This window comes from Pseudopodoces humilis, chromosome 1 (assembly GCF_049639895.1).
Source record: "Pseudopodoces humilis isolate 2021_Gansu_Grassland_sample_001 chromosome 1, ASM4963989v1, whole genome shotgun sequence".
In the NCBI taxonomy this organism is placed as follows: domain Eukaryota; kingdom Metazoa; phylum Chordata; class Aves; order Passeriformes; family Paridae; genus Pseudopodoces; species Pseudopodoces humilis.
In genome coordinates this window covers 119,744,046-119,888,224 of record NC_142200.1, presented here as the reverse complement: position 1 = coordinate 119,888,224, position 144,179 = coordinate 119,744,046, and the positions used below count along the sequence as shown (strand labels likewise).

Genomic DNA, 144,179 nt, shown 5'->3' with positions numbered 1-144,179 from the left:
CAGCCATAGGTCCTGCCCCATTCCCACTCCTCCAGGGCTAAGCTGGGAGCTGTGCCCAGGACCGTGATCAGGCTGAAAACCAGACCTTTCTTTCATGGCATCACAGCAGCAGGAGCGGCTGGCTCCAAGCTGTGGCTGGGGTTGGCAGGGCACTGAATACCTCACCTGGCTCATTACCCCATTCCCCCTCAGCTGAATGTGTGCCTTGAGCCCAGTACTCTGTGTGACCTTTCTGAACCACCAGGAGTGAGAAACTGTAATCTTCATCAACACTGTCAATTTGCCCATTCCCTGCTGTAGCCTGACTTCTTATTTTCAGCTGCTGGTGTTAACTACATTAACTACGTGGTCCCAAGTCACCCTTAGTGACTACTGAGGATTCTTTTCACCGTGTCATCAGTAGATGACATTTTCCCGCTCCGTTACAAGTAAGATGACTCTTACTTAAGTCATTTCAATATTAAGAAAGTATTAATACACCCTGTTTATCTGTGTCCCAGGGGACCTGAATCTGGTTTTGCTACTAAGCTTTTATGGTTGTGTCCCTGCACAGTTATACTTTCAGTCTGTCCTTAATAGACAAAGGGTTTCTGGAGCTTTCTTTCTTTCTCTGAGGAGGCAGAAGAGCTTGTGGCTGGCCATGCTAGTCTGTGACTCTGCCTTACAGCCTCCTCTGCCAGGATGGAGTTTGTATTTCCATCCTTCATGTAGCTTCTGCAAGGAGATACCAAGCCTTGCAAGTTCCTTTTCCTCTAAGGCTTCCAGTAGGATTTTACTTGCCTGCAATAGGTTTTTATGCTTGTGAAACCCATTCTCTTTACATTATCAGTTTGGCTCTTTCTTTTTGAGGGAGTGGTAAACCCCCTCACACCACACGTTGCCCTTTATCTTCCTATTTTCATTTCCCTCTCTGCCTTGACCCAATCCCTCAACACTTAACTGTGTGTTACCCATGGAGTTCAACAAGGTGCTAACACACAAGGAAGTGTTTTCAAGGAAAAAAAAGAGAGATACAGCCAGGGAAAGACATTTTTTTCTGTCTGAAATGCAGTCGGAGATAATTTTAGCCCACCACTAGCTAAGTGGATTTGCTTCCAGGACAGATGTATCAGAGAACTCCAATTGGAATTCTCCTAGGTCTCATCTGGATGCATTGAGACTCAACCATTGCTTATGAATGAAAAGTGAAGTAAGGCTAGTACTCCTTTTATGCATTCCACCATATCTCACATTATATATATATATATATATATATATGTGTGTGTGTGTGTGCATACGTACATATATATACACATACATATATATATACACACATACATATATGTATGTATATATAAAATTTTCTCTAAAACTAATGCTGTTTTTAGTTGGCTTCTTCCTCTTGAAGCAGGACAACCATGTGCTGATAGCAGAATGCTTTGCTCATGGGTCTAAATGACAGATTTGCAGCTTACAATAAAACTGCCTGCAGGTTTATTACTGTGCTGTCATGCATCTCAAAAGCTACAGTAGAGTGAATCTGAGCAATGCCCCAGCCACCATTTGCCATATTTACCTGATGATAAATGTCAGGTCTCTGTTGAGTTGCAGCCAGAGAACAGATAATAGCAAGTAAAACAGCTTGGGTGTAACAGCATCACCAACAATCTGGCTCCCTGTGACCCATTGCATCTTTTATAACATGAAAAGATTGTACATGACATCTACAACCACTCCTATGACAAGAGCTAAAGGAAAACATCTCCCTTCCAATCTTGTGTACCTGTGATCTTCAGGAGAGCTATTAGGATGGGGCCTGTTTGTGCTTGCCTTAAATTTTGAAAACTTAAGAGTCACAGCTTAAGCCTGTCTGCCAATGATGGCTCCACAGATGTTCACAAGGATTTTTATGATGGTTTCAGAGGGGATATATTTTCCTTAGTTTTTGTGCCAAGGAATGTTAACCATTCTAAGCAAACAGGATGCTGTAAGGGCTGTCCTTTAAAAACAGTCACAAAAGCAAAATGTCTTAGGACGCTCACAGTGAAATCACAAAAGTTAACAATGCTGCAAATCCTTCCAACACCAACTCAAATTATCTGAACATTGATTGTTTCTTATGTCTAGTTGTGGAGAGCTGCCCCAAGGTACCAGGCATCACTAAACTGAGAAAAAATTAAAGACAGCTGCTATTGAAAGAAATACTGCAAAGAATTTTTCAGTTTCTTAGCGTTTAAGAAATAAGCCCTAGATTTTGTTTGTGGGTGTATTTATTTGTGCTGTTTGCATATTTAACACACATGCACAAATGTGCATTCCAGATCCGTTATTGTGAAGCTTTTCAGAGAATCTCAAAGAGTTGTCAGTCTCCAGTATGCAAAGTAGTTCAGTAGTACGATGTCAGTAATCAGCATTAAATCAAGCATTTAAGATTTATATTGCTAAAGCACCCTCTAGTGGGGCAGGGACAGAACAGTTGTTTTTAGCAGAGATGGGATAATGGCTCTCATATTAGAGAATAGACAAGTAAAAGGCTGGATGCTGGTGGGATAGGCAAGCACACTGAATCGTTAGTTTGAAGAGTCACAGAATAATTTAAATCAGAAAAGACCCCCAAGATCACTGGGCCCAGTCTTTGACCAGTCACCACCATGTCAGCTAGACCAAGGCACTGCCACATCCAGTCATTTCTTGAACACCTCCAGGGATGGAGACTCCACCACCTCCCTGGGAAGTTGGTTCCAAAGCTTAACAACTCCTTCTGTGAAGAAGTTCTTCTCGATGTCCAACATACCTCTCCCCTGGTGCAGCTTGTGGCTATGTCCTCTTGCCCTGACAGTGTTTAGTCAATGTTCCTGCTATCCATGCAGCAGGCAGAAGTCACAATAATATCTGAAAGGTGGCTATGCAATTTTATTGCATATAATTACAGAATGGTAGCATCCTTTTATTCAGAGACCTTTGGAGGTCATCTCATTTAAACTCCCACTCAAAGAAAATTCAAAAAATCAGGTGGTTTGTGACCATTTTCAGCTGAGTTTGGATATATCTCAAACAACTGTTCTTCCCAACATATTCCAGTATTTGACCATCATCATGGTGACCAGAAATTTCTTTGTATGCAAACTGAATTTCCCTTGTTGCAATTTCTCTTTATTGCCTCTCAGCCCACAGCTGTGCACTCCCCATAATTTCTCAGGTTCTTTACAATTTTGTGATCTTGAAATACTGGAAAAAATATTTGTAATCATTGAAAGAGAAAAAACTTCTGGGCCAAGGCCTGGCTGAAAATTAGTTGTGGTTTGTAGTAAAGAAATTAGTCTTTATTCACTTGGTCAGGGAAAGAACATTTTTAGGCAATTTGTAAAGAAACACAATAGCTTCAAAGAAGATCACTCATTTTATTTCTCTTTTTAAAGGAAGGAACTGTGAGGTCCTGGCTGAGGGTAATCACTTGGTTGCAGGTGGGCAGGAGTGGGAACCCCAGGGTGTTCACACAGCTTTGTGTGCAACAACTTCCCATCATCAGTGCAGTATGTGATGCCTTAAAAAAATTAATTTGTGTTTGATAGGGAGGAGATGTGTGTGATCAAAAGGAGAAAACAGCTGAGCTATGGGGGACCAGAAGGTCACCAAAGAGAGTGTCTGACCCTCAAATGGTGATGATCCCTGCTTGTTGCCTGGTCCTACGTGTTACCTGACTGCTGCAAACAGGTAAGGAGGAGGCAGGATGAGCTGACCCCTACATTTGGGGGTGCACAGCATAGTCTTGGCTGTATTTTTGGTAAGAAGGTTGACCAGCTGTGCCATGGCACAACTTTAAGGGCACAGCTTTGTATATTCCTAGGAAATCAGAAGCATTGAGGTCTGCTGTTTTCTTTTACTTCCCTAAAACCAAGCTTTGAAGCTGCTGATGTCAGGATAGATGCAGATCCTAGGTGAGCACCTTCTCCAGACTTACCTGGGGCCATGTTCCATGCCTGTGGATGCAGCACCCACCCTGCCCCTCTGCAGCTTCATTGTCAAACTGTGCATCCCTGCTACCTCCCCTGCACTGCCCTCAGCCTGCCAGCCTCAGGCAGGATGTTTAGAGGAAAGATCAGGCGAAGAGTAATCATAGTTCTTTCAAACTGGGTGGATAAAATTAGATGTGTATAATTAAGGGTTAGGTGGCTAAAAGAAAGGAGTTTTGTTTGTGAGTGGTCAGCACCTGCCAACACTCAAACTCATGGCCTGAGTATTTGTGTGTTTGCTTTTAGGCAGCTCAGCATGAAAACACTCACCAAGGCTGGACACAGGGACTGAGCCTCCCCTGGACTTGGAACCCTCCTGTGTTTTCCATTTTCACCTGCCACTGCTCACCCTACCAAGCTCTGAATTTCTGTGACCTTGCTTGGCAGGAAAATCAGAGTCTCTGCAGGTGGCCAGCTGCCAGGGACATTCATTTTTTCCAATTAGTGGAAAACAGAGGGTGTTACCTCTACTCATGATTTAAAAACAGCACCAGAGCAGAAACCCATGGAGGACATCCAATATCCTGGTCAACATGCCACTTTTGGAAGCCAGGAGTGCTCTCCTCTGTACAATAGAAGACACACCTTTCCCCAGACCTTTTGGAAGAGCTCTAGCAATGATGGTTTGAAAAAGGTGGGTGGGGGAGCATGGAGCCCCTGAACCAGGACTGCCTTTGGCCCTCTTCAAGCAGAAGTAGGGGGGCACTGAGCACCTTGTGCGGCTGAAATGTTCAACCTGGTGCACTCACTGCTCCAAGGATCCACCCCGGGTGCTCCAAGAGCCTAAAGATCTCTGTTCCTGTGCTCACAGATTATGGTAAAAGATGATCTGGGAAAGCGCATAAAATCATGATAGACTTCAGGGCACTAAGGAGACTCCTTTTTTTCTTCTCTGATGGATTTCAGGAGTCCTTCCTTGGATTTTCCTCCTATTTGGCACCTTTCTGTTACACAATTTGGCTTTTCAGATGCTCCTTTTCAAAGCAGTAGTCTGGAACTGGAATTAAAGAGGATGGCAAAAAGCCCTAATCAGAGACCTGGCTTTATAATAAGAAAAGTACTTATTTTATTGCACTGTTAAATAATGTATTTCTTTTCTATAGCTGCAGTGCTGAGGAGGCAGAGCAGCAGCAGGTAGAACTGTTGTTAATTCTACATATCACTGTGAGTTGTTAACCTTAAAATGTGGAGAAATGAAATTGCACCTTATTTTAGCATTTATAGCAACATTTGATCAAGCATGGTTTAAACCTATATACAATTTCTGACACTAGAGGGAGTACATAATTTATTTTATGAAAATAAACAAGTCTTGTTTTTTTGAATAGAAAATATATCAACAGGGGAAAAGCAAAAATATTCAAAGAGAACTTTATTCCTTCACTTCATGTAATACTGGAAAAAAAAAAAAAAAAGCTGAGAAGCTGCCTTATTTAAGTAGGTTATGCAACTGTGTCTGTAAAAGCCAGTGTGGGGCAGATAACCAGCCAGCTTGTGCTCAATTTGTGTGTTTGTGTCTATCGAGTCTGAACACATGGGGTGAGTAACTAACCCACGGGATAACACACAGACATCTCTGCCCACAGGTTTCTATCTCTGGTGCTGCTGTATTCCCACTCTTCCCCACAAACACTGCAGTGTCTGAACAGCTATGATCTCTCCAATGTGTTTATCCTCTCAGCACGCCTGGGAGGTAGGGAAGAAGTACTATCCTCTTTTATGGCTAAAAAGTCAGGTGCAGAGAGGGTGAAAGATGCACCCACAGCCTGGTGGGAGGCTGTGACAGAAATTTTGACCATGGCCTGTCTGTGCACACTTGCTCATGTTCCCAATTCGTCTCTGGTACAGCAGGTTGTTAAGCTGCAAGGTGCCTTTGCCTGCCTGTTTTTCCTGACCACAGGTACAAAGGTTTCCCAGTGAACTCTGTGTTGTGTTTTTTGTGTAATTGGATAGACGTGTCACCATGACCCTCTCTCCAGTCCCGGTTAGCAGGAGGTGAGTCAGGCTCAGGCTGACCTGGAGACCATGCCCTTTGCAGGGTGCTGTGGGGAGAAAGCAGCTGCCTCGCTCCTATAGGGGTGAGAGGCCATACAGCACAGCCCCCACTGCTGCTGTGACAGTGGCTCTCACACAAGCTGAGGCAGATCACCTTGTCCTCATACTAAAATAGCCACAAAATCGAGAGGAATACACAAACGCAGTAATTCAGGGCAACCTGGATGGTTTTGCAGCACAAGTGTCTTGATTGTCATGTGAGACCAGTCACTCCCAGCATGTGACAGTGTCTATATCCATTACAATGTCATTATCTGATACAGAGATCTTCTAAAAGTCTCTTTATCCCTGGGAGGATTTCTTTTAAGTGGTAGAAACAAGGTCAGTTCTGAAAATGCTATCACCTTGTTATCAGTGTACATGCCAACAACTTCTCAGAGTCTCTTTTGAAGTCTTCCACTGAGGCCTCCTTCAGCCCATCTGGCTTTGCACGTGTTAAAGCAACAAGTAACTTCAGCAACTCGTCCCGTTAGGGCTTATTATGCAGTGAAATTGCACTGCTTTAATACAACTTCTAATATCTTTAGCAAATGATTCGGTTTGTTACAAAGTGGTTTGGGAACAGAAGTGTAAAATACTGTAATGTTTGTAGGTGGCTCTTATCTCCCACCAATCACAGACACCAAATGCCAAAGCCTTGGCAATGAAAAGTGGTCTATCACGCTTTGGCCCACCCACAAACACGTGTACAGGCTAAGAGAGCACAATGAATGAAAGCACCAAAATAGATCTTTTTCTCCTCTCCCCATTTCTCCTTCAGAGCACTCAGGGCTTCCATCCTTGCTAATATTTGATTGCTCAGACTCCAGGGCTTCCTGAGGAAAAAACCTCAGCAGCATTCCACTCCTGGGAAGAACCCTATTTATGCTTAAGGTTTAAGGAGCTGGGTCTCACTCCCACAAATGTTTTCTAGAAATGGGTAATGATTTGTTACTGAGAAAATGCCCCTTGGGATCCTGAAAAATCCATATAATGCAGTGCAGCTGCATTTGAAGATTTCTTTTGTTTGCACACACAAAACTTACAGAGAGCTTTGTATGCCTAAGAAAGGCAAGATCTAAGCTATGCAGGGGGCACCTATCATTAAGCATCAGGACCTTCCTGTCTGTTTCACTCAGATATGAAATATTTCTCTTCCTTTCAACTGCTGCCCATTGGAAATACAGTTTTCTTTACTGCTTCCTGTGTGCATACAGAAAGAACAACAAAAAAATCTCATCAATAGGTGATGAAACACAGTATTCAGTGTCTACCCAAACACCAGAGTACATTTCCTCAAGTCAAAATTTTATGTGGAATAGGAACCACCGTGTGAAGGAAACCACTGTGACCCAGGACCATGAAGGAATTGAAGCAGTTAACTCCTCATTGACTTCAGTTTTTTCTGAATCTAAACACTCAAGTGTTCAGCCCCTCATCTGTCAAATGGGGTTGCTGAGCTTGGATAAGTGATGGCTCTAGGGACCTTATAGCACCTAAAGGGGGCCTACAAGAAAGCTGCAGAGGGACTTTTTAGCAGGGTCTGTAGTGAAAGGACAAGAGGGAATGGCTTTAAACTGAGAGTGGATATTAAGAGATTAGATTAGGAGATTAAGAGATTAGATATTAGGAGGAAATTCTCTATGGTGAGGCACTGGAACAGATTGCCCAGAGAAGTTGTGGATGCCCCATCCCTGGAAGTGTCCAAGGCCAGGCTGGATGGGGCTTGGAGCAACCTGGTCTGTGGAAGGTGTTGGAAATTAAGTGACCTTTAAGGTCTTTTCTGGACCAAACCATCCTATGACTCAAATAGGGGAAATATCTCTACATGTTTTGAGAATAGACTTATCAAAAGACTGTGAGACACTTGGGTAAAACAGTGTAGAAAGGGTCGCAGAAACAAGACCCAAGTCTTATTAAAGAGGGGCAGTGGATGGAGGAAGGAACAAAAAACTGAGCAGAGGAATAAGAAACCTAGACTAGTTTCAGGAAAAGATCGAGCACATAAAAGCGTGGGAAGAGCCAAAGCCTCAGGGACAAAGTGATAATTTTTTTTGTAAAACTGCACGTACAGAATATCATAATGAAAAATACAGCAGCACTGCCAGGGGACATGGCTGTTTGGGAAGCAGAAGCTGAGCATCCTGGAAGTGAGTAAATAGCACCAGCGTCCTGTGCTCATTATTCAAAGGCAGATGTGTTCAGTTTTAACATGGATTTAGTACCGTAGAAGCAGAATTTTGCATGGCTTGATGCATTTTCATATGTGCTTAGAAATATGTACAAGTTTGGTGTTCCAAAGCTGTGATACACCTTTGCTGTACCCATGAAGGCACATTTATAGCCTCTGGCTGGAAATCCCATATAAGACCATTGAATCTTCCAGCTTCCTCTTCTTGCAGCAGCTTTTCCCAGTGAAGGAGCCCACCTCCCACTTGTACACCTGCACTGACATCTTCCCATTAATTGTGCTTAGCTCTATGCAAATTCATGTGTCCATATATATTGTATCTATGTATCTATCTCTCATGGTTCCTGGTTTCATTAATTTCTTCTAAATTCTTATTATGTTCTGAGCTTAATTCTGCTGATGAAATTGGTATTTTTATTGGCTTGTACTGCATTACATGTGTGCACTGACTTTTAAAAAAATCAATTAACTCAAATGGGGGGATGTCAGAGTGTTCTAGTCTGTATCACAGCTCAAACAAAGCTGCCAGCCCTGCCAGCAGCTTTCAGTGTTAGAAGTTGAGTAAATGGAATGTTTAACTTTTACATTTCCCCCTAGGTACTTGATAGAGAAAGGATATCAATGATCCAAAGATATTCAACAGAGAGTGGTTCCAGAGAGTTGTGGCTCTTCTCACCATGAGAAATGTAAACAATGAGTGCTTTTTAGACTTGTTGCTGAATTTAGTGCTCACAGGGGGGTTGAACAGTTGGAGGAGTACCGAGGCAGACCCACTGTGGGGAACACGTAACACCAGCTCCTTTCCTGGGTCACTGCTAAAGCACTGCTTCTTGGCTAAATGCAACATGCCTGCTATCCTGGTTGGTGCCCCTTCAGTAGGAGAGTACACATAAATTTGTAGTGCTTGGAGCACTTAGCATTTAGATTGAAATAGGGGAAAGCAATTTACCTTTGCCTACTATTGCCACATGGTAAAATTACACTGACCTTGACAGCATCTTTTGTTTGCCTGGAGCACTCTGAATTCAGGGCGACGTTGGCTGCATGAACACAAATTAATTGCCATCATGGTTAAAATGAAACACCTGAATGAAAGCTGAGGGAACATCTTTACCTCTAACTGGATTCCTCAAATCAGACTCACAAATGGAGCTCAGTATCTGAGAAAATCCTGGCTTTCAGATAAGATCCTTTCAGTTGAAAAAAATCCTCTTTCTGGTCATGGGCTGCTCTTCATACAGCATCCAGAAGGACTGCTTTGCTCCAGAGGCAGAACAGCATGTATCTTTTCCTGATATAAATGCAAAATTAGCTAACATTCCAGTGATGTGTGGAAATCTGTGTTGTAGAAAGCTAATTTCCAGATAAGAATTTAATTTCCTGTAGTCAGGAGCTATACAATAAGAAGGGGGGGTGAAAGAAATTGAAAGAATTAAAACAATTGCATTAAGCTACTTTCTTCCTCTCCAGATACCCCATTATCTAATCTTTTGCATTTCTAATAAGTAGTGATCAGGCACCTAGTTTGTCCATGGCTGATGTTCTATGGAAGAATTTTAACTAAAAAACAATAAAATAAACCTTCTACCACAAATTCTTTCAAAATATGGTTGTATGGTTGTGGTTGTAAAAGCAATTCGGTTTTCACAGAAAGGGGCGATGAAAATGTGTGTATCACGCCTGAATTAACCCCCTTACAGGTGAACTTTTGCAGGCAGAAATCAACCCACCCAAGTTATTAGCCAAAGATTTTTGCCTGAAAGCTGATATTTCTAAGTTGCCCTTCTGGTAGAAGGAACAACAAAAAAAAACCAACCTGAAGTACCCAGGAGCCTCACCAAGGAAGAAAAGCCCAGGCAGATATTGTAGCCAATAGAACATGAATGACAGGATCACTCCTGTTTTGGTTTGGCAGAACGAGGGCAAAAGGCTGAAGTATGAAGGAGCTTCACCAAGGGAAAAGCCAGAGCAACCATTGGAAGATCATCGAATCATTAAAGTTGGAAAAGTATTCTGAGATCATCAAGTCCAACCATCAACCTAGCATTACTACCATGCTCACCATTAAATTATGTTCTCAGGTGTGATAACTGCACGTTCTTTAAACACTTCCAGGGATGGTGACTCCACCACTTCCCTGGATAGCCTGTCCAATAATTTACAAAACTTTTCACAAATTTTTTTCCTGCTATCCAGTCTAAACCTCCTCTGGCACAGACTGAGGTAATTTCCTCTCATCCTGTCACTAGTTACCTCGAGAAGAGGTTGATCCCCACCTTACTACACCCTTCTTACAGGTCATTGTAGAGAGAGACAAGGTCTCTCTTGAGCCTTCTCATAAGACTTGTGCTCCAGACCCTTCCCCAGCTCCATTGCACTTCTCTGCACAAGCTCCAGCACTTCAGTTTCTTTCTTGCAATGAAAGGCCCAGGGCTGAACACAGGATTTGAGGTGTGGCCTCATATCGAGGGGACAATCCCTGCCCTGGTCCTGCTGGCCACACTATTGCTGAGCCAGGCCAGGATGCCTTTGGCCTTCTTGGGCACGGCTGGCTCTTGTTCAGCTGCTGTCAACCAGCACCCCCAGATCCATTTTCTCCAGGCAACTTTCCAGCCTCCCTGCCCCCAGCCTGTAGCACTGCTTGGGGCTGTTGTGACTCAAGTGCAGGACTTGGCACTTTGAGATACTGCTGTGTTTTTGCTATTCAGGGAAAGAGAAGAATGCACACACTTTTCTCTCTGAAAGAACGATTTTCTTCTTTCCAGTCATTTAGAACTATGAATGCACTCCTAAGGAGGGGGAATGAAAGGAACATTAAATCTAAAAAGTGATTTAAGAAAAAACATAACTTTCAGAAGGACAGTTTTGGCATTACAAAGTTTATAACATGCGGTTAAATGTAAGAATGGTTAATGAGAAGTTCCTTCTCACTTTATGAAAAGTCATAAAGGAGGTGTACTGTGAAAAGAAAAACCTCAGGAAGTTAGAGTGAGATCAACATACAACCTGTTAGATTTGCCTGAGCTAAAAGTTTTACGTTTTCCCCATCATTTGAAGGAAAGGAGCAATTTTTTCCTGAAATTCTGAACAGAGATTCTATCTGGTATGTTTTTAAATTCTATTTTATACAAGAAATCTTAACTTTTCAAAAAAGTAAGAAGTAAAAAGAAATTACTATTTTGTGGGTCTGTACTCTCAGAATTTAATGAAATATTTCACATTTCCACTGTGAACTTATATACTCCTTCACAAAATAAATGTAACTTTTTATTAAAAAAAATCCTGTTAAAATACAGACCCTTTAACATTACCACCACTTCCAGCAACATCCATTGCTCTCTCCTTAGCTAAGGAAATCCCCATCTAGGAGACTGTTTTAAACCTTGAGAGCAAGAGCTCTTCTGCCTCTTCTGCCAGGCTTCTAGGAAGAAGAAAGGTAAACAGCCACCTCTGATCCATTGGTCACAAAGGGACAGGAGGCTGCTATGGGTTGACAGAAGTTGGTTCTGCTGTCACAAAGCCTCTTACTCAGCCCATTTGATTACTAACACGAAAACAGAAAGTTGCAACAGAAGAGAGTTCAAGGATGCTTAGCTCAGGAGCTGGCTGCCATAGCGGTTTCCAGTTAGCCTTTTGCAGGATGGTTGCATTTGATCACCTGCCCTCACAAATGTGAGGGAGCGTAAATCTGGAATTTGTGCATTCATCTGTTGTGTTTTGACAGGAGAGAGGCTTTTGGCAGACAGTTAGTGGAAATAAACTCTCTCTCCAGGGCTCAGAGCCATGTTGCAAGTGCTGGAGAGTATTTATGGTCTCTCATCCACTCTTCAGAGAGGCTGCAGTTCAACCAGCTGCAGGGCTCTGGAACAGAAGTGTTGCTTAGCAAGAGGGAAAAGTCCATCCACCTGACAGACAGAACTGCCAAATATTTTTTTTTCTCTGAGAAGTTTTGGGCATAGGCTCTTTTCAGATACTTTAGGAGGATGTAGACACAAAAACTTAAGAACTGATGTTAGATCAATTCTAAACCTCCATGCCATCAGTTTTGTTCCTTTCATGAGAAGATTCCATCCTTTTAGAGAAAAAAAAAACATCATAAAAACCAAAGTACTTTTCAGTTTAATTAAATCTGTGAGCTACATCCTTCATGCCACAGAGCAGTATCACTGATGAGGGAACATGAAAAGCTTGCCAAGCTTAGGTCAATCAGATAAGTACCCCAAGCACAGCTGCTAATCTGAATCATTTAACTAGTTTTGACCACTTGAGACTGAAAATGAAGCTCAGTATTTCATACAAACAGGCATTCCCATGTGATTTGCCATAGTTTTTTCTTCCAGAAAAGAGAGAAAGGTTTGGCTCGATTTAAGTTCTAAATAAACTCTTTGTAGGGTGTGGAGCTCTGATATCATCGGGAGTTGTTATAGTGAGATATAAGATAGTGCCAATAACAAACTTCAAGCATTCAAACTTCACTCTCTATAAGCCCAAAGAGAAACAAAGTGGGAAGCTGGAGTGGATTCAAAAGGCTAAGGGTGGGATTGGCCTAGCTGGCCTTTAGATTATCCAAAGAAAATTTCCAATGGTGGAGTTGAGTAGCTGGTCTGGGCCCCTTGAAGGGGCTTAAGGCTGTATGCAAACATTATGTGTTGCTGTTTTAAATCCTCTGATGGGATGAGCACCCTGTGGATTGGGCTGTAACCAGTGGGCTGGTTTTCAAGGCTTAATGCTTGCCAGCAGCCCCTGGGCGAGGCCAGTTCAGCTTGCTGTAAAGATAGGTTTCTTTATTTGACAACAGTGTATTTTTCCTGGGTTTTATTACATATTTATCCTCTAGGCTCAGCAGCCCCTCGTCACGTCCCTGGGTGAGAAGGACCACCCTGCACTCCTAGCATGTTAACTGCTGTCAGAAGAGAGGGATCCCCAAGCCATCACCCACCTGCAGATCACAGCATCAGGCAGGGGGCTGGGGAAGGGAAAGGCTGGGGAAGTGCACAGGCAGTGTTCTCCAGGCAGGCTTTGACATTTCAGCAGCTCTACAGAGCAGCTGCCCGCTTCTTTTTGTTGTGTTTGCCCAACAGATCTCCATCTCTCTTTCCTCTGGCTTTATACCCAGAGCTATCCTTTCTGCATGGCAGTGGGAGACGGACAGGGATGGAGGTGCAGTTGTGTGAGCATATGTGTGTGGTGTAATGGTCCTGCTGGTGTGAGCTCTCACACGGGAACACCCAGCCTAGGATGGGAATAAACACCCTGTGTGTATGTAGCTGACTGCACAAAAACACACAAATGATCACACCCACTCAGGCCAAAAACTGAGCTAGCTCAGGCTCATCTTTCTGTAGGATTCCTAGTGAAGAATAAGAGCAGGATGAACATACGTGGCATTTCCTCCAGACACCCAAAATTGTACTTGCACAATTTAAAGCTATTTTCTGTCAGGATCTTCCTGGGATGGATGTTTTTTTTGTATTCACTAGCTTCCAAAGGCTTTCCCAGCTGTGTGTCTCCAGTGTCCACTCCAACTTGTAGTGGTTCCTTGTATGTCTGTATTAACACAAGTCCCACCCCCCCATCACCCCCCCCCCCCCCAATAAATCCTTTTTATTGAAGAAGACAGGCAGTGATTGTTTCTGAGCATCCTCACCATACTTTTCATACACTTCTTTCACTGAATTGTCTCTCTCCCAGACCAAGACATTCTGTCCTGGTAAAGTCATTGCCTATACTGAAGCTTTCAGTATCTAAGCAGATATTGATGCTGCTTGTATTTTTTACTTACCCTGAACCTTCTTTGGTTTTGCTGTACCATTTTTGACATGAAAAGACACAAACCTCACAGGAATCACTAATCATAACACAGGTGAGCTATGAGTTTGCTCACTAGCATAATGTTCTTCCTTCTTTTTTTCTTTATTCCTACCCCCACTATGCCCTAGTACTTTATTTAAGGTTGGTTCTTTGACCCCTACTGAGTGCTGAGCTGGCATATTCATAGATCTGAAAAATAGGTCCCAAAATCTTGCTCCTGACTGCTGATGGTCATCTCACAGCATGCCATTTTGGCTGTGAAACTAGGATTGCTTTTCTGCCCTACATATCCCTTTATATTTATCTACTCTGTATCACATGTACCATGTTATTGTCTTGTTACTAAGTCTCATTAAAGTACTACCAAAGCCTTACTCTTAAAGTCAGCCTTTGTCCTTAACAATATAAATATTTCACTGCTGTAAATAAACTTTCCCCCTGTTCACTGCCTTTTCCAGGTTGCTTATGGATACCCTGACAGCAACTGTTGCACTACACAGCAGTGCAGAATTTCTATGGTCCCCTCCTCTGCTTACTATCTTTTATTATGCAATGATTTTCTTCTTCTTGGTAGGGAAGTCTTTGGACTCCCTCAAAAGCCTAGTGGCGAATCAAGAAACAAGTTTGCCGAAAGCATTTAGATATCCAGGTAGACTGTATCAACTGAATTGCTCTTATCTGTATGTACATTGATCTCATGAAACAGCACCAATCTGTAAAAATGGAAAAGGTCATGCTGACTCTTTCCTAGCAAATCGAATTTATTGAAGTGTCAATGAATATTGTTCTTCATTACATTTTCTGCTAATTTGCCTAGTGCAAAGATTTCAGACTTCCAGGTCCGTTCTTTCTTACATCTCCCCCATCTCCCCTGGAACTTTTGCTAAAAAAAGAGTTGGCCAGGCATTTGATATTTGATAACAACTCCTTAGATATCAAGGGGGTTTTAAGCATATAGTCTGCTGCTCATTCAGTAGTCATTTAATTATTTCGTCCTTGAGGTCCATAGAAACTCCTGGATGGTATCTGGGTTTTGGCAACCTGTTGCTATGCATTTTGTTTCAGTGTTCCCAGACCTGGTTCCTGGGCACAGCTATTTCAGACAAACTTGCCAATTGAGTCACCCCATTCCAAAATGGTTTCTGATGTGAGAATTTAAAGGATTCGTTTAGTTTCTCTAATAGCTGTATTTTTTCTGAGTGCTCCCTTCGAACTCTGGTGATCAATGGGCTCCACTGATTTTCTGGCAAGCTTCCTGATCCTGATGTTCAGGAAAAAGAGATTTATTGCTAGTTTTGATTCCTTTTGCTAGAAACTCATCAAACCCCTTTTTGGCTGTCAAATTGTCATTGTGCATGTAATCTTCCAGAGTGTCTGTTACTTTCTAATTTATTCATTTGGATCAAACTTCAGCTGTTTGAAGGATTTGCAGTTATTCTTCTAATAACCTCCTTTATCTCACCATTTTCAAAGCTACCATGTACTGCCCATTTTCAAGCCTACTTGATGAATAATGTGCACTGGCCTTGTGCTTTCAGCACAGCATCCTTTAGCAGACTTCATGTCTCCAGGAAATAATTAATTCTCTTTGTTGTGGCATTTTGTTTCTCTTAAATAAAATTCCTCATTTACATAAGTTTCTCCTCCAAGCCAACTCCATAATTGCCTGTTTTCTGATCAATATCCTTAAGCAGTTCCTCCATGCAATAGTTATTGACTGTTTCATATTACATTCTTCTACAATATCTGGACCATTTGCATGTAAATTAATGAAGTCTGGTGTTTGTTACTGCCCTTCTTGCCTCTCTGGCATCTTGGAATTCCCCCATATTCTGCAGCTGGTGTCAACATCCTGGTAACAGAGGCAGTTTCATACACAATATTCTTCCCCTGCTATAGTGGTAACACCATATTAGGTCTGTAATTTCAATCCTCACAGATTTTATGTTTCATACTGATTAGATAATTTGTTAATTTGAGTGATTGTAGCATGGCTTAGTCTATATGCTGAATGTTTGGTATTATAGAATTCCACTTACCATTCTCTTTCCACTGTATTTCTGAAGCCTGTTGTGTTGATGCCTTCACTTAGACTACAAATGCCTGTTCTTTTACCTTATGTCTTAACTAGGCATTAAATGTTCTGTCTTTCTGACTCTCTTTCCCTGGCCAGTGATGGTTCCAGGAGCATTTCTGAGACAGCTTCCATAGAAATCCTGATTGTCAGCACCTCAGAACTTTAGCTTCACCTCTAGCACCCTGCATCACCTCTCTCCTTGCCTTTCCTTTCCTGCAGTACTGCTATCCACATGGACCACAACCATCTGGTGCTCTGCCACACCTCTTAGGAGCTGATCGAGGCTCCTCATTAAGTCCTCCCTTAACGCTGGATGCTATGTCCACACAGCATCTCTGGTTCCCTACACAGATTTTCTTCTCTGGATGATCCCACTGCCCTTCCCTGGCTTTATCCAAGCACCGTGTTGCATCTCCTGTGACCACAGGCTGCAGGTGCTGTTTGCACAGCATTCCAACAGCTGCAGAAATAAATGGAGCCAAGTGCATCCCAGGTCAGAAACTCAGCAGCACCCGGAGCTTTCAGGAGCCTGCAGGTACTTCAGTGTGGATCTGTCTGGAGCACCTCGCTAACAACATAACTGGGTAGCTCTGAGCACCTGAGGGGCTGCTCAGGTGTAGAAAATTAAGCAGTTGCACAAGAATTTGCAGGATTTGGGTCTAGATGTGTGAATTTAGGGCAAGGTTTTGCCTTCCTCTCTTCTGTTAACTAAGCAGATCAACTCCAGCAGCTCAAATAAACATGTGGGGTTTTAATAAAATGCACAATTACAGAGCTGATTATTGGGATGCTAGCAAATACCATGTAAATCTTTTCACACATTTCTCTGACTCAGTATTTTTCCCTCATTCAGTCTTCTCTGGCAGAAGGACGGGATGTCTAGGCAGGCTGATCATAACAGAAACATTACTAAGAGCGATTGAATGCTTGGTGTAAATTTTCACATGCAAACTCTGTGTAGAAGGCGGGGAGAGACATAAGGAAGTAGTAGTCAGTTTTGTTAGCACCTTTGCTTTATCTTACTTGGAGCTGCTCGTACTGGTAACACGTGAAATCAGTTTGAAGCATGAGCTGCCAGGCGAGTTGTTGATCTGAAAGCTGTGGTAGTTTGTGTTCATTTAATGAGCTCGGTGTTGGTGCTGTCCTGTGTACGCTGCTGACCAAGCCACGTAATCTCCTCCGTAGGGATGCCGTAGCACTCCTAAGTCCTGTGATGAGATTGTGCAGAAAGCATTAACCTTCTTTGTCTGACCCTTTTATTTGCACTCCCCCCAGGACTTCATTCATCTCCACTGCTAGATCAATTAAAAAAAAAGGAGGAAAAAGAAGTGTTTCCATTGGCTAGTCTGCCAGCACATGTGTCTGACATGAGAATAAATGCTCATAAGTGCACAAGAGCTCAGATACTGTGAGTTACATTTTAAAGACAGTGTTCTGGGTTTAGCTGCTTGATTCCCACTGACATTAATGGAAGGCACGAAGCTAAATCATAGTGCATTGCTTTCAGATCTGACCCCAGAAGACAATTCCTGATGGGAAGGGGCAGAGCCTGAGAAATAAAAGTTTACAAAACCAGAGAGCTGAAATAATCAGATAATAACTAGGAGACATAGGTGCAAAACTGAAAGAATTATGATTCTGATAAACTTGCGTGTAAGCAATAAATCCCTAAGATGAGTGGAGAAAAGAGAGAGTTTAATCACAGGGGCAACATTTATGTATTTTTACTCAGTGGAAAATGTTATAGGCTTGACTTCATTTTTATTTACCAGATCTGAAGGTGCTGACGTCCTCTTGACAGCGAGCACTGAGAGACGGCCCGCAAAGCCTTCAAGCTGCAGAGCACACAACCTCCCAGCAGGTGGCTTGGGCACAGCAAACCAGGCTGGGACTTTGGGGAAAAAGAACTTAAAATAGCTGCAAAAGAGTATCAGACAGTTCATTCATGGCTTATTGATGCCACAGATCTCAGTTACATTTCGTGGTCTGAGGCATGAGGCAAAAGATCTTTCCCAACCCTGAGTCCTGCATCAATATTTCATGATGATTCAGTTTAAAGTATTAGGAATTTTTTGTCTTTTATGATTTTAAGTCAGCAGTGTGATGCCAGTTGACATAGCTGGGCATCTAGTCTACAAGGTTTGGAAGATGAATTTGGCCTCCACTCGTGGATTGATGAGTGGAAATGGATCCCACAGAGAGAACAGGCAGCAGAAGATGGATTTTTGTGGCATGCAGCTCAGTGAAGTGAAAGGCATTAGCACGCACCCACTGCAGGAGATCTCATGAGCTGACACAAGGACTGTTCTTGGAGGCTGACAGTAACATTTTCAAATTTCTGTTGGAAATTATTAGCTCAAGTTTCTCAAGTTCTTTAAGTTCTGCTCCTGTGCCACTAGGAAGGTTTTTAAAATAGAGCACCTTAGGTTTAGGGAGGCAGTCTGATGGAAGAGTGAGACAGTAAAAGAAGGCAGGAGACTGGTTTTGCAAAACAAACACAAAATCCTTTCTTCCCTCTGTTCTTCCCACACAATTTTATGAAATACTATATTGTTTTGATAATTTGTAATTTACAGCAAACCACAAGAAGCATTGCCAGCATAAAGTAAGCAAAATCCTAGGACTGAAAATATGAACAAGTCACCATGAAAGTGATGGAGCCAAGAAGAAAAATTGTATTTTGGAAAAGCAACGAAAGAATAATGAAGACCAGACCTAGACTGCTAACATTTGTGACGCTGGCATACAGAGGAAAAGTATCGTCAACTGTATAAGTCAGCAAGACAACAAGAAGTATCCAGAGAAGTATGTACAGAAGATTAGTCAAAATGGTAGAGTTTCTCTCTTCCAGCCAAAATAACAAATGTGACAATTTTCAGCAATCCTGAAATCCTGAAACACCCCAGCAATCCTGGGAAAGAGCAGTGCCTTGTATAAGCTCTGCATCAGAGGGAAGGCTGTGTGCCACGAAGTGGGCAAAATGCCTGCTAGATCATAAAACAAGCAGTTGTTGCAGAGTTGAACGGCATGAGCAGGAAAATGAAGCTGTTTGATGAGCTTCCTCTTGAGCAAGGGCTCATGCCACTCTGCCCTTCTCTAGTTAGGTGCTTACTTAGGTGGGAACACACACAGGGTTTATCCATGGTTTCACCTGACACCATAACTGAGCTTCAAGAACAATGTTGCTCACACTTCAAGAAGAATGTATCCCATCAACTGTGGGAATGTTTAGTAGAATATAAAAATATCCTTTTAAGCTGCAGCTACACAGGCTTGATCATTATAATTATGGGTAATGGAATGGCTGTGGATCCTGGTCTATGTTTAGTAGTCAGAATCAGGGCATTAATGTTTTTAGATAAAGATAGGATCTGATTTCTCTTCCCAGAGTGGCTCCTCATTCCTCTCAACTGAGCAACCATAACATTCATATTTATATACTACATTTCTTCTTCAAAACATTGCCCTTGGTCTTGTTTATTTCTGTGTGAAAACTGCTTGCAGTCTCCTAGTGGCACCCCAAAATTTCCTAACCTAATTGCAAGTGTGCTCTGGAAAGAAGCACTGCCACAGCAAATGTCAAAAGGGTCAAGGCAGAGCTGAAAAGCAAAAGCGACATACCTAATCAAAAGAGAGACCTCTCTGGTCATAAGCTGTTTGTGGAGCCTCTGCCAAATCCAAGAGCAGTGTCTGATTTGACCTCTTATGTTAATAGCCTTAGCATTTCCAGCCTTTTTCTGACACTTGTCTCTGGTGCATCTGCTGTAAGTGGTTATCTATTTAAATGAGCATTTTTTACTTGGAGTGGATTTGGTTTCGTTCTTATATAAAAAAAAAGTGTCTCTTTCAAAACAACCAGGAAAAAACTCAGGAAAAAAACCTCTGTGTGGCAGGAGTCCCAAAATTCATCTCTGAAAACACACAGAGCTGCACTCTTTTGAAAGTGCCAGTTCTGTGAAATCCTTGGCAGTCCCCGCAGGGCACCAAGTGCCCTCAGTTCTCAGGATAGTACTTGCAATTTAAAGCTGCTCAGGAGGCTGCAGGATGAAGCTACTACTGCTAAAAAATATGCCCATGCACTTCTTGCCCGTGCACATACCCAACACGTCAGTGCTACAGTCATTAAAGAATTACAGGCTCTCACAAAAGGCATGATCTTATATCCTTGGGATTAAACCTGGTGCTTAGCCTTATTTTTCAAACAGAAAGATAAAACACATCCATAATAAAACAGATTGGCAGAGCAAATATGGGGTTTCTAAAATAAGTGTCAACGTAAAGCAACAAAAAAGCAATGCAGAGCTCACTGGTGGTTTTTCTGCTTCTACAGTGACACCAACCGAGAAATTGCATCTGGTGATGACATCTGTGTATGTTCAGTAGTTATTTATTCCACTGAAGAAAAATTAGAGGTGTAGTCATTCTGAAAATACTTTCTTACCGAGCATGAAGCTGTTGCCTTGCTTTCTAGGGATGAAGAACTCAATTTTGCAGGGGCTGAGAGACCTCTTTTCTCCACAAGTTTACCTGACGGCAACTGAGGATTCTTAGCACATCTCAGAAATGCACTTCACTTCCAAGGAGAGAAATTCTGACTCCTTTGAAGTTGATGGGAGTTCTGCCATCAGTCTGGCTAAGATTTCTTCCATGGCCTGTAAAACAGAACTGTCTGCTGTCTGCATGTGTATTCTTTGACACTCTGCTGGCCTCGGCCACTGTTATGGTATGTATGAAACCACAAGTCATCTCTCGGACATTATTTTTTACAATGATAACAAAGAACTCTTTTTTTTTCTAGGACCTCCTATAAAATACAAACATCCAGCAAATCTAAGCTCATCTTCCATTCACACCCCCCTCTGAAGTGAGGAAAAATGAGGATGAGAGTGTTTGTGATGATTTAGGCATCTGCTGGCCAGCTCTGATGCGCCTTTGCAGAAGGATTGGCCCAGTTGTAGAAAGGATGGCATTCATCTGAATACGTATGAACACAAACAGTGCTCAGAAGCTCCTGCCCAGTTTCATATCCTGCCATCCCCCTTCCACATATTGAATTAGTGCATTTATAATGGCATCTCTGTTCATTTAATAAATTTAAATTTCAATTACAGACCACTAACAATTAGTCATGCAGACTAGATATGACAGATGGGCCTCATCCATGGTTGATTACACTAAAAAATGTTATGTGAATCTATTTTTAAAATACTATCATTCTAATATCCTTGCTGCATGCAAATAGGTGAGAGGTTTGTAATATATTAAGAAGAAATTTGGCTTCCTGACAATATTGAAATTTGCACAGAGCATGAAGTTTATATAATAAAAGGGTTCATTATTGTTTCCTGTTATCTGGGGTTCTTTAGTAAAACACATGTTTGTGTAAAGACATGTAGCACAGCGTGATAATTTGGTTAGTCTTATTTCTCTACATGGGCTTGATTTAAAACATCAAACCAGAAAATGTGTCCAAGATAGAAAAATACTTGCATGGAATATGGCAAGGGTGTGCCCGAATCGAGTGAGAGATTTTACATTTGCCTTTGACTCCCTTGGATACCTGATATTTTAAAATTTAGCCTTGAATGGACAGCTATTAAAATATATATTTGGTGATGAAAATAAAGGCTCTTCCCTCCCTTCCTCCCACCCAGCATGAAATGAATAAGTTGCATATGTTGCTGCCTTTGAAATGCTCATGTAGACTCATGTAAACTAAATAAATGGAGGATTTTATATTACTTCAAAAGGATTTTAACTAAGGTTTAGACAGTCAATAATATTTGTATACTCTATCTATATTTTTTAGCCTCTGAGACTCCCATCTAGTCAAACAGAGTGGGGGAAAGGGATCAAAAAATGTTACTAGAGGAGTGTGTTTGAATGGCATTAGTCTTCTGATTTTTCATCTCATGTCCTTTCAACCATATTCACAAATGCTTCTTTTTGTAGATGGCTAGCAAACTAAATTATAATGCCATGCTAGGAGGAATGATTCTCACAGAAAACAATCTTTCTCTATAAAAAGCACCTTTTAAAAAAAAGAGATTTATTTGCTTTTCAGGAAACGACTTCAGAAAAAAAAAATCCTGTATTAAAGACAAAAAGGTAGGAGAAAGTCCTATTGAGTAACACCAATGAGAAAATCAGGAAAGAGCATATCAGGTAACACCAAACTACCCAAGAACCGCTGACCTTAAAAGATTTAAGTTACAGCCAGAAAAATTAAGGAGAAAGGGCAATTTTAATCTGAGATGTAAAAATAACCTCATTCAATTGTACCATGTTTCATATTTATGGCACAAACCTTTGTCCTTTTCATTTATTTGTACCAGTTGCTCTAAACCTTTAGTATCTGGAGATCCAGTTTGTCACTGATAGTCTTTGATGGCTATGAAAGATAAAATGCAGATAGAATACAAATATCAGACCAGAACTTCAGTCTTACAATACCTATAGCACCTCTGCAACTTCAAAGTAATAGAAAAGGCCATAAAGCAATTTAAATTTAAATTTAAAGACGCCAGAGGAGCCTTTCCATCCCAGCAGAACCCTGGGTGACAGCTCCTGCCACAGAGCAGCTGGGTGAGGAGGAGGCAGCACGGTGTAAATGTTACTCCAGGCCAGTGACCCCTTGCTGCTCAACAGCCCCCTTAGCTGTGACCACAACTGAGGCTGTTCCCAGGCCCAGTATCTTGGTGGTATCCCTTGGGAACACCAAAAGAAAGGAATCAAGAGACAGTGGAAAAGTCCCTCTCTCTATTCTCTCAAGCATCTGGTACTGTGCCGAGCGCAGCTTAGCTACTGGGGTGGTGACAGGCCAGTGTGTGTAACCCTATTCAGAAAAAATCATGGTTGGTAATTCTGTTAAATCACTTTATCCCTGAGTAAAGTAAACATCAGAGCAGATTTTTGTATTCTTATTTTTACAGTTTTCTTGCTTGGCTGACTAAATAAATAAAATTTATATGCCTGTCTGTCCATCTGAGTCTATGTGGGTTTTCATGTTTAAGCTGGCTTCATTCCCTGGAGTAAATGCCATGTTGCCATTAATCACTATGTGATGATGTGCACTAAAAACAGTGTCTGTGTATGTGGCAAGAGAAGAGCTGCATACCACTCTGGAATTATATGCTGAATTCACTCATTTGCATGGCTTGCAAAAACCTCTTTTTCAGGAGGGGGAAAAAAAGCAATGTATGAAGGAAGCTCCAGGAGTGTTCCCAGGGCAATGTTTAACCCGTGATTTGCTCAAAATCCCTCAGAAGTTCTTCATTCTGCGTCAGTGGAAGAATCTGTGCTGTTGCAGCACTGATTGCAAATTTTAACAAGTTTGCACCAGGGCTCCATGGGCGAAGGTCAAGCCCTGGTAACTGCTGAGGCAGCTCCGGGCTGATCCGGGGCTGACACGCTCCACTTAGCTGGAGGTCCAGTGCTGTGCTGAGCTCTTGGTAAATACTCTCAGCCAGTTCACAGGGCAGAAATCATCAGTCTCACTGCAAAGGGCACAAAACATCTAGCTAAGGGGTCAGCTGCTCCTGGTTCCTCAACACCTCTTGGCTAGCCCAGGTTCTGAGACAGGCTCCTTTTTGCAGTCTGAAATGCTATATTGCATATCCAACCTCGAGAAATGCCTCCCTGCTTGCACTCTGTTTGATGACAGACACATGGACCAGCTGTCCTTGCCTGGGAGGAGGCTCTCATGGCCAGTGGGGTTGGGATGCCCTGTGTGTTGTCACCCTGTCACCCCTGTGGGGCACCTGGGGTGACATCTGTGATGCTGTGTAGGTGATCTGAGGAAGTCCCAGGGAATCCACACCACAACTGTTTCTCTCATGTCTTGGTGCAGAGTTTGGAGTGATTTCACATTATTCTAGCCGTAAAAGTTCCTGTTACCATTCTCTACGGGACAGATTTGTGCACATCAAGTTAGCCAATCTACAAAATGCTGACTTGCACCTAAAAAGTAAGATGATAAAATGACTGAGGAGAAAATCATTGTAATGTTCTTAAGCAGTGCTAAACTGGTTGTAACAGATAAAATATTTGCTTCAGCTTGCAATTGTAAGAGAGACAGAAAGCAGTGCTACATACATGTTTGAAGTCTGAAAAAATGATGAAATACAAAGTTTATTTTCTACTTTCAATCCAAATACACCAGCATGAAAGATGATACAGAACTCATGCTGCTTTTTGCTGCAGACCATTGTTATTCCTGTGGGTGAGATATGGGAGATATATGATATTTATATAATTTTAAACTATGGACTCTCCCTCAGCTTGTATCCTGTGGGGCTGCAGGATGGATCTTTTAAGGCATTCTCCTTTCACGCATTTCCTCAGTCTTTCTAGTCTTCCTCGCCGTGCAACCCTGTGGGGAGCACACAGTCCAACTCAGTGTTTTTTTTCTGTGGCATCACTGCAGAAGCAAAGAGGAGGCCCTGGGAGAGTTAATTCTGTGTCAAGCAGCATTAGCTGTAGCTCTGATTTCCAGTCAGAAATCCCTGGGGTTGGCTGAGGACAGTGCTACAGACCAGAGCTGGTCTCCTGATCTCCCTGCCGCCTCACTGATTACCCCAGGCCCACTGAAATACCTTGGGGCATCTTCTTCTTTATCCAGATAACGGAGGGACAGTGCAGTGGAGGAATGACGGTCCCTGCCATTGCCCCAGATTATGTCAGGCTTCCATCCCTCCCACTCCAAGTCAGAGGGAACAGTTTAATACTGAGGCTCATAGTACAGTACTTCCGGGAAAAAAAATCACATTTTTTTCTTCCACATACTTTTTCTAGCTGTCGTGGTTTAACCCAAGCTGGCAACTAAACATCACACAAACACTTGCTCCCCCTTCCCAGTGGGATGGGGCAAAGACTCCAAAGAGTTAATGTGAGGAAGCCTTTGGGTTGAGATAAAGACAGTTCAATGGGACAGAGTGAAAGAGAATAATAATAATAATAATAATAATAATAATAATAATAATGATGATGATGGTGATGATGATGATGATTAGATCTATAATAACAACATCAGAATAATTAGGTTATACAAAAAAAGTGATGCACAGTACTATTGCTCACCACTGGCTGATGCCCAGTTCCTGAGCAGAGGTCCCTGACCAGCATTACCACACAGTGTGTATCCTGCCCATGTTGTCATATGGTATGGAATACTCCTTTGGCCACTTTGGGTTGGATGTCCCAGCTATGTCCTCTTCCAACCTCTTGTCACCTCTGAGTGACAGAGTATGAGAAGCTGAAAAGTCCTTAACTTAGTATAAAGACTATTCAGCAGTAACTGAAACCATCAGTGTGTCATCACCATTATTTTCATACTAAATTCCAGACACTATACTAGCTAGTAGGGAGAAAATTAACTCTATCCTGGCCAAAACATTAGCATTTCTTTGGGCTTTTTCAACATTATTAAATACAGAGAAATGTGAGACAAATGGAACAGAAATGTTTCTCTGCATGAAGCTTTCTATCTGGTACTGCATAAGTTGTAAGCTCCCCTCCTTCCCCATGAAGCTGCATGGATGCCTTAAGGTTTTTCCTCCTGTGGCTCTCTTCTGTTAAAATAGGCACTCCTAAAGAACTATTCCAGCTGCAAAAACCTGAACAATGTTTGCCACAGCAGCAGTCAGGAATACAGACATTTCCCTTCAGTCCACACTGGGGAAGCTGCAGGGCTCTCCAAGCCCTTTCTCTGACCCAGCCTCTGTGAGTTTTACCACTTTGAGAGCCTGTAGCTCTTGAAGTTCTCACTCACTGACGACAAAAGACATTTCATGGTCACCTGATAACCTTGTTTTTATATGTACATTGCTTTTAAAAGTGATTGACGGTTCAAGCTCAATCCAGTGTTTTCAACAGCAGCCTCTTATGATTACTCTAACCACTCTGTTAAATCCCAGGATTTTCTTAAATCCTGGGAATTGACAGCAATCTAAATACACGAATATTAACCTTGGGTCACTAGGGCTTAAGTTTTTGCAATGCACAAGTCTTGCATTAGTACATTGTTAATTTTACTGATAAATGGCAGCAAAACATAATCTGATTCTGTTTCATTGTAGTTATTATTTTTCTGGTTGGATATGGAATTTACACAGTACAAAAAATACCATTTATAACAATGGTTTTACTAATGCAAAGTGGGCCACCCCTGTGTCCTAAAGATACGGTATACTGTGTATAGTAGGAATTTCTCTACAGAAATTAATATTTTTTTTCTGAGAAAAAGTGGACACAGTCTCTGTCAGAATAACTCTGGTGGACTCATATAGTGAGGAAAGCTATTAACATTTTTTCTCTGAAGGTCATTATGCCCCCCAGACCACAGAAATGCAATTTCAGATGCTCATTCCTTCTATTGTGCCAAGAATGGGAAATGGTTTTGAACCACAGTGATCATGAGGTAAAATTTATGAGATACTCAGAACCATCTTTAAAGCTCTGGAGTTCTCATTCTGCCTGTTTAACAAGAAACATTTTCTATCTCTCAGGACAGGAATACAAAAAGATTGAAGTAAACACTGCAGTTTTGATTTTAATATCAAATTAATTGGGAAACTGCTATTTTTCATTCCCTCACAGTTATCTTGCTGTGTAGACATGGAAGTTTTCAATGAGATATTGAATTTTATTTTCTCCTATAGTAAAATCTGAGTTATCTCAGCAATGTTCAGTTCTATGGGAAAGATTTGTGATCTACACTGGTGACACAAACAGAGCTCTGTAGTGCTCATTTCTTGCTATCTGCTAGAAACGGACAATTAAGTTGCCCTGACAATACCCAAGTGCTTCTTTTCAGGAGCAGAAAATTTTATTCTTCCCAGGAACTACTCAGTTTACCTTTCATCAAATGAGAAGGATTTTCACTTTGATTCTCTATTTTAAAATTCACTCAGGATTGATCCTGCAAATGTCAGGTGCTTGATAACAAAAGCACATATTTACTCTGAAGCCAGAAGCAGCTCATATTTTACATAACACTTGGAATTTCAAGAAAACTGTGATTCCTCTTTGAGCTCTAAGTCAACTGGTTAATAGTGTTTCTATTTGTAAATGGTTTGGTATTTCCAGTAATTTATTTTGATCCTGGCTGTGTGTACATGAGAAGTATCACTGTCAGAGTTCAGAGATAATGTATTGTGTTTTTCAGATGTCTTTCTTCTGGGTGATGAGAGGAGCATGGCTGGATATGCCCTTTTGAGTAGCACTTTTAGTTGTGTACCTTACTCCACTGGCATCATGCCCTAGTAGCTGATCATCAGGTCACTTGCTAAAGTGCTCATTTGTTTTGGCAAATGTGAAAAAAAGAATCCTGAACAAACAGTTAAATATTGTCAAAAGCAGCTTCTGACCTTGGGGTACAGCACAGGTGAATGCAAGTTTGGGAACATGAGTGTCCAGAGAAATTGCCCTTTAGACACTGGAGCACAAGCAGTTGGAATCTCCCCACCAACTTCCTGCTATCTCATAGGTGCAACTTGAATTAAACAATCCCTCTGTGTACTACAACTATTGATAAAAATATAGTAGAGAGAGTCAAATCAGGAGCACAACAGCATCCAGACTTGTTCAGCTGCAGATACTGATTCCAGAGTCTCAGTCTCAAGATGGTGTTACTCATCTGGGCACACTCACACACTTTCTTATTTTTAATGAAGCTTGGGAGAAATATTCTATATGATTATATATATTCAGTTGCATATAAGATGCCATTCATCAGCTGGCTGACTCATTGTCTTTGTTTCTAAATCCTTGCTTGCACTCTGCTACTGCTATTAGGGTATTGTCAACAAACTCAATTAAAACTTCAGATTTGGCATACTTACACTTTCCTCATTAGAATACTTTCCTTGGTAGGAATGTAAACATAAAGGAAATTTTGAAGAGATTTATAGAATTCTTTAGGTTTTATTTAACAGCTTAAACTAATAACTTGTGTATGAATCTCCATTTCTCTTTAAAGAAATTGAATAAATTTCTTGAATAAAAATAATAAACAGAGTATTAATCTACTACCACCATAATCAATTTCATTTGCATATTTAGTATTTACTGGAATTTTTCAGTTCATTAACATTAAATTATATATATTCTCTTGCTTGTTAGAGTTAGGTCCATGTTTTTTGAGGTGCTGATCACCTTTTTTGAAGTGCTGAGGGCTCTGACGTTCAGAAATTATTCAGCAGTAGAAGCACACCGCCCACAATGCAGTTAGACTTTCAGTTAAAAAAAAATGCTTTTAAATTAAATGTAGAGCCACCCTCAACTTTCTATTTAGAATTTGACTTGGGGCTCTTAATGGGTTTGCACATTGCTGTGAATGTAGCCAAATGATTATATCAATGAATTTAACTCTATTTATGACTCTTGTACATCTAAACTCTAAATTAAATTATTTACATATTCATACACTTTTCAGCACAGAATTGTTTCTTAAGGTCCCTGAACTATCACACCAGGAAATTAGACTAGCTCTACCAGCTGTACAGCATGGAACACCAGTCTGATTCCACTGAGAAGCAGATCAGAGAAAAACATTTAGCAGCAATCTGCATTGTTCCTTTCTCTAGTGAATTGTACAGTGAATTGGCATGTTCCTAGGCACGCATTGAAAGAGGCATTTTTTTTAAACATTGTGATCTGGAGTTGAGAGTGTTAAGGAGTGTAATACTACTTAAATCTATCTGTGATTAGGAAAAAAAGTGAAATTTTGATAGAGGTCCCCTGGGTACCTTTCGTTCTGCAAACTTAAATCGTTGCATAAGAGTCCAGATCTGTGAGCTCTTCTGCTTCACTCAAATCCTGCACAGTGATTTTAGAGGCCTTTCTATAGATCATCAAACCCCTTCACAAAGATTAATCTGCTCAAAAATGAGACATGTTACAAATATTTGCACGTTATACCCTCACTAGTAGAATAATTTTAAATGTAGTGTTTTGTAATGATTAAATGGTTAAACTTAGTGTTTGCATTGGGTTATCTGGTGAAAGCCAGTAATGTCCACAGATGGCAAATACATGCAAATATCCATGTTTGGTATGAGAAATGAGGGAATGCAGCAGCAGACAAATCAAAAGCAGATAACCTCCAGCTATATCACTGGTGAATCCTGATTCCACTGAAGTCAGTAGCAAAACTCCCATTGCTCTCACCAGAGACAGCACTTTAGTGACCCTGCTGTAATAGCAAATTCATGTAGCACAGGGATCAAGCATTTGAAAATAACATGGAGTGTTGGAGCAATCTTCTGAAACAGGCTGATTAAAATCAGGCATATCGGAATATTCTCTGCCTCTTAAATCAGTCTGATTTTAATCAGCTGCTTTTGTTCGGAGGACACCATACATCTGTAACTGCTTTGTGGACTTCAGCCCCTATACCAAAGACAATGAAACAAGTTTTATGGAGAGGTAGAAGAATAATACTACTCTGTTGACTTTGGGAGAAGGAGAATTGACAATTTATGGAAAAAAATGTAAGCATCCTTAATAGCCTCATAGAATATCAGGTGAAAAATGTGACCCTGGCTGCACTGCATGTTTTTCAGCTTTATTTTACTGCTTATGTCAGTGTAAAAATTAAAACTAATGTATGTCCATAAACTCCAGCAGCATAAAAATGTGATTTGAATAGAACACTCTATACTAATAAGACTTGTTTATTCGAACTAACAAGACGTACATGAGGTAGCGCATTTCCAGCAGCTAAGCCAGCCCCATTCCCCTTATTACAGAGTGGGCATTAATCTCTTAAAGACTGGTGATAGAGCAAGCACAAACAAGCAAACAAATACTTAGAAAGGAAACAGACTGAGTATCCAAATTAAAAAGAATGCTATTGCTCTCTACAGGAGTGTTTTTACTCTTATCTATGCTACATAACCAACCTAAAACTCTTCAGCTAGCAAATACTCAGAGCTTTAGAGGGACTTGGATGGCTTAGGGGATTGCTTTTGGGATACAGAAGCTTTCATCTCTACGTCATTGCTTCTGGCTTTCATCCAAAGTGGGTAGTGATCAAAGGCTGCTGTATGATGAGCCCTTCAATACTCTGCATGAAACAGACGGAGTATGTTGTGTCTCCTGACCTGCACCCACAGTCCCCAGCTGAGATCCCCATCAGCCCTTGCTTGTGACACAGACTTGAGGTCCCCGGGGACCTGGGGTTCCTGTCCCCACCACCTCTCCACTAAGGAGTTGTGCATCTCTGCTGAAGAGAGTTGCAGCCACAGGATTCATGGAGCAGGGTGTGCACCACCACAGTGCATCACTGCCAACCCCAGCCTGGAAAGGGCACGAGGAAAGACAACCAGAAATACATGTCCAGATGGATGGGGCTTCAGCAGCAGCACGTAGAAGGCTGTCCTTCCCCTCACAAGTGCAAGCAATAGCATCAGTTTTGCTTCTCATTAGGCAGAAATTGCAAAGAGGGAAGGGGAGGGAACACAAACCATTCTGGTTAATGCTAGCACTAACTAACTAACAGCAATTATGGCTGAACTCCTGGCAGCCCCCAGTAATGGGGTTCTTGGATGACATGGTAGGTTTCAGAAGCTATGCAACATTTTCTAAATCAGATACAATTTTCTCAGTTGTTTGGTTTTTTCCTTGTGTCAGAAAGGAGATTTGAAAGAGCAGATCTACCTGCTAGGTTCTTCAGGCTGCGTGGAAATAAAACATAGCTTGGGAAGGCAATGCAAAAATTTGAAGGACCAAATTTTTTCTGGGCTGGACAAGAAAACTGAGTTACTCTGATCAAAAAAAAGGTGAAACTCCTGGTGTGATCACCCATAAAACTTACTGCAGGCAACTGTGAAATTGCTGCTGTATCAACAGACATCAGAGACACAAATACATGCTTTGAAAAGGAGTTACTATTTTAAGTACCAGAAAGTCTTGGAAAAAACAAATTAATCTGATTGACTCTGATTTATATTATAGATTATTACTGGTTAGATTGTGAGAAAACTTAATTTTACAATGAACAGAACCCTCTGCAAAAAAAAAAAAAGGTGCAGGTTTTAGTCACTTATCTTCAAAGCTGTAAATCATCATTGTTTACATGGGTTAAAAAAATGGTTCTCAGAATTATGATCTTATGAAATGACAGAAATGTTTGGTATTAATTACTTCATGAAGGAGATGTAATTTATGCTAATGAAATCTACTAGGTACGAATGCATTTGTTACAGGCTGTCACCCACTAATATGGATGAAGTGGAAGAGAAAAATCACCTGAATTACTGCCACTAAATAGCTACGAGAATTCCATGCAGGCCAATGGTTTTAAGTCTCACATGGAATTCATATGACTGATGAAACTGATGTATGGCAAGAAGACAGCTCCTTCTCGACTAGAAAAGTATGTGAGGACACACTGCCTCTGAGGATTATGAGACACAGAAAAACAGAGCAGAAGTTAACCACAAGAGCTGGAAGGGAGTCATGCAAAATAGCAGGCAGTCATGCAAAATAGCAACTTTCAGGTGGCAGATGCTTCCCTCTCGCAGTCAGAAAACACAGTGTTGAGGGATGTGCTTGCATCAGAAATGGAACTAAAATCATAGCATCCCCAGGGGGTCAGGCAGCTGCACAAACCCAGCCCCTTCATTTGTGTCCTTGCCCCTGGTGCATGTGCCTCAGAGCCTCAGCAATGTGCTTGCAGTGTACTTGCAAGACCACATCATCCACTACATTTTACCTGTCAAACAGGGTGTATTGCTGCTCTTCCCATGACATTTTAGCTCTGCTGGAAAGGGCAGAGTGATGGCAAGAACTTGGCTCTTCACCTTTATGAGCTGGTGTGCGCACATAATCACTTGACTCAAGGAGCTGAGACTTTGGGAAAAGCACCAAATGTTTATGTGCCCTGAGATAAAAATGTGAGATTCAGCAGCAATGCTGCTTGGAGTGCCAGGAGCTAGTGGGTTGGGCACAGCTAGGTTTCTATTGACGCAGATTAGCGTAATTAAGATGACAAGTCTGATACAACCCTAAATTTAAGCTTCTAACCCGGAACTCCCTCCAACCTCTTGTGAAGTTGTGCTGAGGAAAGGGGAGTATGGAACTTCATAGGGCCATGCTCCAAGAGGAGTTCTCCTGGGAGACAGATTTGAGGCAGAGCCAATGTACACAGGGCAATGTACAGGAGTCATATCAGCCTCATAGATTTTTTTATTTGCTCAGATATCCTCCTAACAGGATGAAAGTGCATTGTTTTTCAGACACCAGTGGCTCTTGGTGCTCCAGTTAAAAATTCTTATATGAAAACAGCAGACGGAAATGTCTGATTGTCATCAAATGGTACAGTCATGGGTGGGAATTAGTCACAGCCTGCAGAGCGGCTTTGGGAAGTAGCTCTGCTCAAGACAAGGCTCTCAGCCTCAGGTCCTGTCCAGGGGGCTCAGGACATGGAACCACTTAGCATCAAAGAGCTCTGCTTGGAGTGGAGCTGGATAGCTCTTGAATTATAAATGCATTAAAAATACCAAGCATTTTTCAGAATCATATTTCAGAATTTTTTCAATCTATCAGCAGAGTAAAAGAGGTGAAGAAAGATTTTGCAAGGTGTAGTGTAAAACAGAGCAGAGAGTAATAAAATACTACTTGTAAACGAGCCCAGTTGGAAAGAGAGGCTCTTTATGACAGCTTGCCGAGGCTGTAGTGTTTTGCAAAACTGTGTGATAAACTCCAAATAGCTTCTCTGCAAATCTCTGGAGGCAGAACTAAGCTAAGGCTGGCTGCTGTTGCTGCCACAGCTTTCAATGAATGAGCTCAAAATGGACCCTCTAGTGACAGCTCCGTCAAAGAATAACAATCAGATGCTCTCAACAACAACAACTTCAACATATATATTTTTGTAAGTCTAAATGAACCTTAATGTGCTGGCGTCAAACAAAATGAAATGTTCAAAGTTTTTAAGATGTGTGGTTAGACTGTGAACAAAATAAAAACATACTGCATTTCCCCCTCCTATTTAGATTGCAAAGCATGATTCTCACTAGAATTGTGATGAGAACAGAATACAAAAATAGTTGGTGTTGGTGGGGATAAGACTGGAAAGGTAGCTCTGCCATCACCTTCAGGAGGAAAATGTCATGGGAGTCACCATCACCCAACAGTTCAGGTGAACTGACTCCAAAGGGGAGGGCCTGGATAATTTTGCAAGCTCACAGCTTTGGCAAGCAGAATGAAAATCATGTTACATTTCAGACCTCAAAAACGAATCACCTAAAAATGGGCTTAGTCAGAGTCAAATTGAGTCAAACTATTGCCTCATGATATTATCGATGTCTCTATGAATACCTGATTTCACAGCACCAATAAATTCCGCATTTGGAGATTGCATTGTGTCTTCTTTCCCAGCAAAATAAACCAGGAGTGTCTGCCTCTGAAAAGTGGGAGAAGCTTTTCAGGAATGGTTTGTGGTGCAGGTGATGTGAATCTCCACAGAGTTATGTTGAGTGAAATAAGGGTTGTACTGCAAGTGACAGTCAGTTTTCCTGTGTGACTGTGCTGAGGACTGTCCTGCCACCAAAGCACTGGGAGGTCTCTCACAGCTGCAATGCAAGAGTTAACATTTCTGTGGTGGAAGCAAGGTGTCCTTTTTGGATTCTGCTCAGGTGTAGCTGCTTGTGCTATCTCAAGGAGCTACTGCTATTGCCAAAGGAAAATTAAAACAAATCTGGCTTGGCTAATAAAAGGCTATGAGTATTAATGGCTTTTTCTCAAATTGCCAGGAAATTTCAATCGCTCATGTGATAAAGACAAATTATGTACAGACCAGTCTTATCATGCTATTTTTAAATTTTGGTATGCTAGAAATTGCAGTCATTCGCCCATGTCTTTTGGCAGGGAGTGGAAGAGTCACAGTAAGAATATGATTGTTATTTTCAAGAGAGGAAAGAACAATTCTTAGGCATTAAGGTTATTAGTTTGGACAGTAATAAAAACAACACCACTTTACAGACCCAGGTCTCAGAAGTGCTGAACATTCACAGGTCTGTAAAATCAATAGTCTCTTCTCAGGATTACTTAAATCTAGAACATAACAACATTCAGTGTAATTTAGTACTGGTTACCTATTAGCTTTTAATGATTGTATGTATTTTGACAGAACTGCCAAGATATGTTGTTACAAATAGGAAATTCTTAACAGTGCCACACAGTGAAAAATAATCCACCCATACAAGGAAAATTATATTAACAAATGCTGCTAAGAGCAAACATATTTACAAACCAAAGCTGAGCAGCAAACACATATACCAGATGTTACTGAGATATAGATAGTCTGAATTGCTCAGCTGAAGTAGCAGAAATTCTGCAGAGGACTTTTTTTTTAGAACATGTATTTCATGATGGATATACTAGTTCTTGAGCAAGTTGTCATGGAAGTCGGAACACAGCAGTTTTGAAGTTGTCTTTAAGATTCAGTGGTAAATAAAAGTTCAGCAACTCCAGATAAATGTTCTCCTTCTTCTTCTATTTGTAAATAAGAAAGTCTCTTCAATCATACAGATAATAAAACGGAAATGTTGTAAGGCATTTCACACTTTCATCAAGAGGCAGAATTTTCTGTGAAGTGATAGAGGAAGGCCTTCTTCCCCTTTTTTCCATCCAAGACTAACTAGCTGTTCCCCTTGCCTAAACCCCCTTATCTTTTCCACAGATCCCATGCTTCATAGGAGTTGAGCTAGTTGGAAGGTGAACCCACAGAGTCATTTTCATTTATTGTTGCTGCACTTTTGCTCCCTGACATTCACTGCTTACCTACAGTTGTCTGCAATTTTGTCTCATCCTCTGCCTCCAATTTGGAGGAAGCATCCTGGTTTCCCGGCAGTGAAACCTAAGCACAGAAGCAAGCCCAAGCCTTGCCCTCACAGTTCATCCAGTTCCATCAAGCTCAAGGCTTGGAGGCTCAGCTCTGAAGTGGCACAGACATTTGCATTGTCTGTATCAGGCAACTTCTACAAATCCTCCTTGCTCAGCTTTTCTACTTATGGGCTGTTTCTGAGACTATCTCAATATTTCTTGTTGATGTTTCTTTCAATTCTTTGAAACCCAAAATGAAATCAAATTCTATTTTTTTTATTAGAAACAGTCAAAGCAGAGAAACTGAGTCCCCAGACAATTCCTGTAGCATGTAAGGGTTTTTTTCTGAGACGGGAAGTGTTACTTCAGACCAGCATAAATGTCTCACATGTGCTCAGCAGCTGGGAGACTGCTGATCTGTCCCTTGACATTGTACACCTCAGTGAACATGCACAACTCTTCCAGGCTTTTCACTTAACCAGAAAACAACTAAAATGGTAAATTTTTATGATTGTGTTCACATGAGCTGGCAATGAGTCAGCATCTGTTTGTCTAGATCAGCAATACATCCAGCTACATCCAGGGCCATTGTTTTTTTGTTCTCTCATATTTTTTGTCATGCATCAAATGTTGTCTTGTTGTATTTAAAGGTCCCATCAAAGCAAGCAGTGATACTTCTCACAGAAAAGACCTGGTTTTTACTTATGAGGGTGATGCTTAAAGTTTTAACTTTCATATTTTTCATATTCTGTGGTGCCTAGATGTGTAGTTTTGAGCTTCGTATTAAGTGTAAGTGAGCTCTCTTCACAGAGCAGGTAGACAGAACAATTCCTTTTCTAGCTTGATACCAAGGACAATCATGACAATTTTCAGACCCAAAAGCATAAACAATGGTGGACTGAAGAGAGATAACAAGAAGGATGGGACTTCATAATCTGAAGCTGTAATTGACAATTAAGCCTAATATGCAGATGGACCAAAACTTATAAAAAATATGAGACCTCGTGACCTGTTGTCCATTTTGTGACCATTTTGGGTCTATCTTGGGTGTACCCCTAGCCAGGCTCTTGTACTGCCTAAGGCCTTTAAGGCCTTTCAAGAAATACCTACTTAATTCTGTCTAGCCTCTGTTCTAGGTCAGCCTTCTCAAGGCATCAAAGGAAAAGTTTCTTATTGGGATGAGTTCACAACTATTTCTCCTTTGGCAAATCAGTGAAATTCAGTACATTTTCAGAATGCTCCTGACATGAATCAAGCACCACTCCAGCAAGACAAGCATCCCTAGGGATGCCCCTTCCTTGCTGAGCAGAGATTGCCAGCACAAAGTCGCTGTCCCCTGGTCGCTGGGAGGCAGAGCGTGGAGACGGGGAAGGAGGAATGTGCAGCAGGTGCTGTTAGCAAGTTAACCACTGGAGTTATAACAACCCTTGAGAGTGGCCATGAAAAGCTGGATTTAAAAGAGGATCACTTGTAAGAACTGGGACAAGGCTGACACTGGGGGACACTGGGATGTGTTAACTAAGGAAAGAGATGTCAAGGAGGTCAGTTGGTAGCTTTCTTCTCTGACCCTCCTGCACAAGTCCAGAGGTGGCTTTGGATGACTTGCCAGCTAGGTAATAAAAGCTGTCACTATTAAAAATACACTATTATTTCTGCTTCTCTGCTTTAGCTTATCATAAGACATTTCTTCAAGGATTCAGCTGATGTCAGAACAGAAATGAACCAAAAGAGCAGAGGATCTCAGTGCTGGTAATTTGCCACCCTTGAGCTGCAGAGGTGTTAGGGTGGAGAACTGAGGCAGTACTGACATGATTACCGAATTTTGAAGAAGCTGGGTTGTTTCTTACCCAGTTCCCAGCACTACTGCCTGCCAGCCTTAGCGGGGAGAGCAGCTCAGTGGGGAGTGACTCAGCCATGCTGCTTGGAGCGGTGAGCACAGGCGCTCAAGTTCGCCCTGCCAATTGGCTTCACACAGTTGTGTCCACACTGCAGTGCCTCGTGGGCTCAGCTTTCTGCAGGCTCACATCAGATGTGCAGCTTCCCATGCCCCTTTGCACTACCACAAAGGTATTTGAGGTCATTTGTCTCCTGCTTTCTCTGCACCATATGCTTCTTGCCAGCCCCCAATATGCTCAAGTGAGTTTTCCACATTGCATTCACTCTGCAAACACATTGCATGTAACTGGTTGCCACTGCTGCTGACACGACATGTGATACTACAGCCAGGACTCAGGATAGTTTTCTCTCTGCCTGACAGTGCCACCAGCAGCTGTTAGAGTCCTGCAAGGAAAGGGGACACTGTGGTGTGGAGTAAGTCTCTATAGGTCAAGGTTAAAGGGCACTGCATGCATACATTGTAGTGTCTGTGTTCTCAAGCTGTGCCTTTTCCCAGATACCTCAGCCATCTCTTTCCCTGCCTGCTCCTAATTCCTCTTTCAGAGCCAACAATTCCCCTGAGACTGTATCACATGAAATCTGCTTCCTTAAGCAGCTGCCCTGCCTTCCATGCTCCCTACAATATATACTGGGCTTTAAAATCCTCTGTGTGTCCTGTCCTAAACCTTATAACATTTCCATAACATGGAGAGCTACTGCAGTCTGGCAGTTTCCTTCTCCCTGTGCCCTATACCTGGCCAGGCTTTTCTTTCCACTCTGAGGTACCCCTGTAGTGTAAGTGCAAGCTCCCTGCATGTAGTCATCAGAAATCCAAGGGAAGCAGATTGCAAGACACCCCAGCTGGTGGCTGGGATAAATGATAAGAAAACCTTTAAGAATCCAGAGAGCATTCAGCTTCAACAGGCCGAATATATTCATTCCCTTAGGAGCATTATAAAATATGGCCAGTCTTGGCTTGCAGGAAGAACACAAGTAATTAGGAAATCCAGTGCCCGTAGGTTTGCCAGCAGAGAAAGTGGCAGCAGCAGCAAGATGTAACCAATGCAGGCTAACTAGGCTCTCTCAGGAGTCCAGAGAGTATAATGAATCACTGTGTGTTTGGAGCTGATATAGATCAGCCCCTGGAACTGATATAGATCAGCCCTTTCCACCCCGGCATCCAGGAAACACATTTAATCTTTTGGCCTAATTTAGCACAAAAATATATTCTGGTTTATAGCAGAACAACTTGATTAATAGAATGTAAGTAAGATCTCTTCCTCCTCTCCCCACAACACACCCATGCAGGCAGCACTCCAAAATACATTCCTTGAGCTTTCTTATCTGCAAGCAGATGTCATTCTGAAGTGAACATGTCAGGCGTCCTCATCCTTCTGAGCAAAGCAAGAGATGGCTGGCTGTCACATTCATATCTCCAGGAGTTCAGTTTACAATTCAAACACTCTAACAAACACCTCACTATATTACAGCAGTGTTGTTAGTAAGACTGGGAGGACCACATAGCCCTGTCAAGCTGTACCCACCCCAGGATTGCTTCCTATATCCCCATGTGTGCTCTTCCATGCACTGCCTGACTGAAGAAAAGCTGGACAAAGGCAGATGGGGGGGGATGCTTTTGTGTATCTGCACTTGCTGCTTTTACTCCTCAGGGAGGCAGCTGAGGCAGGAGAGCATCCAGCAGGTAAGTGCAGGAGAGAGACGGGGGAATACGGCTGTCAGACTGTGGCTATGGGTGCTCCTGGGAGGCTTCTCACCCAAATGCTAACCTGCCATCTCCATTCCCTGAGGGCTGATGAGCTCAAAACTCACAGCTGGATTCTCATCTCTGTTTTGTGCCTCAGGAAAGCAAGTTGTAATTCTGTGGAAGTATCAGAGATAAACCTGCCCCATTTACTTCCATTTACTCTGGTCCTCCTGATGCTTCTCAGCCGGTACGGCTCAGAAACGTCGTCTCACCAGAGCTCTGCCAGCAGAAGCGGGGAGAGGGACTGTGAGCATGAGCACAGAGTCTGGCAAAGAGCACACTCTGTAACAGATGACTACGGGTTCTTTTACTCCAATAATCATAATAATACATTTTATTTATGTAGCACCTATTTGCATGGCAATAGGAGCAATATGTGTGTTTCAGTGAAATGAGACATGACAGCAAACAGATTAAAAACTACGATTCATCTCGAAATGAGGGAAAACAATCAAATGAATCACAGAGCCAAGCAATGGTAAATCATTCTTAAAACAGCATAATAGCAAAACAAATGAAAAATACAGTGTACAATGCTTTTTCCTTGTCTGATGGCAAATACTGAGTGACATTGCCAAGCTTATTCAGAAACAGAGCCCAGTTTACCATTAAATTTCATGGAAACCCTTAAAGAGGGAATTATATAAGTGCAACTTCAGTTGTGCATTAGCTATGCGCTAACCCCAGTATACACATGGGTTTGGACCCTTGCAAAAACTATTATCTTCTAATCCTTGCATTGTTCATCATGTCACAAGAAAAAGGAAATGTGTTTTCCCAAACTTTAAGCCCCTTTAAATTAGAAAGATTTAAAATTGGAAAATAATAGAGAAGAGCCTATTAATATTCAAACTCCATTTTCTCATATGGAATTCTTCTGCTTCCTCAGCCCTAATTAGTTTTTCTGAGGCTGTCAGTTGTAGGCAATATCAACACTCTAGTCATCTCTTCTGCCTTCTCCTCCCATGTCCTCACCCATATTCATTATTCCTATCCTCCTCTTGCCAGACTGTCAAGCCTTTTCCATGTTCATTTCTCCTAATGACTCACCTTCCTGTAAGGCACCAAAAAAATGATACAACAGTCTATGTACAAATGAAAGAATCTCAACTTCAGGACATGGAAGAATCTGATTTTTTTTTCCAGTGGGAGGGTCATGCATCTAATGCCCCATAAGATGCTGCCTGGGTTGCAGGACCAGAGCAAGAGAAACTCTTCATTCATTCAAATTTCTAACAATTTGACTTCAGCTGCTCTGTGTTGATCACTTCAGAAGAAAGCTAGGCTTTTCCTTAGAATTTGCAACTTGTATGCTCCTGCTTATTATGTTTGTCTACTGACAAAGCTCTTTCCAACTTATTATGAGACATAAACATTTCAAATAAGCAGTGGAATATAGGACTAGAATTTCTCCTGGCAGGTGACTGGATCTACCACATATTAAAGAGTAGCAGACAGAGAAACATTTCTGTCAATTTAGAAAAGACATATTACAACTCAAATTAGCAAGGCTGCCCTTTCCTGGGCTTGTAAATGTATACATCTGGATGTCATGAAAATGTATTAACACATGGACAGTTTTTTACCCTGTTAGCAGCTGTCCTGCTATAGTTTAATCATGCTGCATAAAGCTAATGGCAAAACTCTCCTTGACTTCATGTGTCAAAATGTTTAGTTCTGATTTTAGTGGATATTCTTCAATTCCTTAGAGAGAAAATATCAGCATGATTCAGGATATTTTAGAACAATATAACTGCCTTAAGCCCCTGGGTGCCCTCTGTTCCTTGCCACTCCACTGCTGTTAAATTAGGTTTTGACATAACAATCAATGGAAAGATGTGGGAGCCAATAAATAATTGTGCATAATTAAGCTGAGGCATTGAAATGTCTGTCTTGCCTGAACTTGGCCCAGAGAGTGGGAGGCTGTGCTCTGTGATAAGCACTGTGCTCTGTGATAAACACCTGAGCTCCTGAAGTCAGTGTGGGGGCAGAGATGGCTTGCTAGGAAAGTATTTGCAGCAGTAAACAGAGAGCAGGAAGGCACCTGATTGGAAATGCTCTGGCCATGCCCCAGTCTTTATCACCACATGCTTGCATCCCTTGCCCAGGTGTCTCTAGCTGCTTTACAGGGACATGAGCAGAACCTGGTATTTTCCATTAAAACAAGACAGAGACACCAGGAAAAGAACAATTTGTGGAGAGGAAAGTCTCAGTTGAAAGAACCCAGCTAAAAAAAGCTCACTGGAAACTTGTCAATGTGAATTCTCAGACAGGATGTAGGAGGACTTCAGTGGTCACTTTCAGCAAAGCTGAATCAAAGCCCCCAAGTTGTCCGAGCTCAGGGTGCAGTCGTAGAGCTGTCAGCTGGTACCTACTCCCTTGGGGACACAGAATGATGTACACATCATCTGCAGATGTTTGTACAGACCAAGGACCTGCAAACTGTCAAATGCAAATAGAAGATATTTGCAGTGCTGCTGCACAAACATGATTGCAGTGCTTCTCCCTCTCCAGCCCTACAAGCACTGTGCTGTTGCCATCTCATCTGAGAAGAATAGTCTGCTCTGGTGCAATCACCTTTTTTTCCAGCATTTTGCAAACCCAATAGACCCGTTTCCTGACAATGTTCAGCAGACCCCCAATTTGGAAAATATTTTTGAAGAATTCTGTAAGAAACACAGTGTGACTAAGGTGAAATCTTAGTTAAGCATTCTGTTGTGTGATTGTTTTCAAGCATTTTTCAGCACAAAAGCAATCACCATCTGCCTGTAAGCTCCTGCTGAGCCTCAAAGGGCTGTGCTTTGAGATGTCCTTCAGTAAGGAGCTGCCGTGTTAAAGCAGGGGTTAACTGTTTAAAAGATCAACTTAAGCAAGACACAATTCAAGCTAACCTAATGATCAGGCTTGGGTCAAAACCATCATATGTAGTAGGACTGAAGAAGCAAAAGGAAGAGCATAGTGTATGGAGATATTTATAACTCCTCTTTTTGACTGACATTAATTAACTTGCCAACTGGACTAACTCACAATGAATCAACATCCTGCAGAATTGCAATGTTCCACCCAAAGTGGGAATATACTTTGCTACTGAGCTGTCAAACACATATTTATAAAACACCATGATGCTGGAAAGTGGTTCTGCAGTGTGAAGCAGTGCAGATATGAGCTATACATCTCAGCTGCAGTATCATATTTTTTTTATTCTTTTGGTTATTTTTATATAGACCACTTTTTTCCTTTATATCTCTCTTTCAAAAAGTAGTAAGACACAACAAAAAACACATATTAGAAAAAATTGTGAGGGACATCTTGGTATATGTTTTTGTCACAGTCATGCTACTTGGTGCTACTGAAATATATAGAGAATAAGAAATGTTACTACTCAAATATGCTGTCTTAGGATAGATACCATACTAGGGAATTAAAGATTAATGCTTTGACCACAAGATGCATTCTATATTTTCTTATTAAAACAACAAAAACATTTTGAAAAATTTTAACAGGCTAATTTGAAAATTAAATATAGGCATTGTTCGTTCTGTACTTTGCCTATTTTCTGTTACCTGCCAGAACCTACATACATACTTGTTTAATTGGAATGTCTGTCTTAATCACCAGTATTTTGATTCCTGAAAGAGAACAGTTAATTTTATGTTATTAAGACTAAGATTATTTTGGAATGAAAAAGGTAATTACAGGTCAGTCCTGCCTTCAGATTCCTATCATAATTTAAAAGTGTTAATTCTGATTTCCATTGATTCAAAGCAGTTAAAAAAATTTGGGAGCAAAATGCTTCTCAAATAGGAAAGATTTTTTTTAGAGCAGATATATTTTGCATAAAATATTTCTGATAGAAATTAATTTCCTGATCCTGAAAAATGGATGGAGTTTGAATCTCCTACTGAATTTAATGAAAGCTGATTGATATTTTGTGACTCTGTGAATCAGGCCACTAGCAGAATTAGAAGGGGAACAAAAGGTGTAGAAGCTTTTGGATGCTGTTCTCATCTCATCATCTACATAATTTTCAAGACTTCATAAAAGGTATGATAAAATCAGAAGGATTAGAACCATGTTTTGGCTGCCAGTTATTGGCGAAATTTGATAGAAGTCATTTGAAACACAGTAAAAAGAATTGCAGGTTATCAATAAAAAAGGCAAAGGCAAGAAAAAGATAATGTCCATGTGCCATGTTCTTCATGTCTCAAAAGCTGCTAAGTGCTCTTCTCTCCTTCTTAGGGTAGCTTTCAGCTCTCTAGAGTATAAATTAAGCATTCTCTTGCTGAGAACAGTGTACTATTTTGTCAATTAATAACATCTGTAAACACCCACATTTAATGACAACTGCAATTCATTTTCAGCTTCAAAACAGAATTTGTGATTTTCACTGTGAGAACAATGACAAGAATGTGAAGATGATGAAAAATGCAATCTATTTTGCCCATACATTTTTAATAAATGAAGCACATATTACAGTGAGCTATTTTTAAAGCTTTTTTGTCTGTGATGTTAAAGTGTGTAGGTACAAAATCCATCAAGATAATACATTAATGTTTAACAGTTAGCACATCAAACTCTGTTCTGAATAAACATAGATGCTCTTTTACTAACTTGATTCTATTCTCTCCAACATTTCTTTATACTGTCAGAACTTATTTACTTCACTCTATTTTTGAAGCACTAATGTAATCTTTTTTTAATGCACTAGAAAACTCAAAAGCCTTGCCATACTTTTAAGTTATCACAGCATACAAGTTTGGGATAATTTATTGTTATATGCTCATTAAGATCTGATAAAAGACTAGAGACAAATATAAACATGTAAAAGTTCATACATTAAACCAAAAAAATATATATTGAGACTAATAGAGAAACAGGTGCATTTAGAACATTTCTAAATTAATCTGTTCTGGCTTAATAGCTGGTTTTTCCCTTCTTTCCAGTATCCGCAGCAGTTGTGGCAATGTAATTCTGAACTCTGATAAGAGTGACTGAATCATGACTGGAAGAGGAAACCTCAATGCACTGGGTTGAAACTGCTGTCATTGTTAGATATCCACAGAGAGGATACTTGAGATACTTGAGAAGTTTTGTGAGGTGTTGATAGGCAGTTGTTCTTAGTTCTGCCCCTTCTGAAGAAGAGCCAAAGAGCTCAGGGAGAAGGCCTTGAAGGAATCTTCGAGGCAGCAGAAGCTCTTGGTGAGAAATGCATCAGCTGGCTAAGCCAACTCAGCTGCACCAAGAGCAACCCAGTTACTTATCTCCTATCATCTGGGAAGAACGAGAATACCTCAACAGCAAAGCTCCATGGAAAGTCTGGAGAGAGCTTACCTATCCACCTGAATATCCGTATGTCTCTCTACCCCTAGCTCATGGCTGAAGTATTTATGTACTAGTCTAGCTGGTTTATTATGGGAGGTAGATGTTGCAATGGCAGTCATTCATATGCCAACAAGCAGGCATATGAAATCCACCAGATGATATCAAGTATGTAAGACATCTGTGTAGAAATGGCAGTGAAGCTGAAGGAAGATCTAGAAAAGGCTGGCACCTTCTGGAGAGACAGCTGGACACCACGCAGGCTGCCTGTGGTGTCAAAAATGTCTTAGTTTAGGCAAGATTCCTACCTCGTATGACTCACAACTCTCCATGAAGTTCTGTGTCATCAGGGAGAAATGCCACAATTTGCCAGTTCTCCCAACATGTATGGAACATGGTGTTCTCATCCATTTTTTAGGCCAGAAGCAGGCAATATGTTCTCAGTGAAATGCAGCTTGTTTCACTCCATAATATACTGCAGAAAGACACAAGATGCCATGTTTCAATGGCCTATTAAAATGAACCTACTCTGCTTCAAAAAGCTCCAGACTGGCAAATTTCAGCTACCCAAAACTGTACTAACTAATGGTCAAGTAATATATGTCTTATTGTGTGTTACTCCTATAGTAATTTGATTCTGTAATATTTATCAATAAACATCCATTTTAATGATATCTATTTCAATGAGTTCATTCTCCTATTTATGGAAAAAAATAGATTGCTATAAAAGGAGAGGGTTTCTAGTGCACTCTATAATGATATTTTACAGCTGTCATTTTAATACAGCACCCTGGAAATGTAAGTGATAATCAGAAATCATATTTGCTGGGCTAAGATTTCTGTTAAATAGAAGTCAAACTCAAGTGTTTAGTTTAGATGATTGCAAATTTGCACTCAGTGATTAATACAGCACTAAAAAGGTAGGGATTTTCTCAATATTCCTTTTCCCTTATGCAGAGGTAAAAAGGTCATGCCACAGAAGATAAATGTACAAAACCATATGCTCCCTTCTGCTTCTCTGAGTGAAAGAGAGAAGACAGCTGCATACTGTGGCAACAGGACGGATCCCCAGTAGGGACTGACAGCTCTGTGTTGGCCTTTTGTTCAAGATAGAAACACTTCTCACTCTGGAAGGGCTAATTTATTATTCCCTATGATGATTTGACACCCCTTTCTTTCTAAAGTTGGCCTTACTCCTGAGACTGTTGAAGGGCACAGCAAAGGGCTGTGTTTGCTCTAAGTGGCAGAGGTCAGCCTTCACCATTGGGGAAAGAATATGAGCCTTGGATGGATTCAAACCTCTAAGAACTTACTTCAGCTTTTTTAAGAGCTGATACCTGCATTTGGGGTTCGGCATTGTAAGCCTGATTTTGACATTGACTACTTTACATTTAATTAAATGCAATTAATTTCCAGCTTGAGGAATGAGCATGTAAGCAGTCACACGACCCCAACCACTGGCTTTACGAGCAGTAGTGTGTGTAAACATGAACTCTTGTGAGCAATGGTACTGGTGATTTGAGAGCAGATGCATGTGTAGAATGCTTGTACCTGGCCTTGCCGTAAGTCAATTTTGTCCTGCCTTTGAGCCCACAGATAGGAATCTAGATGAGATATAAACTCAGAAACCTGAAACAACAGATTGTGATTAGAAGAAATCACATGGCCTTGTGACCTGGCCAAATTCTGTGTACACCACCTTCGAAAATACAGCCTAGAGCTGAATATTTCCTTTACTTCTTCTCTTATTTTTTTTTTTCTGAAACAGCTGTGCACTGTTGAATATTGATGGCATGTCCTCTTTCCTTCTCCCTTCCCCCCTCCAGATTCCAGTGACTGACTAATAGACAAATAGATAGTATCACTGCAAAACATGTATGAGAGTTTATAAAGTAATTTGGTCCCTAGTAGGCTGAAGTCCAATACTACTAGGTTGCAGGCAGCTATCACAATTATTTACCTTTGATTTGAGTAATCTTATGCCTGGGAAACTACTGCTGCCAACTTCCAATTTTGATGGAAGACTTATTTATTTTTTGTTTGCTTTGGGTTTTTTTCTTTAATGAGTAGAAACCAGACAAGAAAGAAGTGCTACTAAAAATCTGTGGCAGTCAACAGAAAAAAAAGGACTTTTACTCTTGTCTGACAGGACTAATTCAGCTGTGTATTCCAGGCATTGCTGCTTCTAAATTTTGCTTTAAAAAAAGAGTCCTGAACTTCACACCATTTGATTTTTAGTAAAATATTAAAGAAGTAGAGAAGAAGCCCTGCGATGTGTACACAGCTTTTGAAAGGCATAAAAATGCTCCAGAACACCTAGGAGGAGGTCTGCTAAAATCTAAAGTCAAAACAAAAATGAGGATCCTGTATGTAATGTTTCTAAAAACTAGAAATCCTAATTTACTATTTTTGCTAGTTTTATTCATGGCAGTGCCTAGGGGCCAACAAGAAGTGGAATTTTAACAGATTAAGCAATGTTAATATATATATATATAATATAATTATAATAATTTATAATAATAAATAATGTTAATATATATATAATAATAAAAAAGACACAGAATGGAGATAATTCTTCCTTTATGGCTCTTAAATGTAAGTAGATGAGTCTAAAAAACAAGAAGGCAAAGGGTATACTGTTGATAAATACTGTAAAAAAATTAGTACTTTTATATATTACAGCTTCTTCAAAGTATTTACTTTGTACAGAAGATCATAGAAGATATTTTAATAATCCAGTGCAATGTAAAACACTGCATAAACAACTTCCTTTTGGTTTATAAATGATTCTTTACAAGTGACAGAGAACCAGGAATGCAAAGGTCCAAACAGCCAAACACCGAACAGTCCTTGTCCCTGTTCTCAAGGCAAGATGAACCATACCTGTGAGGGTCTGAAGGTTTTCAAAGATGGATGATGATGATGATGAAAATTCTACTGTATTTCCTAGGTAATGTGCAAGAGCAATATCTTGCATGAGAGAGTTTAGCCAATGAACAGAAAATCAACCCTGTCAACAGCCTTTGTTCTGTGAGAAACACCTTTGGCAGGTGCTGCCCCATATTAGCTTGCTCTCAGTTGCCTCCTCTGCCAGGAATTTGTCTGAGGCAAAGGAAATGAGAGTTTTCCCCGTAGCTCCCACAGACAGATTTGTATTGTACAGCTCCATACATCTGTATTCTAACCATCCCCATTCACCAAAATAAATTGCACAAAGAGGTTCAGGAGGCCGTATTTTCCCTTGGCTTTCCAAAATGCACTCCACAGTAAAAATGGTGTTTTGACTGGACATAAAACTCAGAACAAAAGGATACTATTAGTCCTACAAGCCAACTTTTCTCAAATGATAAGTAATTTTGTGAAAGAAATTAACTGCAGGAACAAAAAATACAAATTTGAGGTCTGTTTAGACCATGCAGTATAAGCAATTAGTCTTTAAATGGAGATATTGTGTTACATGTGCCTACAATCTTTTTTTAAAGCCTGGATTGCTGTAGTGGCCATAATTAGATTTCTTTCAAATATTTTTAGGATTGGCTTAATTCTTAAAATTACATATTATAGTCTTACAAACATTGAAAATTAAAGAGGAAATGGAAGTTATGTAAGATCAATACTGGCAGAACAATTCCTGAACTGCTCTTCCCATGGTATCATATTCGTCATAAGAATTTGGTGCATAAATATGGTTGTGAGTAAAATGAGTCCTTTCTAAAAAGAAAAATACCTAATCAGCAGTTATTTTCCTCTTTGTTCTCCTTTCCAATCCATGTACCTTTTAAAACCACCTCATATTTTGTTCTTCAGTACTTGGTCTTTATTTCCTCATTCAGACAGCAAAGTGTCTTCTGATGCTGCTGTCATCTTTGCCAGACTGACCTGTGGCTTCCGTCAAATTAATTTGCTATGGCAGATAGCAGGGAACAGGCAGCAGTGCTTCCTACTGACACTGTTTATCTTCTCCTAGATTTTCAGTGGAGACACAATTTTTTGCTGGCATCCCATTGAGCTGGAGAAATGAATGGCGATGTATTTTGGCTTGAGAAGATTTGCAGCCAAAGAGTTTGGGGAAGGAGCTGTCTTTTGTTGCTGGAGCTACAACAACAATTTAGGGAAGAGGATCTTTCAGTAGAAGCTGCTAATTTAAAGTTCATTTCTCTGTTGTAAGGGATGATTCTTTCTGCGCTCAGCTGACTATTAATTTGGCCTTGAAGCATGAGGATACAGAATCTCTCTGGCAAGACTTTTCATAAGGAGAACACTGTTAGGAAATGAGCTGAGTCTACTCATGTAGGCTGCTGAGCTCTGGCTTTTCTGATATGGTTAGGTTCACAAATGATTTGATTCCCTGGAGTTTATTTGAAGTTTTTAATTAAAATCCTCTCCATTGGTACTCTGATTTTATTGAATGTGACAAAATTTTCTTGGGACTTGATTTTTCTTTAAACTACAGTCCCTTTACAGCTATCACATAGTGTAAAATAATTTTTAAATGTGTGTAAATGACATCATTTTGGCAATGTAAAGGAAACCTTTGGGAAAATGAAAATGTGTGTATTCTGTTTTTCTGGAATTTCATCTTTGTGTGCCTGAAGACAAAATGGTGAAATCTGAGAATTTCTACATTTTCTTCCAAGAAATTATTTTCATATAAGAGTATCTTGTCAAGACATCTCATAAGTATTATTTTCACAATCTTGTCATTCTTCTCTTTCACTTTGGGGGCCCCTTTCTCTGGGAAGGAGGCTATGGAAAGGGAAAAAACCAAGATATTTTTGGTAGCCAAAAAAGACTCCAAGTATGCAAGCTTTCTACCTGAAGCAGAGCAACAAAAAGTGCACAGTTGGTGAGTCCAGGAAGTGAGCAAACAGTGGGGAATATGGAACTACAGCCAGCTTGTTACTGCACAGCTGGGCAGTTGTGGCTTGGATTCTGGTCCATGCTCCCAGTATAATTTATCATTGTATTGAATAAACCATACATACCAGAACTTTATTCATTGTAGAAACAGTTCCTGTAAATTCATTGAGTCAGTGTATCATTAATTAATTCAGATAGGAAGGGAACCCAGGGGGTCTCTAGCTCAACCTAATGGTCCAAGAAAGCACAACTATGAGAGCACACCGTAATGCTCCAGGCTTTATCCAGCTGACTCTTTAAAACCTCCAAGAATGGAGAATATGTGACTTGTTTTGGCAAACACCTCTACTACTTCCTCTTATGAAACAGGTTTTCTTTGTCTACAGACTGAATTTCTCTTGGTTTCATTTATATCTACTTTTTCTTATCCTTCAGTCATGCACCACTGAGGTGCCTGGCTCCATTCCCCCAGGAACCTCCTTGCAGGCACTGCCAGACTAGTGTCATGTTCCCCTCAAAGCCATCCCTTCTCCAGACTGAACAAGCCCCATTCCCCCAGCTTCTCCTCACTGGCCAAGTGCTCCAGCCTCCAACCATCTTGGTGGTCCTCTGCTGAACTTGATTTACTTCATTCAATGTCTTTCTCACAGTGGGGATGCCAAATCTCCCCAGGTGGGTGCAGTATTTAAATGTGGTCTAGCAAAAGTAAAGGGGCAATTATATAAAAAAAATATACTGACTTTCCTCCTATATTAATAAAGCCTTGGTTTCTGTTGATCTTTTTTTGCTGCCAGAAGACACCCCTGGCTCATGTTCAGCTTGCTGTCTACCAACACCCCCTGGGCCTTTTCAGAACAGCTGCTGCCCAACCACATAGACACATTTTCCCCCAGCCTGAATCAGTGCAAGGAATTGGTCTACCTCTGATGTAGGACTTGGCATTTGTCCTTGCTGAATTCCATGGGGTTTGTGTAGGCCCATTCCTTCAGCATGCAAAGCTCTTCCTGGGGGGCATCCCTCCCAACCAGCATTTTAACTGTACCTCAACCTGCTCTTGTTGTCCATTGAGCAACCATCACTGTGACATTTCTTCCAGGTCACTGTTAATGTGAAACAGGACATGTTCCAGAACAGACCCTTGTGGTGCTCCACTTGTTGTTCTTGCTACTGTCCTCATGGTCCACTAACCACTGCCCTCTTGGCTGGCCTGCCCATCCAATCCATCCGGTTGTCTGCTCATCCAGACTGAAACCTGTGAACTTGGATAAAAGAACATTGTCAGAGTCAGTGTCTGAAACCTCGCTGTAGTCTATTAAGGTTTTTTCGACCTTGCTTAAGTCTAGACATCCACAAATCCAGCCATTTGACTATAGAAATTTTCATGATTTTGACAGGATTTTGACATGATTTACTCTTTATAAATCCATGCTGACTGTTTCTGGTCACCTTCTCCATGTGTTTAGAAATGTGTTCTGAGAGGACTTGCTCCAGCACTTTCCCAGTTACCTAAGTGAGTCTGGACCTCCAGTAGTTTCCCAAATCATCCTGTTGGACTTAACTGAAATTGGGTGCAAATTTGTCTTTTTTTCTGTTGTCAAGGACCTTCTTTGATCTCTGTTACTTTACAAACATCCCAGAGAACAGCCTTGTAAAGACACCAGCCAGCCCACTCAGCTCTTTCAGGTTCAAACCATCTGGTTTGCTTGAGCTGAGTTCTTGCAAGTAATCCTTGCCACGATTTTCATCTACTGCTGGTTCTTCTCCTTCTTGCACAGAAGCCTGGGAGAACTTGCTAGTGAAGAATGAAGAAAAAAGGCATTGAGCACCTAAAACAGCTGTGTCTGTTATCATTAAATCACCCCAGCTATTCAGTAACAGAACATTCTCTTGGTTCAGCTCTATGGCTTATTTGTGCCTAACTGTATACAGGAGGATACTGTAGACAGTAGATCCTTTAATGAACTTGTTACTGAGACTCAAGGAGGAAACAAAAAATGTATTTTGTTTCAATTTAATTTAACTGAACCTTCTACAGCTCATGGCCACACATTCTAGTGAAAGAAAGGGGTTGGATGTCCTTTATATAAGAAAAATAAGCACTTCTGCACCTGTGAAGAAGTTTTGAAATGGTCTTTATGTAAGCTCTTCTTATGTTTTTAGATTTTCTCGACATTTAGCCCGAATTTCAAGATGGGGATGAGATTGTGTTTTGGTGGATTTTTTCCCTGCTCTGAACAGTGTGTGGGCTGAGAGTTGAGAATGCATATAGGTTGTGCACAGGGAACAAGTATAGGTCACCTGAAAATAATTAGCACTTCTGAAATAACTGTCTTTGTGTTTGAGGTATAGCTCATAAAAAGAGACTTGTTTTCATAATATGTATTTTTAAAGAATGTTGTTCTGCTGTCATGCTTCCCCCACCTCGTAAGGAAAAACCCCAGCAACTTGTAAAGGCTCTCACATTCATATAAAGAACACAAATTTTGCAGAGAAAATAGCTAAATATTTTCAATTGCATCTAATATAATTTCTCTGAGGCACACACTGATGGAAAATAAAATACAAGTATACACACAGAACACCTACAACAATATGTTCAGGCAATTAAAGAAAATGAAGGGTACTTCCCAAACGAAATATTCAAAAAATATGTCATTCCAGCTCCTAGCTAAAAACTCATCATCATTTGGGACTATATGTTTTTCTGCCTACACTGCTGAAAAGATGCAAATTCTATAATGTTACTGACCTAATGAGAGGGAAATGTGCACTTGCAACCTGCAACAGCTTAATCAATGTGATTCCTGTGTCCAGTCAGTGACAGCTGTTTTTGAATTCGGCTAGCAGTCACAGGAGGAAGAGTTTTTGACAAATCTCAGACAGTAATGCACTTAGGTAATCACATTCCAGGGATTTTTTTTTTTTTTTAAATCACATGAATTGTAATTCTAAAACTCTTGTCAGTGTAGAGGAGCAGAAGTGGCACAAGAAAATAATGCTCTTTTCTCTGTTGGGTCAAGTACAGCTTCTGTTCTCTGATAATGGCAAAAGCTTGTTGCTTTAGAAGGCTGTACCTCTGCTCCCCAATAATAACCTTGCTAATTGTATAGTGTTGTATACAGTGGAAAGATTTTTCCTGACCCCGCAGGGAACAAGTGCTGTGAAGCATGAGATTTGATTAGCCTTATTATCTTAGCCTGCCCAGTTACCAATGTTGTAAGCTGCCATGAAATTATCCACCCCTTTTAAAAATAAAGCCATACTATTTGTCTTCATTATCTCCTTCTATGGAGTTGAATTCCACATGCAAACAGACCTCAGTGATGAAAATAGCACAGGAATTACACATGTAGCCTTTTAACTCTGTAGGTACTGTTTGCTTTTATATTTTCATACCACCTTTCTATGTAAATCAACATTCTCCTAAATATTGTGGGTATGATCACCTGCTCCTGAAAGAAAACTGTTTTTATTTTACTGTCAATATTTGTAATTATCTATGTGATCTTTTAATGAGTTACACTGAAGTAACTCATAGCTTTGAAAATGGTGTAATTTCTTAGAAATTTTGCTGGATTTGCTGGATTTTTTTTTTTTAATGTTCTATGATGTCTTGAGTACAGAAATATAAACAAACTACACACCAAAAATAAATAAAAATAATGATAATTAAAAATCCCCTAGCTCATTTCTTTAGCACAAAAATCTTAGAAAAAAATATTTTGGATGGTATGTCAATGGATACATAAACAAGTTATCATCATAAGATCTCCAAATAGTGATAAATACAGCAAAGAAATTTGACACTTCATTGTCTTAATTTTTTCAGGTCATGAAGACATCACATTTTGGTGGTTATCAAAAAAAGTATTCTAAAGTCAGATCTGTCTCAAGACTGATCATAATAAATGATTATCCAAATTAGACCCTGGTTAACGAAAGTGTGGAACACTGGACTTGCTGAGTATGCCAGCAATCAGCTTAAAATCTCCTTTTAAAAAAAATACACCATCTCAAAGTCCTTGACTCAACACCAGTTTGCCACAACAAAGATGGAAAGGGGAACAAACTCCAAGAAGTACCTCCTCTGTGGGTACAACTGTTCATTCTGTCATTAAAATAGCCATCAGAACAGTGATAGAGAATTTGGAATTCAGACCCAGAGTTCCGCAGAGAATAAGACAAAGAAAATTTTGGCACAGTTGACACCAGCCAGCAGATAATCTCTCCACTATTGTGGAAGTGCTGGTGGTAATTACAGGTTTTCTTTTCCATGTGTACACCCAGAACTATAACGGGACTGAAAACTACATCCTCATTTCCACATTCTGTATACTGGAATGTCTGCTGCTCTAACTCCTCTAACATCAGGGTTAGGGAGCTAACGTGTTAGGCTCCCTAACATTAGGGAGTCCTAGCAAAACCAGAAGACCATGGAGAAAGGCTTCTACCTTGTTGCTTGTAGCATCAGCAGAGAATTGTCAATACATTAGCCACCCTGGTCCCTACAGTTTTACAAAAGGAGCAGAAGACTTCATAGCAAAAGCGCTCCAGTGAGATCTGTATCATCAAAGGCTGAGTTCAAAGCTCTGTGGAGTCATAAACTCTAGTTCTAGTGCATGTGAATCAATCAGTGCCAAAGTATCAGGGCTGGGGCTGCTCCACCAGACAGCCCTTACGCCGCCTGAATCCTGTGGCTAGACAGAGACTGTGATAATCCCTGGCATAAAGAAACTCGGTTTTGTCACTCTTCTAACCTATGCCTGGCTGACCATGATCACTGGCCAGAAATTGCTGGGACATAAGTCAGCCCTTGCCAGGTCCTGCCTTCTCTGCCACAAACTGGGAACAGGGTGAGGCTTGGCTAAAGTGCAGTAATTGCTCATTAAATGGATAAAAGAGATTTACGGTCTGTGGGAATGGTTCAAAGCTCTCAGATTGAACAGCACCAGCAGGGTCCTAAGGACCATCCTTGTACGGGGGATTTCTGCTATGAGCGGCATGTGAACGTAAGTAGCAAAAAGCCCAAAGGATATGATAATTCCTGACAGAGGGTAAACATAAATTTCTAAGTTCTTCTCTAGAACAATACATCTCTATTTCTTCCTTGACCTTAATGGATCAAATGGATTAAATACTGGGCAAAAAATGGTGTGTGTGCATTTAGGACACATTCCCTAGAGGGCTTTAATAGCCAAATAGCAGCTGCAGAGGCCAGAATGGAAGATGCTCAAAAGACTGTAGAGCAGTCAAAGTACTTCATGTTTAGATATTTCTGTTGCAGCCAAAAATGGGCTCTTGTATTGCACAGGTTTGGATTCAAGCTTTGAGCTGAATTGTAATAAGGAACCTCTAAGTTTTGCAGTGAAGCAATTTTCTTCCATTGGCCACAAAGGTAGAGTCAGGTTATCATGAAAGATGTCAGCATAAATTGCTACAACCCTTTCTCCTTAATAGAATAATGTTCAGTTTTCACAAATGCAGAAACTGTAAGAGAAGAAGTCAACAAGATGTTGAGTTGTGAAATACAAGATGAGATAGCATTTATGCATTTTGTGACTCTGTTTCAATTAGAATATCACCAAAAAATAAATTACAGGCAAAGGAGAGAAAACAATCTAAAGACATTTTTTGGGGAGTGAGGATTTTTTATGCCTGTCAGTTTTTCCATCGTAGCTGTAGGGGTTCAAACACTGAAAGGGTGATATAGGTCATTATGTTGCTTAGAATCCCTCATGCCATTTTAAGTTTCTTTTCAGTTTAACAAGGAAAAGATAACTGCTTGTGAAGTAATTTGCCAAAAATATGTTCAATTTGGACTTTTTTACTGAGAAATTGCAGGAGGGCTGTAAGCTTTTTGGACCTGGGGATGTATAATTCCACATGCCTACGAAGCTCTTAGCACAGGGTAGCTACTGTAATTTGAAGAGTAAGTAAAAATAATTCCTAAAGGAATTTTACATGCTGTTTTCCTAAGATGAGGTGCACAGGATCTCATTTACTTGATGCAACTTTATTGGACAATCTGAGAGGTTTTTCACCTGCTGGCTGCTGTTCCACAGTTTCTGTAATTACGCCCATCATAAATATCAGCTGCTTTTTTTTTTTTTTGCAATATATTGTTGGTGGGTTTTTATATTGTTGGATAGAAATCAGTTTAGTCGTTATCTGGTAGGAAAGCAGAATCTGAACCCATTAACAGGAAAATGGGTAACCAGCAGATTTTCAGTTAGAACTCTTCCCCCTCATAGCTCCAGCTTCCCCTTTTCCCCAATGGCTCCCAAAGAAAAAAACAGTGTGAATTGCAGATAGCTTGTTATGAAGGTTTACCTTATGTCACACTGGGCTATCAGGTATTCTTAAAACAGCAGAATTATGCAGATTGCAGTTAAAGCGTATGCTCGGATTCAAAAATTTCCAGGAAATTCGATATGAGGAGGAATAAGTGAATGAAAACAAGCTGAGGAATGACAGATTGTTTTGGATATGAGCATTTCGTTTCTGGAGCAAATTTTACCCTTAGGTGAAAACCAAAAAAAATCCAGCTTTAGTTAGCGAGAAGTCTGCATGCAGAACTGACCGTGTGCAACCCAAATTTCCCTAATTCCACGAGTATCCAAAGGTGAGAGCCTCCCCTGAAACAAAAAGCGAGAGCTGCTCTGTAATCATCGTTCAAGACGAACGAAATGTTTAAACAGTGACCAGAAGCGCGGGGAAATCGCTTTCCCAGCGTTATTTCCATTTAAGTGGTCTTGCAGGTTATTTGCATCAGGGGAAACTCCCCACTTTCTCTTTCCCCTCTGAAATGTGTGACTTCTCTGCTAGCATTTCTCACACTGGGCGACTGAGCAGGCAGCGCCACGTGTCCCCTCCGGATTCGGACCGGGGACAGCACAAACCGGCCCGGGCAGAGCCTGAAGCCCGTCCGGGAGTACCGGCGGGGACACGGCGAGAGGACACGGGCACGCTCGCACACGGGCCAGCGCTCCCTCCTCACTGGCCAGCGCTCAACACCCACGGCGGCCCTCACACACGCGTGCTTTGACACGAACACGCGTGTCCCCACACGGCCCTGCGCCACCCCCACGGCCGCCTCACCGACGCGCTCTCCCTCACACACACACACGCACGCACCCTGTGACACGCGGGCACACGCGCTCGCACGCGCGGGGACACGCGCAGTCACGCGCACTCCCACACACTCGCGCTCTCACCCTCGCCGACCCCTCTCGCCCCCTCACACACTCTCACACACTCGCTCACACTCTCACACACTCGCTCACTCTCTCTCACTCATGCCGGGCGTGAGAGGGGGCGAGGCAAAGGCGCGCGCGCTCGCTCCGGGCGGGAGAGGCGCTCGCGCGCCACTGCCGCGGAAGCCGCGCGCGCGCGCGCTCGCCGGGGGTGGGCGGGGCAGAGGAGCGGCGGCGGGAGCGCGTGCCACAGCCACGCCGGCGGCCCGCGCCGCGGCGGGCGCAGAGCGGCGGCGGCACCTCCGGCTCGCGCCGTCCCTCCGGCAGCCCCGCGCGCCCGGGATCGTCCATGGGGCCGAGCGGCGCCCGCTGAGGGAGGAGGGGACGGGGAGCGGCGGGAGTCGGTGCCGGCCGGTGAGTTCCCGTACCGGCGGGGAGGTCGCGTGCGCGGGGAGGGCGGAGGAGGGAGGGTTCACCCGCCCGGCTGCTCGCTTCTCCCGTCCCTCCCAGCCGACGGGGAAATGGTGGTGGGAGGCGGGGTCCCGCAGTCATCCCGGCCGATCCCCCTCGACCCGGCGGCGGGAGCGAAGGTGCCCCGTGTGCGTGTGGCGTGAGGCGGGAAGAGCCGTCCGCAGGTAGCGGGGCCGGGCGGGCCTGCAGGGGAGCGAACATGGCAGCGCCGGAGTCCGGGAAGAGGGATTTTTGCCCCTAGAGCGGGGATTAACCCTCCTTCTCCCGCCTCCGGATGCGTCCCCGGGAGACTCGCGCTTCATCTGCCGCTCCGGATTATCCACCCGCCCACCCCCCTTCCCCCACCCCCTTCCCCGGTATTTTCTCTCCTCCTGGAGATTATCAGGTTTCCCGCCCCTCCCTCTTCGGGATCCTCCACCTCCCCCCTCCGAGGGGATTATCTCCCCCCTTCTCTGCCGGATTATCCCCCCAGTTCGCTGTCCCTGTCCCTCCCTCCGCGTTTATGCTCCTCCGCAGCCTCGCTTCTCGGGGATTATCTTCTCTCCCTTTGGGATGATTTTTCCTCTCCTGATCTCTGCCCCAGCCTTTCTCTGCCTATTTTCTACCCGAGGAAGTCAACCCTCCCCTTCCGTCTGCCTCTGACTGGGGAAAGGGGCGAAAATGTGGTTGTGATCAGGTGGGCAGGAGTTTCCAGCAGTGCTGTCATCTCCTCGGTCGTTGTACGAGTACTACAGGCAAGTGGATGTAGGCGTAGGAGAGGAGGCACCAGGGATGGATTTGCGGAGCTTGGACCAGAGTTCAGCCTGTGGTGTTGTGCTCCGTATGCAGGAAAATATCTGCACCCTTCCCGCGATGTTCTATCTGATGGAGATGAAGGAGAGCCGACCTGGATCAGTGCTTTTAAAAAAACATGCGTGGCTGGGTGGTGGAGACTGCATGTTAAAAAAGCCAGTAGCCTCTGAGTTTCTCTGAGGAAGGTGCAATGTACAGTAGTAGTATTGTAGGTGGGAAGGTGCTTGGATGACATTGCTGTTGTCCGGGGGTCAAAGCTGGCTTGGATAGCTTCTGTCTTGGCTTGAAAGGCAGCTGGCTTAGGCTGTTGCTCGGTGTTTGAGAGGAGGCAGCTGGTATCTTTTGGTGAAACTCTGATGCTTATGTGGTTCATTACTGTCAGCTTGCTGGTTGGGGGAAGATGCATGTGCTCCTAAAACAGAGGGGGAAGGTTTATCCCATGTATTTGGTTCCTGTATAGGTTTGACCACTCTTCTGACACCTGGTCTCCCTGCACATGGGTTTGCTGTAGGAGATTTGCAGATCTTCTGGCCATCTTGAGGCAGAAGGCCTAGGATTATATCCATTAAACTTCTCCCACTTGGCTTTGAGAGGAGGAGAGGCTGCAAGAAATTGTACAGGGACTGGGCAGCTATAAATAGATGTCGGACTAGAGGAGGCTTTGAAATCTTAGCATGCTTCTTCTGAACAGATAGTGTCTGTTAAACAGGTTGGGTTGACACTAGCATCATAATGTTTCCTTTTATTTCTGCTGAGGTGGTTGGCATTTAACACTTTGACATGTGGCCAGACTATACAACATCTGCCAAAAAATCCTTCTTGAAAAGGACATAGAGAAAATTCTTATTTAAATAAAGTGCTGACAATTGGAGTCTAGTTTGATCTCATTTAAATGGGATTTTTAATCTTTAGTTTCCTCTTCCCTTCCTTGAAATGCTTGGAATTGATGATCTTGTGTCCTTAATTTGTTCTCAAAGTATTGCACTAGATGGATTACCTGAGATCTGTGTTGCTGTGAAAAATCTGCAGTACTGAGGTATGGTATCACAACGCTGGTAGCATTGCTAGGTTTTTATTTTGTTGTTTAGGTTTTGGAGTTTTTTGTATATTTGTTTGTTTTTTAATGGAATCTTTGACATCTAACCAAAAGGGTGTATATCCAGCTTCCTTGAATTCAGGATGCTTGCATTTGTTTTAGATCTTATGGATCACTGCTCTTTCAGCTTGTCTTGTTGAGAACTAATTAATATGGAAATTATTGACAAATATACTTTACTGGCTCTGTGGCATGGTATCTGTTCTGCTGCTCTATTCTTGCATACTCCAAGTCTCTAAAATTACTGAAAAGCTGTTACAACATATGTGCAATTGGACCTTTTTTGTACTACCTCTTTCTTGTGCCTTTTTTCCCCCTTTAAAAAATAGTGGAAGCTATTATGATGGTTTCCTTTTTCTTTATCTTAATAAAAGAAAAATAATAAAGGAAGTAATGAAAATGTGCCTGAATAATATGAAAGAGTCCTAACAAAGGTTACTGGGATGAATATCTCCAAGAACTCTGACTTTCAGGACAATTCTTATTTAGAGCATAAAATTTTAATGTGATGTTTATTTTCCTTTTTTTTGAATTTCAATTTGTTTCTACCTCAGGGAGGTAGAAAGGAACGGAAATCTTGGCAGTATGACTTACTAGTTTGGGCATTTTTTGTTGATATTTGACAACAGTAAAAGCAGGAAAACAAGTAATCAATCAAATAATTTGGCTTTATTTTAAGATGTTAAGGATTTGATCAGAGCATTATCCTCAAACACTAGGTATCCGTCAGATTGAGCTCCAGCTTGCTGTTAGGTCCACGTGTTCGGTATTTCTATGTGCAGAAACAGGTCAGTGATCTGGAGAAAACTTTATAGTACCAAAATGACAAGCAAAAGACTCTTTAGTATGAGTCTCTTTGTACAGTGGCTCAGTCCCTGAATTCTTGTGTTATTCTAAATATATTTGTTTGTAGAAATTTTTGTTTGAATGCCATTTTCTAAAAGTTCAGTGTTCTGCTTTAAACCCATACTTGATGCCAGGTGATTCAAAGTTCTCACTGGATGTGTCTGTCCCAGGCTTGTGAGTGCCCTTTGATCCTCTGTGCAGGACACTGATCAGTGAATCTTTTCTCATGCTGAAGAAGTGGGAGGAATTCTTTTTGCTTTCGAGACAGGTATGCACTTGGGATTGTGACAGTCTCCCTGCAGATGTGTAAGGAATAATACTCTCAAGATCTGAAAGGATGAAAAGCTCACATATGTTAAAATAAAACGCTCCGTCATGTTCTGTGCTTAAACTAAGAATGGATAAAACCTGGAAGGGTTGGCATTGCACATGTGGTAAAAACCTGAATTTTTAGAAGCATCCTGCAACTGGAGGGGTACAGACACTATTGGACTTACTGGTGTGGAAATACCTACTGGTGTGGAAATATTGGTGTGGAATGTAGAATATGATGGTGGGGTTAAGGGCAAGTCTGTGAGAGAGAAAAGGGGTTTTACTGTCCCCCACAAGAGAAGAAGCTCATGCAGGGTGCTGGAGAAGAGTGAGTTTAGTTCAATATGACGTGTGAGAGACAGGCTGAAATACAGATGTGCTGGTCACAAGTACTGTTAGAGGGCTTGTATGATTCCATGGTCATTATAAGCATCTGCAGTTGGATCTCAGATTATTCTACAGCAAAACTCGTACAACAAAGCATGGTGATGGTAATGGGCTAGCCTGTGGCTTAAAATTGCATTATATCAGAATAAAGCAAACCTGAATTATGTAGTTATGGCTGATGTCACTCTTACAAGAGTAATAGAGACCAAAAAAAAGAAAGAGAGGTTAGGACAGGGGTTCTTCCATATGTAAACATTTACATTCCTATTTTGGGTTAATTAGAGTCTTTGAAGTTACAGTGATTTTGCAACCTTTGTAAAATAATAACAATAAGAATTGAAAAATGGGATGCTGTATACTCTTATCATCATGTTCTAATTATTTTCAAGGTCTGTGGGTTAATAGAAAAGGGTGTTTCATACTAACAGCGTTTCATATTAGCAGCCATTGCATGGGTTTTACAAGTTTTTAAAGAACCCATTCTAGTGTCCAGGTCTCATGAAACCATGGTGGAAATTAGAAAGATACTGAAATCAGATGACATTTCAGATTTATTAGCAACAAATGTTATTTAATAAATTACTTATACATGTGTTTTAAGAGTATTGACTGGTTTTACATTCTGACAAGGAACTGTTTAAGAGTAGAGACTCAGTGAAATCTATGCTTATTGCAGAAAATTACAGTGGTTTCTGTAAACTTGTTTTTGGGGGAGAGGGACACAAAACATGGTGACACATGACACACACAAGTTCTTTGTATCTTACACAAAAACATTGCTCTTCTTGCAGCTTCTGCTTACCTAATCCCAAAGGATCAAATTACTGTTTCAGTTAAATTCACCTTTCCAGTAGGTGGAGACACAACTGTTGATTTCAAATAAGCTTAAGCATTTACATTTTGGTTGCAAACATTTTATCAAGGTACTTTTAAAATAATTAAAATTAGGATGTAAGAAAAAGTTTAAATTTTTATTTTAAGGTAGTTTACTTAAGCTTCTTACTGAAAGGGCTCTGGCATTCAAATATTGCTTCTGTAGTAAGAGTGGCTACTCAAATAGTTTGGGTTTAATTTTCTAATTATCTCCACCCACTGGTCAAATATGCATTAATGAAAAGTTTAAGTGATACCTTTTGCAATATCCAAACACAGGATGGAGGAAAGTAGATTGAGGGTAAATAGACTGAGGTTAAAAAGATTGGGTAAAGTCTTTTCTTAAGACTAGTGACACAGGGTAGAGGAGCCCTCAAGTAAATCAGGAAAATAAAAGATGTATCAGCCATTATTCCATTCCATAAATTAAAAAAAATATTCGATTCCATGTTCGTTCATTAATTGTTCAGAGATCTGACTGCAGGGATCATGTTAGAGGTTTGTATGTAAAACATATCAACAACTTTTTATGTGATGTTGATTTATTTTTTAACAAGTCAGTGGGCCAATTGGTAAGTCAGCCTTTACATATCTTATTAAAATTCCATCCCATGCCTTTCCTGATCCTCTGTTGAAGTTTACTCTTTTTGGCAAGATGACTGCTTAGGCAGCAGAAGTTTCAAACTGGGAAGACAGTATGTGTTCTAGCAAATGAAGTGAGAGAAAAGTTTATTTCTCCTTTGCAAGCTATTCTGGTTTACTGTATTGTGAGCTGTTGTGCTGTAGCAAAGCTCAGAGTTGCTGCACAGAAATTGCTTGAACATTATTAATTTTGCTGTAGTCATACTGCTGCTTACAGCTTCTCACGCATTCTTCAGATCATTAGATGGAGCTGTAATTAACAACTGAAAGTTCAGTTTACTCATTCTTCAGTTAAAGAACATGCAGGCAGGGAGAAGTTGGTAAGTGAAACTTAATGTTCATGGAGTGTGTGACACTAGGGCATTCAGTCATCTGAATTCAAATCAGTCTGGCAGTCCCTCTTCTCAGATCTACTGGCACAGCTCTGCTGCTTGCCAATCTAAATTTGGTATGGAGCAGCAAAATGGGATGAGCAGTGCTTGATTTAGTCACTTCTGACCAGTGAAGCTCCTTTATACAGATTTAATCTTTGTAGTATTTCAACAACTTCCAGGAGCTTGTTGCTTGTTGTAGTTGGCATTTGCCTTACATGATCTTCCCTGAGGACAAACTCTGGGTGTACATTGCTATGTGTGGTATTTAAATCAGTGTTCAACTGAGGCTTATTTATCGAGTGAAACACTGGTTTCAGCTCTGTGAATTTTACTTCATTCTTTCATAGCTTTATGTGGAGTGGCCCACTTGCTGCATGGATAAAATTCAACCTTGGCGTAAATCTTGTTGTGTGAGAGGAGTTGTCCATCATTAGCTCTGCAATAATCTCACAGGTGTCTAGTCACAAGAGGAGTCAAATGGACACACTACCTTTGAGTCACTGTGCTTTGGGAGGCAAGATAAACAGGTAACTTGTGTTGCTGGGTTTTAATCAACACTTCTGTAACATTACATGGTCACACAGCAGTAATGACTGTGCTTGAATTGCCCTGACTGATGGTTGAGAACCCTCGTGTCTGCTTCATGTTCCCGTCGCTGGAGGGGAAAAACGTTTGGGCAGTTTTGAGGACAGGCCATAAATACACAAAGAGAAAGGGGTATGAGAGCACCGAAGAGTTGAATTGTCTCTTGAGTTTGACACATAATTTGATAGGAAAAAAAAAATCCATCCGTCCTTGTGTCATCCACACACACACCACTGGTTCCCAACGGGTAAGTCTTAGGGATGCAGATATTGTTAGAAATCGTGCTATTGGAATGGGAGATTACCTGGATGTGTACACTGGTGAGAAGGTAAGAGGCTTTGGCTGTTCTTAAAAACGGGCAGGAAAGGGTTTTGTATTCAATGATTTCCAAGTTCCGAGCGCGGAGCCCGAACGCGCCGGGTCGGCTCGGAAAGGTGGCTCAAGCGCGCTCTCCAGTGGCCACACCGGGACAGCGGCGCCGGGATGGACTCGGGGCCGTCGGGGCCACCGCAGCCGGTGAGTGACAGAAGCCAGCTCCTGTCGTGCGGCTGCCTGAGTACTGATAAATAAGCTTGCTTAGCTGAGTACACTGCTTGCATAAATAAGCTGGTGCTTCTTAACAAATAAGTGGCTAAATTCGTTAAAAAAAATAAAAAAATCCGCCATTGGCAAAAATTGATCAGTTAGAAATCTTGCTCTTGTAATTGGATCAAAAAATGACTCCCATCCAGCAGTCTATTAGTTGGGGAGATTGGTGCAGTCTCTACTGGGACTGTTTGTACTGTCGCCTGGAAGCAGGCAGGTTTACTGCTGAATGGAATTTATTAGCTATGAATTGAAGCGTGCACATTTAACTGTGTCAAATCTTGGCAAATAGCTCTGCAAACAGCACAGACTAGCTAAACAGCAGCAGAAAAAAAATGTGTAGTTCTTAACAAGTTCAGCACACAGTTCTCAGTCTTACATCAGATTCCATGCTGTTCAGGAAAGCAGTGGGGGCCTTCAGAAGGAAGAACTTCATTGGTACTAATGAATAGGAACTGGAAAAGAGGGGTAGACTGTTCAGCAGGTGGACTCATCATGAAGTGGAAGGTTTCAAGGTGTATTGTTGTAATTTGAAATTTCTGAGATAACTGCTTCATAGATGATTTCAAATTTCTGGTATTGTTTTACTTTGTCTGTTTTTAATTTAATGGACTTCTGGCTCCTGGTAGAGTTCTCTTTTGTTGATAAGACCTAAGTTACACCTTGTTTGACCACACACCTTGTTTCTCCAAAAACCACAACTGTTTTGAGAGTTTTGTATGACAGTGAGACTGTCAGAATGGTACTGTTAGGTCTTGCTATTCTATCTGGATGCTAACTCTAACTGGAGCTGTTAAACTAAGACTTTAAGTTTGAGCTCGTAAGAATGTAGTGTTTGGTTGGGTTTTTTTTAAGTAATTTTTTTTGTAAGGTACTAGCAAAAAAACCACATAAAGGAACATTCAGTGAAACCATTGAGAATCTTTTCTTTAGAATTATAAAAATTAGTCTAATTACAAATTTGGCAAAAAATAGCTTGTGTAGTAAGTTTCAGAGCTGTCTGCTACTTAGCTGAGAATGTATGAGTCCTATACAGAAAAGTGCAATAGAGTTGGTGTGATACAGTTGTACCAGTTACACTTAACAGTTTACCACTTCTGATGAAGGCCATTACACAGAATGTGTGCTTTTGTGCAGAAAGTTCTTTTTCCATTATGGATGTCACCATAAAGCTTTCACACATTTCAAATAATAATAATAAAAAAAAAAATCCCTTGGGCTTCCCTACCCCAGGCATAAATGATTTTACTTTACAAATATAATTACTGTACTTCCAGGAGGTAATCTCTCTGGACAGCCATAGACTAGTTTAAATTAGATTACTCTGTTTTTTCCTCCAGGGTGAGTTAATACATTGAGTTTTATTTTTCTGTAATTACTTCAAAATTTAGATCACTTTTAATGCTTACTATTCTTCTTTACAACTAGGCTGGGAAAGCTAAGAAAACTTGCATTTGAAGGGTTAACATTAACTTTTTTTCCCCATAACTTTATTTCCTTCAGGTAGGTATCTGTTCTGCTCCTCAACTTCATACAGCTCATGTTGTATTCACTTAGTCTCAGTTGTAGAGTTTCTTAATTTGGAAATACTGGAAATATTTACTTAATAAGCAGAGAGTAAGCACACTAAGTCTTTCAACTGTGACATTTAACCAAGTCTAGGTAGAGCAATGTTTTTGTTAAATCTGTATTTCCAGAGTTCTGGGTTTGAAATCTTTCCAGTAGTTTGGCAGTAAGCTTCATGAATAAAGCAAGTTGCTGCTTTTACCTGTGTTATAAAATCTTTGGACAGAAAGCCAGTCAGTGTGAAATAAACAGAGGATCAGAGTTAGTCAGGGGAGATAGTCAGGAAAACGTTTTTCCTGTTTTCTTCATGAACTTCAGCAGGAGGGCAGATCTCTGGATAGATGATTATGAACCACAATTGGATGCAAATTCATTTATATAAATGACCTATTTGTATGTGGATTTTACTTACTTTAAGAAGCAGCAATGCATTTAAGTAGTAGATGAAAGAGGACTAGGGATTAATTTGTAAATTTATCTTATAATAATACGGTGCTGTTTTGAAATAGAAGGAAATCTTTGGTGTTTTGAGGTCTCAGAATATGACTTCCTGTTGGTGTTGAATACAGGACTAGCCAGGATATCTGTAGAGGTAGTCATTTTAGTTCTGTAGTTGTCATCTGGTATCAAAGTGCAGAAGTATTATGTAGTAATGCAAAAGTAAATACAATGTTAAAGGGTAAAAGTTGTTACTTGTGTTGTCAGTGAAATCCTACAGCCTAGCTACATAACACATAAACCATTGCAAACCTGAAACCTGGGTCCTATCGAATACAGTAGGTTTTCAGATAATAAGAACTGTCAGACTGAAGGTCCATCCAGCTCTTTTTTCTAACATACAGTGCAGTGTATGAAAGCATGCAGAATCTATGAGGAGTTCCTATTAATGCTATCTCTGAGCAGATTTTCAAGAAGATGAAGACATGGATGTCTCTTGATGAGAAGAACCTGGGGCCAGAAAAATTAGTGTCTGGATAGCCTTAAATTCAGCTTCCAGATAGGGATAAAGAAGGATAACATGGTCCCCAAGTGCCTAGACATCATTATCCAAAAACTGGTGAAGAATTCATTGTGCTAATGCACAACAGCAGCAGATTCCAAAATTTAATGCGTTGTTCACGACTAAAATAACATCTTATGTAATTGCCCTGGGCCTGCAACTTAGCAGCTTCCAAAAAGATCTCATAGCTTTGCAGAGGGGATTGAAAACCAAGAGAGCAGAATGACTGATAATGCTAAAGGCGTAAGACTTGAAGGTCTTCAGGAAGTCCATCCCTGAGTAGAGAACAGATTACACACTTGCCACTCTTTTTCTCTGTTCTGCAAGTCATCAGGGAGCCAATATAAGTGCAAGAGGATGACCTGAAATAATACCAGGCACACATTAGCCTGTGGGTGTGGCTGCCTGTAAGAAAAAGATTCCTACTGTCTAATTGCACAGAAGACTCTGCATCAGGAACTTCCTCTTGTTCAATGTGATCTTGCTCTGTGTTAGGATATTACCCAGTTGAACTGGACTGGGTTGTTGCCAGTAATGGATTGGAAGTTGCAGTCTGTCTTTTACATGCCCTTTAAAAATATGTATATTTTGTTTTGTTTGTATGCATGCATGTGACTGCATATATATATGGAAACACACAGAAAAAGAAGGAATTTTTAATAAAATGTAGTATTTTATATATGTGTGTTAAGATGTGTGTGGGTGTATATATATGCATACATATGTATCTTAAAAAAAAGAACACTTGTCTGTAAACAGAAAGCCCAGCATCCATAAACTGTCTAGGAAAGCATAAAAACAAAGTAAGCATACATGATGTTTTCCCTAAGTAATCTCCCAGAATCTCACTAATATTTAACCTGAAGATTTTTTTAAATTACATTAGGTTGTGGATTGTTTATGTAATTTGTGTAGGGTGTTTTTACCATTCAAGACACTCCCAGTTCCGTTTCAGAACTGGTCTCAACTTCTTAAAGGACTAGTATTCGTACATAAATTGCTAGTGTGCACTGGAGATCTGTTTGGTTAAACATGAGAAACTCTTATCCTTGGATTGGATTACTGTTTAGTTTCTTTAAATAATTGACAATGGATTTTCACTGAAGTGCTTGATAACTGAGATGTGATATGTGCAGCATTGTACCGTTCTGTGAAGACTGAACCGGTACTAGTTCTTGTTTTGGTAACAGAGCTGGTGGCAAGTTTTCAGCAGACTAATATTTCCCCATGTTTTAGTTTAGGAAACATGTCTGACTGACCAGGATACCCACAGGTTGTTCTTTGGTGGGCTGTTGCTCCATTCTGCCTAATGATGTGTCTAGGTGAAACAGCAGAAATAGATGTTTAGCCTCCAAACACTGGAATTTGTATGCCTGTTTATATATTTACCTGCTCTCCAGAAATCTGACTGCTGCCATGTGACATGTTCTTTTTGATCCTGGCTTCCACACTTGTATAAGGTGGGCCTAGCCTTGGCCAATATCTTAGTGTGGCTTTAAAGGTTCTTCTGCCTTCAGTGTGGGGTTTTAATAAACACAGAAAGATAAAGTGTGTTGGGATTAAAGGAAGAACATTCTAATAGTTTGAATTTTGGGTTGTTTGGTCACTGAATCCTTTGAACTTAGTCTGTGCTCATGAAAGGTGGTCGCCTGAAGCTAAAGGGAAAACTTCTTGATTAGCAGTAGAAATACTCTTTCAAGTTAGTCTGACAGTATGGTACCCCCTGTGCCTGGAAGCATGTTCAGCTTATCTGTGGAAATGCATAAATAATAAGGAAACATTCCTGCCTCAATTGCTGTGATTAAAAAACATCCTTCCTAATGTCCTCCTTTACGTTGTCCTGTATCTATATGCAGAACTGGGAACAAGCTGAAGCAGCTGGCTCATCTTTCCCTTGCTTCAGTCATTCTACAGGTAGCCAGCAGTTTTTTAGATTCACTATCACTTGGAAAACACTTCCAGTTTACGTCAATAAGCAATGGCTTTAAAGCTTCTAGGTTCACTCTTGTGATGTAGGGAAGAAGAATGGAGTCAGGTGTTCTAGATCATCCGGTGTTACCAGTGAACTGGAGATGTATTTTCAAGTGAAATTAACTTGATACAAGATCTTAGAACCCAAGCAGTGATTTCCATACAGAATAAAGGCTTAGTGTTATATAGTTTCTACTACGTGCTGGAAATGTGGTGTCAAGGATTCAGAAAGATGTAAAGAGCTCTTTCCTCTTTACTCTCCAGTCCATCGTCTTCTCACTCATTGGTAAAAGTCACAGTTTGATCCTTTTGTCGGGGTAAGAGGCAATAACAAGGCAATGTCCCAATATGGTTCTCTAAAGGTTTTAAAAACTTTAAAAACTTTACTTTTTCAAAGTGATTTTCTTATTATCTTTTAATAAGAAGTGTAGTCATTGACAGACCCCTACTTTGGCCTGAGTGGAATGTGGAAGCTCTCAGGCTTGACAGAAGTTGGGAAGTGTATAAAAATAAGAGCCGTTCCATTACCAAGAACTTGATTTAGGCTTTTATAGGGGCTCTTTCTTCTTTGGAGTAGATATTTTGATAGTGGTAGGTAAAGCAAATAATTTTGTGAGGGTTTTTTTTATTTAGTTAGTTAAGTAATAATGCAACAAAAATGGAACAGATATAACACAACACACCTGGAGTTCAGAAAAAATTGACTGACCTTTCTTGTCTTGAGTTGCACCAAGAGGGCAGGTCTTCCTCTAATTGTTGGTGCATCTTGCTCAGAGAAGTTACAAAGGTTTATCTAACTTCTACTCTCAAAACCAGCTATAATTTGATCATCTTGATACCTTGGAAGTGAGGCTTGACCACACTTGTGTTTTCTCTTGCTGAAGAAATAGATCCTTTGGAAAAAAAAAATAGAGAAAGCGCAGCATAAATGTGCTTCGTGTATAGAAATAGGAGAAAAAAAGGAATGAAATTTACCAGCTGTACATTGAATATTGTCTTTCCAAGTGATGCCCAAAAATACTCTTGTGCATCTGAAGATATTGAATGCATCATAAATCTCAGCTAATATTATCTAAAATTGCTCTACTTAGTTATCTGTGACCAAAATTAGATTCCTGCTAAAGCTTCTATTGCGTAGTTTTTAGAGTTCATTGACAGCTTCTGAGTGAATTAAAAGGACGAAGAAAGGCAAAAGAAGTGAAGAATCATAAGGAGGCTCTTGAGATCTTTGCCATCCTTTTTAGAATTGGAATTTAAACATGTTGGAAAGATCTCTGAATGGCTATAGCACAGGTTGCTTTTATTCAAACTACTCATTCTTTTTTTGCATCTAAGCTGCCATTTTGGTTTTAGTCTCTACTCTGATTCTTAAGCATTTGGGTATACTTAGGAGGGGTACTTTCTTTTGTGAACAGAAATAGGCAGCGAATAGAAAGATAGTGGAAAAATCTTGAGTCTATATGAACCTAATGGATTAATCAAGAGTTATACTGTGTGACATTTCACAGTTTGTACTTATGGAAATATATGCAAATACCTCTTGTCAGCCTGTTTTGAGGGAATCTGAAAATATAAACCTCTGAATGAGTCTTTCAAGTAGGTCACTTCCTTCCTTTTTGTTCTTCTTTTTTCTTTGACATAATTCCCAAATGAACTTTAGCAGATGTCTTAACTTTGAAGTCACTGGGGCTGGCTACCTGCTTGCGGCTAAACTTACACTTAAGTCCCTTTCAGTAATATTTTAGCAAATTCAACTTCTCTGGAATATTGTCTAACCAACTTTTTTAAAGGCAGCAGGCTGAAAGAGGGGCACAGTGAGAGACTTAGCATTGGGAACCTCCCTCCCTCTCTTTCACATCAATGAAGAAGCATTGTGTCATCTACCAGGCAGAAGTGCCAGTCTGTGTACATGAAGACAGGGGGAGCAGGTGACAGTTCAATTTAAATACTACTTCTTCTAGCATGGTGTAAGCACCATGTGGTAGTGCTAGACTGTATACAAAATTGACAGACAAGGTGTGGTTTCCTAGGCCATTAGCTGGAACATATGGCATTTCATGTTTTTTCTTTTTCCTACTGAGCTATTCCTTTTGCTGTATCTAGTTTTTCTAAGTTCATCACAATGTGCCTACTTTCCAGCTATTTTTTTCCCTTTTATTTGGTAAATTTTCAAATAATTCACTGTTAAATAGGTGTTCAGGACTTTCAGCTCTCAAACAAAATTTTGCTTTTATGTCTGTGTTGGAGAGATGACCAACTTCTCTGTGTATGGTACAGTATTTGGCCAAATGATTTGAACTCTGATGTTGGGGTATGTGCACAGGCCTGTGTTCCGATGGCTGGTATGATGACTACAAAAAAAACCATGAGAGATAATCGGACACTAAGATGATCTTGAATTTGTGCATCTTGGTGGTGATTAAACTCACTGAAATATATTTTCCACCCATCCCAAAATATAATCCAACAAAAGTCTTCAAAGGATTAAAGTCAGCAAGTTTTTATGGAGAATTATTTGTACATGGTGTTGGAAGTGCTGTGTCTGTGAATTTGTTTGGGATGCATATGTTATGTATGTGTCTTTTATGGAATAGGGAAGTATGAAATAGGACTTTCCCATAGAAGCATGGCTTTGCTCTGCTGTTAGCACAGTAAATTCAAGTAAAAATGTTTGGTGAAAACAAGAATGTCTGGGATGCAATTGCAGTGGTATTTCCATGCTTCAGGTTTATGGTGGAGTCTTGCAGCTCTGCTGCATGAAGCTGATTTGTGCTACGCTGTAAACTTCTCATTTTGTCAGTCTTTACATTGTTTTTCTGTATCTGTCATACAGAAAAATCTATATCCACCTGTTCTTAGCCCTAGAACTGAAGAGCAAGACTGGTAGAATTACTATACTGATTTATCCAATTTATTAAGTCTTGATCTTTAGATAGTCTTCCTGATAATTTAAAAAGAGAGATCTGATGTGTGCACATAAAGCACTGTGTAAGTGTTCCTTTCTCACAAAAAGGTACCTGTTCAGGTTTGGGGTATCCCTGGAACAAGAACTGCCTGCAGAGGGATGGACTTTATTTAAAGAATTAGGAAAAGTGATGAACAATGTAAATCTTTGGTAAAAATCCTTCAGGAGGAGGGTTCCACAGTATCCTCTCAGTATTTAGCATGGATTAGTATCTTCTGTTCATGTTTAAGTTTCTAGTTGGCACATGAGACCAGTAAATTTCAGGTCTTCTTGGTGTCCTCTGTTTGAACTTGTTTGACATGCTAACAATTCATTTATTAAGCACAGGAAGATCACAGTTTTGAGCACATGTGGAATTTATCTACCTGTATAGTGAGTTTTAAGTACTTACAGTGTATATCAAAAAATTATCATGAGACTATTTAATTCTCTACCCTTTCAGCCATAATTTAATCCTACGTTGAGCCAACGTAATGTATGCCTGACTGAATCTTTATCCTTCATAGCCCTTGATAGCCGTTGTTCTGGACAGAGGCATGGTAATTAATTTGTGTAAAGATTTTTTCAATATAGAGACTTGGCTTCTTTTTTGAACTACTGGCAGGAGCTTATTCAAAGCAGTCTCTCTGGTATTAAAAAACAAGTGTTGATTCCTTCTGTGTGAAAGTTGGCTTGTCTGGGTCTGAAAACTTACGCTGAGAAGTGATGTGATATTTAAATCCTGACACAGTGTTTGGAAAAAACAGAATCTCTGCCAGATTTTCTGCAGCTGAGAAAGCTTCTTTCATGTTCCAAATCCTTCGGTCATTAAATACAAATTTCTTCTTACTGGATCAAATGTGATTGCTATAACCATGGCAAGTTACTGTAGAGGAATACTCAGTGCCATCAGTAATCTTGATTTATGGAAAGGTTACTAATAAAAACAAAAGGGTACCTTTCCAAGCAATATGGTGTTAGTACTGCTGAGGTTTCTTCCAAACTGAGTATTCCAAAGGAAATTTTGACACAATGATCTGTTGTTTTGAAAGGATCTCTAAATGTGCTAACCTAATGCCAGTAGGTTGGACCAGCAATCTAGTACGTGCTTACCAGGTTGCCTTTTTTAGTGTACCCCTGAATCTGTCCAGGGACGGGTGTTTGGGAGTTTACCTACATGTGATTTACTTTATTAGATCTGTTCCTTCAGGCTGTTTTCCCTTCCTGACTGGACCAAAAAGCAAGCTAAAGTCCAACATGTGTCCTTGCAGTCCAGCAGTCAACTTTGCACACGTGTAGCTGACGCTTAGGATACATGTAGCTGAGGTATCAGGATCTGTTGACTTAGGGAAGTGCAAGTCTGGGTTGCTTAAAAGTATCTGCTGCTCTTTGAATGGAGACAGTGAACCAGTCCCGAGTCTAGAACTTTTCTTCTACCTCATCTACTTCAGGTCTTCTGGGGGCCATGTTAATAGACAGGGTTTCTGAGAAGTTGAAACAGAATCAAAATTCCATTTGGGTATTGGGAAAGGGTTCAAGTAAAGTGTGGTGAAAAGTGAAAGAAATAGAGACAATTATTTGAAAAATAAGTAAACAGGTTGATTTCCTTTCTGCAGATAGGAATTTATACTTCTGAAAATGCATTCCTAGACTATGTTCTGTTTCAGACCTTTCAAAATCCTGAGGAAGAATGGGGCCATTTAACTTCAGTGTCAAGTTTGTAGGAGACAGTGACTACTCCATCTATTTCTTACTACCTTTTGTGCTGTATAACCTGTCAGCTGAGATAAGACTTTTTTTTTTAATGACATTCATAAGTACTGGCAACAATGTAGTTTTGACCTTGTAACACCCAGAAAGTTATGGAAATAGACATCTTTGCCCTTTCAAGTTTTCTTGGGAACTTGAAGGTAATTTCATGTTAAATTATTCCACAATCTTAAAACTAGTTGTGTCCAAAGAACCAATTTATCCATAGGAGGTTACATTGCTCTCTTTCTATATTGTTCTCAGGCCAAATACTCTTCAGGGAAAGAGGAATTCAGGGGAGTAAGATAAGCAGAACCAACCATGGATGGAACTGACTGCTCTGAGAGCTCATTTGGTGTGATGAGACAGTCCTCTCAACTGCCACATTGAAGGTGGTTGGCAAAGCAATTACTCTTTTCTAGATCAGGACCTGGACTTTGTAAAACCTTACTGGGGAAAAGCTGAAACATGGGATTATTATTTATCTATTGCAGTGAAATTCCAAGGCTGGGGACATAGACTCATGATCCCTAACCTACCATTTCTGATTGTACATGGGGGGACTTCGCAAGGCTATTTTGGAATCCTCTGTGGAGGATTCTGTGGATGGCATTAGAAGTGGTTCCAGCTACTGATATCCAGGTAGCTGGGCCTTAGAATTTGTGCAGATCTGAGAGGTTTTATTAGTACAACAAGGGTTGTACTAATACTCACTTGTACTAGTTTCCTCCTCTCTCTCCTCCTCTCTCCTCCTCTCTCTCCTCCTCTCTCTCTCCTCCTCCTCTCTCTCCTCTCTCTCCTCCTCTCTCTCCTCCTCTCTCTCCTCCTCTCTCTCCTCCTCTCTCTCCTCCTCTCTCTCCTCCTCTCTCTCCTCCTCTCTCTCCTCCTCTCTCTCCTCCTCTCTCTCCTCCTCTCTCTCCTCCTCTCTCCTCCTCTCTCTCCTCCTCTCTCTCCTCCTCTCTCTCCTCCTCTCTCTCCTCCTCTCTCTCCTCCTCTCTCTCCTCCTCTCTCTCCTCCTCTCTCTCTCTACTCTCTCTCTCTACTCTCTCTCCCCTCTCTCTCTCCTGTCACCCCCTTTCTCTGAGACCCCTAAGCAGTGTGAGAAACAAGAGAACAAAGGACTTGAGTGGAACCTAAGATTATGTGGCTTTTGTTTCAGGATAACTAGGTTATGAAGAGAGTGTATGAGGATGTATATGAACTGCTTTTAAGAAACAGCAATTGAAGTCAAGAAAGACATTATCTTACAACTTTTTTTTTTTGTCACTCTGTAGGCTTTCTCATGGCTCCAATGCAGCCAAAAAGCCAGGTTCCATCATGGTCTTATTTTTACAGGAGAAAACATTATAAAATAAATGATGTCATATCAGTAAAAGTTGTAGTTTCAAACATCACTGTTTTCAGATTTACAGCAATTTGCCTGTCTCAGAAAATGATGAAAAGCCTTGACAGATATTATTCTTCACTGAGTTTTACAGTGGTGTTCAAGAAGAAAAGTTCAGCTGTCTTTGCATTTGCCAGTGCTTCTTTTAAAAAAAAAAACAAAAAACATCAACCAAAACCCAACAAAACCCCCAAACAAACAACAACAAAAAACCCCAAAATATTTGACCTGAAAAATGTGGAAAATTGACTTAAAAGCTCTCTGGTTTCACTTCAGTTGGAGTGATGGGGTGCGTGACTGAAAATGCAGAAGTTCTTAGCAAAACTTGATGAAACCAAACTTTGTATTGTGAGGAAATGGAGTAGAAAATTTCAAACATATCAGTATGCATCACATACAGTTTTGAAGATACCCTTGCTGTTTCACTGCCTGTGTCCACCTTATACAACACAGAACACTGTCATTCAGGGTTTACAGCACTAACTGGGAAATTGACTTTAAAGTGAAGGTGACAAACATTTGAAGATAGCATTTGAAGTGGTAGTTTCCTTAAAAACATGTAGTTCTTAATAATCCAAGCTGCCCCAAGACTACTAGAAATAATTTTTTCTTGATGTTATTGTGCCTAGATATTCTTAAATTGAAATTAGGTTTCCCCCTTTTCATTAAACATTTGCAATCATGAATAAATCCTGATAACGTAATGTGGGGAGGTATTCCAGGAGGTAAAACACATGACTAAGAGCAGTGTGATTTACTCTGTAAAGTTTTTCAGCTCCCTTCAAAATACAAGTGTCATGCTGATCTTTTTATTCCTTTTCCAGGGTTCTTGAACATACTCTTCAAAGGACTAAAGGAACATAACTGTTGAGGGTAATGAATAGGCAATTGTGTAAATCTTGACTGCATTGAATTGAAAGAAAGGTTTAGAATGGAGTCTCTTCACTAGGGAAGTGACAGAGATGTATTTTGAGCATTCCTGAAGGTCAAGTAAGCCTTTAACATGCCATATTTTTCCATTTCTTTATTAAAACACAAAGGTTTTATGTGGTACTTTTCACTGTTTAGAAACATAAGCCATGTTATTTGGCAAACAAATTTTAAAAAGCCATATTCTATTCTCTACATCACTATTAACATTCCAACTGTGTTTTGGAAATTTTCTTTGTGGATAAAGCTTTAGCTGTGTCCTTAAAATAAGCAAGAACTGTGTCATATGACAAAGGTAGTGAGGTAAATGTTTTTTTGTTTTCCTGTTGCAAGTCACCCTGAACTAGAACATCATTAATTTAGGGAATTGCTTTTACTGCTTCCTAATAAGTTTGTTTGGGCAGAAATGGGGGTGTGTGCATGAGAGAGATTAGTTTAGTGGAAGTGGGATCATTAGAGTTTAGGGATGAACTTCAAGTGAAATTTTTGGAAAATGCACTAGGTGATCATATAAATTGAAAACTGAGATCCTGGGACAGAGATAATTTCATTTAAATGTTATAAATTTTGCAGATTCACTCCTGTCCTAAATTTTTTGCCTTCAGGCTGGGATGCAGTAGAAAATTGAGTGAAATTAAGTAGACTCTGAATTAACTGAACACTTCCCTATGGAAGTGTTTCATGGTGGGTCTTTTCCTTTCTTTAAAGAAATGGGCTAGATGTAATAATAGTGTAATTAAATATCTGTTTCCTTTTTTATTAAAGAATACATTGACATTATCTAAATATTTTCTAAAGCGCTTTAACTTATTTTGTGCTCCAAATAACTGTCTTAAATTTCTGTTTTCTGCATATAATTTTGTTGAGCGATTTTCAAATGCTTGGGTAGCATCCATAGTGGAACCTCAAAAATATTTTTAGGCCTGCACTGGTACAGCTCTAATTTAAATACTCCAGTGTTTTAGCTTGGAAGGGATAATTCAGTAAATACTTCATAGTAGCAGAGGCCTGAAACAGTGTGTGCATGAAATGTTAACATATGGGTGTGATTGTTAGAAGGGCAGAGGGTAGTTTTTTAAGTACCTGCGTCATAATGGAGCAATCACATTTTGAAAGTGCTGAGTTTGGATGCTTTCATTTAAAAAAAAACATTCTGCTGTTATGAAATAACTCTGAGAATGTATTATGATACAGCATTATTTCACTTGATATCAACACTCTTTATCATAAAATTCTTAATTGTTAGAATTCTTCAGTGTCTTCTACTTGAAGCTGTAAAAGGTAGTTAAAAGCAACAGTAGTATCTGGATGATGTGTGATATTCTGGATGATACGCATTTCCTTGTCTAATTTTCACTAAAGCAAGAGAGGACCAAAAACAAAGTGCCAGAAACCAATTTGAAACCTAGAGTAATAGCAGTGAGACAGAATATACATGTGGTGTTTTCATTGAAGAAAGAGGACATTTTGTTCAGTTACAGTTTTTAACTTTGGAGGAGAGTGAAGTTTAAAGTGATCCTTTGTACTGTTTTGTGACAGACCAGTAGATTGAGCTGACAGCATGACATAACTCTAAGAAGGGCAAAATAGATCTCATTATCTCTCTATCACTAGAGAGGGAAGTATTAATGGTGTTGTGCAAGGCACTCATGAGACTCTTGTCTTACTTACTTTCCATACTTCTGACTGTCTATATTGAAAAAAGGTACAGACTGGAAGAGGTACAGGGCAGTTATGCCAGGCTTGCTTGTTTCCCAGTCAATACAGGAGAGGAGAAGCTTTCTGAAGGGCAAAAAATTGCCCTCTTTAGAGCAGTGAAAACTGAGACATTGTTTGCCACATGTAAAAAAAATTGGATTAAGAACAAGGACTAGAAAGAATTGTTTTATCTAGATTTCCTATTAGCCAAGATTAAGGAAATGCCCAGGTAACTGAAGTGTGGATTATTTTTAATGATATCCTCCTGATACTCTGTTGAGTGATTTGGTGCCTTCAGACACAAGGATAGAGACATCCCTGAGATGCAAACTGCAGTGGAACCAACATCATCTCTGGTAATCAGATTCATCATGGATCTCTGGAGGTACAGTGTTGTTTTTGCTACACAGTGGAGTTATCTAATTTTGTTTATTAAAAGTACCTTGTCTTTTTTGCAGACGTGCACAAACCACGCTACAGAACAGTTCTGTAATTAGTGTTCTGAACCATGACATTTGCACTGACAGTAGAATTCTTTACAATCCTTTTGAATTTTAGCTTTCTTTGAGAAAATGCCTATCCGGTGTTCCTAGATGAAAGTGTAAATGGTTGGAAAATGATGCTGATGGCCGAACTTGAACCAGTTGCTGCAGGGGGTGCCTGATCTCAGAAGTTGAGTGCAACATGGAGCTTGCCTTATCCACTATGATAGTGTTGACTGGAGATGAGAAACAAGATGAAGGCATGTTCTTGGAGTGGAAGTCTGTCTTCCCTTTGGAAGGGTGTTCATTATTTTCTCTTCGAGTCTAATTATTTACTTGTGTGAAGAAGAGATCTAATTGAGAAAGAAATCTTAATTGATTTCCAGCTGCCCTTAGGCTGAATTTGTGAATGAAATAAAACTATAGATGGTTCTGCTTGGCTTCCTCTCAAGTGTTTTGCCAAGAAAAATGGTACAGTAAACTGATTTTTACATTTGTTTGAGTTTGTTTGTTTGTTACACATTACTTCTTCCTGTGCTATATAACTGTTGTCTTATGTTAGCATTTTTTCAGGCTCTGTCATACTGCAGCAGGTAAATAATACTGATACCAGTGGCAGAAATGCAGATACAAAGCTTTGATTCATTTGGAAGAGTGCACGTTAGAGAAAGCAATGCTTCAAAAGCTGTACTTAGATTGTTGCATCTCTTTTGCTGGCATTTTCGAATTCATAAAAACTGGCAGAGCTACTGCAGAGAATGCAAGTTCCTTCATCCATCCACTGTTGGCAAAATACCAGAGGGAATGATGGATGCTTGCAGTAAGCTCAGCCTGTTGTATAACTTGAGTGGCGTGCAGGATACGTTCTGAAACTGTGTTGAATTTCTGATATAACTTTTGAGTACAAAGTAGTGTTTTAGAATGCTTTTTCTCTGAAAGTTTTGCCTTCATTTAAAAATCTGTTTTAGTATATTCCGTAGTACCTGAACTACTGAAGTAGTTGGTGAACTTAGGGTAGTACAGCCTTTATTCACCAAAATTGACATTTCTCCTGGGGCATGTCCTAGTATTCATTTAAAGTACAGTAGTCTTTATGTGACATCTGTGTATACTTTCCTAATTTCCATAGCTAAAAAGTAAAAACACAAAAAAAATTTAAAAATTCAGCCTTTTAAAAAACGTCTAATTGACTTACTTGTACATGCTCTGGTTTGTGCTGTATGGTTCTTGAAGATTTTTTTTCTGTATACTTGTCTGCTGTGTGCATGTATGTCCTTCCTCAGTTAATCATTTCTCTGCCTGAAACTTGCATCATTCTTCCTCTAATTTAAAAAAGGGCAGAAAACTTGGTAATACCTAACACTTATAAAGGCTTGTCTTCAAAGCATTAAGCTTAGTGAGCATCAAGTTAAGTTAATTGCCTTTGTAGATTATGAAATATTTTTCTTGGCAATCTTTGAAGAAAGGGAAGTCTGACATAATTTCCTTAATATTAGATTTTAGTGTATCTGTCCTGAATATCTTGTTGTTGGTCATGATATATGTATTTAAATAAGACTAAACATTTTGATTCTGCTCGTTTGGGAGTTTTGATTTTTTGTTCCCTTTTTATCTTTGCTGAGATAACTTTTAAATAGTGCTTTTTTTTTTCTTTTTTTTCCCCAAAAGATGCAGCTGTGAGGTCCATCTGTTCGTCAGAAAATTTGTGATTCGTCTTTTTTTAGACGAACTTCGCAGCTGAAAGAAAGATGTCTGCAGTGTTCAAGCTGGGAAAGGGTTGTTGGCTCTTCCCTGTAGCTTTTGTGACCTTCAGCCATGAAAAATGGGCATGAAAGATATAGTTGAGCCAGGTTTGATAAGGGTAGGATTGCTTGAGCTTCTATTTATAGTTATGTTAAAATAGCTCCATCTTGACTTGCAAGTAGACTTGGAGAAAATGAAATTAAAAAAAAAATAAACTTTTCTAAGCACTTAGGTTATTTCTTTTCAATGTGCAGAAATTCAGTGGGCAGAATTTGAATATCCAGAGGAACATTCATTCTTATCAATTAGACTTTTCCTTCTTCCTTTAAAAATTCATTGCTGTGTGTGATTCTGCAGTCAGTAAAGTATTCATGCTGCAGACAACAGTTTTCTTCATTAATCAATCTTACTGTCTTTTTAGAGGAGATCTGCTGTATTTAGTGCCTGAGGAAGGGTTTAGAAAAGGTGTCTGTGCGATGTTACAATGGAATGCTGCCCAGGAATGTCTGAGTTAAGGTGGGCTGGCCCAGCACTCCCTGCTTGGCCGTGTCTGTCAAATAGGAGGTGCAGAGTGTGTGGGCGGGTGTTTAAAGGCCCGAGAGCCATTGCACACTGCTGCAGTCAGCCCTGAGTGTGGAGTAGGTGACTGATTTGTAGAGGAGCACGGGGCTGAACTGCAGAGCTCCAGCACTCTGGTAGCACTCGCTGCTCTGGAGCTCTTGCTGAGAGTGATCCTGCTCAGTGCATGCTGCTGTGAAAACACAAACATAAAGTTGTGTGTGCTCAGTGCATAGCCCTTCCCCAGAGACTTTCATCTTCAAATACGGCTTCTGAAACTTACTCTAGCGGTAGTAAGACAGCTTTGCCAGTCTTTCATTCGTAAATAGCCTGTTTGTGAATGAACTTGTGAAATATTCTCAGAATGTTAAGTTGTTCATAGGTACTCCTTTTCTCTGTTCTAGACTGCCAAAAAAGCTGTAATTTGTGACTGGGGAGAGAAGTGGCCAACACAAAATAACTTTTCTTTTTCCTTTGCCTTTTAAGTTAAAAACCTTAAACACAAATGGAAAAAAGTTACAGAGTTGTAACTTTGTAAAACTGTGGCTGTAACTGTGTAAAACTCCGTAATGAGTTTTGAACTGGTCGGTTAAGGGCTGTTGAGGTTACAAATTAATCTTCTTTTGTGTGAGCTTATTGTGTGTCTTGCGAAAGTTTAGTATATCCCTCTTGAAAAGGTTTTAAATCACACAAGAAATTATTTCTGAAGTATGTGTATATTTATGTATGTGACAAGATTTTAATCTAACTTTTTAGAGTTTGTGTGGAGTACCTGCATCTCCAGTAGTCCTTGAGGTATTTATTATAACTTCCTAGCCAGATGAGTAGGCCATGTGGAAATAAATATGCATGTTTATTTAAATATATTATACATAATTTTCTTTTCATTCCTGTTATTTTGTAAGCTTGGAGATTAATAAAATGAAACTGAGCTAAAAAAATCTGTGCAAGGTATTCACTCTGAAAAGCTTTAATTTTCCCCAGTGAGTGACACATTTGTCTTCTGTCTGCAAATCTGAAAAATTTATTTAAATGTATGCTTCCTCTTTCCTCTATGTAGAATTAATGTAGACAAGAATTAGGCACTGAAAGAAAGAATAAAAATCAAATTTGGTAGAAGAATCACAGCTGAGAGCATGGCAAAAACCTGACTTTTTCTTACAATTACAAGAAGAAAAGAGTTATCAGGGTATCTTTTACGTCTGTTTGATCTGAACTTACTATTGTAAGGTATGGTGTGTAGATTAAACCTTTGAAACATCCTTTGGTTGTCTGAAGTACTCTGCGGGAATTAGAAGGATTTAATTCTGGTTAGTAAATTTTGCATTAGGAAGTGGGGTTTCTGTATTCCCACACCTCAGTATGTGTGCTGTTTGCCACAGAGATCAATTAACATTTCTTTACCCCTTTTCACTTTTTGAAACGGGGTTCAAATGACAAACTAGTTTCCCTGAACGTGGGGTCATATGTATAGTAGGAATAAATTGTTCAGTGCATGTACACAGTGGACCAGTATGTTCCTGCTGAGTCTTGCTTGAGGCTTTAAACTTGCTGCGGTTATGAAGATGTTCTTTGAAAATTGACTGTGGAAACTAATTCTGTGTGTATTCCCTGTCACGAAAGCCGGGGGCTGGAGTGAAGAGAGGCCTGTTGTAATCTCATTTTCTCTTAGGATTCCCTTAGCTCAGACTCAGTTCTGTTGTCACTCTTTCCTAAGAATCCCTTTATTTCAGTACCTTGCCTCAAGTGAGAGTCTGTTTCTGCTACCTGGTTCCTCCTGGTGTGTCTGGAGGCTGTTGTCAGTGTGTTTCTTGTATTATGTGTGTTCCTAGGTGGTTTTGTTAACCATTGTAGTCAGCCATGCCTATCTCATGGTGTCCTCAGAAAAGCAAATCCTTATGTGTTGTGATGAGAGTTTAGAGTTTTCCCCAGATGGGTCTTTGAATATAGAAGCAGGCTCGTCTTCAGAGAGAGAGGGAGGTGAATGGTAGATCTCTCAAAGTCAGTACGTTCTTATTATTTTCCTGTAAAAGATGGGACAAGAGAGGGAAGAGAGACCCAATGAGACCCAATTATTTTCCACTGAAGGAAAAGTACGCATTTCCTTTTTATTGTACACCAAAGTACCCAACAATAAGGAGCACTTCTGACAACCTGGTTTATGCAGTTTGTTCGTGTAGCCCTTAGTTCTTCAATATGCCTGACTTAAATGTAAGTTCTACAGGACTTTCTACCCCCCAGTGAGTAACTTCTATCAACATTTCAAGGGCAGATTCATCACAAAAGAGATGTGCGGCTCAAAAGGCAATTTTTGATGGGATATTTAGATTTGGTAGTCTCAAAACTCCTCAGTTCCATCTGTTTCTTGCTTGGTAGGATCTGATCTTTTAAGTAAAACTTTCCTATATAAGTACTTTCATCTTCAGCTTTCATTCCTGCTGCTCAGGAATAAGATAAGATACTATTCTAAAAGTGCTAAGGTGTCTTTACCCCTGGAAAGAAAAAAGTGAAATTGTTTAAAAGACTTGAAATTCCATGTGTATCTACATTATTCTGAAAGATCATTATAATTAAGCCTGGAAACAAAGTATCTCCTGTTGCTTGTTGTCTAATAGAATATTTCTTCCCCTGGAAATGAATAAACAAAAGCTTCTTGAATAGATACAGAAGAAGAAGTTCCATAATACATTTCCCAAAGTGTCTTCCCCTCCTCCCACCTCTGCCCTTAGTCTTTAGATAAATCAAACTATTTGAAAGTACATGTGTGAATATCTAAGGCATACGTAGTCAGTATGTTGCTTAGACTTTCAAAGCTGTTTTCACATGTGAGCAAATACCAGATTTTCACATTAAACAGGAACTGTAATTGAAAGTGGCCCATAACTTGTATAATGCACATTAAACACTGAGATTAAAATGCTTTGTCTAGTTCAACAAAAAAATACCCATGTTTTTGTGATCTCTTCTTTTTAAATAAACCAACAGATATTCCTGTTGGAATATGCTCTTGATGATTTTTTGGCAAATTACATTTGATCATATTCTGAATTTTTTGCCAGGTGAGTGTAAAGCAGTGGAACATGGTGAAGCATATAAATGTTCTTCCGCCTTCCATGTGCCAGGTAACTGGTGCAAAGACTGTTGAAGCCTTTCTCTCATGCTAAAGTTTTTTTTGCTTAACATTGTAACTGATTAAAATAAAGGGGTACTTAAAGATATTTTTTTATTCAACTACTTATAAAGATCTTCCCTTTAAGATGGGGAACTATCTACGCTGAGGCAATATTGAACCTCATATTGTGTTCAAACAAACAATACAGGATGAGTAAAGGTGCCTTATCCTGCCTTTTTGGTTTGCTCTCTAAATATTGAGTTAACACTGTTTATAGCTAAAAACTCTTGCCATGATGGCTGTGCCGTGAGAGAAGACAACCAAAACACAACTATGGGAAGCTGTTTCTGAGAACTGTTTTTGGTTTTGATGATCTGGAATGCAAGTCTGACTTTGTGAATTTTTTGAACTCTGCATGTTGATAAAGCTGGTTGCTGTTTTCTAAGAGTACTGAAATATACTTAAGTAGTTCTGATGCTAGATGTTTGTCAAACCTTTATCAAACCTTTATGTTAAAAACACCCTACTTGCATGAAGACATTTTTCTGAAGCTTAACATTGCTCTTAACATTTTCTTGTCGATGATAAAGTTTTGATGTAAGGGACTATATTTTTTTAATTTGATTTAAGAATTCTGAAAGGCTTAAGTATGAAAGAGGATATTATCATGGAGATAATATGAAGAATGTGTTTATTATAGATGTTTCTGTCACCATCAAGAGCTGGAATTGCAGCTGGTAGTTGAGGTACATGCTTTGACTTCAAGGAAGCTTTACATTTTCTCTGATTATTTATTGGAGAAAAAGTGCTAACCTGAAACCCCTTGAAAAGAATTTACATAACTGTTAAAAATGTAAAGAAAGCTTATTATTCTAACACTTGCATTATTATGCAGCACGTATGACGTAAATTGGCCAGAAACATCTGCCTGCTTCTGCAGATATTACAGCTTGCATGACTGCATTAAAAGTTATGAGTCTGAAGCTGGGAATTGAGAAAATGTGAAAGAAGGCAGTTGCATCTGCAGCTAGACTAGTCAGGATATAGGACATACCTAGTCTGGGGAAGTTGTGGACTGTTTATATGGTAATTTTGTGGCTTTATGTAATGTGTGATTGCTGATAGGACTTTGTTACAAGGTAGAAATAATGCTGCTTCAAAATCTGAAAGCATAAAGTGTCATTTTCCCTCCTACTCATGGTTTCACAGAAAATTCACTTTTTTTGAAACAATAAGTGTGGTTAAAACATTTAAAATAATGCAGGGCTTTTGACATGCACTGCTGTAGTTAAAATGTGGCACATGAGTTGATTTGCTTGTTGGAAAGTCAGTTCCAGTTAACAGAAAGAATGGCCAGAAAGTTTTTTCTTCAGATGGAATTTTCTAGGAAGAATTGGAATCAGAAAGTAGGTGTTGAGAAATGCAGTCTGTTCTGTTACTGTGCAGTTTCATAATAGCTTTCATTATAAAGCAATGAGGAAAGTTAAGGGTAAATTCCTGTGTGGGAGAAGGGTCATATAGGCTTTTCTAATTCTCATGATATATACTACTCTGCAACATGCAGAGCATTGCAGAACACAGTGGTTACTCCAAGGCTTCTGAGCTTGTCGGAGATCTCAACAGGAGATTTTGTTAGTACACCTATGTGTGTCTATTTGAGTGTGCATATTTAACTTGGCAGGAGCTTGAAAGAATAAAGTTAAGAACAAGAACAAATTCTCTTAACTCACCTCGATGACTTCAGAGGACCAGACAGATAGGATGGTGGCATTTTCTGACATTTCCTTGGGCAGCATTGTTCACTCTCAGCCAAGAGCAGTTCTCTCTCAGCAAGTCTGAGGGTACTGGGCAGGCATGGTGCCTTTCTCTTTATAGGATGTACTTCCCATTGCAGTGTGTTATGGGACCAGGTCAGTGTTACCATGTGTGCCTAGTGCCAGAGTGCAGTGGGTCAGGAATGGCTGTAAAGGACTGCTCCCCACATTAAGAGCTGTCTTGGAAGAAAATTTTTGGTTTAAAAAAAATGTTTTGGAATTATGTGTTTATTTTTAAAACAGTGAATCTGCCTCTACAAGCATTGTAAAACTTGTGGACTGCTGTATGTATGAGGGCTGGAAACGTCTCCTGAAAAAGATGAAATGAAAAGAGTACTGAATGAGTTGCTTTTATTGTATTTGGAAGTTTATGCATACCTTATACATAGTTTATACTTGTTTGTTTTTTCAATGCTTAGTAGCAAATCTTGGAAGGAATGTGCTGGGCCTGGATTCAATTGGATACAACCTCTATTCCATTTATCAGACACACACACACAAAAAGTACTTTTTCTGTTCTGTCCCCTTGCTCTCAGTAGATGTATTTGACTGCTTAATATCTTTAAAGTTAATGTTGTGGTTTTTCCCAGAGCTTTTGCTCCTTATGGAAGCCTGTTTTGGTCAGTATTTACTTTTTGTTTTTGTTTTGTCAGCAGCCATGCAGCAGGTCTTAGACAACCTTACTGATCTGCCAACATCGACAGGCGCTGAAGAAATAGACCTGATATTTCTTAAAGGAATTATGGAAAACCCTATCGTAAGATCACTTGCTAAGGTATTTAAATTTGCTGCTTTGAGTAGAATCTGGGAATGTTTTAACTCTTGCATTATTGTGTGAACACTGAGTGTGGATTGAGGTATCAAGAACTCGTTGTTGGTACATGTTATTAAAAGACTTGAAGGCCAGCTTGAAGGTGAAGAGTTGGTGTAGTGTAATTTCTGTGCATGCTGGTTGTTATGTAGAAAAATCTAGAGGAAGATGAAAAATTCAGAGACTACAGAAATAATGTGGTTACATTATTTATGAAGAAAAAATCATAATATTTGAAATTGGAAGCAGTTGATTTTAATGTAGTCTTGTACCCACTGTTGTGTGCAAAACCCATATGCCTTCTGACTTGTAGTGTTTTTGCCGGAGATGAAAAGTGAGAGCAGTCACCTTCATTATCCATGGCATAAAAAAGTTTTCTTTTCATCTTTACCTCAAAACTGCTTTGATATGCCAGAAAAATATTTTCTCCATGCCCTTTCCTGGATCTCAGACTAATGCTTTTACCTTTGATTGTCAGCTCTCTAAAACATGGATTATCTTAAGTTTTTGTCCTTGGGTTATGGAAATCTTTAATGTATGGGTGGTAGCAATCAACTATAAATATGTAAGGTGATATTTGCAAAAAAAAATCTTTGGACTCTGTAATTAAAATGTATCTGGTCTTACCAGTAGGAAATGCATTCAAATATTGTACATCACTTATATTCGTTCTTAATCTTACTTCATAAAAAGTAAGATTTCCTCTTTTCATGAGGAAAACCCAGTGAACTTAAATACAGCTGTCTCTTTAATAGGAATAGACATCTGCAAGCAGTGCCCTCTGGGCAGATCTGAAATCCTCTGTAAAGCTAAAGGATTGTTGGCCAGGGATTTTGTTCAGTATCAAAATATGGAAAGGAAAACTTCTCATGAGAATTCATAGAAGAATTTACTTCTGTTTAGCTGTTCAAAAAATTGGTTTTAAGCTGAAGACATTGCATAGTAATAGAAGTAATGGAAGTGTCTTATCTGCTGGTGAGATGACTGCAGAGGGAAAGATTTGTGTACTAAATTTACTAGAGTAAGTAAAAGCATTTTTTTACTGACAATGGAAACAACTTAAGTATCTGCTGTGTAGGTCATCTTTAATATTTATCATGTAGGAAATGTTCATTGCAAAGCCTTTTGTTTGTATCAAGAATTTCTACTTTAATGGCCAATAACAATTAGGTGGAATTTAATGACTAGCAGATGTAAAAAAAGTGCTTGTAATGGAAACAGATTCTTAACTGTACACATGCTTTATCTAGAATGCTTAAAGGTTTTAATTGTGTTCACATGGTGTGACTGCGCTCATATTTTCTTCATACTTATTTTGGAAAAATCCTCAGTCTTAACCAGCAGTGCTAAATAAGGATAAGATCAAAACACATTTGGTGAAGCTTGTGTAATTCACATATATATTGATTTGTCCCTAAAAGTACATAAACTTGTTTTTCTATTAGAACAGCTGGTTTTACCAGAATTAGCAGTTCTCTGAGATGGTTACATTATTTATGCAGAATCATTGCAAAGCAGACCAGAAATGCAAAAGCTTTTTCATTTGCCTTTATTAGCCAATTATTAAGACTAATCATTATGTAAAGTACACCAAAAAGGACAATAAAAAACTTGGGGAAATGTGCCACAAGCTATACAAACTTATTTTTTTTTATTTTGGTCCTTAAATAAATGAAGGCAAACAATAAGCATAGTAGTTAGTTTATAGTATTTTGCTGTGTAGTGTGGCTGATCTTTTAAAACTGGGTTACAATAATTTCACACATTTCCTTTATGGATTAAAGGCAATAAGGTAGAAATGACAGATTTTTTAGGATAGGATTCTTTCACTGAACCTTTCCACTTTTCAGTAGGTAGTAGAGGAAAGGAGAACTAACTGTTACCATTGTAAAATGTTTTTTTCTTGTCACTGATATTTATAGAATCATAGAGTAGTTTTGGTTGGAAGTGGCCTTTAAAGGCCACCTTGTCTCACCCCCTTGCAATGAGCAGGGACATCTTCAGCTGGATGAGGTTGCTCAGCCTCATCCAGCCCGACCTTGATTGTTTCCAGGGATGGAGCATATACAGCCTTTCTGGGCAACCTTTTGCAGTGTTTCACCACACACATCCTAAAACAACTTCTTTATATCCAGTCTCAGTCTACCCTCTTTTAGTTTAAAATCATTATGCCCAGTCCTATTGCTAAAAGCCCTACTAGAAGTTTGTTCCCATCTTTCTTGTAAGCCCCCTTTAAGTATTGAAAGACTGCTATATGATCTTCCCAGAGTCTTCTCTCTTCCAGACTTAATGACACCAACTCCATATCTTTCTTGTGCTGATGTTTGTGTTCAATCCTAACTAGTCTTTAGAATTAATATGATTTTTGGAAAACAGTTGTTGAACTTGGAACAAACATGAATTCTCCTGAGTTTTGCTACTGAACTATGATGTCAAAATTCTCTTCTCCTGGATTGTTAACTATTCTTTCAAACCACAAAACATTATCTTCTTTCTGCCCTCACACTATTGCTTTCAGCATTGTAGCATAGCCTACTGCAGACCAGGTGAATGCCCAGCCCAGGCCAAGGAAACACCTTGAGAATAATCTTTAAGTGTTTAGTCCAGTATTTAAGATGTCAGATTGTTGTAGGTAAAAGCCTTACCAAAAAGCCTATTTGAACATTTGGCAGGTATGATAAATATTGAATGCATAGAAAGGCTCAATTCAGTTTTAATGTTTCTGAAATGTTCAATTGAAATGGAAAAAAAAAATTGCAATGTCCAAGTTAGGTATTCCTACTCGTTTGTTTTTTTTAACTTATTCATACCATTCGGTATCCTGTTACTCCTCAACATATTACAGGATCAGAGATTGTTCACTGGTAAAAATTTATGTTCCCTAGTATATACATGGTCTTGATTTTGGAGTGAAGGGTGAGAATGTTTGTATTTAGATTGTATCACTCAGTGTTAGTGGTGTTTTTTTGAAAATAATGAGTGAGAAAAAAGGCAACCCATATTCTCTAATCTTATAAGGGTTGTGCTAGTGGTTATGTTTAAAAATCACTAGATTTGTGTTTTTACTTGCTGTAAAAGAAGGATATTGTTTACTGTATATAGTCTCTACAAAATAGCATTCCCTTATAAAGGACAATGTGTGTAGGTGCTGAGCTTCCTCTATCTTTGTAATCGCAGTCGTTTGGTTTGTGTGTGTTGGTGTTAGAGAATGTTTGAAATGCCTTTATGTTAAGTTAACCTTTCCAGAGTTTGGTCATCAGGCCTGCAGAAACAGCATTTTATAGATATGAAGTACAATTTAATACTCAGATGATTTCAGGAAGCAAAGTTTTCTGCTTTTAGCAAAATTTTATTTTATTGTCTGTTTTAAAGCAGGCAATAAAAGAGAGCAGAAGTGCTTGCATACCTTCAAATTATATCTATGGGAAGTATATATGATGATTCTAAATTACAACTATTATGTATTTGTTTTTTATATGCCAAAGTAATTGCTCCTTTGTAAATTTCTTGTTTCTACAGTGTTGAAAATAACTTTCAATTGAGAATCTGATTTATTTTTGCATCCTCTTATTCCCTAATTTTATGATAGAACGCTGTCTGTAATAAATAAGTGAAGCATTCAGAGATGCTTCTCTTCCTGCTCAAAGCACCTACCTTTCAATGAATTTCAGTATCTGCAGAGTTCAGGAAAGGATTATATCTGCAGGAACAGCTCTAGAAATAGATGAAATGTTATCAAAGAATCACAGGATGGTTGAGGCTGCAAAGGACCTCTGGAGGGCATCTAGTCCAAGTCTCCCTACTCAGGCAGGGCCACCTGGAGATGGTTGCCCAGGGCCACATCCAGACAGCTTTTGAGCATCACAAGGAAGGAAACTCCCATCTTCTGTGGGCAACCTGTGTCAGTGCTCCATCACGCTGGAAATAGTGTTCAGATGTTCAGGGAGAGCTTCCTGAGTTTCATTTTATGCCCAGTGCCTGCTGTCCTGTCACCCGTCACAACTGGAAATAGGCCGTCTCTGTCCTCTTTGCATAGTATACCTTTAATACACGTTGATGAGACTGCCCTGAGCCAGGCAGAGCAGTCCCAGCTTGATCAGCCTTTCCTCAAATGTGAGGTGCTCCATCATTATCCTTCATCATAATTGTGGCCCTTCACTGAGCTCTTTCTAGAATGTCCAGAGTGTTTCAAGTGTGGCCTCACTAGTGCTCAGTACCGTTCAGTCTTCTAGTAACACTTCAGTGCAGCCCAGGATACTGCTAGCTGCCTTTGCATTTCCTTCAGTTAGGCAGGTCTTTGTGTAGAATATGCTGTTCAAAGGGTGTTTGAATGGGAGGAGTCTGAGGTAAATGGTTTTCTTGCAGACTCTGAAAAGATCCCATAGCTTCTTTTTTGCCCTTCTTCTAGAAGGTGTACTTGTCCAGGATTCCAAAGCCGGAAAGGTCCTGAGCTGCTGTACTCTTGATAGAGTGATTGGTGTGTATAGCATAGAGAAGGACTTACAAGTCTTGCTGGTATGTGCTGCTTATAAAGTTTGTTTGGTCCTGTAGTTGAGCATGCAAAATCCTTCAGCAGTTAAATCAGGTTATCCTATGTATAATTTTTCTGGCCTTTCTGCTGAAGATTGCACTGAGAAATTACTTGAGAAGTTGATAAATTTGAACCACTTGGAACTTATTTACATTATAGTCTCATGTATTTAATCTTACAGGCTCATGAGCGACTGGAAGATTCTAAACTTGAGGCTGTCAGTGACAACAACCTGGAGCTGGTGAATGAAATTCTTGAAGACATCAGTCCCTTAGTAAATAAGGATGAAAATGTTGCAGAATTGGTTGGAATACTCAAGGAGCCTCATTTTCAGGTGCCACCTTTTTACTGTATGTTACCAACTTACTATATCAGTGTCCACATACAGATCTAGGAATAATAATGAAATATAATGAAAAATAATGAAACAAAACCTGAACTATAGCAGACTGTAATATGTAGGATTTTACTCCTACATATTTAGGAATACACATAATACATATATTTTATAAGTATACATACTTATAAAAGGCAAGTCAGAAGCCATGTTACAAATAAGCATGATTTTATTCTTTGATATAATTTCAAAAATACCTTTACTCACTGTATTAAATTTTACTGGAGTTTCTGTTACAAATTTTGGACAAGCTTTTACTTCCTGTATGACTGGAGTTTCCATAAAAATTCCCTGAAGGCTTGCTTCATCCGTAACATTTCCAGGTGATTTCAGTTCGTGATCATGAGCATTGTGCATTTCTGTTCAGCTGTTGGCATTCATACTCGTTTGTAAGACGTACGGTTCGCAGAGTGAATGAACGTGATCCTTCTGTGATCTGATCTGCACTGCAGCTGAAGCTGAAGCTGAGACTCTGCATCCCTCTCACTGTTGCTCTGCTTAAGTGAAGTGTTGACATATGCTTGTCAAAAGCAGGAAATGTTTTTCCATTTCGCTGTTTCTATGATCAGCCTCAAAGATAAAGGTTTGAAAATTCTTCCTGGATTCTTTCTAGGTAGGGTTCAGTGGACTTTACTACTTCAGTGGACTGCTACTAGGGTAAAGGTATTCTGTAGAAGAACATGAACAACTTTTTGCCACAGTATAAGTGGACTTCTTTTGGCAGATGGGTATGAAGTCATAGACATTTTTGGGATAGATGAGTTTAAACACACTTTTTCCCATGTTTTCTGTTACATGTTATATAAACATAGCAGTGAGATATATTACTGTTTGACATGGATTAAAACTGGAAATGCTGTTGGTTGTATTGTGTCCTGTTGGAAAAGGGATCACTTCAAGAACTCAGCTTTTGGAGCAGTAGCTCTTCTGAGTACTGACAATTCCTCTGCCTCTCCTGTGTTGGCCTCCCTTGTGCTCTTACTTGTCCAGAAAGGCATCATAGCTAAGTGATCAAAAACTATGATTCGGAGACTTACTGGTGCATAAACCTGCAAATCAGTCTTTGATCCCATAGAAGAAATTTTTACTTGAAAAGGACTGGATAAGTTTGGAGGGACTGATAGTTATTAGACTGATAGAGGATTAGAACTGAGGGACAACTGGTGAACTGACAGACCTGACAATGATCCATTATGATTTAGACAGAGAAAATAAAGCTGAAAGTCAAAGAGGATGATGAATCAAAAGATGAAAAGGGCATAACAATTGAAGTGCTGCACTTTGAAAGGCACGGTAGCAGTGATCTCTGGAGAGAAATGGCAAAGGCCAGTGAGAAGCTTGGGAAATGGATCTTTGGGGTGGAAACTGGAAATGGCCTGTAGGAGACAGATCAAATAAGAATTATTGGGTGAACAGCCAACACTAAGGCAAACCCAGAATTTATTCTTGTTCAATGGTCAGATCTACAGAGAGGCAGAATGTGATGTTGGTGTCAGATACTTCATTAGTTCAGGCTTAAGTTACTTAAACAGGTAACATAAAAGTTCCAAAATAGCTGGTGAACTAGAATGTCAGTATTTATGCTCTTTCTTGTACCTATTTTGTTGCTTGATATATAAGGAGCAGACATAAAACTGCATATGTGCTACCTTAACTGTACAGTTTCGCTCAGATGTTTTATTATGCTTCCTAATTGCATGGTAAAGGTCCATTTAGCAAACATCTCTTCTGTTTTCCTTCCCTGTCCCAGCAGTAGGTATCTAGTGAAGGTTGTAAGGCCAGAGCAAGCCAAGAGTGATGCCTTCCAAAGTGTGTTGTGAAGATTTATTGGTCTGTTGCCCAGACTTTTGAGTGAGAAGTAGTATCGACCTGTGGTTCTCTTCCATGAGCTTAAGTTGTTTTTCTAATCCATGTGAAAATCTGTCATTCACGGCATCCCCCGTCTGAGTGGAGACTGTCCTCTTTTGGTTCTGAGACTGTCTCCTGTCAATTTCACTTAATATTCACATCCTCTTGTGTAGGAAGAAAGTGAACAGTTTTTCTTAATCAGTTTTTCCACGTTACTTGTGGTTTGAGAGACCCCACTGTGTCTGTCTGTGTCAAGTAAATAAAATGAAGGGAAGCAAAGCTATGTACAGCATGGATTTCTGAAGTGGTGTCATCATTTCCATTGCATTTCCTACTTACAGGAAGTAAGTTTTTAGTATTTGATTTGCCTATTTAACAGCTGATGAATAGAACAGAAAAGTTCAGTTATAAGGGTCCTACAGCAATCATCCACTCCAGCTGCCTGACCAATTCAGAGCTGACTGAAAATTAAAGCCTGTAATTAAGGGTGTTGTCCAAATGCCTGTTAAACACTGACAGACATGGGTTATCACTCTTTAGGAGCCTATTCCAGTGTTTGACCATGCTGTCAGTAAAGAAGAGGTACCTCTAGGCTCAGGGAGAGTAGAGGTGGATTGCTTGTTAGGCTCAGTTTGGTTTTGTATTGTTTACATCTTCAAGATACCATTTCTGAGTCTGTCAGTTAATATATTAAACTAGGATTGAGTTTTCCTTTGCAGTCTGTTGAATTTCATTTGCCTTGCTCTCAGTCTATTGCTTATGAGGTGCCTCTGCAGGTTGCAGTCAGTTGTTTTAGTCCTTGAATAGTTCATCAGCATCAGCAAACTGTCACTTCACTTCTCATCCCCATTTCCTAGGTCATTTATCTGACATGTCAGTTATTGGCAGGAGTAGAACTGAGCCCAGATGCCTGTGGAAATCACCTGATGACATGAGTTCTGAAAACTAAAAGTACTATATTCCTGGCACCAATTTTTCTTTCTTCTAAACAATAATTTGTTACACTTGAAAGCCATGCTGCTTATCCTGTTATAATGTTTCTTTGTGATGGTTTCCCATGATCCATTTTGTCCAGTCATTCTGGGTTTTATGGAAACTTCTGATTTGTTTAGTAACAGCATCATGCTTACTGTTTTGCAGCTTGTTGACTCTTCCTTGGAACCCAGTTTAAATATTCATGTCATGATTATTGCTTATATGCTGCTTCTTTCCCTGTAGTGTTGGGTGAGTCATGGGCATGTAAGAAAAATACAGTGCAACTTCATTTGCTGCAAAACTTTGTACTTACTGTACAAAAAGGAAAAAAAAAATGTGAAAGGAAGAGAAAATAGATGGTTAAGATAGTTAAATGCTGTCCTGGAGATTCGGCCTTATTTTCTGTGTGCCTGTTGTGAGGCATTCAGTCTCATTTGCAGAAACAATGAGCAGTTTTGGCTGATGTGTATGGGCAAAAGCACCTATCTACTTACTTCTTTAAAGTTTGTCTGCTGTGATTCAATTCTGAAGCCAAATATTAGGGAAAATTTTCAGCTCTTAATTTTGTACTTCCATTACCCATGTAAAGACAAGCAGCAAAATCACTTGAGGCGAAGTACTATTTTTTTTATTTAACTGATATCATAATTATGACCACTCTAGAAGAACTTCTAGGACAAATTGCAGACCAAAATGTGGGTATAATATCTTTTTCAAGGCTTCTCCAAAAAGGAAACAGAAAATTACCTAAATACTCAAAAAATAAGTGCTATCATTTCTGTTTCATTTGATGCAAGGAGGCATATTCCAAATTCTGCATGAAGGGAAAAAGGAAAAGTACAATGTCAGTCGCATTTATAGAAAATGTCATTTGTATCCTTTCTCCAGTTTAGTAACACTGCAAACAACCCAACCTGACTCTTTAAAACTTTAATGGACACCACTGGTAACAGGTTTAGAGGCTGACTTTGTATTTTATAAATGAATGATGCCTCTTCATCACAGTATCACCTTACAGTTGTAAGCTGCCTTGGCATACGAGTATAAAACGTGATATACAAGGCATCACTGCAGTAGTTTGAATGTGTCATTTACTGCCAGAAATACCAAATTACAGGACTTCATTTTTTCTGCACATTTTTGTAGAAGAGCATTTGGGAAGGACTAACTCTGCATGTATATAATACAGGCTGTATTATTATTCCCTTTCTTTTCTCCTTTCTCCTTTAATTTCCTTCTTTTCCATTCCTCCTGCTTTTTACCCTTTTTAGTTTTAACTGAATTTTCCAGAGGTCAAAGTGTGAAAGTTCTAATGAGTTTCACAGTATTGATGGCTGGCCAGTAGGTCAGTGTTTGTTGGAGAGCCAGCTGGCATATGCAGCACATGGAAAAGGCTGTAACAAATCTTACCAGACAGTAGCTGCTGGAGAGCAGCAGACAGGAGTGGTGAGAGAGGTTGCCTTGAGGAAAGAAGGAGCTGGTAAAAATTTTCACACTGTTGGAGTGGTTAAACATGCAGAAGAATCATTTCTGCTTTCTCTTCAATGGAAAAGCTTGTTCTGTTACTTTCCCCTTCCAGGAATTAGCCAAACCATTCATCCTAAATAGATTCTGCTGGCAATAAAATACTTAATCTGAAAAGCAGCCAGTATTGTCTTCTAATAGTTAGGTTTATAAGTGCTAATCGTACCTTTAAAATGTTTCATTTAGAAAAAGTGATCTTAAATTGCCTTCTGGACAGATATTAATATATAGGGTTATTTTCCCTGAGTTCTTACCAGCCCTCCTGATCTTTCTAAGGTCATAAATTATTTCCTCACTTTTCCAGAAGAGTCTTTAAAATGTGTTCTTTTCACATGAACATTAGAGGCCTCTAGTCTATTTATTAAGTTCTAATATTTAAACAAGGTTTTCAGGGAAGACTAGCACACATTTAGTGCATAAAAGAGGAAAGGAAATATTTTAGATTCTTCTAGGCATAAAGTGGAAAGGAAAGAAGTCCTGAATTCAAGACTATAGAGTTATTCTACTCTAGTGTATTCCCTCCTACCAAGGCCCCCAGTTTGTAATTTAATTGTTCTTTTGGATTAGAATTGAAGAAATAGTTATTATTTAGGGCAATGCTTCATAACACATTTAGATTGTGTTGAGAATTTTTTTAGGAAAAACAAATTTTGAGCTTGAACTTGGCTTCAGCACTGTAGAGAGTCGTGAATCTTTAATGAATGAATCTTTAATGTTTACTGAATCTTCAATTGCATTTTGAAATATTTTTTTACCTGTCAAATATATGCAGCATCAGAAAACTACTGTTGAGAGATCAACATCTTCTAAGTTTATGGATTGTTTTCTGACAGTGTCTTGCATAAAGAGACCATACCGTGTGTCACAGGACTGTATGTATCCATGGTGTGTTATCTCGTGATTTATAGCAGTTCTTCTAAATGCCTTTCTCTGACCATATTGGCACTTTTCCATGAGAACCTTTCTACAGCTATCCAGTCTTGGATAGTCAACTGATCCTGTTTACAGGAGGAAGTTTTGTATGGAGGAAATTTTGAACCGTTTTATGGTTGCTGATCAGCCCATGTTGTTTTGCAGACTTCGGCACTGGTTTTATAAGGTTCCAGCACCAGTATAGAAAGGTCAGATTCCAGTGGAGAGCTTTGGAGTTGCAGGAGCACAGGATATCACTTATTCTGATATCACAAGAAAGAAACAAGAGAAGTTCATGTAACTGTATTTCTCAGTTCACTCAGCCATGTTCCCGAAATAGGAAAGTAACTTAGCGACATAAAATGTTGGGGAGTAGTCCGGCAGTGGTACAGACACGAGGCCCCCATTGCCAGGTGCCTGTACTTAAGTGTTCTTCAGGACTGCAGGTCATGACCTGGCTGGCTGTAAACAGGCTCATAAAACTGGTACAGATTCTTGAGATTCAGAACTGAGAGTTAGGTGTGGGACATATTAATAATAAGTGTGGGACATAATAAGTTAACTATGCCTTAAGGAAACCAATGAACTATTTTTTAGAAAGATCAGGGGGTCTGGTAAGAACTCAGGGAAAATAACCCTATATATTAATATCTGTCTAGAAGGCAATTTAAGATCACTTTTTCTAAATGAAACATTTTAAAGGTATGATTAGTCCTTATAAACCTAACTATTAGAAGACAATACTGGCTGCTTTTCAGATTAAGTATTTTATTGCCAGCAGAATCTATTTAAGATGAATGGTTCAGCTAATTCCTATACATATATATATATATATATATAGTAGGTTTAAACCACTTTAGAGTTGTGGGCAGTCCCTGATAGTCCTTTTGTAACTCAGACATTGTGTAAATAATAGGAAAAACTTTGACTTAGACTTTGACTAAGAGACGGTTAAGTAGCAGTTGTATGAATTCATGCTTATCCATAAAACTGAGTGGTTAGAAAGGATCAGAATGTGGAATGGGATCAGATTTAAGTACTGAAGAATTTTACAGAGCATGTTAATTTGAAAAGGATGACACAGACTGTTATCTTAGTAGACTTTCTGGAGTGTGAATCAGATTATAATCTATAAATTGTGTTACCATTAAAGGGCAAAGAGATGTACAGACAGCTCTGTGAGGCTTTATGAGAAGTATAGTGCGTTGTGGTCAGAAACTTCAGAGGCAATTCGATCTGGCATTTGACCAGAAGAAAACAGAAAGTTTTATACCGTTCTATCTACCTGGTTTTATGAGTGCTAATCTGTAAAAATGTGTAGCTGATGCAAATTAGTTTCATTTTGGAAATGTAGAAAGATCAAAAATATGTTGCTTATAAACATTGGCAGAGAGATCTATTCTCCTGGTTTCTGGATTGGATGTGTCTTGGATAGTGAAGAATTAGAAATTGCTACCATCTGACAGCTGCTTGATTTAAATAAATGATTGTTTTTCCTATTTAATTTGATTTGGTTTATGTCCACAGTATCAGAGCAGCCACAATAAGCAGCTGTCTTTATAGTCTTAATGGAAGGGGCAAAATCAGTGAATTAATACTTCTTTCAAGTTGAAACATGCAGGTTCATCAGCAAGGTTCATCATGTAATGGGCAGATTAAAATGTTCAGGTTTGTGACACTTAGAGGGCTTTCATGCAGAGTTTAGCACTAACCTAATGTGGTTGCACAGCCTTTAGCTTAGAGGTGGCTTACAGAAGGGTGGAGCAGACTGCATAGCAAATCATGGCTCTTACCTGCTCACCTGCTGTGCTTTCTGGTAGCTTGCTGTCTTCCTGTGGCGCATCCATGTCAGTAGCAGTGATTGTCCCATGGTGGCTTCTCTTTTTAGCTACTTATGTGACACAGTCAGTAATCTGCCTTAAGACTGTATCTGAGCAGTCACTGTTGGAAACAAAGCTGTGTAGTTGGAGGCCCAGTAGGCAACTCTTCTGCTTGCTGCTTCTCTCTCTGCATCTGTCAGTGGAAGTCCCTGTGCTGTAGGATGCTTTACCTTGCACTACTGTGTATGATGGCTATCGGATGTCCCTTTTCCTCTCACAGAATCACAGAATGCTTTGGGTTGGAAGGGACCTTAAAGATCATCTTGTTCCAGATCCCCCACCACAGGCAGCATCACCTTACACTAGAAGGTGACAGAAAGACAGAAAGTCTCCACTGTCTTAATGTACAAATTTAATCTCGGTTTACCTGTATGTATTGTCTTATACGTTTTTCTTTATCTTAAAATATCTTCTATGAGAAAATCATGCCTAAATTACATTGTCTTCCGAAAGTGATTATATTCATTTGGCTCTCCTCCTTCTACCTTGTATTTATGTATGTGGACTGGTGAAAACACCATTAACTCCAAGGCCTGAGTTCTTGTCTTCCAGAAAGTAAATTCTGTCAGCTTGTATTCATTTGGTGCTAGAATTCTGCCTTGCCTTTATGCAAGCAGGAAACACTCATTTTGCAGATGGCTAGAAATCCTTGCATACCTGTCATTATCCAAATTACTGTGGAAGAAAATTTTATTGCATCATACACAAGTATCTATTGATGAGGTATCTTCATTTTCTGCAGTGGTTTGTTCGTTTACTGTAGCCATTTGCTCAGATACTGTCTCATTAGGTGGAAGACTATTTTAGGTAATCCTTTTTCTGTCTTCCCTTGTAACATCACACATTCCTCCCCAATTTAGTTACATTTCTCCTATACTTCCTCAAGAAACAGCATTTTTATTTACAAGATAGCATGTTTGCCAAGGCAATAGGCTTATCAATTCATTTGAGCACTTGTGTGTCTGGTTTTGTTTTATTTCATGTGAAGTAAGAGTATTATAACCTGGTCCCAAAAGGACAGATTCAGTGGTTGTTCAGCGCTAAATATTTTCACAAACAGCTACTTCATGACTTTAAAAAGTATTTTTTTCTGGTTCCTTGCAGTCACTCTTGGAAGCACATGATATTGTGGCTTCAAAATGTTACGATTCCCCTCCTTCTAGCCCAGAAGTCAATAATTCTTCAGTCAACAACCAGGTTGTTCCGGTAGATGCTATTCGTATCCTTGGAATTCACAAAAGAGCAGGAGAACCACTAGTAAGTAATTGGGGATGAGTGTGTCTTTAAAGTGCTAGTGAAAACATTTGCACGTTCCTGATTTCTTGCATTATGTGTTAGTTATTTCCATTATATTGTGTAATTTACTGGGTGATAAGCTCAGTAATGGAATAGTGATTAGGCAGTCACTGGGCTGAATGGTCTGCTAGCATAACTGAGTAACACAACATCTGTTTGGTCCTGATATGAGATGAAAGGATTGCATGCAAGCAAGAGCAACAGGTTTTTTTCAGTTTTGTATGAAAACTTTGTGTGAAAGCACTTCTGTGTCACCTGATGCTTTTCTGTATCAGGAGCTCTTACACTGTAGTAGCTGTAACTGTCTGTTCTCATTGGAGTGGGTGGAATATCCCACAGCTGTGTAATTGTGCTTGAGATAATGGTAAAATGAACCTGAAATTCAAACAGTGATATACTGGGTGTCATGTACTTCTTTTAGGGAGTCACGTTTAGAGTTGAGAACAATGATCTGGTAATAGCCCGAATTCTTCATGGAGGGATGATAGATCGGCAAGGTCTTCTGCATGTAGGTGACATTATTAAAGAGGTGAACGGCCACGAGGTTGGAAACAATCCAAAAGAATTGCAAGAACTGCTGAAAAACATCAGTGGAAGTGTCACTTTGAAAATTCTCCCCAGCTACAGAGACACTGTCATTCCTCAACAGGTCAGTAGCACATTTCTGATGATTCTGTGAAAAGAATTTCTGCTCAGTTCTTTATTGTGTAAGATTCTCTAAGATTCTGGATTAGACATACTCTGATTATTTTGTGAATATAATGCTAGGAGGAAGAGTAAAATGTAGTTACCTGTATTTGCCTTTAATTACATTTTAGAAATGGGTTTATTCATCTAAAAATATACCCACCTAAAAAACTCAAATTAGTGTCTAAAATTGTTAGACATTTGTATGCTACATATAAAGCACATTTCTTTGACCTTAAGTGGCCTCTCACGACCTGACCACAATCACACTTCATGCAGTCAACTGTGTGTGTTTATAACATGGCTGGTGTTGAACCAATCAGTTTCATAGAATTCAGAGACGTACTTAATTCAACAGATGAGCTTGAGCTCGCTGACTTTAGTGGGAACTTGGATGGTGGCTATTCCTTATCCTTTTGTTGTTGCTGTAGGCTGTCAATTTCTCCATGGCAGAAGTGACTTCCTGAGCTAAATCAGTGCCTTTGAAACACCGTATAAGATGCTCCTTCAAGTAGTGGGTCTTAATGCCTGTGGCTATAACAGGCTATGCTTCCACTGAGTAGAGGCTGAGGGAATGTGCTCTACTGAGGCAAGTGCAGGGCTTCCTTTGTTCCCCAGCCTGGTACAAAGAGAGTCAAAGATGTTTTCAGTTCAGTCATGCAACCCACTCTTTCTTCCCCTGCATCAAATTTGAGTCTTAAGCAGTTGCATCTCCTGTTCCTTCTAAAACACTGAGTTCATGGCAAAAAAATTATTAAGATTCCACAAGCCTTAAATAAAGTGCTCACATTCCAGGATTTTTTTGGTATTTTTAAGTAATTAGAAGTCAGAATTTTAACTGAGTTGTATACGCTGAAATGCAAAAATGAGCGTTTTGTAATACCGTGTCCAAATGGAACAGATTTTTTTATTTTTGTCATGAAGCTACTTCAGCCAAGGTTTACACTGTTGATTATGCTGTCCCAGTTGGTGTATAACTTTTTCCCCCTAGAATGTATTTTACATGCCAAATGCAACTTGGATCATGTCAAGCTTTTTATGTTAGATAAAGACATTACTTCAGTTTGACAAATAGATTAGCCAGAATGTATTTTATAATGCTTAAGCTTTGTTAATTTTTACATATTTCAGGTTTTTGTGAAGTGTCATTTTGATTATAATCCATATAATGACAACCTCATCCCTTGCAAAGAAGCAGGTTTGAAATTTTCTAAAGGAGAAATTCTTCAGATTGTAAACCGGGAAGATCCGAATTGGTGGCAGGTTGGTAAAAAGATTAAAATAAGTCAGATAAAAAATTGAAAAGCATCAGTAGTTGCCTTAATAATGAACTCTTTAAATTATTATCTACTTCCATTTAACAGTAGATTTGCTCTAAACAGTAGAATTTACCCTAAACCAGGACAACATGGAAAAGATATTTTTTCATGTAATCCAATTTCAAGCTAATAGATACGAAATTGAAACACTAAAGGAAAAGGAATGTTTTAAATTGTTTATGTAACACTCATTTTACTGTTAGTGCTGTTCATTTGTCTTTGTTCTTGTATGAATGTCCAGCCTGGACATTCCCAAATCAGTTTAAGGTGGAAAATTTCTAGAAAAAAAGTCTTAGTTTGGCTATAATTGTGGTAAGCCTTCCCTGACATCAACAGTGGAAGAAGTGGACCCCTTCCAGAGTGCTCAGAATTGAGGAGAGGGAAATTAATCCTGTGAACTTTAAGGGGGTGAGAATAGCTGTTTGGAAAGGCTGTATATTTTATTTCAACAGTGGTGATCAGTGTCTGTGAGCTGTATCATGCAAGCTCATAGTTACAGTGTTTGTCATATTTTGAATATTAACAGTTCATCCTGGGTTAAGGTGGTATTTCTACACTCAGTCCTTCAGTAGAAATGTAATCCACTGCTTATGCTATGTTTATTTTTTCCAAGACACTATGCACAGAATTAAATATTATCAGTGCCTCTGAAAATGGGACAAGTGAACCTTTAAGACCCTTTTCTCAACCAAGATCCTCAAAACTGGCAAAGAGTTTAGCATTATTTATGTCCCTTTCTATCCCTGTATTGCTTACCCTTTGCAAGGTAACAAGCCCAAGAGAGCCAGACACTACCTGAGAACAAGATATATGACTTCTTTAAAAGCAACAGAAATAGTCCAATATACATCATCAGCTGCTGAATTTTGTTGCTTCTCAGTGACAGTAATAACAGAAAGACAATAAAAAATGTGAGGAAAGGCTGAAAATTTATTGCTGCCAACTTAATTAGTTTCAGAAGTAGACAATCCAAAACTCTGGAAGAGTTTGATGTTTAGCTCCCATGCTGAGTTCTGTATTGCCTTTCAAGCTCTCCAGTTGTAACTTGTGGGAGTCCAGGAGAAATAAATTTTCAACACTCAATCTGGCAAAATTGAAATGTGTTAAATCAGTATAGTGTATTGCTATGCAGATCATGCCCCAGGAAAAAGAAGTTTAGTTTTTCCTTATGCTTTCTAGAAATGCTAGACTGCTGATGAAAACTTCATACTGTAAAAAATCAGTTAGTCATAGATAACAGCATGCAAGTTGAAAAGCAAACATCTCCTGTTAGCAAAAGAAGGATTTATTGCAAGCAAAAGATCTATGGAAAATTAAATACTTCATAACTGTGGTTTTGTGTGTTAAGCTGAGAATTGCGCTTCTCATGAAATTATTTATAGAGAATTTTAGCCAATTCATTACTGGGAATACTTAAATTACTAAGATTTTTAATCTGTAGTTGCTTAGTGCAAAAAGCTCAAAGGCATGATTAGGGATGTGTTACTGGCATTCACTGGGAAATGACACTTAATAAACTGCACTGGAACCTGTTTGTAGCAGCTTGAGAATACAAAATAGTACTGTATACTAGAAAATCTTGAGTTTTGTCACCTGAGACTTCAGTGTCTGGAGTCAGAGAATTCCACTTGGGAATTTTATGCCAAAGTTTTATGGCTGCAGGAGCTTACTAACATAATGGCAACCAGTAATGAAACTTGCATCTATTTTACTTAAGTCTCCTGAATTTTAATACTCAGTAGAAAAACACTATTTCTGTAAAGGAGAATTCTAATATTTACATATGACTTTGAATTTTTGAGTCTCAGTAGTAAATGTATCAACACTCACCACTGAGAAACTGGCAGTGTGGAAGTCAGTCAACACCATGTTGATGAGAAGAATGCTTCTCACAAGTTATATATAATCATTTGTTTGTTTTTTCTCCAGGCTAGTCATGTCAAAGAAGGAGGAAGTGCAGGTCTAATTCCTAGCCAGTTCCTGGAAGAGAAGAGAAAGGCTTTTGTTAGGAGGGACTGGGACAACTCAGGTGAGATTTAGTGTATTTCAAGAGTAGATTTTGCTCTGACTCCATTTGTTTTGCTTTTTCTGCCTTGATAAATAATAGAAAAACTGCTACGTGAGATTGCACAGATCGTGAAATGCTGAATTTTGTGTTTTGACTTTGACTGAAGGACAAAGGGTGAAGTCTCTGTTTAGCATTCAAAGAGAAATGAATCAGTTTTGCCACCTGGTGATGGAAGGCTGAATGAGGTGGGACAGACAGTGTGCACTTTAAAAATTTTTTTGTATGATATGCACTGAAAGTTAATAAGCTACACATGAATTTTTCAGCTGTTTTCTTTCGAGAAAAATATTTTTCTCTCTGTGTTCAGTTCTTTCTGTACCATTTGATGGGCTTGTAAATAGATGTAATTTCTTGCCCTAGGATATATACAAATCTAGAATAGTCCTCATAAATTTATTAATCTAAAATTTCATATATTCATGTAAATAAGCTTTGGAAATTAACAGAAATTGTGAGTTCATCTAATTTTTTATTTTTAGGGCCTTTCTGTGGAACAATAAGCAGCAAGAAAAAGAAAAAGATGATGTATCTCACTACAAGAAATGCAGGTATCTCGTAATATATCATGAAAGTCAAAGTTCTTTAGGCTTCAAAACTTGCAGGATGTAGTATCCAAATATCCAAAGCTAAAGATTTGCAGTAAAATATTTGATTATAAGTTTGATAGATCAGATAGTTTTTGTGGTTTAAAAGCAATAGTGACTGTTACAGACATGGCTGTGCTGAGTACATTATTTGGTGGGTGGAAATCAGAGGAAAACTGGGTGTTAAGAAAAGAAAGTGAAATGTTTGTTGCCAGTGGTTTTTCGTATCAGAAAATACCCTTTCCACTGTGAGGGTGACTGAGCACTGGGACAGGTTGTCCCGAGAGGTTGTGGAGTTGTCCTCCTTGGAGATATATACTCAACAAGTGCCTGGGTGTCGTCCTGGGCATTGGGGTGCACCAGATGCCTTCCAGAGGTACCTTTCAACCGTCCCGTGATTCTGTGGAAGTTCACAAATTGTTAATCAGTTTTCCCCTTCCGATCAAACACAGACTTCCTCCTTGGAAGTGAAAACGAGAACCTGACCTTATTCTGTCCATGGAGGAATACCTGTTTTATTCCCAAACCAATTTAAAGGAATCTTGTATCAGACCTACTGCCCTCTGAGTACTGTTGATACTCACATGGGGTCTGTTGATAAATGGTAGGACTACTTTTTTTTTTCCTACAGCCCTGAGTGTGTATTAAAATTTTTTATACATTTCTCAATGTAGAATTTGATCGCCATGAAATCCAGATATATGAGGAAGTAGCCAAAATGCCTCCTTTTCAGAGGAAAACTCTGGTCTTGATTGGGGCCCAAGGAGTGGGGCGAAGGAGTTTGAAGAACAGGTTTATTGTGCTGAATCCTACTAGATTTGGAACTACAGTGCCATGTAAGTTGCAGCATTCCTACTCTAGATCTGATAATAATAGGGGGAGAGACAGGTCTGAAAGATGAATTGTGCAAGATGAGAGAACCAGGTCTCTCTTGTTTGCTGAATCTTTAGCATCAAAAACGGCCAGAGCATTTAGAATTGGTTTGTGGACCTGATAACCAGGTTGACTTCTCAGTGTTACTTTTTAAAGAAATATTTCCCTGGGAATTTCATCATTTTATATTGGCAAAATAGTAAGAGGCATTTTATTGCCTCGAAAATTCTTACTCTATTTCAAAAAAGCCTTCAGAATTACTTATTTCTCTAAAATGCTGCATAGATGCTTGAATATATGTAAGTAATGCAACATAGTTGTTGGACATTCTTCAAAGGCATAAAAGTAAACTTTTCCCAATCTGATAGTCTAATCATGCATATGCAATTCCCATTATTATATATAGAACCTCTTCTCTAGTTTTAAGTGGGGTAATCACTAAACTTAGTTGGTCTTTGATTAGAATAAAATTCTCCAAGTTATTCATAAACAAATTTGTGTAGGATGTGTTTTAGGCAGTGGAAAATGGGTGAAATTGATCCATTGTGCTATGGGAAGAAGAGTGTTCTTGGTGTTGAGTTCTAATCCAGCACGTGGTGCTGTGGTTTTATTTCAGTGTGGATAACTGAACTGTTAAATCATCTCCTAGCTGTAAAATGTTAAAGCTTACTCTCCAAAATTAATTGCAAACTGATATATTATTCTTTTTCATGTACTGTATTAACCACTATAGTTTTAATCTTTCCATGGAATCTTGACTAAAACTAGATGTTCTAGTAATGTATTTATTCTTAACAGCTTCAGATGATCATTTCTCCTGGCCACTTGTGTTTTCTGTAAGATTGAAGTGGATAGGAATTACTGGAAGGGAAAGATTGCTTTCCACTTGTCTCAAGTTGCACCAAGTGATGATAGAAGTATTACCAAAGGAATGCATTGACTGTTATGTTTAATATGTTCTAGAGTTCAAAGTACAAGTAGAGGGTAGTTAATACGGTGATAGGACAGCAAAGTCAATAATATGATGTTATATTTTATTTTACTTCTTTTAAATTTTAATTTTACTTTTTTTGCTTAAGTAGTGTGTGTGTACTGCACAGTGTAGCCAATACCCAAGGCAGTTGATAATGATTTACTCAAATACTGGCTTTAATCTTTCTACAGGGAATTTACCTTGCTTTAAAAGGGAAGTTGTCCTGGAAAGCAGCATTAGCTGGCCTCCACTAAGATTCTGCTACGGTGGCTGGGCTGCTTCTGATATTTAAGCTAACTTTCTTTATAGCTAGCTCAGGTAATTCTACCCTGAAAAACAGGGCAAATACAGAGAGCAAAGGTTTTGGGGGTGGGAGGGGCAGATCTTATTGTACCCAGCTGTTTTCAGAAGTACATTTGGCATTTGAAAGTTAAACTTCCATTTGATTTCCAAGTCACTTAAATAAATATTTTTTTAAGTGAATGATTAAAAAGATGACATGAATGAGTATTGTATATGGTGTGAAGGAGTAAGACAAAGGAAATAGGCAAATGGGTGGGTAAGCAACATATAGGAAGGAACATAAATAAAGGCAACAAGAGGGGCTGTGCTCTGTTTTAAAATTTATCTAGAATGATAAATAAACCTGTACAAGGAGCAATTGCAATTGTATAATAGCATGTGCTGTATTGTAGAACAATATGTATTGTAGTCTCCCTAACTTAATAGGCAGTCCAGTCTCATAGTTATATTCCAAATATTAAACAAAAACATTCAATTTATATTTTAAATTTTTTGTTTAGTTACTTCACGAAAGCCAAGGGATGATGAAAAGGATGGGCAAGCATACAGGTTTGTGTCACGAGCTGAAATGGAGACGGATATTAAAGCTGGCAGATACTTAGAGCATGGAGAATATGAAGGAAATCTTTATGGCACCAAAATTGATTCCATCCTTGAAGTTGTTCAGACAGGAAGGACCTGTATCTTGGACGTAAATCCACAGGTATATGATTGATAATGTTATTATGACAAGTGTGGGATTATAGTGTTGAAGAGGTGAAGAGAGATGCCTTCAAATTTGAAGGCTTCTTACCTGGTTTCAAGGTTACAGTTATCAACTGGATTATTGTGTTTCTGGCACTAGCTTGGAATGGGTTAGAAAGATGGAAAAGATCCAGCTTAAATTCTGCATGAAAGAGAAGTCTTGCAGAGTAGTAAATAATCTTTTAAGCCAAGGAAAGAATGGTGCTGAGCATTTCAAAAGGCAGTGTAGGAATTTCTAAAATAGAAATAAAAATCTTATGTGTTGCTGCCCATTTAACAGCAGAGTTTTGTGGTGTCCCTTAAGTAACAGGAGATCTGGTGAGTCATTCTCAAGCTTTGTTTGTTTTTTTTTCCCTTTTCTTTGCTTGTAGGCCCTAAAAATACTGAGGACTTCAGAATTCATGCCCTATGTGGTGTTCATTGCTGCTCCAGAGTTGGAGACTTTGCGAGCTATGCACAAGGCTGTGGTAGATGCTGGAATTACAACCAAACTTCTCACTGTAAGCAGATAATTTCTTATTCAGTTTGCTTTGAACAAGATGTTCTTATATTTTTTTTTTAATTCTTTACCATTCATTTTAGATGGGATTTGTTCTGAAATTAATGTCTTTAAGTAAAGTTAGGCAAGACTTTTGCTGATTACCTAGTAGAAGTTAATCAAATGCTGTGTATAAGGAAGATTGCTTCTTTCTTAAAAATAGACCTCTTACAGTGAAGTGTTGATTACAAAAATTACTTGTAATACATACTTTGGGAACTGTCACCTTTGATTATTTGCAGCAAATGGTATATATTTCATGGTGGCGATTGTTCTTTTATGCAGATGTCTTTCCTTGACTTTCCCATCTCCTTCCCCACCCAAATTTTTGTTTGTCTTAATAAGACATATGTGCTTTAAAAATAGCATCTATAATGCTTAGGAAAGGTATTGCAGCTTGTGTCAAAAAAGGAAAAAGCAAAAACCCCACTAACCAACAAACTAACAAAAAAAGCTCCAAAACAAACCACAAAAAAAATCCCCAAGAATGCAGCTAGTCCTTGTTTTCACTGCTGCAGCAGCATGTGCTGCACTGAGAATGGCTGAGAGCTGCCAGAATAAAGTGTTGAACAGCTTCCCCTGAAGTTCTTTGGATTTGTCATATAAAGTGAAGTGGCATGTTTTGTTCATTAGATCTTCCCTCCTTTTCTGAGACACTATGTGTAGCAGCGGGAAATAAGATGTTTCCTCCAATGCAGCAAAATATAAATATTCTGTGTGGGCATGAACTTTCCCAGCTGCAGGAGCAAATTAAAAAAAAGCCAGTCTGAGCAGTTCAACTTTCCCAATGGAGAAAAACTGTGTTCTCCTGATGGCTCATAACAGTAGCACTGCAGAAACATAGGAATATCTTGAATAAATGCTGACAGGGCATTCAAAGCTATGAAATGGGAGGGTGGGTTAGTATTTCCACTAAATGACTATATGATTTTTAGTCATGAGTTCTGGTTATTATGCATTCTGGTATCTCTGTGGATGCTCAGTCATTCCTGTTTCCTGCTCCAAATGGACCCTGAATTTTATGGTGCATATAGAAGAAGGCAAGGTTAAAACTTTCCAGACAAGTATAAAAATAATTTCCTGCACTTCCTAATATTTGATTCCCTAAGGGACATCCTTGCCTCTGTAGTACTTCTTACAAATAATAAAGAGCGTCATTAAATTTCAAATATACATTTATGTGTCTTTACAGATTCTGCATCGCATCCCTGCACGTGTATATAGAGTATGATTTGCTATTTCATATTCTTGTGCTTCCTGAACAAATGAAAAACAAATGTCATTTAAAGTATGATGATTTGCTTACTAGTGGACCTGGCTGTATGATTTCTAGCATCCTAACCCATTCCATTACAAAAAGTCTGGCTCTTGTGATCGTACATTTACTTGTCTTCTTCATTCACTGTGAAGGAAAGACAAACTTAGTTTTTCATTTTGGCTTTTATATTGACAGCTGTATGAGGACTTGAAAATATTGAAATAAATACTGTAAAGGGGGACAAACCTCATAACTGCTCACAAAAAAAATTGCTGTTGTGCAAAAATGGAGAGGAATTTTTAAAGAATGTAGGACTAGCAAAACACAGAAATGTGCTCAGAGGCACTTTATAAAGGCTTCATAATGTAGGAATCTAAATTTCCTACATATTTTGCAGCTCATGGCAGGATTACAGTAATGCAGCAGTAGTTTACAAGTGAGGGACTGGTGTCAGGTGAGCTAGGCTGAAATGTTGTCTCTAAGAGCCATAAGGTATTCTAGAGCTTTATTCTGCTAGAAATTGTCTTTCATTTAATACAAATTTAAAATCTTGGATTTTTGGTGCCTTCTGTGGAAATAAAAGGGGCACAAATATATTTACAAAACTGATTGACTCAGTCATTCCTAAAGCATTAATTTTATTCTGGTTGGATCATCAGTTGCCCATAAAAAGTGTTTAACTGCTCATTGTGCACAGTAGCCCAAGTGCTTCTGTTGATTCACTTCAAAATTGTAAGACTAGCAAACATTTGCTTACCATATTTAACATTACTGACACAGCTCAGAACTTTTTCTGCCCTTTCAATGTATTTTAGCTAAATTTCTGTGTGAATTTACTACAAATGAAAACTTTCCTTATTTTTAAACTATATTCAGTATCTAGCTTTAAATAGTTAGTTGCAGTATGTACTGAAGGGATCTTCTTCTGCATCTATAAGGATTTGCCCAGTCTTATCTTTAAATCTTCAGTAAGATTTAGATTCACTAATCCTTAAAAATCTCTTCCACAGGACACTGATCTGAAAAAAACAGTGGATGAGAGTGCCCGGATCCAGCGAGCCTACAACCACTACTTTGACCTGACCATTGTAAACGACAACCTGGACAAAGCCTTCGAGAAGCTGCAGACGGCCATCGAGAGACTGAGGCTGGAGCCGCAGTGGGTCCCCATCAGCTGGGTCTATTGAGCCCTTCCAACGGGAGCTTAAGTAACAAATAAAGTCAGCAGCAGCAAATGTGATGTGTAGATACTGACGATAACCTACAGCACCTGTGCATTTTTACTCTGTGTATATTCAAAAGTACACTGTTCTGAATTTTTATAAAAATGTTGAGGAGAAAGTGTACTTAAATATGTAATTTATTTTAATTTTTCTAACTTTTTACAGATAACCTTTCTATTCATATCACATGAAGGAAATGCGTTTAAGCATTTTTCTATGTTTTGATTTAGTACCTTTGCCTTTTTCATCTAAGAAACTTTCATTCACTTCAACATTTACATCTTGGTCTTACATTTTCACTGTGATTAAAAAAAGGATACTTGAAACAATTTTTGTAAAATTTGTTAATGTCAGTGTTTAACTGATCAAAAGTCTATAGCTCTTATTAGGAAAGAACACTAATTTCTTTGGGGTTTTTTTTCATCTTTAAAAAAACAATAATTTCATGGAAGCAGAATTTTAAATATTAAAAGCAGTAACAAAAACACAGGTCCTTTGCTCCAACTGCTTTCAGCTTAATGTTGGTGCATTCCTGATGTTTCACAAGTTCTTGGTATCTCCTGATTTAGATAACTTTTTGTGTAGGTTCCCTTATAGCTGTCTCCTAAAATAACAGAGCAATACCATGCAAGCTGCTTATTAGGCTTTCTTGGGAGCCAACCTGTTAGCCCATTACAGTTGAAGTACTGACATTAGAAAGTCATACGCAAGGTAATTCAGTGCAATTTGAGTAATGGTGAAGTAGCTTGAGAAAGAACCTGATAATGTAGAGCCTTGTAGGTGACACTTAATGTTTAGGACTATTTATTCACTCTTGTGAGAACACATTGCTTAAAAAAAGAAAAAAAAAAAAAAAAAAAAGGCATTTTCTTTTCTTAGGACATTGTTCTGTATTTGTATAGTGATCTGTGGCTTCATTTCCTGTGATGTCTAGCTGGTTTCTGAATTATCTTTTAAATATTTGTGTGTGACCAACTGCTGTATTTTATGAGTGTTGTGTAATGGCATTTCTGTGCTTTTTCTTACATTGTTTTTAATTGCATTTTTCATTTGATAGCTCGTGAGTTGGAAGCTTACTGCTAAGAAGCAATGTTGTTTATAAGTTTTTTTGTTTACAGTGTATTTCCTTTTTAGTGACAATTCTCCCCTCAGTAGGCTCATTGATATGTCATATTAGGTTCAGGTTCATTGATCAAAACTTAAGCTGATGTAAATTTCTGCATAATGAGAACAGAAGGAAAACACAGTTTGTTGCTCAGATGAGCTTTTTGTGACCATGTTTTATATGACACTGTCAGCTGTTGTATATAGTCACATTCACCATCACATACCAGGTTAGGTGTTTAAACTGAAGTCATCTGTTTAATTCCTCTTCTATCTGGTGACAGGCACCTGGCTTCAGGATTCTTTTTCAACACCAAAGTGTGACCTGGAATGCTATCAAAAGGCATTTTCCTCAGAACTATTTCTGGAGGAAGGCAGGTTTAGACGTTGTAAAACAGCATTGCTTCCTGGGGCTCTGAAAAGACTTTTATGTGCACAAGGAAAAGAAAAAATGGAGTGGAAAGAGTAGAGGAAAACTGTTTAAAAAAACCTCAAAACACCCATATACAACAGATGGTTTTTACACAGCCTGTAAAGTTGGTTGTTGTGGGGGAAGAGGGGCAGAGGAGACTTGAAATCCCAGCGTATGTGGAAAAAGTTAGTTAGGCTTGTGTATAGCATGGGAGATCTTTGTGGCTCTTAATACTGAGATTTCAGTCTTTCAGAGGGAATATGAAATTCTCTAAGGAAAATTTGTACCAACCGCTATTTTTATTGTTATGCTTTCCAGGATGTGTTTTCTCTGGTTTTAAGTTTGGCAGAGCTCTTAAATGTGGCACCAGCATAGGACGTGTAGTTTTCTTTCCCAGGAGACACATTCTGGGATCCTATTGCTCAGAGGCTGCTTTGAGAAGTGGATGAGTGTTGTATGTAGCAGCAAATGCTAGCAGGGCTGTTGCTTGGCTATTTCAGTGGTTTGCTTTTGGCACTCTGTGCTGAACATGACTGAACTGTGTGTACTGTATCATGGGAGACCTCCATATGCTGTAAATAAGATGTGCTGTCTGGACAGATAAGATGCCTTTTCATTATGAGTTAAAAATACACTCTTACTTGTGATGCCAAAAGTGGGCTGAGTTCACTCTTCCCCAGTGAATGGAACGAGAAGATTCTTCAGTTTACTCACCACAGTACTTCATATTGCAAACATCACTCATTTTCATTTTTTTTTTTCCATAAATTTACTGGACCAAACACATGGAACACAGCTACCGAGGTTAAGCCAGGAAAGCCTCTCTCTGCTCATTCTGTTTCCATCCCAGGGATAATACTGTCAAGAGAGCCTTCTCTAGTTAGCAATCTCCAGAATGCCACATATTTGCTAAAGCCTAAAGCTTTAATGTGTGTTACAGGTTCACACTGTGTGCTTAAATCAGGCGGTGGAGTGTTGTGGCTGAGCTTTGGGTGGTGGTGGTGGAGGTGTACATGGCAGTGAGTGATTCTGCAGTGCAGTTCTGATGCAGTAAGAGAAGGTTACTTGCTTGGGTTGGCACTAAAATCGTGTGGTTGAAGTATTTGCGTGTCTGATTTGGATGTCTGCATGCCAGGTTGGGGGGGAAAACAGCCCAAATCCAAACACCACACACCTTGCATGTGTTTGTTGTCTTGAGGGTTCGCACTGGAGTGTTTAACAGTGAGAGGGACAGAGATTGCTATGTTTCTTTGTGGTGGTTTTGGCACAAAAAAAAAAATCTGATTTTCATCAGATACTCTGCTTAGTTTGTCCCCACCTGGTAGATGACTGGGATAACAGTTACTGTCTTTTAAGAAGAATGTTCTTGGAGGTTCTTGAAATGCTGGTGTTGTTTCAGTCACATCCACAGCAGTGAGAGTCCCCACCTGCCAGGGTGTGCTGCATCAGCTGTCAGACATTGTGCAATTAGGGGAGAAAGACACTATGAAAGGCTCATTTTGAGCAAGTGAAAACATTTCCTAGTACACCTGTTTGGAGTATTTTGGAGGAGTTAACTGGGATTTCATGTTATCTCATTCTGTACTAAACATTTATTTTCCAGATACTAACAGGAAAACATTACGTTGACTGTTAGATTATAATAGGTGTGTCTGAGCGAGGTGAAGATGCTGCTAAATGTTTAAGATATGTGGTATGTATCACAAGATAAATATTTAAGTAGTTTAGAAAAGTAAATTATCAAATAGTTGTCTGTGTATATGTATGTATGTGGATGGTAAAACAAAAAATGCTCATGTTGGTTATCACATTACTAAGCTACCGCAAATTAATCCAGAAATGTACCTGCATGTGAGGCTTTAGAACTGGTACACTTCTCGACCTGGTTTATTGTGTTTACTAATGTATATTTTTTTAAATATGCAGATATTTCAATCTAAAAAAATTCTATATTTATCTGTAATTTCTATCTGTTTTGGACAGTGCATGAGGTGCTGTAAAATTCTGTACATATAGAGACTTATAGAAGAAACACTGTAGTTGCTCTGTGAATGAAAAGTTATACATAGAAGTACAGTCAGTATGCCAAGACCTGTAAGTTATTTCCCTGAATTCACCAAAAAGTCACTTAAGCGTGCACCAATCTCAGCTCTCCTGTAAATACTGTGGTGCATCGTGTACCCAGGTGATGACCTTGCTGTCTCTAAGTGTTATAGCAGGTCTGCTTTAGGTTCTGCATCATGTGACAAGATGCAGTCCAAGTTTAGTGGAATAATTATAATGGAATATGTCATCTTGCATAGATTTATCAAAGTCTTTTAAAATGTTCTGCAAATCTACAGCAAAGGTAAACACAGAGTGGAATCACAGATCTTTGTAGGCAAGGAAATTTGAGTTCATAACCAATGCAGTATCTGTGACTTGTGCCGTGTTCTCGGCTCAGGGCAGCTCTGTGTACTTTGTTGTACGAAAGCTTTGTGGAGCAGGATGGCAGATCAGCTCATTGCTTTTGAATTTGTGTTTATATAAACTGTCACATCTTGGCTGAGCTCAAATTGTGACATTTTTTTCCTCATCCTCTCTACTCACTGCGTCTTCTAAAATCATTCCTAAAGTGACTTGCTTACAAATTGCCTGCAGCTCAGTGCTCAGGAAGTCACCTGGGTTTGGTTTTGTTTATTGAAGAGGGTGATTCAGCTAAGAAATAGGAAACTTTCTCTGGGTGGGTACCCCCTTGAGCCCAGTTGGCATCTGCTGTGCTCAAGGGCCAGTGGAGAGCGACCAAGCAGAGCACTCCAGAGATCAGGAACCGGGTTCTTACCTGTCCTTACGTATGAGCCAATATTGCGACCATGAACTCCCTTCACCTATCCCACGGTTTCCCATCCAGGCTTCCTGTAGCTTGCTTCTCCTCTCACACTGAACCTTGAGGCCGTGTCCCAGTGCATGGACAGTGCCTCCTGCAGCAGCTGCCCCTCATTGTGCCTGTGGGTGCAGCTCTCAGACAACCAACAGCTGGAGCTCTGTCGCATGTTGTGCACATCTGTACAGGCTGTTTGCCTCGTGCGGGGTTTCCTGCCTCACCCAGATTCCAAAGAGTTCAAATACCACATGGTTATTGCCAAACTTCATGATGCTACTTTTGCAGAAGCAGTGAGATCATTTTATTGGTGTCTGTGTGGTGGGTACTGGATCAAAGACTCATAGTCTGCTGGGCCTCTTGCCTTAACTACCCCTCAGCTCCCAGCACCTTCCTCTCCCTGCAATAAAAACCTCTCCTGGGCCACTGAAAGGGTTTCTATCCTTAGGGGTACTTTAATTTGCTTTCTCTGGTGGACTGTTTTGACTGACAGTGCTGAAGTGAAGTCCTGGCCCATCTCTTTTTTTCCCCCTGGGTTTCTTCTTTTTTTGGCCTGTACTTCCTAGATTTCACATATGTTTAACAGGCTTGCTGATGGGAATTGTCTGGGATTCTCAACTTGTGTCTTGTAGAGGAAATAGTAGTTAACAAGAACATCAGTATTTAGGACTGGTATAACTTACTGGTTTTAGGCCCAAGACAGATACTGAAAATAAAAATAGAAGACACTTGTAAAATAACCATTTTGGTTATTTTTACAGGCAGCTTTGGCTTCTAATCACATTAAAAATGTGCTTGTGCCCACACACACCAACACCCATATATATAAATAAAACTTTGGGGTAAAGGCTGCAAGTAAATCAGGCAGTGTCTGCTAATTTACCTGAATTCTCCTCAGTGGGATACTATTCCACAGTCACATTGTCAGCTGCTGAATTCTCAGTACATTTGCTGGTACTGCAGCTGAGATTTACTGGTACAGGCTTAAAAACAAACCCCAGCTTGGTGAAAGCTGTTAGGCAGTTTCACCTACAAATGGAATTCATTCAGCAGGGGTTCAGCAATATTTATATTTTAAAGAATTAATGACACTTGAAGTAAATTAATTTTTTTCTCGGTATTTGGAACTGTTTCTTATGCTCATTGGGTATGGAGTTCCTTTTGCTGCTAGGACAGTGGTCAGGTAACACAGTTAAAGTAGTGCTGGAAACACTTTCTCCCATTTAGCCTTTTCCCTTTTATGTCACTAGCTCTATGCTAATACTTTTCCATGAGATTTTGGTTGTTCCCATGGCTGAGCCAACTGTTGGTTACTCCACAAGCAGCCAACATTTACCTAAATACAGTAGAGCCTCTTCCAAATACCCAGTCTCTCTGTTACCTGACCTCTCATGTGATCCATAGCACAAAGCAAAATGAACGGCGCTGCTTTGTACAGGCAAAAAAAGGTTTTGACTGATTTTTGTTGGTTTATGTCTTGTACACAATTATGTGTGGAGATAACTGTTGAAATATAATTTTTCCCCCTAGGAAAATGCACGTTGAGCATTCCTTCCCCACCCCCCCATATGTTGCCCATGTGTAACTCTTGTGCACTGTGGTGTAGGGAGGGGAACTGCTTCTGTGGGGTTTAAAACAAGGAAGTTTGCTGCTCTCCGACCCCACGCTGGGCTAAGAACTGTAGATCTTGGTTGTGTTTGGGTTTAAATGTGTATTAGAACTCTGTCACCACGCATTTCCTTACCTTGCTTCTTCTCTCAACTGGTTTTGCCAGCTCTCATCGTTTTCTGTTTTGTGTTTTTTTTATTTCTACACTATATGAAATTAACCTGGATTTGAATTTGTAAAACTTTCAAAACTGCTCTCCTGTAAAAAAATTAGTTTCTTTAGCTGAAAACTTCCTACAAGAAAAATCTTAACTATTAGCTAAATTTTTTAATGTAAACCTGGAAATTATTTAGTACTTAATTGTTTGAATACAGTACTGTAGAGCAGGCCTAGGATATGGGACTTGTTAGCATTGTGACTTCATACTGATAAAGTCAGCTATTATGTGGGATGTTTTTAAATTGTGACTTGTTTTCTAAGACCTCCCCCGCCTTGTCTTTTTCACAGCTAATATTTTCACAATAAACACAGCCAAACATAAAAATGTTAATGTACAAATTATGAAATTCTGTTAATTCCCAACAAAATATTTTTGTATATAATAAAGATTTAATATTGAAAAAAATGTGACTGGCTTTTTTTAAATTTATTTTGGTCACAGTCTGCATTTGAGCCACATAACCTATCAAGGACCAGTCTTTCAATCTGCCTTTTATCTTTGGATCTTGGTGCTCCACCTACATAAAAGCAGCTTTTCAGCTGGTCTTGTTTATCTTGATGTTCATAAATGTGCCAAATCCCCTTTCCACCACAGGGAGACCTTGGGGGCTCTTCAGCCACCCTGGAATGGTCATTGCTGAATCTGGGCACCTGATTTTCTGAGCACTGCAGCACAAAGGGAGTCGTTCTCCTGGGCCCACACTGGAGTGGGCCAGTGGACAAAGCCCAGGGGACTCAGGCTGAGGAGATGGAAGGAGGCAAGTGCTGGTTACAAGGCAGAGCCTGCTAGCCTCTGCAGGTAGCACATACTCCTTGAAAGGCTGCTGCAAAGGTATGGATTCTCCAACCTTCCTCCTGGGGAAGGCAAAGGGAAGCAGCAGTCTGGGGAGGTTAAGTTGGTGTATGAATCAAACTTTTTATGAGGGAAGCTTCAGCCTCCTCTGAAGCCCCTTCTGGGTGTTCTACCACCTCCTTTCCTAGGGAAGACTGCATCGAAGCTTGAAAAAGCATTTTCCATGTAAGGCTAGCCTAGAATCACTTGTTTGTCAAATATGTAGTCCCCAAAAGAAAAGCAATGAAAATTCCATGCATAAGTTATTCTATTGTTCTGACATAGCATTTAATAGAAGGTTTCTGTAAACTCATTACAGAGACAACTTTTAGTAGTGATAGGCAAAAGACGACTTTCCCACTTATACCCTGCTCCCAGAAGCAGTTCCATGCTTCCAGCTCCTGAAGAATCTTTCCTTCTACACCAGCACAAAGTTCAGGCAACACCATCAGCTTAACAGGTGAGATGCAGAAACGCGCACGTCCCAGCGTGCAGAGCTATCCTGAGCTCTCAGGGAATGCAAAGGCACCGTGGTGCTTTTCTGCAAAGTCCATGTCCTCAAGGAAAACTCAACTGATGTGACTTTTTAAAGGCTTCTTAGACAATCTGCTCAAGGCCATGTGGGAATAGAGTAGGAAACTGAGCAGAACTCCTACCCACCAGCTACGCTGCAGGGCCTGGTTACTGATCACGCCCACACAGGTGCCTGCTTGTTTGTCTCTCAGCCATCTCATGATCTCATGTGCAAGCAGTGATACTCCACCCACTTGGAACATCATCTTCCCAAGCCCACATTTACAGTGATCTCTGCTGCATTTCTGTTCCATCCATGATTACAAAAAACTACGATGAAAAACCAGGCAAAATAGTTCAAGCGCACAGTGCTTTACTAATACTTTGCTGTTAGTCAAAGAAACAAGCAAAATATCTGCACTGAAAATGTCATATGGGTAAAATGATCATTTTTGTGGTGTGCAGCAGGGACCTTTCATGTGCACACAGCAAAAGGCACTGCCATACCTCAATGTTCAGAATGCAGTTTAAACAGCTGAAACTGGCTAACATGAGTAAAGACATAACAGAAAACAAAAATGCTGTACAGAGGTATAAAACCCTATAAAGCCAAATAATAATAAGAGAATCTGAGTACCTTTCTAAGAGCCCTCCATTGCACTTGCTCCAGAATGAAGGCATTCTGCACACCCAGGCTAAAAGGAGCAAAACAGTTGCTGCATTGCAGAACCCTGGGTTTCCAGTGTTTGCTTGCTTACAAAAAGCAGTTCGTACTTTGCTGTTTTCTCCCGTGCATATTAATGCAAGCAATCCGGCTTTCACTGCCCTGCAGACCTGACACACCTTCCAGAGCAGCTATGTTCAATTTATCTTCCATGGCTCTTTTTTAATCTCTTGCCTTCATCCCTTATTTATGTATTCTCCACTGAAACTGCAGAGTCCCCTAGTCACCCTAATTCCTGGCTGTGATGCTCTTAGTACCAACAGAACAGCTCTACTGCTGATCCCAAACACACCAAAATTACAGAGCTACAGAAGAAACAACAGGCTAGGGCAAAAACTGGATACTCAGTACAGCTCCTATACATTCCCACCTAAAGCACGAAATCCATACAGTGCAACATAAAGAACAAGTGGGAAGAATCTCGGTTCTTTCATAGTTACAGCTTTTACAGAAGACTCTGTCATTTCCAGATTAATGTTTGATGAAGCAAACAGCCTTTGCACGACCTCAAATCTTCCTCTGTCAGCGAGAGTGGCCACCAAAGGACTGCTCAGTGCCACGGTGCCATCAGCTGAAGCGACGTTAGGCTGTATTCATGAGAGAGCAAAAGACAGAGACATTAAAACATTTTCCAAGCACTGCTGTTCCTGCCATCACACAGCTCAGTTCTTTCATACAAAACCACCAGAGAGCTGACAAGGCAGCAGCAAAAGGTCAAGATTCCCTTTACTATTAGCCCTGACAAGTACAACATACTGATCCAGAACCAAAGCACACTTTGCCAAGGCAAAGAACTATGGCACACTTTAAGGAGAAACATCTCTCCTACTGTGTCATTCCCTGAGTTCAACTCTCACTGCACATCACACTTACCTATCACTCTGAGCAAACAGAAGAACTCCCATTGCCCCTACATATTTAAAGGATTCTCTTATTGTTTTTGTAAGTGACTTAAAAAAAGCTATAAAAAATCACAGAATCATAGAATGGTTTGGGTTGGAAGGGACCTTAAAAGATCATTCAGTTCCAATCCCCCTACCACTTTTCACTAGTCCAGGTTATTCAAAGCCCTATCCAACCTGGCCTTGAACACTTCCAGGGATGGGGCACCCACAACTTGTCTGGGAAATTCCAGTGGTTCCAGTGTCTCACCGTGCTCATAGTAAAGAGTTCCTTCCCAGCATCTGATCTAAACCTACCCTCCTTCAGTTGGAATCCAGTCCTCCTTGTCCCGTCACTGCATGCTCTCATAAGAAGTCTCTGTCTTTTTTGTAAGCTTCCTTCAGGTACTGGGAGGCTGCAATTAGGTCACTCCAAAGCTTTCTCTTCTCCAGGCTGAACAAATCCAATTCTCTTATTCTTTCCTCATAGGAGAGGTGCTCCATTACTCTAATGCCCTGCACCATTCCTTCAGCAGTTTCAATAAATGGCCTCAGAGTTTTGAGACTTCAGGGTTTGCCAAGGCTCAAGCACTGTTGCTATCAAAGCGAAATTTCTGCTTCCCAAGGAGAGGCAATTATTGTTACTGACACTTTAAAACAGTGAGACTATTAGAAAAATAAAACTGGAACTTAAGTTACAATTTTCTTTTGCTCACAAGCCAAGAAATCTCCCAAATACAGCAATGTTCAGAAGTTAGGTATCTACCTGCAGTGCTTCACTTGTCATGTCAGACTCTAACCTTGGCTAAGCACTGCCTACAGCTGAAATTCCCACTGCAGCTTGACATCTCCTCCTTCACTGGGGAGGAACATTGGCCAAGGACACAGCCATTCCTGCTGCTGTGCCCACGAGCCACAGTGATGGACTATATTAGGAACAGCAAAAGCATGACACAGACTCTCTAGCAGGGTTGCACAAGAGAGCAAGTTTTATTCTTCCAGATCTTCTTTTATAGACAGTTCTGAGAAGGTCTGAAAGGTAAAACTCTCACTGGTCATGAAACCTACACATCACCATCATTGGACAATTAGAGAACACCATCCCTTGACTGTTTCTTGCAAGTAAACAAGGATCCAAACAACACCTGCAAAGGTTCTTTGCCTTCTCTAAGGACTGTTTGGATTCCTCCTTATGATTTCTCAGACCAAAGTGAGAAGGTTGTGTGACTTAGTTTCACACAGGCTCAAGCTAATGCCTGAAGTCTAAAAATCTCTTACTTTGAGATTATTTGACAATTGTCAGTTCCCATATGGTCCCACCATCTCCATTACTCACCAAACAACATAAGACAGGAACAACCTGAAGATCACAGCAGGCACGCAGCAGGACAAGAGTGTCATCAGGCAGCTCTGTGAGGGACACATTCATAAGTAAAGTGAGAATGAAAATAAACCTGCACCAGAACTGGCTGCTGTTCCAGGAGCTTTGTCAGGGAGCTAACAGGTCCTCATCAGCTGGATCTTTGGAAGAAGTTGATCCAGCCCCTTTCCTGCCAGCATCATAGAAAGAGATGGCCAAAGGGTCTGACTATCTCCATCCTTAAGAAAAGGCACTTGTAGAAAAGGGGGTTTCCTCCCCCTCATCTTTGCCTCCTCCCTAACTATCTCCTCAGTGTTTAACTCTGAGTCTGCAGGCTGGGTTAATGACTTAGGCCTTGAATAAACCAAGAACCTATGCTCCCAAAATCTGTATGAGATGCTAACTTCTGCAAAGCACAATTTGAGAGGAATGGCATAGCTGAGACTGCCCTGGGGCTGGGAGAAGGACTAACTGATCCCTGTGGTGCCCTTCAACTCTAACAAAAAGGCTGTAATTCTTACCACAGGCAACAGGCATAAAAAAGCTTTTGAATCTACATGCAGCTACACCCATGCCTGGACTTTAGCGGCAGAAATTATGTCCAAAGTCAGGTAATAATGCAACACACTCAATTAACTGTGCCCTGCTGTTAATGGCATCTGACAATTGTTACCACATCAGCAGGTTTCTGTTTTCTATTTCTTTTCTCTCTCCACAAATGAGTTATGCTCCCCCACCTGGGTCCTGTGCATATATGGATGCACACTGACATTTTGCAGCACAGTGCCACAATTTACACTGGACTTCCCTTCGTTACCTTAATGTCAGGAAATTCTTTATATACAAGAATGAAGACAAAAATCCGGGGAAGTCTGTCTTGGACTTTTCAGGTAGCTTTTAATTAACACTGTGGTGCCAACTAGATTGTGAGGATGGCATTTGTTTGACATTTATGTTTAATCTCCTGTTTCAGCAGCTGCAACACAACCCTTTAATTGCAGTGTCTCTGTGTTAAACTCATTTTTGCTAAATTTAGTTTGCACTTGAACAATACACGCTGTTACACAGGAGACAACACCTAATTTGTAATTCTCAGCATTTAGGCGGGAAGGACTCTGGCATACAATAAGTACAGAAATTAGCTTGCCAAACTGCAAATGCTCACACTCAGCAGAAGCAAAGTTGAGCAGTCTTGGGGGAATGTGTAATTTACACACAAAATCTGTCAGTGACTGAGGGCTGAATTTAATTCACAGCCAGGAATGCTAAGCATAGTATAACAAACCCACAAAAAGGGAACAGAAAAATTTATGTTCATGCAGCTCACCAACTGCTCAAAGAAAGCCATAAAAGCTTTAACATGGAGGGAGCTTCTAAAAGGAAAGTAAAATTTTAAAAAGGGCTTTTCACAACATACCAGATATAGCACTGATAAGAAGGTGAGCAGCTGAGAAAAGTTCTTCATCCTTAGGCTGATATTTCTGCAGCAGCTCACTCTCTAAACTGCACCCTGAAAGCCGCAAGAAGTCAAAGAGGTCTCTTTGCTGTTCAAGCTTTAACTCCTCCAGATCTGGCTTGTCTCCTGTGCAGATATCATCAAACTGAAAGCAAAAGAATAAGCAAAACTTCTTGAAAAGACAAAAATTCAATCAAAAGAGAATGCTAGTGCTATTCTGAAATTACTTCAAGGAAGCAATCCAAAAGTTCCTCATCTTACCATGTCCCCCAGGGCAGTCACCATTTCTTCATGGAGCAAGAGTTCACAAAGGGCTTTATATAAAGCTCTTTGCTTGTCTTCCGGAAGCTTCACAAAGGGCTGGAACTGGGTCTTCAACCGTGACAGATCTTTCCCAAGAAAGCAGTGGAAAATAAAACTAAGTATTTCTACACAAATACTAGTCAAAACAGATAACATTTTTCTATATGTTTCAAAAGCTTATTTATCACCACACCTCAACATCCTGATTTCCACCAGCACAAGTGCAAGGCTTGAACAGATCTGATTTTATTTCCTAAGGAGCCAATGAAACCTCAATGCAAATGTTAAGAAACAAGAACTGCTACCAAGAATCAACATTTTGGTGTATTTTTAATATTTTCAACGTCAATACTTCAGTGTTAACCAAGTAACTACATCTTAAGTCTCCCACTTCAAAGTTTATCTCCAGAGAATGCTCATTTATATGGCAGAATGAAGAATACTCATTAAGTACAAAGGAGTGCTCTGCATTAATTTTCTCACAATTCAACTATGATACTGAAGTTAAATCTTCTGTGACATCAAATTACCACTTTGCTAAAAAAAACCTGAAGCTTTCAAATCAATAATGCCAACTGGAAGATTGGAATGTTTTTTTTTTCCCACATTCCAAAAACGTGAGCATACAAGTATTCTTAAATTTGTTTAAAAGAATTTTTCCTTCATGTCACTCCAGTCAAGAATCATGATCTGTTTAAAGATGTCCTTTATAACTAAAAAATTACTTCACTAGGGAAAAAAAAATAAGCCCAGCCACAAGCAGCTATTTTGTTTATCTGATGCAATTGTATGAATTTGTCTATACAAAGAACAGAAAATTAAATGTACTTCCAAAGTCTTTAGTAAAAACCATTTTTTTTAGCTTTTTCGTTTTCCAAGAGACAGCAGAGGCTGGATTATTTATAGAAATCTCCAAGCCTTTTAAGCAAGAAAAGCAAATAGGTATGTCAAGCTAAAAAAAATACAATAGTGGCATATCATTCTTTCACAAGTGCTTTTTATATATTGTTTATTGAACAGCCATTAACCAAGGGTGAAACTTAGAGACAAGAGAGGTGATATTCATCAGCAGAACCAGCTGTAAGAACTCCATCAAGAACTGATGAAAAGCACAGTGTGTTCTGAGGCCTTGACTGGTTTTCCCTTTTTTCGTTCCACCAGTAATATTCCTGCCTCTTCTTTCCACATTCCTACAATAAAAACTTGTACCTGGGCCATTATACCAATTAACAAACCTCCATTTAAACCACATTTTGATTTTCTCAGTTATAAAGCTTCTCAGAAAATAATGAGGCCAAGTGAAGGCAAGGGAGATGTGTGTTTTTGAGACTTAACCTGTAACTGAGAAGCTTCACTGAGAGTATTTTTCAAATCAGGAGAAGCTATTTTCAGTGACCCTTTCTGAATGAAACTATGTATCATCACTAAACTTGCAGAGGTTATCTAGAATGTAAAAGAGCTGTCATAAACATCTGACTTTTTAAGATGATATTTTTGACAGATGGATTCAGAATGTTCATGGGAAAGAGTCCAGTGCATTCACTTACTGCAAACTGATTTTTTATATTCTTTCAGTGCATTCCCCCAAGAGTTCCTGATAAGAGCTACTGAAATGAACTAACGAGATTTCTTACTTACTATTGTACCAGATTATTTCTGCCTATCAGGTTATTTAATTCACTGTAATATAATCATGTAAAGCATTTCTGGTAATACCTTGTTTCAATATACTTATAGAAGCATCACTGGGAACGAGGTTTTTAGCCCCAGAGTACATCTCATTATCAACAGCATCTGGCTGATAGAGGAATGAAGCATCTCTGAATTGAAATGAATGGGGATAAGCTGAGCCTTCTGTGCTTTCTTTTTCAAAACCTCCTTGCTGTTCATCTAGCAGACAGAACTCTGTAATTAGAAATTCAACCAAAAACAATAATTAATAAAATACACAAGCAATTACTGAATGAGATGATAGCTTGTATTTTCTATTGTTCTCGCATGTAATTTTTCCATGTCTTATCTCTTCCAGATGGAGAGAATGCCAGCGGCTGCTGTGCATGTGAATTATTGAGCATTCCTGCAGCCCTGATGTTTGGTACAGTGTGTACAGACAGAAGACCTGTGGTGCAGCTGCCTCCTACAGAATGTGACACCAGCTCCTGTGAACTAAGTTGATGTAGACAGAAAACAACATGAAAACTTCCCACTGACACTGTAAACCAGAATGCTGCATACAGGAGATGCAGGTAGGAATTCTTGATGTTTTCACAGAATCACAAAATATGCTGAATTGGAAGGGGCCCTCAAGGATCATCACATCCAACTCCTGGCCCTGCACAGCACCATCCCCAAGAATCACACCATGTGCCCATGAGTATTGTTCAAACACTTATTGAGCTCTGTCAGATTGATGTTGTGACCACTTCCCTGGGGAGCTGTTCCAATGCCCAACCACCCACTGGGAGAAGAACCTTTTCCTGATAGCCAGTCTAAACCTCCCCTTACACAACTTCAGGCTATTCCTTGCTGCTGGTCCAATGGAGAAGAGACCAGCATCTGTCCCTCCTCTTCCCCTCAGGAGGAAGCTGTAACTGCAATGAGGTCTCCACTCAGTCTCCTCTTCTCCAGGCTGAGCAGACCAAGTGACCTCAGCTGCTCCTTGTATGGCTTCCACTGAGGCCCTTCACCATCTTTGCTGCCCTTCTTTGGGTACCCCTCTAAGAGTTTTCTTACATTGTGGCACCCAAAACTGCTCCCAGCACTTGAGGTGAGGCTGCCCCAGCTCAGAGCAGAGCAGGACAATCCCCTCCCTTGCCAGGCTGGCCATGCTGGGCCTGATACCCCCCAGGACAGAGCCGGCCATCCTGGCTGCCAGGGCACTGCTGAATCATGTTTATCTTGCCATCAACCAGGACCCCAGGTCCCTTTCCACAGCACTGCTCTCCAGCCTCCCATTCCCCACTCTGTATACTTTCTACCCACTAAGAGACGTGCTGTAATGCAGGCAACAGGATCCACTCATGAAGGACACGTGAAAGTACTCTCTGAGATTTGTAAGAACTCTTGAGAGTCCTTTACAGAGTTTCTGTTGGTCAAGGCACTGACAGACTCCTCTTTCTCAGCCAAGCCACACACAGGAGACTTCTGAGAGTCTCTAAAGGACATCACCCAGGGATGTCTCCTAACATAATCACACTGTCTCTCTTCAGTAACTTCACAGAGGAAAAAACATGCCCTGGATGGGTTATTCTTTCTGCCTCATCTTCATGACAAGCACTGGCCAACCTCACCCAAACAGGAGTGTCCTCATCCTGCCATCCCAATGCCCCCAGCCTGATGAAGTTAAGAGCTTCCTGGAAGGAACAGGAAGCTTTCATAAGAGTTATGCTGTGAAATCTGGAGTATCAAGTTCTGTGCTCATGTGTCCATCGCTGTGCCCTAAAGATGCAGAATACAGTCAAAGCCCTATACATATTCTGATCCTCTTTTGCAAGATTTGAGCGTGTACCCAAGGCACTCTGCAACCGGTCTGAGGAGAACACAGGCAGGCTAGCAAGAGAAACTCAATTTTAAAGCAATACCTGACAGCAAAGGGAAAAAAAATTAACTAATCAAGCACAGTGCTCACATGTACCAGGCATAAAACCTAAATATAACCTTTCTGCAGTTGTAAGCATCTGTCTCACTAAATTAAGGACATTCGAAGCAGATGAGAAAGCATGGAGAGTACTCCATCAGCAAAAAGCTTTTTCAAAGGAGAAGCAGACAAAGAAATTCCTGCCATAGAGAAAGAAAGATGACAGACCTTTATGCTTGCATAACCTTTCACAGAGGAGAAGAAGCTGCAGAGGAGCAAGCAATTAACACAAGCTAAGAACTTCCCAAAGCATCAAGACTCTGGACAGCAGCTGAGGCACCACAAGGCCAGCTCACTCATGTTACTGTCATTGAAAATAACAAGGCTTTCACATGAACCCTGAGGAGGAAGATTGTGCTAATAAACTGCCTCCCCTCCTGAGGCAAAATGACGTTAATAAGGGAAACCAAACTTTTCAAATTATGTTGTTAAATCCTGTAATAGGACTCAATTTACAGGAAAACACAGGACTCAAAATTTTGTATTAAGAGGGCTGTTAATTAATTCCGTATTGAATTCTATTACATTCATCAATGACAAACCTCCAACAGTGCAGTTAGAGCTTGTTAGTTACTCAGAAATGTTAACAAAAATTCAAGAAAACCAGAGATGATCAATGAAAACAATCAAAGAGACTCCTTTATGAGGAAAAGTGGATATACTGGGACTGTTTGATTTACAGACATTTAAGAAAAAGCAAACCGCACACATATAGCAATGAACAGAACAAAGCAAATCAGCTGGGTGCTTTTATATCCCCTGCTTTGTAAAGCAAGAACAAGAGGCATTTCAGCACAACTTTAGAGGCACAAAACTGCAAAGCCTTAAGCAGAAACAGCTTTTACATGGAGTGGAAAATTAGCCTGCAGAAATCAAACAGAATGATTACAGGAAAGCACAATGGTAAATGGATCAGAAAAGGATTAGATCCCCCTTCTTTTTTAAAATTTATTTATTTATAAAAATATCCAAATATGTCCAGTCACATTAGTCAGAACATTTAAAAGAAAATTTGTATACCATTTTTCCTAACAGAATAACTCAGGTACTAGCAGTGGCAATGAAAAAGAAACAATAAAAAGCTTACATGCATCTTACTTCGTAATTATCTGTGAAGAGAATCCCATTAGGTTACACCTGCTACTGGTCACTTTCAGTCTCACAAGAAAGAACCACATTAGTCCTTGGGTTTAACTTCAAAGGCTATTTCTATTTCCATAAACAGACACTGATCCCTGCTGCTCAGACAGTAATAAGCTGAAGTTTAAGCTCCACCATACTTACTCTCGCTGGCAAAGCCCTAATTTTGTTGTCAGTTCTTCCCCTTTACCTTCTCAGTGGCACTCAGGCAAGGGAAAATAGCACAAATTAAAAAAGAAAAGAGGCATGACATAGGTTGTTTAAGATAAAACACAAAACAAATGGTGTTAGTTTTGAAGCTTAAAAAGATGTTAATATTAAAATATGAAAAAAAAAAGGTGGAAAAAGAAGCAGACGTAGAAAAAGAGCAGAGAAATACAGATAATTAACAAGACCCATGTATTCTTAGCTAGCAGGACACCATAATTTCATGTAGAAATTATCTAAGTAGACTATCAGCTATATACCTATGTAGTCAGCCTTAATTGCACCTCATTACTCTGAATTACAGTTCTATTATAACCATGACGTCAAGATCCTCTGCTACTATCTCTGTGTTCAGTCTACATCAGAGCAATTCCACTTTTCAGAAACTTTTTACAGGTTACATAATATTTACTTCTATTCCTGAGCTTACAGACTTCATTAATATCAGAAGGAAGATGGATGATGGAGAGTTAATCTTCTGCATTTCTCATCCAAGTAAAGCACATCCTGGATTGAAATCTCAACTGTACTCCAATTATTTCTTCAATGTATCTCCTGTTCCTCCCCACATCAGTCCTTCCCAACTTCGAGCTCCACTATCTGATTTTATTCCTCTTTGCGTAACATTCCCTGAAACCTCCTTTAGGTCCGTGAGTTTAAATGAGGATAAACAAGAAAGAAAAACCCAAGCGACTGTACAAAGCAGCGATACAACTACCCCCAAAGACAATTTTGACGTTTTTTTTAACCTGAAAGATACTCAACCTGACATAAGTAAAGCATGACCAGAAAACATGACAAGGGCATTCGTGCAACCATTCTGAGGGCAATCTTTAAACAAAAGTCTATGCTAAAAAAGTTTAAGCTCCAGTCCTATATGTATGATTCTGCTCTTAATGACTGTTGTCTAAACATTCCTGGTTGATGGTTGATTTACACTCAGCTCACTCTCTGCAAGAGGTGAAGGGAATAGCCCAGGCCAAGGGCCAGCTGGCTGGAAGCAAAATTGCAGCAAAAGACCAGGACGATAAATCCAAGAGGATCAGTAACATGCCCTTGCAGTTATTGAAGTTTGCTACATACTGGGCTGTACTGACAAGACTGTAGCTGGTGGATTGATGGAACTGAATTTTCAGTCTGGGAAAGTGCATTCAGAGCGCTGTGTCCAGTTTTGGACTCTTGAGTAAAAGCCCCACATTTATAGCCTAGAGCAATCTAATAAACAGCAGATATTAAGGAAAAAAAAAGTTCACCACCATGGTGGTCAAACATGGTAACTGTCCAGAGGAGTGCTGGAATCTCTGTTTCTGGAGATAAATCAAAACTTTATAATAGACAAGGATATGAGCAATCTGATCTAACTCTGAATTTTGATCTAAGTTCAAAAGCTTGCCCTGCCTTGAGCAGAGGGTCGAGCTACATGATCTCCTGTGGTTCCCTGAAACCTAAGTCATTCTGAGTTTACAGTGCATTCAAGAAAGTGAAAAAGCATTATTAAATCAGAGTTTTTAATTACTAAATCAGCATTTCTAGCACAAATAACTATCAAGGCAAAGGACACCACACAACATAATCACCTTCATGCACACAGAAACGTAACAATCACTGTCTGACAAACAGCTTTGTCCACAGCTCAACTGTGTGTCACAAAAACCAAGCTTTTCACTTACCAAACTGGCCATTGTGCTTTATAAACAGTTCAATTACACCATAGGCAATAGTGGTTGCAGGAGGAATTTCAAGGATCACGCTAGAATCCTTCATCAGAGTCCCATTTTCACTTACTGAAACCTACAAGACAGATTTATTCACCATTTATCTGATTCAGCTGCACAGTTTAAACATGTAATTAAGATGAAAAATATGAAGGGAGAATATGCTTTATGCCCCATGATATCTCATCAAACTGTTACACATTACATCTGGCATCTAAGAAAGGAACTAGATAAAGAACGAGGTAGAAACACAATGCCAAGAGCAGCTCTCATGCTCTTAGCTCCCCTGTCCTAGCACAAAGTTGAGCTCCAGGTGCAGCCTTTGCCACACATGAAGCACCATGTCGCTAGGGAATGGGCACCCACTTCAGTGTCCTGCCTTGCCCAAGTCTACTGTGACATTTCTTTTGCCAGCTGGAGGCTGGTACCAGGAAGGTGGCACTTGCAAAGAGAGTTGTAATACTGCAACTCCTGGATTCCTGCAACTGGAGACACACTCTACACAGAAGTGATTCATCTCATTTTTAAAAGAAACCAAAACTTGCAATGAATGAGCATGTTTCGACTTTGCTAATTCCTTCTCAATCCATAGGCAATTTTTCAGATAGCCTCATAATCTCTCAGTTAATCTCTACTCCCATGATTGAAAACAAATAGTTTCCCAATAAATATGTGAACTCAGTAGACACTGCAACCATTTGTGATGAATGATTATTTGGCTTTTCAAATAAATTTGATTCAGAAATGCATTTTGCTATTCAACTTGCAATGAATTGTTTGAGGTTTGCTTCATGTTCTGCTGTAGGCAGGAATCTACAGAGAAATGGAATCACAATTTGATAGTATTGATGGAAACTACTTTCCAGGCTCATACAAAAATACGGTATCTTTTGCCAGAAAAGCAATGGAAAAAACATTTTACCATACAGAATTTTCACAACCAAAAACTGCAGTTTGTTCAGCACATTAAGAAAGCATGAAAAATACTCTGAACCTCATTTGGAGAAATAATTTCTTCCCTGATAACGTGCAAATGTTCTGCTCCTTGCTGATTTTTAGTAACTTTTACCTTTACAGTTTTTGCAGTGCATCCCATCACACCACTGACTTTTTCTTCTGTCTGGATATGTTCGGATATCGTACACCTCTGAGTTGTGATTATCTTTTCTCTCAAGATGCACAGCACTTCACGTTTTCTTTCTATTACTTGTTGCAGTAAACTATTGCTTAGATCTATTGTCCTGAAAAAGAAAATACACCATTAACAATACTATAATTGTGATAAAAAAACCAAACCCACAACCAACCATATTTTCTTAATTGCTTGAAGAAGCTTTTATTGTAAAAATGACAATGGTTTCTATATGAGCAGCCTCCTCAAAATTATGATGTCCTCTTTTGTTATATGGCAGCAGTAAATATCTGTATTCCACAACAAGTCCTCACATACATATTGAATTCTCGATTCCCTACTTGACTCTTGATTTCCCTGAGCAAAAATGGAAGTTGTCCAGATCCTTTCTAAGCAAAGAGGGAATTAAAGGCAACTTTAAGCTTCCTGAGTAATACAAAACCAACCAGTCAGGCTCTTGGACACTGGACTGAATCCTCTCCTACTGTGAGCTTGTACTGACATTACCATGGCCATGGCAGGGGGTGCTGGCTGGGGGACACAAAGACAGCAATGCCTCAGTGTCAACCCTCACTGCTTGCTACAGATCTGTTTCAGTGCTCACTTAAATCCCCAACAGGCTGAGTGGGATCAGCACTGACCAACTACTTCAAAGGACTGAATGAGAAAATACAGATTTCATTGATTTTGAGACTGGGGATTACTGAAAGAAACCAACCTGCTTCAAAGTCCTGTGTTATTCATTGGTATAGACTCAAAATTTAAGATTGGTGACCAGGACTGTCACAGCCAAAAGGAAAACTAACTGTGGGGAGGAGCTCAAAACTTTAGCCCAGGCACCAACTTAATAAACCATCCGTACTCCACAGCATAATTCAGCATCTGTTTAAATTCTGCTGAAAATAATTCTAACATTAGGTTCTTCTTAAAATGAGCAGAAGACAGAAACTGAACTCCCAGAAACAATACAGGAGGTTTATTTTCTAAGAAAATGTTACAAAATCCACTACCTTGTCTTTTGAGATGTTAAAAGACTTTCTGGTATAAGTTAAAGCAACTTCTTAATTGTATTTAATTGATTAAAATTTGTCAATTATATTATACTTTGGCAAAATATTCACTGGAGGTCCTCAAATGAGATGCTATATTTTTTATGAAGAGGTAATCTAGCAAAACTGTTGGAATATTAAAGGATTGATATACCTGACTCAAATTATTCGGTCTTTTCTCCTCCCTTTTATTGTAAATGGCTATTCATGGAGCTAAATGGCAATTTCCCAAAAATGTGACAGAAAGACATGTCTGACTCCAATTCATTTAAATCAAGATATCTCCACTTTTAATTAAAAAGTTTTAGATTTATTAAATTCTGGAGTTTTGAATTTATTCAGTCTGTGTAAGTCTGAAGTCAGCTGGGGTTTTTATTGAATTAAAAATATCCTCGGGCAATTTTTGATCTTTGGAGAGTTACATGCTTATATGAAAGTTCAATCAGTTGGAATGAACTGTCTGAAAACCTTAAAGTTGATTGTTTAGACAAGGGAAACAAAATACCTCTGAAGCAATGCAGCAGCCACCAGAAAAGCATCCCCAAACATTCCTGATATTATTAATAGAACTTTTTTCTTTTGGTGCAAAGTCATGCTTTATGCTTGGAATGCAATGAACCTTTGGATTAAGCAAATATTGAAGAAATGTCAAGCTACCACAAACATCACTGTTCTGAACCAGAGTCATTAGTTACAGTCTATCAAGCCTATCATATGCTTCACAATAATTATTTATGTTTCTAAAGTGGTATGTTACACGTCTTGAAAATACAAATTAACATACTAAGTACTTGCAGTTTTAACATTTGACCTAGGGAGCCATAGGGGGAAAAATACAATGAAGAAGCACAAAAGCAATTTGTCATTTACTTTCATGTGTATTTTTTGACTGTTTAAGAGGATGACAAACTTGCTCAATCTCCCCAAAATTTAGAGGAAAAATCCCTCTCAAACCATCAAAGGTAGAAAAATACCTACTAAATAAAGATTTGCTGTTTCTGAGTAAGTGTTAATTGAGGAAGCATACAGAATATGACCTAATTCTATGCAAATGAATAACCAAAATAATTCAAGAGACCTTTTCTTCCATCTGCTTCTACAGTATTCTGCCCAAGGTGGGACTGGCTCAGACCCTGTCATGCTCCTTTGCATCTGAGGATGGTTTGAGGTCCAGATGCAGAAGTAGCAGCAGAGTGGCAGAGCAGAAGTGTCAGAAGACATCGTTAACTTGCAGAGAGGGGCAGTGAACAAATCCTGGAGGCAAGGCTGGAGGAGCTGCTGCAGCACTGAGGGCTGTGGAGTGACACTGACACACAGGGACACACAGCTACCTGCTGCAGCAGCACTCCCCAGGCAGGGCCCAGAGGTGACCTGGGATCCCCTGCACAGAGCTGAATGTGTGCCAGAGACAGCCACTGCCACAGCCCCAAGGTTCAAATCACTTCAGTGGCAAGTCACTTTACATTTTGTCCATTGTAAAGCCATCAGAAATGTTCTCCTCTCTAAACTCAGTAAGTTTAGTGAGCTCCAGTTCAAACACAGAGCCCTACCCACAGCTACAGAAACCTTTTCTTCCAGGATAGCACAGCTAAGTGCTCTCTTCTAGACTTCTGGTACTGAACTTTCTATCATAAAACAGAACTCTAGGGTTGCATGTGGGCACATCATGGCTGATTACTGGTGCAATAATAATTTTGCCTGTTGAAGGCAAAATATTCTGCTCTCCTCAGCAACTCAAACAGCAGATGACATGAGGAAAGTACCCTGCTTATCTAAATTATCATTGAAAACAGTCATCAAGAGCAAACCACAACAGGGTTAAAGTTTGACAGTCAGAGCAGGACTTCAAGTATTGCAGGGCAATGGCCACTGAGTCTATGACTGTATTTTTGCAAGAACTGAACTTACTTGCCAGCATAACACTAAATATAAGAAAATGTCTGAATAATGTAAGATGGCCAAGTTAAATCCTTGAGAATACATGCATGCAAGGACCATGAATTGCATTGCACTTTTTTATTTTACAGGTCATGTTTCAGAGCTTTTATTTTTGCTCTACAACCATGGCTCTTACCATCTTTCAGTCTGTACTGTACAAAAGCCCCCACCAACCCTGTGCCATTTGTACTACATCACCATTACCTATCCTACCCCAAGGAGCTGAGTTGAAGCACTCAAAAATAACACCATAGAAAATAAAATGAGATGTTGGTTTACCAAGTGCCATTATCAACACACAGAGTATAAGCCTGTATAAATAAAAATTATTTAAAAGATAAAAATTATGGGGTTTTGCTTGATTGTTTGTTCTGCTTAAACAACCTTCCTGAGGTCAATGATTTACTATGCTGGAAGTTTTATGGGTCAAACATGTACATAAAATAATTTCTTTGAGTTTAAATGACTCCACGCTTAACTAGATTAAACACTTTTACTCTCCTGTAATGCAAAGACTTTCACCTTTATTCAGTATTTTTCTTCTTGCAGTAGGAAAGCAGTAGACAATAGAGGCACAAAGGCAATTTGCTGCAGACGAGAGTCAGAAAAGAAGAGAAAGGCAGAAACCAAATAAAGACAAGAAAAAACAGACAACACCTGGCAACATAACAGGCTCTCACAATTGAAGTAGAGAACACAAGTCTGCTCTAAACCCCACTGCTGAGACTCAGGGTCTTTTCTTTAGGCAAGGAATTTGAACTAATTTCCCACAAAGGAGAGGCCATAGGACTATTTTTCCATCAAATCCTGTCTAATCATCTCAGTAACCCACCCACAAATCCTCAAAGCAAGGTGCCTGTCAATTTCCTACAAATACCAAGAAGAATGAGTATTGCTGTGAGTACTCTCCATCCTCACATTGAAATCGGCACTGCTGCCTCTCTGCACAAATTTTCACTGGTCCAAACTACTTACAGGTAAAAAACCTTTTCATTCCTGTACTGGGCAATGTCACCTCAATATATCTCCTCTCCCAGCTGCAGAGATGCAGGCAGCCTCACGGCCTCTTCCCACTTCATTTATTATGTGCAACGGTCTGATGTCTTCCATACAAATACTCCTTGTTGCAAGTGAGAGCCTTCACCCAGCTCTTTTCCTGCTTTAACAGAGATCTCTAGATGCCTGTCAGACAGTAAAATCTACCAGACCTCACTCTGCCATTTTCCACCAAACACAGATGAATATTTCTTTTGTTAATCCATTTCAAATATAACCTCTCTGACCTATTTCTTACAGAACACAGCATCTGCAACAGTCAGCTTATTGATCGCATTTTACTATTTTCCCTGCAGAATAACCTGACACGTACTTCACAGAACATCTTCCCTAAGAATACCAGAGACTTCTAAGATTGCAAGTGACAGGTAGTTTTTCTATTTTCTATTTGACATGCTCCTTATTTTTTAAATCACAGGCACACACAATTGCTTTTATTCAATCCTGTCTCACAACATTTTCTGACTTTGTATTACCTCATGTAGCAGCTTAGGTAGAAAACTGAATGGTTTTCTCATCATGCTTATAAATGCTCAAGGAGTTTTAAACAATAAATCACAAAATGGTCTGAATTTCCACTGTACTTAGATTGAGATTAGACATTTATTTTTGTCTCAGTATGGACAACAATATGCAGTTTCATTAGTTCAGCTAAAGTGCAATATTCAACAGTAGGAAAGTATCTTTCAGCCATGCCCAAGTGTGCTGCTAAAAACACAGATCTTTTCCTAATATGCTAATCATAGAGTTAAGGATCATTCACACAAAATGATGGAAGTATGACAGGCAATTTTTTCTGCAGCTGATGTGAACTGACTGACTGCTATCACTGTTCTTTCAGAATCTCTCTTTCAACCACCCTCCATGACTTTTAGTGAAATGGTAAAAACAAACAAGCAAATTTGTTAATATATGAGAAGTACAGAGATTATAACAACCTCATAATCCTTTTTACTGGAGGGAAGAAGACAGAACAGTTAGGGTTGGACAATCATCTGGTCTAACCGCCTTGCTATAGCAGGGCCACCCAGAGCAGTCTGCCTAGGATTATGTCTCCAAGGTGGGGAACTCCACAGCCTCCTTAGGCAACCTGAGCTCAGTCACCCTCACAGTGAAAAAGTTTCCTGATGCTCAGACAGAGCCTCCTGTGTCTCAGATTGTGCCTATTGCTTTCTGCTCTGTCTCTGGGCACCACTGAAAAGTGGCTCATCCAACCCATACTTGAACTTCTCTAAGAGGACCTTATGGCAGACAGTAGTGAAAGCCTTAAAATAGAAGATGGAATATACTCTTAAATCCACAGGAATCCAAGTGAGCTAAAAGCACAGGACTCTGCCCCAAATCATGTATGTATCACTATGTTACATGCTCTGTGAAATAGCAAGCACTATGTAATACAAAATCAAAATAACATAAAGGGAAATATGCCAAGTTTGTGTATCTAAAACTATCGTTTAACTTCATTTTAGCATATTATGTTAATAAGTAGTTTTGCATTTACAATGTCACTGCTTCTGCAAACCAGGAAGCATCTCATCCCACATCCTTCAGCTGTCACCTTTTTTCAATGCAGCACCTGGAATCTAATTAAAAGAACAGTAGGATTCTCCTTCAGAAGGTTCGCCTAAAGAAGTGACAGGAAACCGATTTGCTGCCACTGAGCACCTTCAGCTTGCTCAACTCTGAAGAGTCACATGACTTATTTTAAAAGGCACATCAGCTTTGACTTTTTTGAGTTTACTGCTACTAATCTACAACTTTGATTTAATCAGCCTAATACAAGAAAATTTTAAAAATGCAACTTAACTAGGTTATATATGTAGAAATAATAAATGAAGTAGCGATTGATCAAACAAGCACAAGCACCACATGTCGATGTTCTTGTACATCAAGAACAGCTTGCTGCCTTGCATTTCACAAGGCTTGACAGGTAAACATGTTCTTATAAGTACTGCAATGCTTTGCATCCAAAAATCACTAACTTGTAGCCATCAGCACTCCACATAATACTCATGTATACTCAACAAGATGAAAGCTTGAAGCTCGGACACAATCAATCATAAATCATAGAATATTTATGAATGAATAAGTTGAATTTCATCTATAAGGCACTGCCAACAATTTCCAGTGAGCCTCTGCATTATACTGGAGAAAAAAATAAAAATTCTGCTATCCTCATCATTTTCAGTGACCTGGCAGAAGGCAGACTGACTTGGTTTCAATTATACACTGTGCATCATAAGCTTTAATAAGCTATGAGCATCTATTTTATGAACTAAGATCTAGTGCCTTGCATAAAGTGGCACACACATCAGCTTCAGTTACAGTTACACAGAGATCAGTGTAGAGCTACTGATTTTCAAAACTCAAAAGAAAGTAACATATTTCTGAGTATTTAGTTACATAAAGGATTGTAACTAACTCCAAGACCTTCAGATTTGCTGGGGGGGGGGGGGGGGGGGAGAATTCTTTTTTTGTGAATTGAATAGGTAACTTCAAGTAAAAGCTTACTGAGCCTAAATCAAAGTTACTCTAGTTTGTTTCTCTGTAAGATTCTATCTAGTGCTAGAAAAAAGACTCTAAATCTTGACTGACACTATTTTCCTGATACTAGATTAATTTTACAGGCTTGGAGCACACATTTAGCCCAGTATTTTCTGCTTTTAATAAGGCATTCAGTACATAGAGAGCAAGGAGCCTTATTAGAATAAATTTGTTGACTTGTGAATGCTCACAATAAAAAGAATACCAGCCATTTGTTCCCATGAAAATGGAGAATTGATTATTCCTAGAACATCAGTGTATCTAAAGCAAATTTACAATGCTTCTGACAACTTCTGCACTGATAGCAAAAACCTATCATCTTTATCTTCAGAGCATCAGCAAAGGCTATTTAAATTCATTACAGCCCCTGCTACAGATCTAGAGTACAATGCTGTCACAAAATATCTCCCATGAGTCACGACCTGCAATAAAGAATAGACCCCTGACAGGTCAGCTGGTTGCCAAATAGGCTTTGGACCATGCCACTCTCATTGCAACATTAAAGAGATCTGACTTCAGAGTAAGACAGGAAGCGAGGAAGCGCTGCATATCTTGTAAAATAAAGAATATGCTTGCCCTCAGTTAATAGTGTATAACAGGAAGTAATAGATCTGTATTTTCCTCAGCTAGGAGAATATGCCTTGACTATGCTTGCTCACCTTTGCTATTACTTTAACTTAAAATAATCCCATTTTCTAGCATGGTCACTCACACACAGAAAATTACAAAGCCTGCTTACAAGAACATTAGCAGTTCTGAATGCAATTTCCGTATTCAATGCCCCAGTAACACAGAGAACTAATTCTCTTCTTTTTCCAGATTGTTACCTCAGTACAGTCCCCCAAAGAATGGAGGATTTGGCTCTTGTCCCAGGTGGTAATTCATGCAAATACATAAAATGAAATTACAGAAATGTTTTTAAAACAAGGGAAAAGTATGACTACGAAAATTTCAAAATATGGAAAATTTAATTTTTGTATATATGATTTATCATGAATATGAAAACTTAAAAATCATTTTCAAACTGTGGCAACACTACAAAATCAATTGGTCAGTGATTGCAGCTGGCCCAAGTCTTTTCAGCTCAGTAATCTCTCCTGGCCACTACAACACCCACATTAGAAACATACCTGTCCTTGACATCTTTCATAAGCTGCTGCAAGTCAATCTCCTGCTTCCTCAGGTTTCCAAATGAGGACTGGTTTTCCACGTAGCCCTTCCCCCCAGCTCCCAGGCTGACTTTCACAAATGATGCTTCAATACTTCCTTGAACAAAATCTTCAAACTTCCCCATATATTTTGCGAAGTCAGACTCCACAATAACTAGGAAAGCAATAACAGTAATTTCTGTGAAGAAAAGTGCTGAAACCATCCTTAAGTGATTGGAGGAAGAGATACTTAAAGAAAATATGACAAGTTAATGAAGGCAAGGAACAGTATGAAGAGGTAAATAATAAAATTTGCATCTCTACAACTCTTGCATCTTCTCTCTTCATGTTTTCATCATCTTTGCTCTACTACCTTTTGTATTTTGCCATTTTAGGAAAACATAAGGTGACTGAAGTGCTGAACTCAGACACTATGAAATATTTATAAAAAATGATTGAAAGTTATTTCAACTACAAAGAAAACTACAAAGCAGACCTGCTTGTACAAAAGTGCCAGTATTTTGACATGTCCCATCACAGGCCTGTTCACAGGCTCACTGAAAACCAATAGAAAAATCTAACTGGTTTAAAATAATTCTGAATTTTATATACCTAAAAATCACAGAACTGACTCAGAATCAGCTAATTTTCCAAGTCAGCTATAATTAATATCTTAGGTTAGGGAATTATCTATTTTCCTATATGGAATTATGACATGTCCAGAAATATGGGATTCCACCTCATTAATCTTAAAATATGGCTGGGACTGTTATAGTCGGATGAAGAAAAACTACAAGGGTCAAACTTTTTTACCAGTCTGTGCAAGACAAACAGAATGGGTGGTGAAACTCACTTGGCCTGGCCTGGAAGCATTCCCTGGGCTATTAACTCCAACAAGACATTTTTTATTCACTGCTTTTGACCTGGAGCATAGTACAGTTTCACAATACTATCACATACAACCCCCTATAATATTCTAGGGATATTCCTGTGGCTGCAGACAGCATTGTTATTAAACAGTACGACTAAACAGCTTGACAACCTTCAGCACTCAATACTCTACTCAGGCAAAACTTTCTTCTTTTTTTAACCAACTTTTATTACTACCAGTTTTAGTTACATAAATTGTCACGTGAGAAAAGACCCATTCATCTCATTCCCCTGGATGGAGGATTCCTTCAGAGCACTCCTCTGAAAGGAGCCCTCTAATAACTAATTGAGAATAATAACAAAACAGATTAGGGACTGTACTGTTTTTATCTGCACTAATAGTGCTGCCCGAGTATGGATTTACCTGGTTTTATTGGTTTGTCTTCAGTAAGCACATCACTCAGGGTGACTGTCAAGAAATGATACTTGGGTTTCTGCCAGCACCAGAATTTCCTCCTCTTCGTAACTAAGCTCAAAAGCTGCAGCTTGTCTGAGGCATTCAGGTGGGAGACAGGGATCAAGTCACCTCCACTGCCAGTTTCTCTCACAAAATTCTTTGTTGCTTTTGCAAACATCGTAGGGAATCAATTAAAGCCTGAAAGAATACATCTATTTTCAAACAACTACAATTGGAAAGTATAAATATTTACATTATCATTTTAAGAAGTTCTTCACAGAACTGGTATCAGCGAAGGAACACCATAGTGTTTTCACCCTATCTTCTCCACTCGGAGCTGGGAAGGAGTTCAAATCACTTGTTCCAGTGTAAGTTTTCTCAGTAACTAATAAAATAATTCTAGTTAAAAGGAACATTCACAGGTTACTAATCTGTTAGGGAGGAAAAATTTAGACAGCTTACCTGAAATTCTATGAAAAAGCATCTACTAATGAACACCCTGAGACGAGCTGCGATGAGGAGAGCACTCAGGCAATGGCAGAGGATTTCTGCCTCCCTACAGGATCCTTCTTTTATTACTAACATAAAATTTACTCCACATAAGGCAATTAGGTATTACTCACACAAATGATCTTTTTAATAGGGAGTAAACACATGGAGGGATAATAACAACTGTTCCATAAAAATGCTACAAATATGTGAGCTGGCATCTTTGTTACTAAGTTTTCTTTCTGCACTACACCCCTGGAAAGTTCCAATTATTTTTTTTTATTTATGAACTCATTTTACCTTTAATGCTTTCCAATTTTCTATTTTTCATTTGCATAACTACACCTAAATTGAACATACATTAATGTGACCATTATTCACAACTGTTATTGATATCCTCTGCACAATTACATACATTATCTTACTGTGGCTTTCAAATGATTTTAATTAAAAGTTACCAGCATCTCTTATCATGTAAGATTTTTCTTATCCCCAGGAATGTATTTTACTGTATTTACAAGGAACATTTTCCAGTAAGGGAGACTGGCCAAAGTCACAGAAGAAATGGTAAAAATGACCATTCACAGGTGCTAAACACACAATTCTAATAAATCAATATTTGAGCTTTTTGAAGAATCTAATCTTTCTAGTTTTTCAACTCTGTGTTATCTGAGCTAATGATACCTCCAGAATTTAATCAGTTGTTTGTTTTTATTTAATCCAGCAGCATTCCTTTAAGTCCCCCAGCTGACAATGACTGGAAAGTTCAGCTAAGACCATAAGACATCTCAGCTGGATATCCACACTTTCACAATTAATTACCTGTCTTGCTCCACACAGATTTTAGATTCATCATTTAGAAACACAGGCCAGAATAAGATAGAACAGACTTCAAACAAAAACCGATATTGCAGTGAGCACTCAGGATTATTGACAGAAAATGGAAACCTGAATAGAGATTATTAGTGCTTGGACCACAGGCTCCATATTTCTGTATTAGGGAAAAAAAGCCTTTTTGCAGATGCAGACTTACCTTTTCATTAGTTTTTCCCAAATTCCATTTCAGATATTCCACACAGTATTTAACAATTCATGAGGAGGTATTTGCCTCCTCATGAATCCTCTACGGCCTAGTCTGCGTAACAAATAAAGGGTGTTTTCCAACAACACCTGCATCAAAAGGATTTGAGCAATGTCTATGTGTCAAAGTCACATAAGATTTTACTGAAGAGTCTTCTGGGGCTTTCACTGTAACTGCAGCTGCAGCAAACCCTGCAGCACCACCTCAGCTGCGGGCACTGGGAGTATTTCCACTGACTTTCTTGTTCTCTGACCCTTTCCTAAACTGAACTCAGGCTGATTTTTTGCATTCTTATATGTCTCCTCCTTAATTTCCCTGGTTTTAATCTCAGTGAGAACACTTTTAACAGAATAAAGTAATGCAGATCCACTGCAGCAGAAAAAAAAACAACAACAAAACTCAAATAAAACTTCAAACCAAGACTAGTTTCTTTTATCCACAGGACTTCTTTTGCAGTAGTCTATATTTTGCAAACAGACAGATGACTGATTTGTTATGTAGGGGATCACCAAGAAAATTCTCACTGCCTGTATTAGCTGCTTTTGCCCAGCATAACCTTCTACAAACATTTCTGTACTTAAAGTATTTCATGACTGCTCAATCACCCTGATCCCCTTGCTGCATAGCCAGCTCACATGGGCATGGTCTCTGAAAAAAAAAAAAAAAAAGCCACCAATTTCTGAGTTTATCATAAAACAAATTGCAAAAACAGGTCCTAATATCTGGCATTCTTACAAACTCACTAAATCTCATGAGAGGAACCAATGCAGCTTCCAATTCACAGCGTTTTGCCTTCACTCGCCATCACCACTCTTGACTAGGAAAAGGAACATGCAGGGAGGAGGAGAGAGTGCCTTTGAGGATGAACAAGACTCACCAGGCAGGAGAGACGGGGCAGTTTTCAGCCTCAGAATGATGGCAATGTCTCCCACACTTTGCTGTGCTGATAATGTGTTTGCAGGGAGCATATTTTGCTGATGTAGGTACACCTGCAAATCAAGAATATTCTATCCAAATTCCTGCTTATTTCTCTTTGGATATAGCACCTCTAACACAAATTTGACAATGCCCTCCAAATACCTTGCTTCACTACTTCCTAGAACAAAGCCACAGAGCAATTATGCCCCTAGCCAATATCAATAAGTTAATACAGCCACAAGGCTCAACAGCATCCTGACCAAATGGACATGGAGTGGTTACAGACTCAGCATTAAGAAAACTCTGTCTTGGGAGCTTCTAGCTCTGGAAATTTTAATAGAGCTGTGCTTAGTTTGACAGAAACAAAAGGGAAGGTATCATGCTGGTAGGAAATGCCTGCCAGAGTGAATTCACTCTTGCAGATTGATAGCTAAGCATGAAAGCAGAACAGGAAGGAGGAGTACCTTCCATGCCTACTTAAAAATCTAAAATTAGCCCGAACCTGTGCTACAGGAGGATTATTTAATGGCAAGGATGAGATCAAATGAAGATAATGAAACCAATTTCACTGTTTACCTAAACAAACAAATCTCACCCTGCTTCTTTGCTTTGTAGCTCCCTAACCTAGTATAGTGGGACATTAAATCCAAAGCAACATTATACGAGCAATCAGGTTTTGCCTCTGTCAGTATAAAAGAAACCAAACAGGTGCCTGATATTTCTTACATTCTGTATCTTTCACTTTTTTTTTTTTTTTTTAATACAACGTAAGATTACACAGCACACTGGGCAACAGGACACAGGGACAACTGGATTGCCAAATGCCAGCACACTCCTTCCTACAATCCAAGTTGTAAGGAAACACAATGCCTGAAGGCCAAAGAGGAGCTTCAGTGCTGGAAGAGCTGATAGGCATTAACCATGTGTAGGAGAGGTAATGGCCTTGGAATGCTAAAGGAGTACGAGTCTGCGTCGGAAGGGAACTGGGGCATGGAAATGACGACATGCACGTTACAGGTTTTATTAAACAACGTTACAGTTACCTTCACCTCCTTTCTAGGTAATTAAACTTTAAAAGGAAAAAAAGCTCACCCAGAACAGCTAATACACAAAGCCTAGCAAAGCTGCCCACACAATGCATTACAGTCCTTGAACGCACGTGGTCCCCAAAAACACACCCAAAAGATTTTAGCCTTGGGTGAAGCCCTCTATTTGCTCCTCGAGGACTCTGCGGCACGTGCCTCCACAGACCGCTGCCGCAGCCTCGGGCACCCCGGAGAGATGCGGCGCCTTTCCCCGGCCTTGGGCGCCGTCCTGCGGGGTGCGAGCGCTGTGGGAAGGCCCCGCGCTGCCGCGGCGCTGGGTGCGCAGCCCCGCCCGCCTCTCCGGCATCGGCTCGGCCAGGGGAGCATCGCCCCGCCGTGCCGCGGCTGAGAGCACCGCACGGGCATGCGGCCATTCCGCTGCTCCCCGGGCGGGAAGGACAGCGGGGCGCGGCCCGGAGGCCGCAGCGGCTGCTCATGCCCCGCGGAAGGGCGGAGTGGCAGCGGCTGGGGGCGGCGGACACGGCCGGGCCGCACCACCGCCCCGGGCCCGCTCCCGTACTCACGGCATTCCCGGCGCTCCCCGCCGCCGCCACCGGGGATGCGGCGCACTCCGCCCGCAGGGCGTGACGAGCCCGCCGCGCCCCGGCGAAGATCAGCGGGCAGCTCCCGCAGCAGCGGGGGCTCCGTGCCGGCAGCGGGTCGGCGGGGGGAGCTCTGGCCCCGCCCGGGTGCGCGGGCGGAGGGGGAGCCGCGCCCGGGGCGCCTCCGCCATGTTGAGGCGCGGAGCCGCCGCCCAGCACAGGGCAGCGGGCGGGGGCCGGGGCGCGGCCCTGCGAACCCTCGGGGCGGCTTCTGCCTGCCTCGCCATCCCGCCCATCTCCCCGAGCTCCCTCGGGCGCTGACCGTCCTGCCGTGAGGGCTGGAACGAAGGGCTGCAGGTGTTCCTCTGCGTGGGTCTGTGGCCCGGCACAGGCCCCCGTCAGCAGGTCTGGGTGTGGGGCAGCCCTGTGAGTGGGGCGCTGGAGAATTCCCACTGGGCTGGGGCAGACGGTTTTGTATGACTGCACCCTGACAGATAACAGTGGCAGCTGCCTTTCCCTCCAAGTAATTGCCTGACAGCGATGTTCTGTGACACGAGTGATAAGGATATCTTTGTGACAGCCGCTCAAGCCCGGCCCGTGGTCGCAAGTGCACGGGGCCAGTGCGAAGTCCGCTGCAGGCAACAGGCCTGCCAGGATTTTGGCTGCGAGTTTGCGACTCTGGGTTGGCGCTCCGGGCCTTGTGAAGCCACCGTGGCCTGAACGGGAGCTCTCAAGTCAAGGCCCCCAGTCCACAAATCCAGCACTGTGGAAAATGAGAAGCGTGGTCAGTAGAGCCTGGGACAGGTTCGTGAACCGCAGTGTGAAATACTGAGCACTGTCACAGTATCTCAGCTGTTTGAAAAGACCGCAGTGAAAAAACTTGGTTGTTTATGATGCCAGTGGAATGATCCAGTGAGAAACTGATGAGTCTGCAGAAACCCAAAGAGTAATTTTCTCACGATAATAAATATAAAATAAATCTTTTTTGAGTGAACCATGTCACAGGTTGGGTACTTCCCTTGTGGTTTGAACAGAGGGCATTTGAGGCTGGCGGTAAAGTCACAAATGTCACATCACCAGACCTTAATGGGCTAACACCCTGACTTCGGAACAAAGGGAAGGTGATAGCTTAATGTCTTTAAATGAACACTCCTGGGTGAAAGTCATCAGTAAATGCACACAGCTAAAGTAAATCCATTTCTTCCATTTAGCTACATGCAATATCCAAACCTTCCAATGTATTTCAGCTGATTTTAATCCATCACTCCTTTCTGATTTCCCCAAGTGACATCCTTATTGATTGAAGGATAAAACGGATCTCTCTTTCTGTGGTTGCACCTGATCACAGAAATTTGAACAAATAGTCAGAATGCACCTAAGTACTTGTATTTGTGATGGTTGAATTTTTATGAACTAATGAAATTTATTAAGCTCCATTCTTAGAGCCCCTGCCCGAGAAAAAGTACCCACACATCCACAGGAGATGTCTTTTTAGGATCAGCACTGAGCTGCAGAATTGCTAGCTCCAGTAATAATCTGGCCAGTAATAGCACACATTTCATAAGCTATCATGTGTTTTTCCAGGGAGTGGCAATGTGTGATCCGTTTCAAATGCAAGAGTCTGCTAAAGCATATTTTGAGAAATCAAGGGAAGAAGTTGCACTGAACCACATTGCTATGGAAATATCCACTGGGGAGGGAGGACTTAAATAAAACTAGTGAAACTTGCTGGTAATTTTAAGGACACTACCAGCAGTTGTATGCACACCAAGTAGAAGGTGCTCACACCAGGAATATTTCCATGTTTTTAAGAAAAAGTCTTCAACAGAAATCCATCCATCTGAATGTCACCAGCTAACATAGGGTAATTTTCAGATGCTTCTCATTAACCAGAAGAGACAGAAACACAGGTTGTTAGCAAACAGTTTTGGGGCTATGCAGCATTTCACTTTGAGGCTTCAAAGTCTGTCACCACAGAAACTGGCTGCAAATGAGAGGCATTTGGACTGAACACCCATCTTGAGCATTCAGTCTTCCTGGAAATCCTCAGATGCACTGCACAGTCAAAATTCCCAGCCCGTGGTTACTCCATGACCAGCTGGGATGCCAGCAGGGAGAATGTGTTATCAGAGAAATACACAATCTCAGCGTGGTCTGTAAACCACAGACTCCATCTCCTGAGCGGAAGCATGAAGTGCATCATTGATGCGTTAGAAGATCCTTCTGCATTGCTCCTGCATGAGAAGATTGTCTTGCAGAAGGAGCAGAGGGAAAAAAAACAGAAACTTTTGCCTCTGGA

The 144,179-nt window shown here is 39.9% G+C and overlaps 2 protein-coding genes across 6 annotated transcripts; one reads left to right on the top strand and one right to left on the bottom strand.

The window, feature by feature from the left end:
• Positions 1 to 53,739: 53,739 nt before the first annotated feature.
• On the top strand, positions 53,740 to 111,688 carry PALS2 (protein associated with LIN7 2, MAGUK p55 family member). Of its 4 annotated transcripts, none has more exons than XM_088054593.1 (12): positions 53,740 to 53,758; positions 84,510 to 84,631; positions 89,380 to 89,532; positions 97,839 to 97,991; positions 98,452 to 98,679; positions 99,849 to 99,980; positions 101,966 to 102,065; positions 102,584 to 102,652; positions 103,363 to 103,524; positions 105,338 to 105,540; positions 105,953 to 106,081; positions 108,388 to 111,688. In XM_088054593.1, exons 2-12 carry the CDS (start codon positions 84,515 to 84,517, stop codon positions 108,562 to 108,564), a joined length of 1,623 nt encoding a protein of 540 aa, XP_087910719.1. In that variant the 5' UTR covers positions 53,740 to 53,758; positions 84,510 to 84,514; the 3' UTR covers positions 108,565 to 111,688. The 4 variants fall into 4 exon arrangements, with proteins under 4 accessions (XP_087910719.1, XP_087910714.1, XP_005518940.1 ...); XM_088054588.1 differs by lacking the exon at positions 53,740 to 53,758 and adding an exon at positions 56,227 to 56,356; XM_005518883.3 differs by lacking the exon at positions 53,740 to 53,758 and adding an exon at positions 56,228 to 56,356 and having other exon boundaries at positions 84,513 to 84,631.
• A 4,210-nt stretch (positions 111,689 to 115,898) lies between these two features.
• Positions 115,899 to 142,015, bottom strand: GSDME (gasdermin E). Of its 2 annotated transcripts, XR_015774380.1 has the most exons (12): positions 141,863 to 142,015; positions 140,213 to 140,324; positions 137,733 to 137,963; positions 136,421 to 136,613; positions 128,641 to 128,812; positions 127,527 to 127,647; positions 122,589 to 122,777; positions 120,831 to 120,958; positions 120,531 to 120,714; positions 119,090 to 119,163; positions 118,072 to 118,367; positions 117,337 to 117,459 (listed from the first exon to the last, which is right to left on the bottom strand). XR_015774380.1 is itself a non-coding variant. In XM_014248801.2 (11 exons), the coding sequence occupies exons 3-11, from the start codon at positions 137,941 to 137,943 to the stop codon at positions 117,229 to 117,231; spliced, it is 1,503 nt and encodes a 500-aa protein (XP_014104276.1). In that variant the 5' UTR covers positions 137,944 to 137,963; positions 140,213 to 140,324; positions 141,863 to 142,015; the 3' UTR covers positions 115,899 to 117,228. The 2 variants fall into 2 exon arrangements, 1 of the variants encoding a protein (XP_014104276.1); XM_014248801.2 differs by lacking the exon at positions 118,072 to 118,367 and having other exon boundaries at positions 115,899 to 117,459.
• Between the last annotated feature and the right edge of the window lie 2,164 nt (positions 142,016 to 144,179).

Bases quoted from the DNA above. Each gene is read 5' to 3' on its own strand.
- PALS2 (XM_088054593.1), top strand. From the start codon at position 84,515: ATGCAGCAGGTCTTAGACAACCTTACTGATCTGCCAACATCGACAGGC. The intron at 98,680-99,848 runs GTCAGTAGCACA...TACATATTTCAG, and splicing joins ACACTGTCATTCCTCAACAG to GTTTTTGTGAAGTGTCATTT. The intron at 105,541-105,952 runs GTATATGATTGA...CTTTGCTTGTAG, and splicing joins TCTTGGACGTAAATCCACAG to GCCCTAAAAATACTGAGGAC.
- GSDME (XM_014248801.2), bottom strand. From the start codon at position 137,943: ATGTTTGCAAAAGCAACAAAGAATTTTGTGAGAGAAACTGGCAGTGGA. The intron at 122,778-127,526 runs GTAAGTGAAAAG...TTCTAATTACAG, and splicing joins AAAGCACAATGGCCAGTTTG to AGTTCTGTCTGCTAGATGAA. The intron at 119,164-120,530 runs GTATGTTGTGAA...TGTCCCTCACAG, and splicing joins TCTTATCAGTGCTATATCTG to AGCTGCCTGATGACACTCTT.